Genomic DNA, 130,835 nt, shown 5'->3' with positions numbered 1-130,835 from the left:
AGTTGGGTGGTTGATTGGACCTTTTCCTACTTGACCGGTCGCCAATCCTTCGTGATGATCAATGCTGCTTGTTACGATCGACAACCGGTCAGCAAGTAACGGTAGCGAAATTGTTAATCCATCTACCTTCGAAACCCCCTCGAAATAAGCACGTTACACTGAGTAGCGTAACTGTCATGTCAACTGTCAGCTTTGCTAGACAGTTACATTGTATCAAAATAAAAACTTTATAAAGTACTCGCGCTGAATTCATTGTAGATTTTCTTTGGCAAACTATTGTTTTTTTACCTACAATTTATATCAATAATCAATACGGACAGTTTACGTGAAGACTAAAAATGTAAGAAACCTAAAACTATGTCATGCAATTATGAATTTCTGAATAATACTAATTTCAGCTTGAAGCTTACTACAAACAAACACACGAGTTTGCTTTTGAGAGTCCGAATCGTGAACGTCTCCGTAATATAATCTTCAAGATTTTTATCGATAAATCTACCGGACAATTGAAATGTCGCAACAGGTTTCGAACGAAAACACAGTGGCTACTTTGTGTCCTGCATGCGGACGCCCGGATGAAGCCGAAACCAATATGATTCAGTGCGAGCGGTGTTTATTCTTCTACCACTTCGGTTGTGCAAACGTTGGCGAGAGCATTGCGGACGATGATCACCATTTCGTTTGTGTGCGCTGTAACGATCGTGCACCGACAGTCGCCGGTTCCAGATGCGGTAAATCAAGCACATCAAGCTGTAGAGCAGCAAGGGCACGAACTTCAACGCCTTGAAAAAGAGCGTCAACTGGAGAGAAATTACATAGGGAAAAAATATGATATACTACAAGGCCAACTGGATGAGGTAGGAGAAGGAGGTAGTGTAAAGAGTCGCCGCTCACGTCGCAGTACGCAGAGGACCCAAGATTGGGTAATGAACAAGGCAATTACGACTACGAGCATCAATACCGGGATGTCGCAAATCCCCGTATGTTTACCGTCGCGGACTGGTGCAATACCAAAGGAAACTCCTCTAGTACCAGCACAGCATAGATCGACTAGCAACACTATCACCAGACCCGAGGATCGATCCGGTATCGCTAGAACACCGATTCCGCACACTACGATGAAATCACCGGATCGCCAGGCACTTCCCACACTCACCGATAGTAGATCATCACAAATACCAACTACGAATGAAATAGTATGCAATCCGACGAGTAACGTAGAAGCGAATCGTCAAATTTCGAGTATGCCAACTTCGACCATGACGTCTACAGTACAAGTGATCAACGAAACAGCGAAACGAAACACTACCGGTTCGCATGACATCTCTTCCGATCATCGTAATCGACCAACTGTGGTGGACTTCAATATTTCCGCAACGCCGACGTCAGAAGAATTGACAAAGCAACTGTTCGAGCTCCAGGCAAGGATGAACTCCCTGCGGATGCAGCTGGCGGCTAAGCAGTCCGCTCAACCATCAGTGGTCAGCAGTCGTTCAACCATCGGTGCTCATTCAGTCGCACAGCACAACCAGCCTCCGTTATCATTACCCATGCCGGAAAGAATTCCGTTATACGAGTTTCCCGTAAGCAGTTCGGTAAGTCAGGCGTGTTCTAGATCTACTGGAGCAGTTTCGGTATGCGCAGCGAGCCAACCCGCTTTTGACTCTACGCCGCCAAATATACGAAATATAGATTCGATCATTCATTATACTCCTCCTACGTCGACCGAACCATGTAGCCCCCCCCCATGCTTCAGGCTTTCATACCGCCACACAGAAGCACTCCTCAATCGAATGCGAATTCCTCTTCCGTTCATACAGTCTCCGCTTGCTTATCCCCGATAGTTACTCCTATGGTTAGTTACACGGCAACAAATTCGACTTCCATTCACGAGGTACCAGTTTCCCCACCATTGTCATTTCACGGTCCCAGCTCACAGCAACTCGCTGCCAGACATGTCGTCCCCAGGGAGCTACCATGTTTCTCAGGAGATCCCGTCGAGTGGCCGTTGTTCCTGAGCAGTTTCCGAAATTCGACTGAAATGTGTGGTTACTCGGAAGGCGAAAATTTGATGCGTCTGCAGCGATGCCTAAAAGGAAACGCATTGGAAGCAGTTAGGAGTTATTTGATGCAGCCTTCTTCGGTCCCGTTGATTATGCAAACATTGAAGACATTGTACGGGCGTCCAGAACTGATCATCAACTCACTATTGGTTAAAGTGCGTTCCACTCCGACGCCGAAACCAGAGCGGTTAGAAACTATAAGTAGCTTTGGTCTAGCGTGTAAAAACCTGTGTCAGCACCTTCAAGCAGCAGGACTGCACTCACATCTATCAAATCCTTTATTGTTGCAGGAGCTTGTGGAAAAGTTACCAGTCAATATCAAACTGAACTGGTCTCTCTTCAAACGGACTCGTCCTATTGTTGATCTTTCCACCTTCGGTTCGTTCATGGACGAGATTGTGGTTGCAGCAAGTGATGTCACTTTCACCCACGATATAGATGGTCAACGAGCTGGCAAGCAGGATAAACAAAAACCAAAAGAAAAATTATTTGTGAACGCACACAATACTGAGAAATCTACACACTACCCAATCAGCGGATCAAACAATTTGAATCGTAAGGAATATCAACCTAAACCCTGTACAGCCTGTGAGAAGGACGGTCATAAAATCAAGGACTGTACCACCTTTCGGAACTTGACGCTTGGTGACCGTTGGAAACTAGTCCAAGAACGGCGATTGTGTCGGCGATGTCTGATTGGTCACGGAAAATTTCCGTGTAAAGCAGGGTTGTGTGGTGAAAATGGATGCGAGGACAGACACCACAAACTCCTCCATCCCGGAAAACCAGGATCATCGCAGACGATCGATGTCCCGAATACTAGAAGCACAGTAACAATCCATCGTCATCTTCAGTCTTTAATTCTTTTCCGAGTGATTCCAGTGACGCTGCACGGCAACGGAAGGGCCATTCAGACGTATGCGTTCCTTGATGACGGCTCATCGACCACACTGGTAGAATCAGCAACTGCGCGAAAGCTAGGACTATCAGGCGATATCCATCCCCTCTGTCTGCAATGGACTAGTGACATTGAGCGCATGGAAGGTGACTCACAACTAGTCAAGATGGAGATCTCGAGCCTGGGGAGTTTGAAGCGGCACGTTCTGAAAAAGGTGCACACTGTGAAGAACTTGAATCTTCCAGTTCAATCGCTGGACTACTCAGTACTGCGTAAACAGTTTCCACATCTTCGTGGTTTACCCGTGCACAGTTATGAATCAGCATCTCCTACAATTCTGATAGGTCTGGACAACTCATTCCTAAAGGCAACCTTGAAGCTTCGGGAAGGTTCAAAAGGTGATCCGATGGCGGCCAAAACAAGGTTGGGTTGGACAATTTATGAAACGTTGAACGCAGAAGCAAAAACGGCAGTTCATCATCAGTTCCATATTTGCGCTCATTCGTCGGATGAGGACCTACACAATTTAGTGAAGGAGTTTTTTAAGGTAGAAGCCGTAGGATCGGGCAAATCATCCGTGGTGGAATCTGACGATGACCAGCGTGCGCGTAAGATACTGGAGAATACAACCGTTCGCACAGCCTCTGGAAAGTTCCAAGTTGGCTTATTGTGGAAATACGATTGCATTGAATTCCCGAACAGTAAGCCCATGGCCGAAAGGCGGTTGCGATGTTTAGAACGCCGTCTGGCATCCAAACCCGAGTTATACGATAAAGTTAGACATCAAATGCAACAATATCAAGCTAAAGGATACGCACACAAAGCTGATCCTGAGGAGCTCAGTAACTTTGACCCTCGACGAACCTGGTACCTGCCCTTAAACGTGGTCATGAACCCAAGGAAACCGAACAAGGTGCGGTTGGTCTGGGATGCTGCGGCAAAAGTTCAAGGCCAATCATTGAACTCCGCTCTGTTGGCTGGTCCCGATTTGCTCGCACCGCTTCCTTCAGTTTTGTGTCCTTTCCGACAGTTCGAGGTGGCCATCAGTGCAGACATACTCGAGATGTTCCATCAGCTCTTTATTAGACCGGAAGACAAATCAGCGCAACTGTTTCTGTGGCGAGACGATCCCTCCAACCCGTATGAAATCTTCGTTATGGACGTCGCGATATTCGGCGCTTCATGTTCGCCGTCGGCAGCTCAGTTCGTGAAAAACCTAAACGCTCAGGAGTTCTCTGATCAGTATCCACTAGCAGCAAAAGTGATAGTGGAGCATCATTATGTTGACGATTTTGTATACAGTACAAACACCGTGAATGAAGCAGTCGAACTAGCGCAGCTGGTGAAAGAAGTACATTCTAGAGCTGGATTCACCATACGCAACTGGTTGTCCAATTCCCCCGAAGTAATCTCACGGGTCGGGGTTCCAGGAATGGAGTTGTCCAAATGTTTCGAGGTAGCAAAAACGGCCACCCAAGAACGAGTTCTTGGTCTAGTTTGGAAGCCAGATCCTGATGTTTTTGTGTTCCAAGGACTATTCAGAGAAGAGATCCGATCACTGCTAGACGACACTGTTATTCCGACAAAAAGACAAACTCTAAGAGTTGTCATGAGTATATTCGACCCCTTGGGATTGGTAGCTGTAGTTGTAGTCCACGGTAAAATATTGCTACAAAACATCTGGCGGTGCAAGACGGATTGGGACCATTCCATACCAGACGAATTACTCGATGCATGGAGACGATGGACTAAACTGTTGAAGCAACTCGAGCAGGTCCAAATCCCCCGCTGTTATTTTCCTGGATATTCCGATAGAAGTTATCATTCCTTGGAGTTGCATATTTTTGTAGATGCAAGTGAAGAAGCGTACGCTGCCCTGGCTTATTTTCGCATCGTGGATAGCTCTGGAGTGCGCTGCTCACTTGTCTCGGCGAAGACAAAAGTGGCTCCCCTGAAACCGCTCTCAATCCCTAGATTAGAGTTGCAGGCGGCTGTTCTTGGTGCAAAACTTTCAAAATCGGTAGAAGACAATCATACACTGTCGATAGTTCGCAGAGTGTTGTGGACCGACTCTAGCACCGTACTTTCCTGGTTAAGGTCGGATCAACGAAAATATCGGCAATACGTTGCATTTCGTGTGACGGAAATTCTCGAGCTTACACAGGTGGACGAGTGGCGGTGGGTTCCTTCACGCTGGAATGTAGCCGACGAGGCAACCAAATGGGGCAAGGGCCCTAACATAAGTAGCAGCAGTCGTTGGTTTCAAGCACCAGCATTCCTGTATCAAGAGCCAGATACCTGGCCACAGCAAGGTCCATGTGTGGTTGAAATAACGGAGGAGCTTCGTACAATACACCTTCATTGTCATCTCATCAGGCAGCAACTTATAGATTTCGAAAGATATTCAAAGTGGGAGCGATTAGTGCGTGCGATAGCGTATGTGTACAGGTTTATAGACAACTGTCGCCGTAAAATCGAGAATTACTCAACGGAACTATCTGGGTGGTTGAACCAGAACGAGTTGCAGAAAGCGGAATGGACTATCTTCAAGCTCATTCAGCACGAAGCATACGGAGATGAGATTGTGACCTTTAATAGAAACCAGCATCTTCCAGTGGACCAGCGGCTAAAGCTCGAGAAGACTAGTAAAATCGTTAAACTAACCCCTGTGTTGGACGACCAAGGTGTTTTGCGTATGGATAGTCGTATCACCAATGCACAGCAATTCTCCACAGATTTCAAGTTCCCGATAATTCTTCCCAAAGGTCATTACGGGACACAGCTGCTCGTTGACTGGTATCATCGTCAAAGCAAGCACATCAACACGGAAACAGCGGTGAACGAGATGCGTCAGAAGTTCTATGTGTCAGAGATGCGTTCTGCGTTCAGGAAGGCTAAGAAAGTGTGTCAGTGGTGTAGGATCTACAAGGCGACTCCAGTGGTTCCAAGGATGGCTCCACTTCCTCCAGCAAGAACTGTCACCCATATCCGCCCATTCAGCTACGTTGGTGTGGATTATTTCGGACCTGTGTTGATCAGGCAAGGTCGCAGTGAGGTGAAGCGTTGGGTCGCCCTTTTCACCTGTCTGACGATTCGTGCCGTGCATCTAGAGGTAGTGGCGAGCATGTCAACGGAATCCTGCAAGATGGCTTTTCGACGGTTTATTGCAAGAAGGGGCGCTCCAGCTGCAATATACAGCGATCGGGGAACCAATTTCGTAGGTGCTAGCCGTGAACTGGAGCAAGAGCTACAGAAAATCGATCAGGGATTGGCAGCTACATTCACCAACGCGGAAACTCAGTGGTATTTCAATCCGCCATCTGCACCGCACATGGGGGGGTCTTGGGAACGCATGGTTCGGTCTGTAAAGTGTGCGTTAGCTTCACTCTCCACCATTCGGAAGCCAAACGAGGAGACCTTCAACACTCTGCTGATCGAGGCCGAATCAATGGTGAACTCGAGACCACTCACCTACATGCCGATTGAGTCCGAGGGTCACGAGGCGTTGACTCCGAACTGCTTCCTGATGCTAAGCACCAGTGGAGTGAATCAACTTCCTAAGATGCTAGTCGACGAAAGGGTAATATTGAATTCGAACTGGAACTTGTATCAACAGCTATTGGACCAGTTCTGGTGTCGTTGGGTTCGTGAATACCTCCCAACAATCACAAAGCGATCCAAATGGTTTACTGACTGCAAACCGATCGAGTCTGGTGACCTAGTGGTCGTGGTTGAAGATCGTCTACGCAACGGATGGATTAGAGGTCGAGTGCTACGTGTATTTCCGGGTCGTGATGGGCGAGTGCGAAGCGCAGAGGTGAAGACCGCTACAGGAGTGTTGCAAAGACCGGTAGCAAAGTTGGCGGTCCTGGAGATTGGTGGTATAGCTAGAGAGCACTCCAAGCAATACGGGTCGGGGAATGTTACGATCGACAACCGGTCAGCAAGTAACGGTAGCGAAATTGTTAATCCATCTACCTTCGAAACCCCCTCGAAATAAGCACGTTACACTGAGTAGCGTAACTGTCATGTCAACTGTCAGCTTTGCTAGACAGTTACATTGTATCAAAATAAAAACTTTATAAAGTACTCGTGCTGAATTCATTGTAGATTTTCTTTGGCAAACTATTGTTTTTTTACCTACAATTTATATCAATAATCAATACGGACAGTTTACGTGAAGACTAAAAATGTAAGAAACCTAAAACTATGTCATGCAATTATGAATTTCTGAATAATACTAATTTCAGCTTGAAGCTTACTACAAACAAACACACGAGTTTGCTTTTGAGAGTCCGAATCGTGAACGTCTCCGTAATACTGCTCACTCAGTAATCTTCTCAACTACTTCAGGAGTTCCGCAAGGAAGCGTGCTAGGGCCAATGTTATTTGTTCTGTTCGTCAACGACCTGTGCCCCCGTATTTCATCATACAAACAAATGTTCGCTGATGACCTGAAAATGTATCGAGTAGTCAGGACAACGCTCGACTGCCTCGTACTCCAAAAAGACATTGACGAAACGTTATTGTGGTGCAACGTAAACGGCATGAGAGTAAACGTGAAAAAATGCAAGGTGATTTCATTCACCCGTAGGATCGCCGCCGTAAAACATCAGTACCACATTGGGTCTGTGCCACTGGAACGTGTTTATACAATATGCGATCTTGGAGTTACTATTGACTCCAAGTTGAGATTCAACGAACATGTTGCGCTTATCACTGCTAAGGCTTATACGGTACTTGGATTCATACGACGATCTACCTGTCAGTTCACCGACATCTACGCCCAAAAAACTTTGTTTTGCGCTTTAGTCCGAAGCATCCTGGAATACACTGCACCTGTGTGGGCACCTTACCACACATCGCTGATCATCAGAATCGAACGCATTCAGAAGTGTTTCATTCGATTTGCCTTGCGGAATCTCCCTTGGAACGACCCCTCTAACCTGCCCGATTATTCCGCACGCTGTATGTTGATCGGTATGGAAACACTACGTGCGAGGCGCACTCACATTCTGCAACTGATGATCTTCGACCTACTGCGCAACAACATCGACTGTCCCCAACTCTTAGAAAATGTTCCTTTTCACGTTCCTTCACGGCAGTTAAGATTCACACAGCTCATCTCTGTACCTGTACACCGAACCGGCTGCGGCTTCAACAATCCATTGGACTCATGCCTACGTGCATTCAATGAAATCAGTGCTCACTTTGATTTTACGACTAGCAAACCTACTTTTAAAAATAGTATTAAAAATATTAGATAGAGTAGTCTGTGCGAGTTTTATCGAAGACGAAACAACAAATAAATAAATATGTAGCATTTTTAGATTATCGACTAGCGTAAATTGAAAAAAGTGTGCTTTGCGATCTTGGGATCTAATTTTGGAATGCTGGTAAAACGGGAGCTTCACGCAAACTAGTGTGAAGAAATTCTCTGCAGATCATCTCGTAAATTCATAACGAAATGACTGAAAAACTTTGAAATGCAGGATGTATACCCATTGTCAGAAACAGCCGAAGCTAGCCGAACATAAATGGAATTCGGAAGAAACTGAAGAGTGATACGAAAAACTTCCCAGGTAATGTTGAAGAAGTCAAAGATTAAAGAACTAATCACTACTATGGCATTATGCACCAATGCCATAACGCTAAAAATATGGATTTTGGACCTTCTCTCTCTAATGTAACGCAAGACATAGCCATAAAATACTACAAGTAACATAAATTGTGAGCGATCGATTTTTTCCATTGTTTGTAGAGGATTATTCATTCAACCAGGATGAAAATATCTCTACAGAATGTTACTATTGTAATAGTTAAAATGCTCGACATTGTTTTCTTAGTTACGGGTTCCTTTCCAGCTTCCGTTTGCCGTTCTTGTTGCAAATTGTGACAACAATTTTTAATGGAAAAATCTCGGGAAAATTGACAGAAACCATTAGTTCTCAAAGCCGGTCTTCTCTCGAAGAAATTCATGGTGGAATTGGAAAGGACAAATCAGGGGCAGGGATTCGTTCAGTATTAATCAATATGATGGGCGTCGTGTTAGATCAGAGCCGTTTGAACATCATCATATATTTATCCACTGAACATCATCATATCTTGTTCGTAGTATTTAAATTCAACATACACTTAAAACATACACTGTCTTAAAATAATCGTACGACAACTATTCAGTCATGGTTCGGAGACAATCCTTCAATTTTCTAGTCTTTTTAAAAAAAAAAATAGAAAATAGAAATTCAAACGCAATTGAATTAATTTATTGATTTTTTTTCCAAAAAAAATTAGAAATGTCCATGTGGACAAAAAGGGAGGGGTATAAGAAACGTCCACGCTTGTCTACGAAAATCTGTAAAAAGTTGGAATTTATGGATTCACCGATCACGTTTATGATTTATAATTTTCTAGTGGATACAATAAACTATTAATTCTCTCAGATTCTACTAGATTACTGTTCATTGGAAAGCCTCACCTTAAAATAATTTGATATCTTCATGCAAAACATTAGGGCTGTGCAACATTTTGTTACACTCTCACGATGAAATTGTACAAATCTCTAAGTTGATTTGAGCACGACTGTCTTCCATGGAGCATTGATGAATTTAAACCACTAGCATGCTATATTCAATTCGAAATACCTTTCCAGTTATATGATATTGGTAAAAATATGTGAAATGTAATGAGTAACTTTGCATGCCTTTGAATGTTCTGAGATTTCAACAAACAAATAAACCCTGTCGACTATGACTCTTTAATTCAGCCCACTCTTGACATCTGTATCGCTGCTCTGGGCATAACGCTCGGCGACCGAAGAGAAACCGAAGATACACGAAGCACAACCACATTGGTTTGTTCCGAACGAAGGAAGGTCGAATGGAGTAAAAATGTGAATTTCCATCGTTGGCATGTCAGTATGAATGAAAATATGTGTGCGTTGGGATTGTAGAACCAGTTCGACGAAGTTTCTTAAGTTGTTCGTAGTTCGGTTTTGAATTTTTATTTGCTTGAATGCAATACGTTTCGGAAAGTGCAATCAATTGCATCTCAATTGAATAACATTAAGTCATATACCGATAGTGCGAAGAAACATCAGTCGGTCGCCTACAGAGGATCGGACTGTTTTGTGCATATTTCTTTGACAATTATGTAGCAATCAATCTGTGTGTTTCCGTGCCGTTTCATGTGTGTGCACTGTTTTGGTATTTAATTGCGAAAAGGTGGTGTAATATCGGATGTAATGCAAATAGGAAAATCGTGACTATTCAGCGCTGATAACACAAAAACTTCAATGGATGTCAGCTAGTGTTAACAGTTGGGTACTATTTGTCGTAACAAAATGCAGTGTTTATTGATTGTGTCATCCATACAGTTCTGCTATCCAAAACAACAATGACTACAATTGACAAATGTGTAAGCAACTCTATCACCATTGAATCGGATACTGCTGACTGGAAGTGCATTGATGGCAGAATAATTATTGAATAATGAAAATGGTGGATTGGAGAAAAGGAAAATACACTACTTGTGTGAGGTGAAAGAAGAGTATTTATAAGTTAGGAAGAAATATTACTTTTAAACAGACCTACGCTCGCACATACACGCATTTATTTCATTAATGTAAACAAGTAAATGTTGAGACAGATATCGACCGAGATCACCGTGAAATCTTGTGGATAGATTTACAAATCCGAGAAAGTGTAATACTTTTCTAGTGAAGCAAACACTACATAAGGCAAATTGGAGAAATTGCTCTGTTCACTGTGCTGTCTATAATTATACAGAGAATACGTATTTAAATAGGATAGAAGTTTACATCTCAGTGCAACGTTAGGATAGAATCGGCACGCTATATACCCATATGTCTGCAGAAGTTGACTAAGTTCATGCTCGCGTTTTTCTACACACGGAACTAGTTGATAGATTGACTAAGTTGTGTGAAACAGTCGGCTGAGCAATAGTGGCTTTGGGCGGGTTTTCCTGAATGAAAAAACGCTCAAATTATACCGAAATGAGAAAATGTTGTGTCTGAGAGGTCGAAGAAATTTGTGCACAATAGTCAAACCATGTCCATGTTTGAAATGACCATGTCCTTCAAAACGTATAATGTTTTGCGAATGTGTATACACTCTGTTGCAACATGACAGGTTATTTCGTGATATTCTACAATATTAAAAGTGAAATACCGCAATGCAAAATCTAATGACACATTCAAAGTATGCCTATACTATAACACTATTTGGAAAACACAGAAATGGTTCGGTTGAATATCGAAACGGTATTTATCAATGAATAGTAATTCGGCACGGAGTCGTGTAGAATAAGGTCATTGCCACAGTTTCGAAAACTGTTTATGACTAATACGAATACTCCATGGAAAGGCGGATCTGAGAGAAGCAGCATACGAAAAACGAACGAGAGAAGCAACACTAAATAGTTTGAATCCGTGTCAACCCCATCAAACAGTAATGATCAATGTGTTTTGTACCGTTTTTGTGTATGTGACGCAACGCAACAGCGTATGCGGGTGTGAATTAAAAATAGTGAGCGAATGGTTTCAACGCTTTGAATGAGTGTTTTATGCTTCGCCGCCGAAGGAACAGAAAAACCACCAAAAAGCAGAACAGTAATTGCAGCATCCGTAGCCAAGAGAATAAATAAGTGCGCTACTATTCGTACGAGTAAATGAAACTAGCGCGACAGAAGTGGATGGAATGGATGAAACAGTGATCCATTTCGCCAGGAGAACTTTATTCTGTTGCAGTTTCGAATTCAGAATGAATACAATATACCACCCGGCAGCCGAAAGGGCAACAATAACACCGGCAAATGGATTTTTCAAGTTCCTAACAAAATTCTCAGGTAAGTTTTACCACTGTTAAAATATAATATAAATTGTATATTGTATATTCTATTATTGTATATTTTATTACCACTGTTAAATTATGAAATTATGGAATTGTATATTGTATTATTGGCTCTATGTGATTTGTATAAAATTTGTAAAATCAGTAGAGAACCCTTCCAATAGCCTCACGATCTTTCGCTTAGCAGAAATGACTCTGGGATTTTATAGAAAAGTTGAGTCCAGTCTAGAGGTGGACAAAACGGTTCATTTCAGTGAGCGGCCCAGAGCCGCCCGTTCATTAAAACGATCCGGCTCATTTGAGCGGCACTTTTTGAGCACGAGACTCTTTTGAACCGCGGTTCTTTTTTGAGCAGAGACTCTTTCCAAAAGCAGCTCTTTTGTTAACCGAGACTCTTTTGAAAAGCGGCTCTTTTTTAACTGTGGTTCATCTGTAAAGAACCGTGGATCGTATTCTCGTTCTGTTGAACTGGCTCAAATGAGCCGCTCGTGAGTGCTCGCCCATCTCTAGTCCAGTCTAATCTTATATGTCCTCAGGATAGATTCTCCTGATTAAACATGTGCCTGCTAACTTGTGAGAAGCTACTTAAAGTGGATATACATTAGGGTGCCAATGAATGTATGGGAAATCGACCCTAAAATTTCAAAAAATTACCACATACAAAATGTTACAAATTTTTCGATTTTCAAAAAAACTCAAACTTTGACCGCTTTGCGCCACTCCGATTAAGTCCGATTGAGCTGATATTTGGCATATGGTGTTTTTTCGAGGTGGTGAACATTTTTTATTGGGGTATTTTTTGAAATTAGAGATGACCATTAATTACCCTAATATACATGTATTATTCGTATGGAAAAGCCATATACAGGGCGGACTCCATTATAAACAGTCTCCGATTTCTCTTCACTGTATATAATCAAATCCTATATATAATCGAGTCAAAAAATATTTTTTATTTGTTTTTTTTATACATATACTTTTTTGGTTTTTGAATATTATTGATAAATTTAATTTAATTTCATCCCCTTTAGGTCATTAAATACCTGTCTTCTCTGTTTTGCCCTAAACTGACTCTAATTCAAAAATTACACTACGTAGGACAGTTCTGTTCCATTTGAAAGATGACCAAATTATACTCTCTAACCGCTCTATAATTCTTTCTTTGATACCCAACTTCTATCTTTTTTATTTTTGCTACAATATCATTTTAAGAAATTCATTCTTCAACTATAATCTACCAAAATCACGATTTTTACTTCACTGTACTCATAATAGCCAATTAACTTTCACTTTAACGTTGACATAAAGTCTTGTCCAGTTAGAATCCGTACGCGTTGCACATTTTACAGCGGCACAGTCAGTGGCCGCTGCAAGAAAGTTTTTACAGCGGTTTGTTTACAAATGTTTCCTCTTCTGGTGGTAAAAGTTTCAAATTTTTTCGTGCCGTAAGTCCGGAGTTATTCCACATGGAAGACAGAAGAAGAAAATTAATCTTGCACACCCACGTTGACAATCCAACGTGGTCGGGTGCGAAGATCGCGAAACAGTTGGATATCGCTAAAACTACCGTATGTGATGTGCTCAGACGATTCCGCGAGCGGAACAGCGTGGACCGGGCGGTTCAAAAGAAGCGTCGAAGCGGAACCTACGATCGTCAGCTGAATTGGAAGGTGTTGAGAACCGTCAGAGCAAACCCTGGACTGTCCGAACATGATATCGCTCAGAAATACGGTGCCGCTCGTAGTACCGTTCGACGAATCATTCACCGAGCTGGACTTCATTCCTACAAAGCAATCAAGCAACCAAATAGGACGATGAAGCAGAGTCTAGTGACGAAAACTCGCGCTCGTAAGTTGTATTATCAGGTACTAACGAAGTACCATGGATGCCTGCTCCAGGATGACGAAACTTATGTAAAAATGGACTTCGGCCAACTTCCGGGACAAAAATCTTTCCACGGCACGAGGCGATGTCCCCGCCAAATTCAAGTTCATGTTCATGGACAAATTTGCCAAGAAGATGATGATCTGGCAGGGTATATGCACCTGTGGTGCGAAGACGCCGGTTTTCATCACTACAAAGACCATGGATTCGAAATTGTACAAGGAAGAGTGCCTGAAGGAGCGTGTGTTGCCTTTCATAAAGGCACACAATGGTCCCGTTAAGTTTTGGCCTGACTTAGCGAGTTGCCACTATAGCCGGGAGGTTCTCCAGTGGTACCGCGACAACGGGGTGGATTTTATCGAGAAGGAGTTCAACCCACCAAACTGCCCCCAATTCCGCCCAATTGAAAAATATTGGGCGATTATGAAGCGGAAGCTAAAGAAGACCGGAAAAATGGCTCGGGACGCTGCAGGGATGACCAGATTCTGGAAAAAACTGGCCACAGAGGTCGACACTGCCGCTGTGCAACGTTTGATGGGAGGAATCACCAGAAAAGTGAGAAGTTTCATCAGAAATGAAGAAAAATAATTTTAAGGACATTTTTTTGTAAAAGTGCAAGAATATATCTTTCTTTTGGTTGATCACTCTTTTTTGTATGTCATTCTATCTCCGAGATATAAATGATTTCTTCCGTACGGATTCTAACTGGACAAGACTTTATTTCATTTTCGCCTGAAATAATTCATATTTGGACAACAACAAAAAAAACTATATATAGACCCCGCTAAATTTGGCAACACGCTCGAATATTTTGTGTTGCCAAAATCGAACCGTGCCAAAAAAGAACGGTTTTTTTTTCATAATATTTTGAAAGCTTTTTAGTGGTTAAAAATATTTAGGGATAAATAAAAAATTACCTGTTCTTGCTCTCCTCGAGTACACTATGGTATACACTGAAGAGTCTACTGCTCCGGGGTTGAAAATGGCAAAATATAGAATAATCTTTATGCCATGCGAAAATGTTACGGGTACTCACAAATTGCCGATGTTTATAATTGGAAAAACTAAGGATCCATAGGGCTTTCAAAAACGTTCAAATTTCTGTTGAATATGCCACTTTGAAAAATGCATGGACGACTCGCGACATATTTCAGAAGGGGTTTCACGAGTCTTTCGTACTAAATATTCGAAAATTTTCCAGTAGAGTGGGAATCAAACCAAAGGCCGCCCTCCTTGACGATTGCACGGCCCATCATTTCCAACATGAGCTGATTTCGGATGACGGCTTGATAGAGGTAAAGCTTCTACCGCAAAACCAATGAGTCTGACTTTAAGCAACGCATTATGAAAATCAACCTTAAAGATGTTTCTTTCCGGTTGCATGAAGCATGGATGGATGTCTCCGAAACAGTGATTCAACGATCTTGGAAAAATATAGGCTGGATAGTTGGAACTGCTGCACGAAGACGACGTTCATTTGCGTATATTGTTCAATTACCAGATGAACATCGACACAGTTGAAACACCGGAATACCCCAAAGAAGAATTTTGCGTGGATGAATACTCAGACGCGAAAATTATCGCTTATTCACCATACATGGATGAAAAAATTCAGGTAAGAGACGTTTGTAATTCTTGAGATGTGTAGCTCAGTAAATGCAGGGTGGCAGCCCTTTGCGGTTTCTATCGACCATCTCCTTAAGAAAGTAACATTCCAATGATAACAAGGGGGAAACCAAGAAATTGCCAAGGGGTTGGGGCACATGCAGACGAGCCAGAAATGTCGAAAGCACCTATTATATTCACCAATTGACTACTTTTTGGATTCCAAGTTGTTAGAGGTTCAATCATAGAATAGCCACCCGGGAGTATTTGGAACGCAACCGGAACAGGTCTGCATCTGGCCTATGATAGGCATAGTACGGTTCTAAGTACTGTTTTGATCATGCCTATTACATTACCTGAAAATGTTCCGGTCATATTCCGGAACCAGTTAACCGATTCCAGCCATTTATATTGGCAATATAAAGAATCATATAGAATAAAGAATATAATAAAAAAGAATATAATAAAGAATATAATAAAGAATATATCTTTTTGGTTGAGCTTAAATTGGTTAATGAAGGACGAGAAAACTTAAAAACAGGATTTAAGAAAAACCGTTCGTTTTTGGCACATGTGCCAAAATCGAACGGGGTCTGTATAATCGAGTCTAAAATTGTATACCGTTCTGAATCATATTTCGGACAGCTTCTTATATCAGAAGTGTCCTGTAATAATAACTTGAAATGCTTAATGCCCTGATGATGTAACTATAAAATTAATATCACAAATGATTCTTTAGAGTAACCCTTTAGTTATATCATCAGGGCATTAAGCATTCCAAGTTATTATTACAGAGTGTTCGAAATATGATTCAGAACGGTATAATCGAATCATACATAATCGAGTTAGTTTATGTTTGACGATATGTATGACGATTTAATAATTATTTTTATACAAATACCTAACCTAACCCGACAATGATACATAGAATGAAATACGATTCTTGTCTAGAGAATAAATATCATCCACAAAGTTATATTTAGCGCTTTCTATCAAAGTTGCGTATTTAAAATTCTACATCAAAGTTGTGTTTGTACGACTTTTAGGGCTTATCAAGACCTACATTTTGCGATGCATAACTTGTCAATATCTTAACCCTACTCGAAGTTATTGATGGTACACCCAGAAACACATGACTTCAATTTTGATTTACACAATTACAAAAAACAGGAAGTGAGTTATATCTGTGGTATAACCGCAAGGGTGACGTAGGACTATCATTGATTTAGTGAGCATTTGTTTCTAGTTGCATCTGCATCAATTCGGAATGAAAGAATAAATGAATATTTGGGGGACTTCGAAAACGAGAGCGTTACGTTGGAGGCACAATATTCAGAGTTCTGCACCACAAAATGTTTTAATTAGTAAGCTTTAAAAATATTTCGAAGATAGTTTGAATGTACAATTTGGAATATAAAAGTTGGAGCAAATTTTTTTTTTCATGGTGATCCTAACGCAATTTAGAAAAAAAGCGTTTTATAGGTTATTTCAAGAGATAGAATTGATTTGAATTGTACTTTGCTCTACAGAGAATAACTGGGGCTACAACATTGTCGAACTATGGTTACCTCTATCTATAAAGATAAGAAAGTTATACTTTTTATTTCATCAACAATTTTGATCATCCTATTATTGACAACATAGGGATGAGCGCTCCATCATATGCAACAACTTTGTCGAAGACAGTTTTTGTTTAGAGAATAAATGTCGAGCTCTAATTGATAATTTCAACTTAAATGCACCTCCTGGACCATTGTGCATTGGAAGCAACATTTCAGATTGTGGTGGAACGTTGTGGGTGCAAAGACATTGGTCAATTAAACAATTTTGCACACTAGAAATCTTCGAAAAAGAATTAGACTACATTTTAAAAGAGCTAAAATTTTTTCTTTATTTTTTACAAAAAATTGTGACTCAAAAACTATAATATCTACAAAATTCTGGTCAAATAATGAAATGTAGGAAAATATTTAAATTTAAATAAAGAAAATTGTGATATTTAGAGTTTTTTAAATTTTTTTTTCGAAAAATCTTAACTCAAAAATTATAAGACCTACAAAATGTTGGTTAGAGAATGAAGAAATTTTTTTTGGGAGATTTTGAACTTCACTACTATTTAAATGTATTTAAATGTGTTTCTACGCTTTTTCCAGATATGTGTGATTTTATTCAGAATTTCAACAGTGTAGCGCGGTACAAAAAATATATATTTCCAAATTTCGATTTTTTTTAGGATTTCGAGACCCAGTACTGATTTTATTTATATTTAAATATGTTCGTATGTGTTTTTTGATATTGGTATTCTTTTTTAGAATATTTCCGGAACTGCGCGGTACGAAAACATCTATTTTTTTATTTCTATTGAGCTATTCCAAATGAAATCGACAAATGACAAAACATGAGTATTTTTGATTCGAATGAAAGTTTGTATTCCGTTTAGGTTGGAGGAAATATGAGTTTTTCACAGCATTCGGGAATTTTTTGACTCAAGTGTAACTTTTGAAAAGGGCGTATCGATTTTAGTAAGAGAAATTTTTGATAATTTATATCTCAAAAACTATGAGTCGTATCGCAATAGTGTCTTAGAATGAGTTATAGAGTATTTATGTTAAAACGTGAAAAAATACACTCTGAGAGAAAAAAATAGTACTTTTTTTATTTACAAAAATATCTTTAATTTGCAATATCTAAAATACATATTTTTAATTTTTTTTTTGATAAACATATATGTTTAGGAGTTACGTTGAAAATCATTTGAAGACATTTGGGTTAATACTAAACGTAGCGATAATGTTTTTCAACGTAACTCCTAAACATATATTTTCACCATAATGATGTTTTTGAAAAAGTTGTTGAAAATTATAAGCAAATTCATAAAATTTCATGAACATGGCGGTGTAACACAACAAACATATTAAATAAGCCTATTTATTATAAAGAAGACAATAAATTAGAAATATTTTTTTTAAATATCTCGAGAATGGCTGCATTTAGGAGGAGATTGATGATGAGCTTTTTTGTTTTAAATCACATCAGGATTCATAATTTGAGGCTAAAAATGATTGTGTACCGAAGTGTTGATTCGAAGTTTCGAAAATTCATAAAAAATCGATGTTCCACAAAGTTCGTCAAAAATAGTTTTGCCATCTTGGACTCATTTTTTAAATTTTCTACATGACTTCTATTTTATATAAAAAAAATTAAAAATACATATATAAATTGAACAAAATAAAATTGAAAAAGACAATAAATTAGAAGTGTTTTTTTTTCAAATAGCTCGAGAATGGCTGCATTTAGGAGGAGATTGATAAAGAGTTTTTTTTGTTTTAAATCACATTAGGATTCATAATTTGTGGCTAAAAATAATTGTTAACATAATTGTCGAAGTTTCTAAAATTCATAAAAAATCGATGCTCCACTAAGTTCGTCAAAAATAGTTTTATCATCTTGGACTCATTTTTCAAATTTTATACATGACTTCTTTTTTATATGAAAAAATAAAAAAAAATGAAAAATTATATTTTAGATATTGCAAATTGAAGATTTTTTTGTAAATAAAAAAAGAGTACTATTTATTTTTCTCAGTGTATATTTTTTCACGTTTTAACATCAATACTCTATAACTCTTTCTAAGACACTTTTTCGGTACGACTCATAATTTTTTAGATATAAATTATCAAAGATTTCTCTCACTAAAATCGATACGCTCTTTTCAAAAGTTACACTTGAGTCAAAAAATTCCCAAATGCTGTGGAAAACTCATTTTTCCTCCAACCCAAACGGAATACAAACTTTCGGTCGAATCAAAAATACATGTCTTTGAATTCTGCATTTTCAGTTCGATTTCATTTGGAATTGCACAATTTTTTTATTTTCCATAAATTTATTATTGTGTTGTATTTGTGTTTTCGTAAAAAGAACCCCAAAACATATCACAAGCGCAATGAAAAACATTGTATAGGGTACCAAATTAGATAATTAGGTAATTTTTTTGAATCCCTATAGTATTCACTAGAGGAGTTATGGTTAAAAACGTAGTTTATCTGTTTTTCACGCCATTCTCAATAACTTGGAAATGAAAACATGGAAAAAATACTCAAAGTGCATCTTACCACGACAAATCGTCAAATAAAATTACCATCGAAAATTCAAATGAGGCATTTCGCAGTTTTGTTTTTCTATGCGAAACTGGATTATTCTACAAATAGATACAATACAATACAATACAATACAATAGATATAAGATATAAATTAGGAAAAAATAGTACATTCAATTCTCGGATCATTATTAAAAAAATCATAAGTATAAACAAACGTACGAACAGATTTGAAAGCAGTACTGTGCCTAAAAACTTAATTGTATCACCCAACATTACGCACTTTGAGTATTTTTTCAAATATTCATTTTCAAGCCTATTGAGAATGGTAAAAACTAATGTTTTTCATTATAACTTTTATAGTGAACCATATAGGGATTCAGAAAAATTATCTATTTTCGGTACCCTATACAATATTTTCTATAGCGCTGGTGATTAGATATGGGGAACTTTTTACAAACACAAGAATGCAATACAATTATAGATTTCAGGAAAAAAAATTAATAACATATTTTCTTTTTATTTATTAGATATTTTCGTATCGCGCAGCTCTCAAAATTTTTAGTAACGAAATCGCGCGCTGTTGTTTTGTATAAATGTTGTCAGCAACAATCTCTGCATTTAGGTAAAGGTTATCACGACATCGAGCATGTGGTTTGGTCGTGTGAGATGTATCTTGTAGCCAGATCAAATTTAGAAAACTTTTTTCGGGCCCGAGGGAAACAACCCAATGTGCCGGTTAGACCTTGATTACATATCCCAAATCTATCTTTTCCTCAAAACTATCGATCTCCGGGTTTAACCATCAGTATTGACTTTCTTATGTCCCATCCTCTCCATGATAACGAGTAATCGGTTTTCCATCCTATCAACCATAGAATAAGCAACATTGTAAATATGCCTTAAAACTAATATTAGATATAGAATTTGGCTCCTTTAAACTTATGTAAATGAGCCTGTACAAATAAACGATTTATAATTTGGAAATATTTTTTTTGTGCCGCACACTATTAAAATTATGAAAAAAATCACACATATCTAAAAAAAGCGTAGGAACACATTTAAATGCGAACAAATCTAGCAGCGAACCTTTGAATCCCCCCAAAAAAAAATCAATATTTTAGGATTTTTTTTTTAGTATTTAACCCATTATCGACCAAGCTATAAAACTATTTTTTAAACAAAAGCCATTGGTGTTATTTTGATTACTGGCGTTACAGAAACCCCAAAAAAAATTTTTTTTTTTGGGGTTTTAGGAGGAGATTGATGATGAGCTTTTTTGTTTTAAATCACATCAGGATTCATAATTTGAGGCTAAAAATGATTGTGTTCCGAAGTGTTGATTCGAAGTTTCGAAAATTCATAAAAAATCGATGTTCCACAAAGTTCGTCAAAAATAGTTTTGCCATCTTGGACTCATTTTTTAAATTTTCTACATGACTTCTATTTTATATAAAAAAAATTAAAAATACATATATAAATTGAACAAAATAAAATTGAAAAAGACAATAAATTAGAAGTGTTTTTTTTTCAAATAGCTCGAGAATGGCTGCATTTAGGAGGAGATTGATAAAGAGTTTTTTTTGTTTTAAATCACATTAGGATTCATAATTTGTGGCTAAAAATAATTGTTAACATAATTGTCGAAGTTTCTAAAATTCATAAAAAATCGATGCTCCACTAAGTTCGTCAAAAATAGTTTTATCATCTTGGACTCATTTTTCAAATTTTATACATGACTTCTTTTTTATATGAAAAAATAAAAAAAAATGAAAAATTATATTTTAGATATTGCAAATTGAAGATTTTTTTGTAAATAAAAAAAGAGTACTATTTATTTTTCTCAGTGTATATTTTTTCACGTTTTAACATCAATACTCTATAACTCTTTCTAAGACACTTTTTCGGTACGACTCATAATTTTTTAGATATAAATTATCAAAGATTTCTCTCACTAAAATCGATACGCTCTTTTCAAAAGTTACACTTGAGTCAAAAAATTCCCAAATGCTGTGGAAAACTCATTTTTCCTCCAACCCAAACGGAATACAAACTTTCGGTCGAATCAAAAATACATGTCTTTGAATTCTGCATTTTCAGTTCGATTTCATTTGGAATTGCACAATTTTTTTATTTTCCATAAATTTATTATTGTGTTGTATTTGTGTTTTCGTAAAAAGAACCCCAAAACATATCACAAGCGCAATGAAAAACATTGTATAGGGTACCAAATTAGATAATTAGGTAATTTTTTTGAATCCCTATAGTATTCACTAGAGGAGTTATGGTTAAAAACGTAGTTTATCTGTTTTTCACGCCATTCTCAATAACTTGGAAATGAAAACATGGAAAAAATACTCAAAGTGCATCTTACCACGACAAATCGTCAAATAAAATTACCATCGAAAATTCAAATGAGGCATTTCGCAGTTTTGTTTTTCTATGCGAAACTGGATTATTCTACAAATAGATACAATACAATACAATACAATACAATAGATATAAGATATAAATTAGGAAAAAATAGTACATTCAATTCTCGGATCATTATTAAAAAAATCATAAGTATAAACAAACGTACGAACAGATTTGAAAGCAGTACTGTGCCTAAAAACTTAATTGTATCACCCAACATTACGCACTTTGAGTATTTTTTCAAATATTCATTTTCAAGCCTATTGAGAATGGTAAAAACTAATGTTTTTCATTATAACTTTTATAGTGAACCATATAGGGATTCAGAAAAATTATCTATTTTCGGTACCCTATACAATATTTTCTATAGCGCTGGTGATTAGATATGGGGAACTTTTTACAAACACAAGAATGCAATACAATTATAGATTTCAGGAAAAAAAAATTAATAACATATTTTCTTTTTATTTATTAGATATTTTCGTATCGCGCAGCTCTCAAAATTTTTAGTAACGAAATCGCGCGCTGTTGTTTTGTATAAATGTTGTCAGCAACAATCTCTGCATTTAGGTAAAGGTTATCACGACATCGAGCATGTGGTTTGGTCGTGTGAGATGTATCTTGTAGCCAGATCAAATTTAGAAAACTTTTTTCGGGCCCGAGGGAAACAACCCAATGTGCCGGTTAGACCTTGATTACATATCCCAAATCTATCTTTTCCTCAAAACTATCGATCTCCGGGTTTAACCATCAGTATTGACTTTCTTATGTCCCATCCTCTCCATGATAACGAGTAATCGGTTTTCCATCCTATCAACCATAGAATAAGCAACATTGTAAATATGCCTTAAAACTAATATTAGATATAGAATTTGGCTCCTTTAAACTTATGTAAATGAGCCTGTACAAATAAACGATTTATAATTTGGAAATATTTTTTTTGTGCCGCACACTATTAAAATTATGAAAAAAATCACACATATCTAAAAAAAGCGTAGGAACACATTTAAATGCGAACAAATCTAGCAGCGAACCTTTGAATCCCCCCAAAAAAAAATCAATATTTTAGGATTTTTTTTTTAGTATTTAACCCATTATCGACCAAGCTATAAAACTATTTTTTAAACAAAAGCCATTGGTGTTATTTTGATTACTGGCGTTACAGAAACCCCAAAAAAAATTTCTGTTTGTCCGGAAAATGACAAAAAATCTAAAAATCGCCGAACAAAAACATTGGCCAAAACCTACATTTTTGTTTCTGTAGGAGGTTCAATCCAATGGTTTTACTACTTCACAATGTGTGTTCTTTTATCAAAGTAATACTGTAGAGAAGTTTATATATTTTTACATTTTATAAGGTTAGGTTCTGTTAGGTTATGTAGTTTCCGCATATAGTTATCATAAACCGTCTATCATTTGATGCTAAAAACGGTATCATATGGTTACTTTCCAAAGCCATGAAAAATTTGTCAAAGTTGCTGTTCGATTTTTCGAACGCTTGGCCTAAAATGAGTTCTATTTTTTGATGAACTTTTTATTTTAATAATATTCCTCTATATGGTGTATAGAGAAATATTATTAAAAAGTAAGATGCACTTTCAGTATTTTTTTCAAATTTTTATCTCGAAGCTATTGTTCTCAATGCAAAAAATTGAAAAGCACGTTTTTCACCGTAGATCCTATGGTGAATCATATCTTCCAATGCTTTTGTAGTCCATTTTATGGAAACACATTCTGGTCTACACAGATGCATGCAGATAGAATAGTACCATGTATCGTTCATCAATCGCTGAAGAGCATAACTGAGTAGACTTCCGAGCTGGCACTCGTTGATGTAAAGATTTTTGTGATTTCAATAGTTTGCTTTTAAAGCACTTTTTGGATCAATAAGAAACAAGAATATAACTCCTAGACATTTTATCTTTCGAATGAAGTGATTATAATACCACTTCGTTCAGGCCGACAAAGAGGTATGAATGCTCAAAACATTCAAGGTTAAGAATTTGTTTTGAGTGCACGTTCAATAACCTGAATTGTTCTACTTGGCATCATGGAAATCATGTTCCCCAAAATATTCAACTCGGTTTTGTGCTACGATCTCAAGGTGCCTGAATACCCCATTAAAACAATTCCTTTTTGTTTAACATGAAAACGATATTGAACACCATATTTTACCTCCCGTACGATTTTAGATACACATTAAATACATTAAATACATTAAATACGATTCAGCACATGCGAAGGTTATACGATCCCTATATTTGTCATTACAGTAAATTACTATACGTTATCGCATGTTGACCAGTACAACCAAAATTTCTCCCAGACTTGGGTGAAATGAATGTTGTGGATGAATCAAATAAGATGTTTACCGCTGTACGTTGCACCAACACATCTCAGTGAAAAAGAACGGGAAGTCAAAATTGTGAGAGAAAATTATTCAGCGCTCAACCACGAGTAACCTTTGTCGGTGAGCATATGTTCCTCATTACCTCTTTCTTAGCTGCCTTGAATATCGGTGATAAAATAATGAACTTTCGCGTAACGTTTATTTAAAATCGAACCTTACAGGAAACCAGTGAGTAAAAGGTTCCCGAAGGCACATCGTGTTCTTTCATTGCAGCATAACGAATTTCAAATCAGAGGAAAAATAACGGTTCATTCACTGTCATAAGAGAATTGACGAATAAAAAAAGCTTGAATTTATTGAAGACCATTCATCGTGAACAACGAGGCAAATGTACAATATTGTGCTACCATTACTTCCCTGTTGATTTCCATCCTTATTTTGCTACACCAGTGTCATAATCCTTCCGAGGAATGAGCACCACTTTATGGTGAGAGTGAACGCAATCAAAATCTATGTCCTTGCGTTAGTCTGTTTATTCTGCAACTAATCTTATTGTGAGCACGTGCAATGATTGGACCTGTTTAGAAGTATGATCGGTGGAGGATAGAGTTTCCACCAAGGAAATGATATATTTTTTTCGTGAAGAGGCTTTTCGTTTGGCACTGTTGGCCGTGGAATTATTTTTATTTTCATTATTATTATTATTATTGATTATCAACATCAAAACCACCTTCTTTATATCTTGACTAGTTCCAGTAGTGTACGAAAATAGGAAGGGTTCAAAATCTTATATGTTAGAGGATTGCAGCGCGTAGGGGAACCGCGGGTAATACGGACAGTGGGGATAAAATGGACAGGTGGTTGATTTGTATGGTTAAATTTTGAATTTCAAATTTCTGTTAATGAGAACACCTTCTATATGTTATTCTATAATATTTAAGCCACCCCATGGCAATGAATACTAATCAAAAGTGGAACAGGGAAACAAAACTGAAAATCATACATGATTCCGCGTGTGGATGTAATTTTAGCTACTTCGATATTAAGCATTTTGAGTGGTTTAATATCAAAACTCAATTCGCTGATGGTTATATTTCGGTTTGTGTACGGAAAAGTAAAAGCATTTTTGAGTGGAAAATTTAAATTATTGAAATAATTGTACTTATGGGGTAAAACGGACAGTTGCCAGTGGGAGTGCGATGGACTGTGAACAGTCTGTTTAATCTATTCTTCAGGAGTGACCTGCGTCTATAAATGGAAATCAAATCACCAAATGGGGACTTTTTAGAAGCTGACTGGAACCAAAAGCCTGTCCGTTTATACTGCTGAAATGCACGATATCACTTCTAGGTGGATCAATTCGATTTTTTCATCATTTAACGGGATTCATGATGAGTTCGCGCTAATATTGGACTTTGGTTGAATAGAATTATTCCTCTCGCGATCGATAAACCTCTACGATTCATATATTACAAACCTGTCAATATTACCCCCACTATATGTCCATATTACCCGCATAGAAAAAAAGTTGTACTTTTCGGTATGTTTGGATTTCAGTAAAAAGAACGAAAAACAATTTTTTGTAAAATATTTGACCAATTAGGTAGAAAACAGTAAATTGAATTGCAAGAACTGCATCAAAGTTTTGGGAAACATGAGTTTCCAAAGATATAATTGAAGTTCTTCTTAACATGTTCGTTTTACCCCCACCTCCCCTATATTGTTCTCACAACTATAAGTGCACTGCTACTTTACTTGAGGGGTCCTCCGCCGAGCAGGGTGTTTTTTCCTCTTCCTTTTCTTTCTTTATCCCGCACATCGTTTTCTGGGAAAGGAGCAGAATAGGGAGAGAAAATCAAGACAGGAAAAAATATTCACATCTGTCGTGTCTAGGCTGTGTTTAATACAACATTTATAAATAAATAATAATATCGAAAGCTTCCTTCTTCCGAAAAAAAGTGTACAAGCATTTTGGCAATGCACCACATGCTGCCGGAGGGCAACGACAAGGTATAAGGAAAAGTCGAAAGGAAATAGCATCGAATTCGATGGATAGGATCAACGATGGCGGTTGCGTTTAAGGGGATTATGACGGCGGCTTGAGGTGAACGGTGGTCTAACGTCTGTGGCCGAAATGCATTTTGGAAATGTCGAGAGGGGTTACTCGTGCCTCGTACGAGAGGGAACGTTAGCTGATTACCATCAATAGCGCGAATTATTTTGTGTGGTAGTTTAACGGTGTGTATTTTATGATAAATTCCGATGGTCAAAATGAGTTTTGTACTGGATACACACCTGGTTCACAGGCCAGACGTACTTGTCGTTGGAAGTCTACTATCCAAGCAAGTCTCACTGGAGTGTAGCTTATTCTCTTTGGCCGCAACATTGATATTCAACCATTAATCGGTTTTCTGCATGATCAAATCAACCGAGTGGATCTAAGAAATGAGACCTGTTCGTTATTATCCAAAGTACGCAGCTAGATTTACGACATCACCTGCAAAAAATACATTTTTTTCGTTCGTATCGTGGTCATCGTTTAAGTGAATGAAGGTGGAATGATAGACAACGTTGGTCCCCTTTTTTCCAAAATATATATTTTTATTTAGGCATTCTGCGTTTGCCTGACGAGGTCGAGAGTTCAATATTTTGACAATGCTAGTGACATGTAATCGATTACTCGCGGTTGGCTCGAGGTTAGAATTGCAATGTGTTGTTGGTTGTGCGTAATTACAATTTTGCAATCTCCAAGTGTTTTGTACGTGTGACCGATACGAGTTACTTTATATTGCGATGCAACTGACTAATAATCATCAACGCCTCCCTAGTCTGTACTCCACATCTAGCGTGGTACCTGTTTTTCGGCTCAAGGGATCCATGAAGGATCCAATTTACTGGTCGGAATTCATCCTCCATGATGATATGGACATGCTCATGTTTTCGTAGGCTTTTGGTTCAGCCGTCAACCACAAGTGCATTCGTGTCACCATCAGGAAACTCGATATAATCGGAAAGGCCACAGAAACCCCGTCTCAAAAAGCTATATACCAGGGATGGTCAAACGGTAGTCCGCGGTCTACCGGTAGGTATTCCTAAGCGCCCGCCAGCTGGTCTAGGATAGTGTCACCTCCAAACCCAATGGACAACCCTTCCTATACTCGCGTATAGGTCTAGGACAGACCGAGCCTCAATGAGGTGGCTGAATTAAGTAACTATTAAAACTGAACTAATTTAAAGAAAAAAAAATTCTGGAGTTTTTCCACTCAGTTATATCTTTTTCTTTGAATAAATACCAATAACGGCTAAAAATACACAATAGCAATATTACAGAGACGCGCACAGTTCAGAGTGCACAAATTATGTTTTTTCGCGCTAGTATAGGAACAATCCCACCTCAATATATAATCCCACCTTTGACCGTGAATATTTTATAGGGTGTTTATGCTAACCTGAACAAAACATATCAGTTATAAGTGTAGATTTTTCTTCATTAAAGTTTCCGTTCTAGAATTTTCTTTCAGATTGTTAGTTATTTAATATTAATTTTCACTTGGAACAATTTGAACAATGTTTTCTCCAGGAATATCATTTGTTAAATGACCAATTGAAAACGCTGGAAGCATCCGGCGTAAGGTTTCGTAAATCATTAAAAACTGATTTTTTGGAGAAAACTTCGCCTTTGAAGACTGCGAATGCGAGTTTTAATGCATTATTGTTATTTTAATTTCAAAACTGTGATAAGTAATGTGAATTAATTGTACAAATTTCTTTCAAGAAATATAGCCAAGAAAAGAGCAACAGTGACGAATGATAAATTAGTAATTTCTAAACTGAATGTTGGCCCCTAGTATGTAATTCCAGGTGAACAGAACTATGCTGGTTAGCTCTATTTTGCTGTTATAATTACAGTCGAGTGAAAGTTGTCGGCATAATTTTTCGAGCTGTTTGGTTTGCTTGTTGCATTTCTGGTGTTTTGTTTTAGGAAACATTTCGGCAACGTTTCAAAATATGAAAGTCGTCGACGTTCGAGAAAGAACTAGATTCGATAAGATTCTATCGATTTACAAAATATGAAGTTTGTTCGGTGTGATAGTTAGGGATCGAATCGAACGTTCGATTGAATTTACATAATATTTCCGAGTCCTTATACCTCTAGTTAATTGAGGGATACAAAAATCATCTGGAGTGAATTTCTATGGAAAATAAATGCTTTGTATGTTCATAAATGACAATTTCCTTAAAAAAATCAACGATATTGATTGATGAGACTTTACAGAAAATAAAGAATTATTTATGAATTATTTAGTAACCGATAATTATTTTTATTTTATAGAATAATTTATAATTGAATATTTATTAGTATGACCAATGTTTTTCCTTTAATTAACACGTTGAGCCCCGCGTTGATTTCTTGGGACCGACGTTGAGCTTTTTGGTAGGAAGGCGCTCACTGACTGGGACTGACAGTTACAAAATAAGAAAATAAAAATGCATTCGGTTTGTTTTCAGATGTTTTACAAAATATGACTACTTACTAATCGACTATTTCTGAAGTTTCTGACTTTTTTTCTATCCATGCAATACGTATCTTTGTGAGCTGGGACCGACACTGATATTGTGCAAACGCTCTTGATGCGGGTTTAATGGAAAGCGCAGCAATGAAATTTTGGGGCTCAACGTGTTAACCCTCCTATACACGAGCATACAGTCTCATAGACAGATCAAGTTTTGTTTTGAGGAGGCTGAATTAAACTGAAAAGTATTTTCTGAAGTTTTTTTTTAATTTAACTATAACATTTACTATTTTAAACAAATATAAATAACGCCTATAATTACACAATAGTAAAATTACAGAGACAAGCACAGCCTGTGACACCGTGCGCGAGTATAAGAAAGAGCGTCGTGAATTAATCCTGCGCACTCATTTCGAGAATCCGGAGTTGTCACATCGGGACATCGGTAAGATGCTGGGAATCGTCCAATCCACGGTCAGCAGAGTACTAAAACGATACTTCGAGAACCTAACCATCGACCGGAAGGTGAAGAACGGCAAAAATGGATGCTCCCACAGTGAAAAAGATCATAAGCGCGTAGTTAATCAGTTTAGACGTGATCCGAGAAGTTCGGTCCGGGATGTCGCCAATAAGCTGAATTTGTCAAGTTCATTCGTCCAGCGGACCAAGCAGCGGGGGGGCCTGCGTACATACAAGGTTCAGAAGGCTCCTAACCGCGACGAAAGGCAAAACATGGTGGGGAAGACGCGAGCCCGGAAGCTGTACACCGAAATGCTGACGAAGCCGCATTGCCTGGTAATGGACGACGAAACCTACGTCAAAGCGGACTTTCGTCAGCTGCCGGGCCTGTTGTTCTTCTCCGCAGAGGACAAAATCAGCGTTCCGGAGGAGATTCACAAGCAGAAACTATCCAAGTTTGCCAAAAAGTACATGGTGTGGCAAGCGATCTGCTCTTGCGGAAAGCGTAGCGCCCCCTTCGTGATGACCGGCACGTTAAACGGGCAGGTTTACCTTAAGGAGTGCCTACAGAAGCGCTTACTACCACTATTGAAGCAGCACGAGGGCCCGACCATCTTCTGACCGGATCTTGCTTCGTGCCACTATTCAAAGGACGTGTTGGAGTGGTACGAAGCCAACGGGGTCACCTTCGTGCCAAAGGAAATGAACCCGCCCAACGCGCCGGAGCTTCGCCCAATAGAGAAATATTGGGCGATTGCATAAAAATAGCTTAATAGCCGATACACGATAACTGGGTTTATGGCCGGGTATAAAGAATTTGGACTAGAGAAGGTTCCAGAAGTAATGACACTTGCCACATATGCCACACATGCCACACTAGTCGTCCAACAATCGACTTATTGCATATTCGACAATACTCAATCAAAACCCGTTTCGTAAAATATGCTGTTCTAAATCCAGTCCGTGTTAAAAAATTGTTTACAGAAAACAGAAAGCAGGAAAACTTATCAAGTTCAGTATTTTTCAACCGATTTCAACCGATGAGATGTATATTGACGGCAGAACATTAGAGACGGTTATAGATGTGTATATTCGAATGATGAGCTAAAGAAGGAAGGAGCTTAACACGGTCAGTTAGGTCCAGACACTATTTTTGAGTGGAAAGTACTAAGAGGTTAGGAAACATTCCCGCATATTCTATACCGCGATCGAAGTGAGATAGCGAAGTCACTCGTTTCATTATGTAGTAGTTTTATTTTAAAGCTACTCTAGCTAGGAGAGAATTTAGAACACAAACTTTGAGTCCATATTGTGGGAATATTTTCATAGTTTCCTTGTATTTGTACGTTTATACCAGTAGTATAAATATGAAACCGGATTTATTTCATTAAAATATATGTTTACTGCTCTCGAATGGTTTAAAATATTTCATTCAAAGTAATGCTCATTGGAAGCTGATCATTTTTCCCATCTTTCAGGAGAAAACCTTTGTTTTCTGAGCCAGAGCAGTCATCGAGCCATTTTCACACATTTTCATCAAAAATTGAAGAACTGCTTAGCACGTACATACTGATAATCGGAAGGATCCAAGTCTAGTCAGATAAGCCGCATGCGGTAGTTGATCCCAATTGAGTAGCTCAACAGTTTCTCTGTGCCGTCTTGCTCAGTGTGACAGTGCATTGTAATCAAGAATAAAAATCTTGTGTTGTCTTTTCTGATATTCTGGTTTTTTTTATCAATTGTTTTCGGTAATGTTCACTTTTAACAGCTTTACCGGTTTTCGGTGTAACCATACTGTCGATGGTTTCCCGCGTTCCTCGTTTCTCACATCAAAGTTCCCACTTTTTGAACTATTCATAACATTGCGATTTGCCGAAAGCATGCTCGCCAAAAAATTCCACCAGCACATCGTAATTTTTGGCTCAGTTATTTCACCACGAGTGAGACTCGATGTTCTGGATGAAAGGGTTAATGTGTGAATTTCGATTTCATATTTATACACTTTGTAGTATATTAGCTTTTATTTCGTAGAAAACCACAAAAATTTTTAAAAAAGTAAATGAGAATGTAAAAATTACTACACTTTCCATTCCACAGTGTACAACCTGCACTCCATCTAATCAATATTCACAATGTTTTTAAAAGGTTTAACACAATATCAATGAAAGAAACCCTCCAGATGACCTGTATTACAATAAATGGGAAGACAACCAATGACACCTCAGAGAAGACGATCGATTATATGTATAAATTAACAAAACAATACAGTAAGAGATTGTTCATACTATCCGAATGGTGAAAAAGCGAACAACCAAAGTAGAAATATGACGAGAATGTTGTGTCCCTCTAAATAAGCTGCATTTCTTTGCAAAACATTGTAGATATATCAAACATTATATCTGCGCATAGCAGCAATCAATTGTCTGAACAATTACAACGCTCACAATGGCTTCACGTAGAATGTTTATTGAGTTGTCGTGCAATGAAAAATGATCAGCACAATAATATGAATGAGGCCGTAAAATCAAGATGTCATCAACGATAATTCCCATACCATATCGTAGTGGATTCGATAAATGTGATAAATTTAGAAATTCGCACAACCATTTACATCAGAGAAAAAGAAACAAATTGTTCCGCTGTGGGAAGTATCGAATTCGTCGTGCACACCGAACAATCATTGAACAAATGTATTCATTTGACCGTCGCACATTTACTTTACAACAGGAAGAGTGAAAGAGAAATAGGGTAAAACACGGAAGTGAATGAAGAATTCCGAAATTTGCAGTCACACTGCGAAGCACGCAGTCAATGCTACCGGATAGAATAGCAGAACGTGATGGCACACAACAGAGCTGCTGCTGCTGGGATGCTTTCGCAGAAAAGAAACGCTTTTTGTGTGCAGTGGTGTATTCACATGAACCTTAAAACCAATTTCCTTTTCAGTTCTCTGGATCGTACCGACCGACCGCACCGAAAACGGCATGACATAGTGTCGGCAAAACATGTACCTATTATCGATTATTAACAACGTCTAAAAAGCACGTTCGTGAGATTCTTCAGAAGACCCTGTAATTCTCCTCCCATGGACCTCCAGGTACAGGCACACACACAAGGTGTATAATATAGCGAAATTGGGCTTGTAAACTTGATGACCTACCGAGAAGACCGAAATAATGTCGAGAAGAATGGTTTAATCTCAATTTAGTTAGGATCTTGGACCGCACACGATGACATACTGCTGATCGACAGGATAAGAGATAGACGCGCATTGGGTTGCATTGAGTAGAGTGGGCGTATGTAGACAAATAGCGAAGCGCCGGTTAATTAATGGGCGCTATGCGGTCATTTAATTGTTTCATGCGTTTCTGCATTGGCACCGGACATCAAAAGGTCACGCCAAAAACCTAGCTAATTGTCAGTGGAGGTTAGAGAAAAACTACCATAATAGAACAAGCAAAACAATTAGCGGTCGAATTCACGAAAAAAATCATGTCTAACTTAAAAAGTATAACTACCACGCTTCTAGCTATTCAATGAGCAACGGCACGATTAAAAGAAAATCCGTTTTCATTCATACAACGAGAGCAAAATTTGAGCTTGCAAATGAATGAAAATTGCTTCGGCCGAACTGAACTTTATTTTATTCTTTTTTCTTCTACCGATATTAACACCGGTGTGGTGTGCATGTATGGACAAAATTTCGCTGACCCAGCACTTGAGCATCGACTTAAAACAACGCCAAAAAGCATTGATCAGCTAGCTCTTGAACCACCAAAGTACTATCTATGATTATAGTAATTACCCGCGCTAATGCTAACGCATAAATAATAGAAAAACATCAGTCAGAAGTTTACTTCCACTTGGCCCCGGTAATCGAGATTGCCAACCCCGGCAAAAGGAAGCCGGAATCTGGATGCTATCCCTCTGCCCACCAGCCTCCAAAGTTTTCTTCGGGATTGTGGTATGATTTTGACCGCGAGCAGTTAGGCATCTTTTCATGAAAGAAAGCGCTCCCCAAGATTAATTATTGGTATCTATCTCCCTTCCACTCGGAAATCGATAGATCCATCGATATCATTACATAGCAAAATAATCAAAGAAAAAACCAAATCCGATTACCCGAAAGCTTTTTTGTTTATTCTCTCACTATTGTTTCATTCGTTGTTTGAGTTCTAGTAATTGGTTACGGAAAGTACTTTTCATTTTGTACAATTACGGCTCAACCACAGATTGAGTGATGATCATTTTGACGGTTTTCCACGCTCAACGCGCCACTAGTGTAACGATTGCAACAATCTGTCGAACCCATGTGCGATGAATGAGCGCGGGTGTGCGCGTATGTGTGTTGTGAATGGTTTGCAGGGAACACCAAGCAGTGATTATGATGTATTTTTAGATGTTCCAATCACACACTCTTTCGTTAAACAGCATTTCTGTGTTCCAGCATATAAGTGTGTGCAGTGCAGGGCGGGAAATGAGAATACCGCGTTTTGTGCCCCTCCTCCGTTCCACCGCTCACAACTTGACGTAGCTCTTGTTTCGCTTCCCAAAACAGGACCGTTGGCTCGTTAACACCCTCATATTTCCCATCAACTGAAGAAAAAAACAGTTAGCAGAATCATTTATGAAATTCCTTATGATTTAGATTTTGAAAAAAATTCAATTGTATTTATAGGAAACAGTGTGAAAAAAAAATCATAAGAACATACGATCATTATCATTCAGAAAATTTTGATGAACATTTAGAAAAACAGATAGTTTTTTAGTACCAGAAGTCGGTCTTCTTCAATATGTGTAGTAAAATTTTCTATTTCTCATCCTTCCCAAATGTGGAACGCCTAATTTCGGGTTCAGCTGAACTCGAGACTTAAAAGCTAACGAGAAAGCAATTTGGACGACTTCCCAATGTTCGTTTCATCGTTATTCTGTAAAGTTGATGTTGAAGTAAAAACAAATTCCGCATATTTTTGTTCACTATAATTGGATTACAGTCAAACCAATTTGAGCTCTGAACATATGCGAAATTTAAGGTGTTTTTTTTAACAGAACATAGAACGCGAGTATTCTAAAAAGACACGGTTAAGAAATCACTAAGTAGTTGTGTTGAGTGTTGTGACGTAATTATGCGACTGACACACCTAATAATAGATACACCTTGATACACTCGTGTAGTTAATAGTTATACCAGGAGCGTTCCACATGCTAGTCGATTAGTTGAGATGAATTTTTATATGGACACGATGATCTAATTAAAGAAGGAGATATAGTAGAACTCCGATTATCCGCGGAATAGTCTGGCAAAGTCATTGCGGTTAACAAAAATCGCGGATAACGCATTAAAACTATGTTCTATTAATACAGAAATCATTAAACTAACCATCTGTAATGTCGTGTATATCAATGGTTGAATAATGTGAGTGCTATGACCAAAACAGAAAAACAAGGGCCTATCATTAACTAATAAGTGTCGGGAAGCTCCGCGAATCATCCGCTCGCGGATAATCGGGGTTCTAAACTAATATCAATTATAGGAAGCTCCGGATGTCATCTTCACAGATAGAAGTCCTATGCATATGGACACGATAATCTAGAAGAATGCATTTAACTAGAGGAGTAAGTAATATCAATTTTAGGAAGCTCCGGATTTCATCTTCATAAATAGAAGTCGAATGCAGCTACTATAATATTCGACGATCACGGACTCGACGAGGTCAAGATCCTTCAACGAAGGTGGAATTCGAAAATACAAGTGTTCAATTTTCGTAATGATATGCGAGGTCTGTTAAAAAAGTATCGCGACTTTAGAATTTACGCGGGTTACGTACATTCGATTCTAGTTTTTTTGTGGTATTACGTTGGTACTCATGCCTCTCACTTATGCTGACAAGTACGGATATTTTGAATGCTAAGCTAATTTTTGACAAATGCTTTTCTCACACGTGTTTTGGTTCATCTTCGATTTTGCCTATTGCAAAAAAGGATCAAAGAATCTGTATCAAATTTTGTGTGAAAAACTAAATTAATAGCACATTCCCACAACACATTCCGAATGTTGATTGTGACATCTGGTGAACCTACCTTGGAGCGAAACAACGTTTATCGGAGTTCGAAAAAATGTTCTCGGAGGGTCGAAAAGATGTGAACGAAGCAAAGCGTGCCGGAAGCCCGAGCACGTCAACAACTGAAATCGAATATAAATAATCCGTGGATATACAAAAAAGTGATACTTTCAGAGCAATGTCGTTTCGGGAATTCAAAAGATCTACGATCCACTTTGTATCATCAGTCCCATTATCGTCCATGGAAGACTAATAATGCAAAGCATATGCGCTGATAAAGTGGACTGGTATGACACGGCTGTCAAGTGTCTATGGTTTTCTGATCAAGTAGCAGAACTACAACGTATCAGCTCTACAAGACATGCGATGTGAACTGGAAACAGTGTTGAACTACATGATTTTTCGGAAGCGACTAAACGCGCGTTTGCGTAGCAATCTATAAGAACTAATGCAGAAAACAGAGTACAAGTAATCCTTCTTTATCCAAAATCCCACTCCAAATAGTGAAAAAGGTAATGGCGTAGACGTCACAATTCCAGGATTGGGATTGAGAGCTGCAACACTTCTAGTAGAATTGATGGCTAAGGCTAAAGAAGCATTAACAGTCAAAATAGACAATTTAATGGTGACGCTGAGTTGGATTTCAAAACCAAAGAAACGCCGGCCACAGTTTATCATCAATAGAGTCACTAAGATCAACGGAATGTCTTCAATAATACATTGGTATCATGTCAGCTCCAAGGACAATATAGCTGATTCAATTTCAAGGAGAACTTCAGCCAACAAGCTGATAAACAACTTCCTCATGCTGGTTCTTGACATAATTAGACGAATCCTGGTACCAAAGAACAATTGAAACATTGATGATGAAGGTTAACAAATATACTTGAGCAAAACGATACGTCGGATACATTATTTGATCGGTGTTCGAGCTTCGGGATACTACAGCGTGTCCTTGCATATGACATGCGAGAAGATTCAAAAAACGAAAACAAAAAACTGTAGTTACGATCTATTACGCTGAACGAACTCGAAGAATCATTCAATCACATTATCATGTTGAGCTAGAGAAAACATTTTCGTTCAGAAGTTCTTCAACTGATGACTAATAAGAAAAAGCTCATGCCAAGTTTGTTGATAACTCTGAATCCATTCCTGGGAAAGCTAGTTGCGAGTAGGAGATCACATCCAAGCAGCGGGAGTTGAATTGCATGCTGCAATTATCAAAAATCGTTTGGTAAAGCCGATAGCTGAAAGCACGACTTACCGATTCTTAGACGAGTGTTGGCTAAATTCACACATTATCATGCCGGGGGTTCGGATTCTATTGTCGTTCTGGTCGGGGGATATTTCATCGAAGAAATTTCTTCCGATTTGCTCTGTGGTCACGCGTATTTTAGAACCTACCACTCAGAACACATTTTAGGCGTGTTATTCGGCATAAACATCTCAATTAGGTACTTAGAGACGATGCAAGTAAGACTACGTTGAGAAGAACATCAATTTTGGTTTCGCTGAATCCCCTCACCGGCTCCACCAAGTAAAAACCATGATTTTTTGCGCTTGTGGTACTCAAAAAAAACATTTATCGTCGCCAGTGACAATCCGATGCAACATCGCCTTTCTTTGGTGCCGTTGACGAATCATTTCTCAAATGGCTTAGCGATGCTCCATTTGCCTTTCGTTCAATTTGTGACACCTGTTTTACCTAGATCTTTTTCACCCATTGCAAAGCCAAATTTCGTTTCAGCCGAAAGACGATGTTGTGTGTTTGCCGAGATCAGTATGGTATGGTGTACCTCGAACTACTAAAACTGGGTGAAACAGTGAGTACAGATTGCTATCGATAACAAATGATAAATTTAAACTTTGCATTGGTTGATAAAAAAAACGGAATGGATGCGAAGACACTGTAAAGAAATATTACACTTTGACAACGCACCGGCTCACAGCGCTAAAACTGTGAAGGACACGTTAAAAATTCTTAATTGAGAAACGTTATCGCATCCGTCGTGTTCTCCAGACCTATCTGTTAGATTATCATCCTTTCTTGCTCTAATGGGGCATGTACTTGCAGAGCAGAACTTCGCCGAATAGAAAGATCTCGATAAATAAATTAATTCAAAAAATAATAAATAAATTCACGCGCCCCTAGCTTCGATTCTGAGACCAAAAGAGGTGTGTTTCCTGAACCAAGATGATAAAGCACGTGTTGTAATGGGCAGTAAGCAGGCTTGATGCATCTCGGATATTGCGTTAATCTACCGAATCATGATTTTGTCATGGCTGGAAAACATAAGCTTATATGCAGGATGCAAGATAATGCTAGGGCACTTCGATCTTGCTGAAGTTGTTCTATGCAGTGTTCCAATATACGTTGCAGTTTGTTCAGGAAGGCACTGTTCTTCGAACGCATTTCCTCATGGGATCGATTTTCAAAGTATGAGCGAGCTGCCTGAATTCGAGATTAATCGGTACCGAAGAATAATCAAACCAGTAACCATAATTAATGTGGATGGAGGACCAGACAAGAACCCTGGTTTTGAAAAGGTCATAGATATTTTGGATCTATTATTTTAATCAATTGAATTTTGATGCAATATTAGTTGCTACAAATTCTCCAGCACGCAGTGCATTGAACTGAGTTGGAATGTCTCTCTTTTCCGGCAGGTTAAATACTTCCTCGTGATCATGAGGGATCTCACTTGGATAAAAACTCGAAACAAGGCACCCGGAATTGGAAATAAAACATTTTTAGTATGCAGGGGAATCGTTAGCTGATTTGTGGAATAACCCAGTAATCGATGGATATCCAGTTTAATCAGAATATAGGGGAAGGATGGTAAAGACGGATACCTTAAGTAAACGTTGATTTTTTCGTGAACTTCACAAAAAAATATATAGCTATCTCACCACAAATTGATAGTCTACGTCTCTTTTTATAAAAAAATTTGTCTTTGAGGCAGAAATTTTGCAAAATGAATGTGTCCGACTTTAAACAAAATAAGATTGCGTCGGGAAAGACGGACACTTGGCGGGAAAGACGGACACCTGGGGTGGGAAAGCTGACCACTATCTGAAAATTCAAGTTCATGTACTTGATGGTGTTTTGGTGGTCTTCAAATAGGCCCTAAAAATGATCGAACAAAAAGGCTAGACTAAAATCACCTAAAAGGCTTGCAATTTGTATTATTTTTCTATGTCCAAAATAGCTTCCGGCATTCGGAATGACAAATTCGGATTAGGTTTTAAAAACTGCTCTGCTCTGCCATGATATCTGGTTGTACTTGCAAACGTAGTTAGTGGACATCTATTAAACAAAGAAGGAGGAGATAATCAATTTGTTTCAAAAACAAAATGTTCGTCTTTAGTCGGTGGAGTGTCCGTCTTACCCGACTTGATTAGTATTTTGTTTTCATAAATATTTCTGGAGTAAAAATGATGAAACTTCACCGCTGATTCGATAAATTGGAAGAGAAGTGATGGTAAAACACTCATGTAGCGAAAAATACCCCAAAAAATTACTCGATAACAATGAGAACCTTATCTTCTGCAGACGAAAATTTACATCGAGCTGCTCTCTGTAGATTATTTTTTGTTTTTATTAATAAATTTAACAGAAAGCCTGCTAAGTGTACACTGTTAGTGTCACTGGTATTGATACACTGTATTGCAAGTTTGTATATAATTGAAATTTAAAATAAAAATGTAATTTATTAATAATACAGGGGTGTCCCCCGTCTTTTCCGACTTTCCCCTATTAAGTCCGCAAACTCCCAAATCGACGAAGCGGAATTAGTACAATATCAAGTCGAGTTGTTTGCTCGTCACGTAAAGACATTCCAAGACCTTTTGCAGGTAGTGAAATGTAATAGCAGGAACTGTCGCATTGAACGAAGCAGTAGTTATGTTTGTGTAAATCAACTTCAATTTCTACCAGTTCATGGTCTTCTCAGCTAAACGCCAGATGGTTTGAAAGCACAAATCCAAACAGATGTGAGCGTTAATTTTCCATCTCTGTTTGTTCGAAATTCTATGAACTTGTCGAAAGTTCTTCCGAAGTCACTACTCGCATATAAAGAACATTCGTCTAAACATTTGATTCCGATCTGAGCAGATATCTGATTTTTTTACGTTGATATTCTCATTACTTAAAAAAAGCTAAAAATTTTTCAAACGACTTTGACTTTGTGTACAGATTAGCGTTACGTAACATGAGGGGGAGTGGGGTTCGTCTTGCGTTACTTTTTGTTACATAGGGGGGAGGGGGTCCAAAAACCTCATTTTCAGCGTTACGTAATTTGTGCACGACGCCTAACAGAATTTTGAGGGTCTCCTGAAAATTATGTGTTTTCTTCATCGAAAATTACGACTTCCACTAAGTATGCCAGAAAAGCTCATGAGAAGATTACAGAAAAGTGTGAATGTGACCTAATTCCTTGAGTGTTTCTCACATTATTTTTTAAGGGACAATATCTGTCGAGATCAAGTGGTAAACTTTGCATCTTCCCATGGTTTGTATGTTGACGTGTTTTTGATGGGATCAACAGCAACTCTCTGGAATATATGGAACGCTGTATACGGCTCGACTACGCTCGTATTTGGGAAAAACACATTCCTGTATTATTTATAGCATTTCCTCTCTTAGGCGAGTTGCCCTTATTCAACAAGTTCACCCTCGTTAAATACAGAAAATCATCATCGGGAAAAGCTGCTTTTTTTTTGTTTTGTAGGTATACACACTTCAGTAGTAGTGTTAAAGTTATAACAATGGTTTTCCTCAAACGGATTTTTGTGATAATTTTGTATGTGTTTTAGTTTGCCTTGATTGACGATTTTCTGTCAAAACAATTGAACGGCTTTCAACGTTACGGTTTTAGTTGTACTGATTTCGTTTACTTCGAGTTTGTTACCGTCCTTTAAACCATTCAAAATTAGTTTAACAACCGGGCGAATTTAGCTAACAAATTTTGAACGATGAACATGTCCTATTAATAATATTTTTTGAATTCTTACAAGTGAAATGAAGAACGATGTTCGGCGAGCAGATTTTCTCTAAATATCACAAAACATTGCATCACTTAACTTCCATCTGACACTGGATTTCTACTAAATTGTATTAACAATATTTTTAATTTCGATTTTTCGACGAGTTGAAAAGTGAAAAATATGTTTTCAATGAGTTTAGAGAATACGTAACAAACGATGTTCCTTAATTGAATTTTCATCTGATAAATACCTCTCATTTTTATTATTTACATTCACTTTGAAAAGTTCCTAATTCGAATTTCATGGATTTTGTGGGAGTCATTGTTACATCAAAGACCCACTTTAGTATGTTTCTATACGTTTCTTGATAAATCTTAATTGCTTATGAAACCAATCGTTTTTTTTGATAATTTGATCACACGAAAATATTGGGTTATAAAAAAGAAATTTTGGATTCCTACGCCAGATAAAAAAACCTAACTCTCTCGGCAGAACAGCAAAAATGGAATATGGAACGTTAAGAAAATTTTCTTATAAAAAGACATTTTTATATCAAAATACAACCATGATGTCACTATCAAGTGACGGGAATGAAATGTTGATGCCAATCAGTTTCGTTGTTTCTAGATCTTGAAGCTTGCCGTTATGTTTACTGGGCTATATATGTTGAGAGTCTCTAAGTGGAATAATGATGTCTGAGCGAAATTGTTGTCTAATTTTCACAATTGATAGTTTCCTCTGTGCGATCTATGTCTATTCTGATACAGACTTCTCTAGTGATATTATCGTGGAATATATTGCATTTAAATGTTATTTTCTATGCGTTGCTGCCGCTCGGCTCGGAAAAGCCCCAAATCAAAATTGTTACCTATCGTAGTTTGATGATCTCTCTAGCGCAATATTGTCTATAACAATTTATTTGATTACACGTTTTATTGAAGGTTAGCGACGAGTGACAAATACGTTTCGTCCTAATCTTGAGCGGTATTTCCCGCAGTTCTTCAAACTGAATTAATGAGTGGCATTCATTTGACAACTCCTTGCACATTCTATGAGCAACGTTCAAGGTATTTACTGGTTATGTTTTGATGACGACTTACTGATAAGCGTTTGGTTGAAATGGCGCATCTTGGATCACCTGAGATACGTGTATCAACGCACATCAATAGATGCACATTTTGATAAGGGTTTTCCATGAATAGTTTATTCAGATACTGGAACAAATTTTATAACGTCAGCTACCATTTGTATTGAATGTTTGTAACTTGCTCATAAGTTCCGAGTGATATATAACTGCATGTGTCGGAACAGATTTCAGCAGATTCCAATTCACGATAAGTAATAAAAGAGTTGTATATTCGCATGTATACACTATGTTTTAACGTTTGTTCGTTCATATCTGTTGAATGTTGAGCGTGGTTTAGCTGTCTCGTTAAGGTGGTACTTGCTTATCACTCATTACAATCCCGCTGATGTTCAACTGAAGGTGTGAACACGAGGAAATAAATGATGTAATTGATCGTGAATGTCTTCCAAAGATATGCTGATTGAAAGTCAAGGTGATAATGAGCTGGGCCGCTGTCTAGGTTTCTTGCCAACCGTTTTTTTGTTCTTGTCGCATTGATGAGAAATTAACTTCTTGATGTGAATGACATATCAGAATAAAAATGTTTTTTCTTTTTAATTCGTTTGGTTGTGTGAATATCTCAGTTATGTGGAACTCCCTTATAACCCAGTCGGCTTAGGTTCAATACCTGCTTTGTATCATTTGGGATTTATTTCAGGATTTCTTTTTTCAATTCCAAGCTGACATTCAATGATTCAGAGAGTGCGATGTCTACTTCATACATACAAACATTTCAGCAGCTTAAAACTGGTGATTTTTTTGTGTATTTGAAGCTTCAACACAATAAAAAGCATATCTTCTGCCAAGCATGATTTCTTTTTTTGTCAACGTTAGTTTGGGCGTAGAGAGAATTGAGTGGAACTACCGGCCCAATTAATTTTCGTTCCATTTGAGGTGTCAGTTATTGATTTATTGTTACGGACTAAAGAATAAAACTTATTGAATGCAATTTGACGCTGATAGATCGGATCCACCTTTGAAAATGAACCATCCTTCCAGACAAAGGTGATGACATAACAGCGTCTTGTTATAGTACTGCTTATTCTACCCATCTTCTCAAGGAAGTACGGTGAGTGTGAGGGGATGTAAACGCGATACTCAATCATAAAGCGATGGTCGACTATAATCTCATTCACGTGCCTCCAGTCATGTTTCAGCCACGAAGGTTTATTTCGCCAGCTCTTTCATGATCTTTACGAGAGTTTTCCCGTTGGGTTTAGGTCGGAAAAAACGGAGGAGACGACGGGGAGGAAGACGAAGTTGGCGTAGAGTGGGAGCGGGAGCGAGAGATTTACTAGTTTGAGAGAAGAGATCCCGGGTTTTTAGATGAGGACTTTTTGAGTTGGATTGACTCTTTTGAAAGATATATCTTCTGATGTGGGAACGCACTTAAGCGACTTCCCAGTTTTTTTAGTAACCGAGAGGGACATTTAGCAGTGCACACCAGTGCGACTTATGCGAAAATGCACCACAATGGTTTGATCGAAGACTAATCCATCGATTAACATGGGTTCATACGGAAGCGTTCTACCGCAACGAATCTTTTCTCTTTCACGATGTTCATTTTTGATGGAATGTCGATTGGTATGGCCCAAATTGATGCAGTCTACACCGATCTGTCAGCCGTCTCCGACAAAATCTATCACGATATTGTAGTGCAAAAGTTAGACAAGCTTGGTTTCAGCGATAATATTTTGAATTGGTTGAAATTTTATTTTATTAGACACTCCCTATCGGTGCAAATTGACGATTGTATATTTGATGAATTCTCGGCTACATCAGGATTATCTGATGGAAGTCATCTTGGTCTTGGCAGGGTCCTCGGTTTCCCTCCGTTGACGACTTCAAGCTTTTTCTACACGTGTAGTATGAGATTGACGCATTATTTCTCCAGCGGCCATTGGAATTGGGAGGTCAAAAATTCGAATTTTTAGCGTCACATAATTTGTGGATTACGCCTTATTGACTGCTTTCCTACGGCCATATATTGACAACAATTGGACTGTGTGTAAGAAACATTCGTCTAAATGCGGCCAGCTCCAGCCAATAGAACAGGATTTGTGTTTCGTCAGGACAATGTCAGGTCACACACATCGCTTGTGAGTCGACAGAAATCCCGTAGCTTGGTTGGGAGATACTTATGCGTCTTAGGATTCTTCTAATCCGGTGATTATCACTTGTTTCTGTTTATGGTGAATCATTTTCCTGGTGTCGCAGTTCCGTAGAAAGCATTCCGAATAGGCGCTGTGTCACAGCCAAATTGTTCAAACTAGCAATCTCAACAAACTGAGTCCAACGTATCTAATAAGAATTTACAAAAAGCCTATCACAAACACACTCCGGAAAGACGCATCCGTCTGGTTTCGCTTCGTAGAAATAAAAAAGAATGAGGATTATGGTTGAAGAACCAAATGTTTCCGTGGTGGACTTATTGAGTTTTTGACATTTGACAGAATATCGTTGTTTAACATATAGACAAATAGCATTGCAAGAAGATGTCACAACAAAAAGCTCAAATTTAAAAGAGACTTTGTTCAAGAAGGTGATAATTTAACATCATGACAACGCCAGACCACATGTTCATGGATCTGTCGAGGATTTTCTAGAAAGAATGAACTGGAAGATCCTACCTCTCCCGCCATATTCGCCAGACACTGCTCCCTCTGATTAATATTTGCTCCCGTCCGTGGCGTCTTTCTGATTCAGATTTTATAATGAAATCACAAATTGGCTTGATAACTGGATCGCTCAAAACAAAGCGTCTCTTCAAGCAAAAGCCGTGGTTCTGTTAGAACACAGTTATTTGTGAAAAATTAAAATTCAAAATGGATGCCGCCACAAAATACAGCCATTCCATGCCAAACCGATATAGATTATAATTTTTTGGCGAAAAGTGGTAGTTTTGCTCTTTATCGCAAATTATTAAAACCGTTTTTTATTAGGGTGCCCATTTCCATTTAGGGTGGTCCGAAACATCAACTTTTTCCCCTTTTTCCAATGACTTTTTTGAGCTGCTCAACCAATTCAGATGATCAACACACCAAATTAAAGCCACTTAGGTAGTCTTCCTTGGAAAAATATTACACTTGCAAAGAATTTGGATATTGTTTTTGTAATTATTGATTGTATTTGTTTTTTGCTGTTAAATGGCTGTGGACTAGAGGGCGCTTCATTTTTTTATATTTTTGCTGGCTTTATTTTTTGTTCTTGAGTTATGAATTTTCAAAGATGGTCCGAAAAATCAATTTTCCCCTTTTTTCCATCTTGAAAATTTTTAACTTTTGAACTACTGGACCGATTCAGATGAATGAGATATCTAATCAAAGCCAGTGAGATATTCTTGTTTAAAACAAATTAAACTTGCGAAAAATAAGAATTTTGTTTTTGTAATTATTAATTAATTGTATTTTTTTTATAGTTGACTCGGTTGAAGATAGAGGGCGCTATATATTTTTTATATTTTTTCTGGAAAGCTTTTTCCCATAATATATCCCTCAATCAGAGAGGCGTTTTCTTTCGTTTTTGAGTTGTGTTTTTTCAAAATCTCCGCTCCCAAGAATAGGAACTGTATTAAAAGAAAACAGTCGGAAATTCGGCTATAAAAGTTACATCCGAAAACAAACTATGGTCTTTTTTCTTTCCTTATTTTGTAACTGTCAGTCCCAGTAATCAACGTCTTTCTAACGAAAAGCTTAATGTCAGTCCCTAGAGACCGACAAGTTGAACGGTTTCATTGCGATTAAACATGATAATAATACAGAGCTAAAAAATAATTAAGCAAGTAGCTGTTAGCAGTCAGATGAAGCGCGTTTATCTGCGTGGAAGGACTTTGATGCATTGGTTGGCCAACTTCAAGCCTTACATGATCCAGAAGCTGCTGCAGTAGTCAAGTTGGACAAATATTTAGCGGAACGCAATAGCGCTCCTCTTGTTATATGCCAAAAGTGCGGGGAGCTTGCTTGATGTTAATATTTTTGACTTGGCACCTCTTAACGTAGAATTTCGTCTTCCGGGGACATTTGTAAAAGAGGACTTCACGTGCTTTGTGCAGCGAACGATATATTTTTTAAAACCCACTTTTCATATGTGTTTTTTCATTAATACAACTTTAGCGTTCTTTAGTATGTTTTCAAATAATACCCAATCCGCATTTTTGGCACATGCTCACAAAATTTGCTCCGCACTCAAATGGATAATGAACCATTCTACAGTACCTAGTGATAATTTTTTGAGTTGATCTCGAATTTTGATAGAATACAAAAATTGACGTTTTCAGGTGAAATAAATGGGAGAGATGTGGTGTGCTCCCGTGGCCGAGTGGTTAGCGTCATAACTAACATGCCGGGTGTTCGGGTTCGATTCCCGTTCTGGTCGGGGGAATTTTTCGTCAAAGAAATTTCCTCCGACTGTGATCACTGTGAGCACTGTGATCACGCGTATTCTAGAGCTTGCCACTCAGAATGCATTCAAGGCGTGTTATTTGGCATAGAAATCTCAACTAAGTACTAATAAAAAATGACGCAAGTAATACTACGTTGAGACGGCGAAGTTCCTCTAGGAACGTTAGTGCCATTGAAGGAGAAGAAGAAATGGGAGAGATCGACATCCTGTCGGGTAAAACCGACACCTTTAGAGAAACGAACGTAAACTTGTTACAATAATTTCTAAGTATTAAGAGGCTGTCTATATACTGTTTGGACGCTTCATTAGGGGAGAGGGGGGATAGTTGCACATTTTATGTAATTGGATTGATCAGATTTTAAATAGTAAAAAAGCAAACAAATTCAACTGCAATTGAACCCCACAGCTCTCTCCGCTCCGCTAGTCTTAGGTTTGCGGAACGAATGTTCGAATTCCGGTCTATAAATCTCAGCCAGCACATATGTTCATGTCCCAGTTTGGGTGATCATCCACGGGAGATGTGCTGAAGAGCGTTGAAACTCTGCCAGGCTTTTTGGATTTCATGCCCGATTCATCATTGATTTTGACTGTTTATCAATCCAGTTCTGTCGTTTTGTCTTAGAAATATAACATGCGGCATCAACAAAAAGTAAGGACACATTTTTCCTGTCAGTGGAACACAAACCCTGGTGTCGGTTTTACCCTGACTGAAGACTCGAAATTGCAAAACAAAGTTTTCGAGCATCGATAAGCAACAAAACCACCTACCGTCTCACAAAGTACATTTAAAAATGATCTAAGATGACTTAGGCATACAGAAGTAGCAAGTTTTCCAAAATTTTCCGACAAAAACATTTAAATTCCACTAGCAAAATTTGACACAGCCTAACTCCTGTTTACTTACCGGTTCTGTTTTGATGTTTGTTACAACAGCAAAGCGACTTCTGCAGCTGAAGGGTGACTCGAAACGTAAGGAATGACAGGTGTGTACAGGGAACATCGGAAAGTTTGTAAAAAATTGCTTCTAACTGGAAAAATTAAGGGGTGTCGGTGATGATGCAATAATTTGCTCGAACTTTACATGCGAAATTCCATGTTAGAATTGACAAATAATTTGACATTCTGGCGTGGGAATCCGTGCATCGAAAACAACAAAGATTATGAAGCTAAGCAAACATCATATCGAATGAAGACACATTGGGAACAAAAGTGTAGCGCTCATTAAAAAACAACTGTTGCGTAGGAATAATACATTCGTTCATACAAACCCAAAACTGCGCTGAGAGTACCTACGACCAACATGGTTTTATTGAACGACCACACACAATGAATATATTCTCAAGGAGTAACCATTTGCATACTGTTCGAAATGGGTTTGTTCTGCTTACGGCACAAAACACTTAGACTATGGCTTAATTAATCGCTTCCAGTTGAGTACGTTACGGTTACGGTTTTGTTTGTTCTCCCATTGTGTACATCTTTAATAAAATTGTTCTCGGGAATCATTTTGGTCTACCTTCAGAACAAATTTGAGTTGTTGTATAATGGGAAGCAAACCTGGCATAGATGCCAAATCGAAACATTTAGTTCCAAACATTAATTATGAGCACGTGAAATGGAATGGTGGGGGGAAGGATTTTCAGCTATGTCGAATATGAAATGAGCCTGGTTCGTTTTAATTCGATGTGCCTTCAATATCTTTACAATCGAAAAATTATCTTGTAAGACTTGTACAATAATGTATTTCCTTTCTTCTATTTTCAGGGAGGAGACGGATAAGCTATCGGTTACGCAGGTTATCTAGCTTGTGTTTTCCCTACTTTGCAATTTTTATTATTTTAAGTACAGTATGCAGAATAACAGGTGAGTGCTGTCTATTACTTTTTGTTTAGCGAAAGCCAACGATAGATTTGTTGATTTCTACACTCACACATATGAATTCGCGCCATGGCAGGCAAGAAACAAGCTATGAATTAAAATTAATCACTCTATGCACAATTAATTTCCATTATAGTTGCAACCAGGTTGTCACTTTTGGAGAGTACAGAATGCGCCAAGGCTATAAGCAGTATATCAAAGGGTGTGTGGTGTGATGGTACTTGGGATGCAATTTTCTTTCCATGGTGCACGCACAAGGCCCGTATGCATAATTCTTCTATTCACCATTTTTCGGATGTTCCTCAAATCGTTCACATAACGTATGAGCACAACACGACAAGGAAAGGAACTTTCAATTATTTTCCGCTTCCACTCTGGCAGTAATGATTCAGCGCACCAGCTCCGGAGGAGGAGGCAAAGAAGCGGCGGAGAATATTGAGTTGACTAGCCGCCGGCGAATGGTTCGTACTTATGGAAAGTTAAAACGCGGGTTGAAAGAGGTTTTGGGATTGAGTGCACTACTCGCGCTGGCACTACATAATGCAGTATAATATAAATTTTGTACTTGTACGCTCATAGACGAAAATATTGATATTTGGTTCTTTGCATCTGTTCAAGACGTATTATTTAGGTTTACAAATGCCTAGGAGATGCGCCAAAAACAGCAGGAACGGTTTACAAAACAAAAAAAAAAGTACCGTACACATAGCATAGGGAAGGCAAAACTTGAGAATAGTCTATTTTGAAGACCAGCTAGTATTTAGACGAACATATTTTTCTTTATTGTTATCTTCATTATAAAATCAATACTTCTCACATTTCATAATATTTTATAACAGATAAACTGAATTTGAATCTCACGAAACATTATCGCGCAATCAATTGTTTTATTTATTTTGGCGTGAATTGATATCCAAAAAAAAGATTGTACAATGCATTGCCCGAGAGCAGAACAGAAAATGTAGTGCACGGTGAAGAAAAACAAAGATAAAACTATCCATCTTTAATGAACAATCATAACGGCTGTTTCGTTCATAAACCTGTGCGCTCTATTTTCCCCTGCTTTTTTTCGCCCCTTCGCAATGATCATTCCCAAATAGTTCAGAAAGAAGTGCTGCGAAGAGAACAGTGCACAAAAATCAATAGCTTTCTCGTTTCAAATGGACGGCACACAGCGGCACCAAACAGAAGTTTTGAAAAGATGGCCCAAAAACAGCCGAAGAAAAGAGTTTTGTGGACGAAACTTGAGTTCCCATGTTTTTGCGATCTCACGGCGATGAGAGGTAGTTTACAAAATTTTGAAGGAATCAGAATTGTTATGTTACGTGAACTTTTTCAATTGCACATTTCGGTAGTTTCTATCGACAAACAAGAAAAAAAGAAGCTTGGACGGATGCTAACTAAATGAGTGAATGGGCAATAAACATGAGGCGGAGCTCCTCAGTTTTGGATACGCCCAGTTCGAATGTTGGAATGTCAATTCCAATAGCAAGCTCAACAGTGTCTTGAAGAACAACTGGAACGATTCCGGGTTCCATGGAATATACATCTCACAGTTCTATTCAATCATTAAACGCACTTTATTTTGATTCTCAACATGAAGGTAACAAAAAGCCCAGAAAAAAAATATTTTCCAGGGTATTCATTTTGTACCATCATATAATCATTTAAGGGGGTATTCTAGTGTAGAGACACGAATTTCGGACGTTTTTTCGAACTCCGTAAAAATAAAACAAAGAATATTTTTACTATCCATTATATCATTATTCGTTTATCTATCTTTCAACAATAAAACAAAAATAGGACGGAAAAAAAATATTCATAATTAGAATAGTTACATGCTGGTGAAGTGAGGGTGTTCAAAAAAAAGTTGTGCCTGGCGTACACGATTCCAGTCCTTCTGGTTATCTGAAACAAAAAAATCGAACAGATTCAGAATCAGTTAAGATGTCGTTATGGCATGAACCTCGGACAAGTCAAAAACATGGGTTTTAACAAAATGGCGGCCGTTTGAAAACAAAAATGCTGTTTAAAACGTTTTTTTTTGCGTTTACCGATTTTTTAAAAATAGTAAAATTAAAAAGTTATAATTTTTTATTGGTTCATGCGATAGAGAGATGTATGCAGATTATTTTCATATAAATTTGACATAAATCGGTTCAGTAGAACTTGAGATATCGTGTACGCCAGTTTGAAAAAACTAGTTTCGAGAAAAACGCGTTTGAAGTTCATTGTTGCCATACCAGGTTAGATACCGCATCACAAAAATGGCTCTAACTCGGTAAATAATATGATTTTCGATATGTCCTTTCTAGAGTATATTCTTGAATGTCTAAACTACAGAAATATGGAGGAAAAAAAATTTAATTTTTTTCAAATTTCTAGACTAGAATACTCCCTTAATTCAATAAAAAATAATTCATAATTATTATTACAAATTCAATATTCGTCCAGAACTTCGCTGACAATAATCGAATAAAATCGAAGCGTGCCCTACATCTGGAACTTAGTCGAAATCTTATATTCCCAGTTCTAGAAAATAACGTTTCGGCTGGACCTGATGTCACCATCCACTTTTTGTTTCCTCGATTAGAAAGGACATCAAGAAACTTCTCCTCAAACAGTGTCACGGTTGAAAAGTCTCAGATCGCGTACGCGACTTAGACATCACGCTGACAGAAGTGTACTGACGTAGGAGGATGCTAATTCGAGGAACTATAAGTTTCTATACTTTACCGGTCAATAAAATTTGTAAAACACTAAGACTCATTACTTTCCGGACAAACCGTGTACTTCGGAGTGCGAAACGATTCAAGAGAGATTTTTTAGAGTTCAATGTAAACCGCTGTGGGGTGAATTGGTATATGTGTGTGTGTTTCATCGAAAAAAACATACAAATGCTTATTTATTCATTATACTTGTCTTCGATACAGACAGATTAATTAATCCTATTTTTAAATACGTCCTTGGATACAGTAAACTTAAAATTTGAAGACACTTCGTTGAAACGACGGCAACATACATCCAACGGGTTGTTTTGTCCAAAAAGAGTACGATGCACCGGTAGACGAAGAAAAACTGAATACCGCGTTGTTCTGGCCGGAACGTTGAAATTAATGTTTTCCAGTAGTGCTGAGCAGTCCACATTGTCGTTGAGCATATCTAATATTAAAAGCCGCTGCAGCAGAATACGTCTACTCTCCAAGCTAGGAAGATGTATTAGAGCGCAACGTTGTTCGTAGGGTGGCAACCGAATAGGGTCATTTCACGGTAGCATGCGAAGCGCATAACGAAGGAAGTTCCGTTGAAATCGCTCAATTCGGTTGACCTGAACGGCGTGGTATGGCGCCCACACAAGAACGCCATATTCTAGTACGCTGCATACCAGTGCACAAAAGAGTGTCTTCAAGCAATAGATATTTCCAAAATGATGTGTGTTCCGTTTTAAGAATCCAAGCACCGAGTATGCTTTAGCTGTTGTTGTTGCTATGTGCTGAGAAAAGTTTATTTTACTGTCAAGAAGCACTCCGAGGTCCTTTACAATGCTGACTCTGACGATGCTAGTTGTGAACATTCTATAGTCTAATGTTGTTGTATTTTTTGTCCGACAGAAAGAGATGACATTACATTTACTTATGTTGACCTCCATTCCATTTTGCTTACACCAGTTTAGTAATGCGTCGATATCAGCTTCGATGGCATAGCACTCAACTATAGATGACACTCACTTATTTTTGGTTGTGCTAACGTAAGGATATTTATCACTATTCACTCGCGAGACGCGACACGGAACTAGGACACAACACTTATAATCCTTACAAACATTAAAATGGTTAAAATTACCTTTTTCGTCGACCGGTTTCGGGCTCGATGTTGACCATCTACTGGACGGTGTCCGACTGGTTACGATGGAGCACTAACACATATTCATACGGTTATCAGTACTTGTCGAAGATATAGTTTGCTGAGTTATCAGCTTCGTCAGATGGAAGAGTTGAGATGATATTGGTGCATCTTCTTCATTCATAAGTGGGGAATCGCTGGTTGAGATGTACATTGATTCCCATGCATTCAACTGTGAGGCTTTTCGTACATTTCTTATAATTTTTGCCTTCTCCCAGTCTACGCAGTGGGCTTGAGTTAAAGCATGTGCTGCCACACTTGATTCGCTGGCTCGTTCATTATCCACCGCATTCTTATGTTCACGTAGGCGGATTTTGAATATCGTACCACCCAATCAGATCGACGCATATCTTTTGGTAACGAAAACCTGTATGAATCAGAACTTCTTTTCGTTCAGGGGAAAGTTCTACAAGCAAACGTTCGGTCTCAGTATGGGTAGCAAGCTATCGCCACTCTTAGCGGAGGTTTTCATGAAAGATTTTGAAACAGAGTTGGCGAAAGAAAAATTCTTCCCTCGAATGTGGAGACGCTATGTAGATGACATCTTCGCAGTTGTGAAAGAACGTTACTTGAAGCAGACGTTGGAGTTGTTGAATTCCCGACATAGGACGATTAAGTTTACCGTCGAAAAAGAAAAAGACGGTACACTTCCTTTTCTGGACCTGTACATTACCCGGAAGGAAGATAATCGGCTAAAGTTTGGGATATACCGTAAACCAACGTCTACGAATAGATATATAACTTCCGACTCTAATCACTTCGGCGCACAAAAACAAGCAACCTTCCACTCCATGGTGTATCGTCTCCTCAACATACCAATGGAGAGAGATGATTACATAGCGGAGAAAAATAGAATCTACCATGCTGCAGAGCTGAATGGGTACAAGAGATGTTTTGTGGAGAAAATCCTTCGGAAACACGAGAAGAAGAAATGGAGAAAAAACAACACCACATTAGAGCCTGAGAAGGAACAACACAAAAGGATCAGCCTACCGTACTATCTCAAAATAACCAACACAGTCCAGTCTACACTACGGAAACACGGATTTCATGTGGTGTACAAAAGTGAGAGCACCCTGAAAGACCTTTTGTGCAACCTGAAAGATAGAATTCCACCGGATGAAAAATCAGGGATCTATCAGATTCCCTGCAAAGACTGTTCTAGTGTATACATCGGTTAAACTCGTCGGAAATTCAAAATCCGCCTACGTGAACATAAGAATGCGGTGGATAATGAACGAGCCAGCGAATCAAGTGTGGCAGCACATGCTTTAACTCAAGCCCACTGCGTAGACTGGGAGAAGGCAAAAATTATTAGAAATGTACGAAAAGCCTCACAGTTGAATGCATGGGAATCAATGTACATCTCAACCAGCGATTCCCCACTTATGAATGAAGAAGATGCACCAATATCATCTCAACTCTTCCATCTGACGAAGCTGATAACTCAGCAAACTATATCTTCGACAAGTACTGATAACCGTATGAATATGTGTTAGTGCTCCATCGTAACCAGTCGGACACCGTCCAGTAGATGGGCAACATCGAGCCCGAAACCGGTCGACGAAAAAGGTAATTTTAACCATTTTAATGTTTGTAAGGATTATAAGTGTTGTGTCCTAGTTCCGTGTCGCGTCTCGCGAGTGAATAGATATAGATGACACTACCCGGTAGAATTTGAGGTCGTCGGCGAACATTACCTTCCGCGAATTGATTGAGTGACAGTGATCGTTGATGAACAGCACAAATAAAAGTGGTCCCAGGTGACTACCTTGGGGCACTCCGGATGTAATGTCAAAAGGGACAAAGTTTACTCCATCTATGCGCACGTACGCACGACGTTCGGTAAGATCGGACAGTATCCAGCGAGTTAACCAAGCGGGTAGGCCCATTCTGCTAAGTTTGTCCATTGCAAGAGAATGAGGAACTCTATCAAATGATTTTGTGAAGTCGACATATATGGCGTCGATTTGCTGCCGCTTTTCCAGACCGGCGACCAACGAAGAGACATAAACCATCAAGTTTGGTGTGGTCGAACGTTTTCTCACGAATCCATGCTGGTGCTTATCCGATCCGAATTATCCGATGCACGTGAGGATAGAACGAATCGTGGATAAGACTCTCGAAGACTTTAGGCAAGCAACACAGAATAGAGATGCCGCGGTAATTTTCAACGTCATGTATACTGCCAGTGTTATGCATAGGAGTGACAGTAGCCGTTTTCCCGAAAACTTGCGAAAATACCCTCCTTTATGGAACGAATGAAAATGATGGTGATGGGAACGGTAAGCGCGTCGGCACAGTTCTTGAAGAAAAACGGAGACAGGTCCCGCGCCTTTGGCTACATCCAATCCCTGCAGTTTGTTCAGCACATCGCCGGCAGAAAAGTGCCATATTCAAATGATAACGAGGCAAACTATTCGGGTATGCTTCAGACGAAAGTGGTCGGTCATTTCTTAGCACACTACTGAAGAAAGACGAAAACAAGTTTGCCGATTCGAGAGGAGTTTCGGCTGAAATTCCTTTGTAGAAGACGTGGTGTGGAACTCCTTTTGTCTGTTTTCCAAACCAAAACCAAAACGATTTGGGATCTTGTTTAATCCTGGTTTCTGTGCGTTCATGTAGCTGCTAAAGCATCGCGCATTCAAAGAGTTATATTCGCTCTCAAGGTCACGAAGCTCAGCTTTGCGTAGTTCACTTCTCGACCGAAAATAGCGCCTCCTAGCTCTGCGGAGACGATTTCGTTGATACTGCAGCTCGTTGTTCCACCATGGCTGTCTCTTCTCGTCGGATCGACGTCGTTTCTTCACAGGGACGACATCACAGACTATTGAAAGCACACGTTGATAAAAAATGGCAACAGCCTCATCGATGTTGTACCCGTTCAAACACTCGTCCCAACGAACAGCGGAGATCGTTGAACTTTAGCGACGCAAAATCGCATTGACTTAAATCAAAGCTGTCGCTTCCACTAGCGTGATCCTCATATAGAACCATTTCACTGTTCGGTGAGAGATAGACAGCGCATACAAAAAGCTCGAATTTCGGTAGCACAACGCGAACGACAATGTTCTCTAGTCATTCACATCCAGCAACGACAATGGATGTACCCTGCAGTCCGTTTCTCACGCCGATCAATACTCCAGCTCATCGCAGAAAACAGCTGGTGCTTGGATTTCTGTCGCAGCGATAGATCGTGTAATGGCCGGTTAGCTCAGAATTTATGTAAAGTAATACAAGAAAATATTACAATCAATAACAATCAGTAGTTCTGGGATCGATACCAGGCGTCTTAGCCAGATTCCTGACCAGAGATATTGCATTGAGGCCATTTCGAATTCTGCATGGATCTTTGGAGCACTTTAGATGCTTGGTCAAAGAAAACGGGATGTCCAAATCACCCCATATGTCCAACACACCCCGTGTTACCCTACTTATAATTGACCCAAACAACATCTTGATTTGAAACCATTTTTCTTCTATGCCTTCCTCATTTGGTTAGTCAACATTTATTCTGAAGCAAGTTTTCAACTTCTGTTAGCTATATTAGTTAGCATATGATGTTTATTAATTCTTTCAGCATTCAAAGAACGTCTTTTCTCTCGATTGAATTTCAATTGTACAAAGATTAGAAATTTACTTGGAACAACAACGAAAGACGTATTGGGTTGCCTGAAAAGTAATTGCAGATTTTTTCATTACGAATAAAATACATTTTTTTGTACATAGAATAAACGAATGAACAATTGAATCGTTTGTTTGAGAAACCCCGTAAGTCCATGTTTCTAATTATCATCACGGGAACGTTGCAATATATATACAATTTTATTCGTTGTTTACATCAAGCCGTAAGAAGCATGCGCTACTCAATTTAATCGAAATGTCTCCTTATTCGGATTGGGACTCGGACATGATCACGAAATGTAAGCGTGGTGTTCGGCGGACAGCAGAATACAAAGCGGAAGTAATAAAAGGGTATGAGTCAATGGAACGGTATACAAAAATAGGAAGGGAAAGGATCCCGCCACTGTCTAAAGCATTTTTCAGGTTAGAAATTCGTTTACAACCCTTCAGTAAAACGTATTGTGCTTGCCACACAATGCATTATTTATTTATTTATTTATTTATTTCGTCTTCGAATTTTTTCGCACAGACTACATCTTAACCTATTTTCTTAAGTTTAAAAACAGCTTTATTTATTGAAATTTTGCACATGTCATTTCTTTGGGCCAATAAAAAAAAACGTACATGGTCGGTTTTTGAAATTAGACATGACCATTTTCGCTGCCACCCTAATCTACACACACCAAGATAAAAAATTGCTCGTAAAATATTCCGAAACTTGAGAGTTTAAGTTTTAAAATGATGTACATACCATCTTTATGCGCTCATTCTATGTACAAATCATATGAGTAAAATGGTTTATGGTATTGGATTGGATGTGAACACCTTTTTTTGTGGGACCGTTATCTGGAATTCTAAAACCATTTTACAAACATCCATCCATCGAATTCGCCCTAACGGTTTTGAATGCTGGGTTGGCTTTAGAGTCTCCGTTTTCCTGTACAGCGCTCAAGATTGCTCTGAACACTCGACTTTCGTAAACACCTTGTAATGGTACTCAGCGAACATCGTCTATGTGCTCATAGAGATCTGCCTGCCTGTGGAATAAAAAAAGGCGCAAACGATCCATGGTTGCTTGAATAAGTTGCTCTGACAATAATGTCGACCGTGAAATTCACATACATTGTTCAGATGTCATGGTGGGTCGCGGCAATATTCGTTGCTCCCACGGATGTTGTAAACGTATGCAAGGTGATGACAAGTTGAGATGTCTGGTCCTGTCACTGCTATTCCGACTCTCTCTTTCTCTTTCTCTCTCTCTCTCTATCACTCACTCACTCACTCATTCACTCACTCATTCATTCACTCACTCACTCACTCATTCACTCACTCACTCACTCATTCACTCATTCACTCATTCACTCACTCACTCATTCACTTTCTCTCTCTCTCTGTCTCGACGGTTCACAAATCTCTCAATGTTGGCCCTACAGGTCAGTGATATGAGGCGATCGTTTTCCAGCGAGCGTCCGGTTTTGTCTGGTAGTAAAGTTCAACCCTTTGACAGTGTGCTCCGTCGGAGTGCTACCACTGAACTGCGTCGCGCGTATGTTGCCTATAGACGACGCTCGTAACGAAAGGGTTAACTGGGATGAATAATTCTCGAGGTAAATCGGTTTCAGTCCTGATCCGTTTACAAATCTCCTGTGTAACATTGCCTTACATGGTAAGTTTATCGTCCGGTACCTCTTATCTGCCCAACCAGTGACGACCAGTGTCACGTTGAGTTCGCGCAGATTGAAGGGTTGGTTGAGGTGCGGATTGGGATCACAATCCGGGATCTTGAACCGTTTGAAGAACTCTATGGGTTGCCTCCCAGTGCCGATAGTGATTGGAATTGGTGCTCCTGAGCGTTTGCACCGTTCACCGTGGAGAGTGCGAACTGATAGGCTCACTCAGCTTTCGTTTTGTTCGGTTATTCGACGGGTGGTCGCCTAACGGCTCATGATGCCTTTCTCTTCGATTTTATTACAGATTTCACCTCAGGGGACTACCGATGGGTTCAGCCAAGTGTAGAGCTGCTACTTGGTATGGACTTGAGAGGTTTGTAGAAAAGATTTTCTGAGGATTGGCTTTTGTTTGGTGAGCTGGGGTATCGGTTGAGATGATCTGGTAGTTGATTGGCAATCTGTTCAGTCCGCCTGATCGTTTCACCATCGTGGTCGTCTGGTGAGCATTGAGGTCTTATCGTAAGTACGAATTAGGATCGGGTAGTGGTAACTGCTTATCAAATCGCAGTTTGTCGGCTACAGCAGACGAGCAGCAGGTTGCAGCTGGAGAAGCTTAGGTCTGACTTTTCGTACCCAAGATCTACGCCCTCCATAGCCGTGGTGGCAACTCCACGCCGGTTTTGGTTGGAGCTACCCTACGTTTGGTGTTGCACGTTAAAATCTCCTAGGGCCGCTGGTAATACGTAGAGCGTTGAAAAATCCAGTATGTAGGTTGGGGATTCTCGGATTTGGTAGGTAAACTGAGAATATTGTCACCGAGGTTGGATAGTTGATATTCACTTAGACCGCTGGAAGCTGTGTTAAGGTTCACTTCAGCGAACTGAAATGGCTGGCAAACCCCTACTGTGCCGAAATGATAGAAACTGGATCTATTGTATCTATTCAGTTTTGCAGTGTCAGTTTTGGGACTTCCTGGAAAACCAACAAGTTTCCGGACTAGAAGTTTGACATCACAGTTGTTATTGAAGAAGCCGTTCTTGCCCTATTAGATAGTCATGATGACAAATCGAGATGCTGAGCAAGAAAAAACTGTCGAAACACGATACGTGTGGATTAGCAGATTGACTACAGGCATCCACCGTTCATGAGCATCTGGTGAAGCTTACGTGAACGTGAATCGCTTCGAATTAATCGAGAAACATTCAATGAACATTAATTCTTATTGGAACGGAATAGACCATAAAAAAAAATCTGTCGAATGTAGATCATGCAGCAAGAACTGAGACAATGGAATAAACTTTCTCTGTATCACCAAGAGACCGGATCACATCTAATAACAAATTGTAATGGATGGAATATTTTGAATCGAACATTTGTTGTGTTATTGAAAATTGTAACACCAAATGAAGGATATCGATAACCAACATATCATTCTCTTTCTTCTATTTTTTTGATATCTAGCACTGCTTTCATCGAGTCTAATTTAATATAGCACATATTTCATGAACTCAGGAGAATCTCATAATGATGTTATTCATAGAAACAATGGTACACCTTCGTAGCATTCCCAGTAAGATCGAGTGCACGTAAAAACACAGGATGTTGACACGAGAGGCGGCTGCAAAAATGTTGCTTCCTTAGACCCAACCTTGCATTATTATGCATCTTTCTGTCTTGCCCCGAAAATTTTCTTCCTATATTTTTTTTGTTCGTTCTCTCGAACCGGTGCTTCTTGATGTTTTAACAAGAGTGTCATAGTGTAAATTTCCATGATGACGTTCTTCTCTTCTTTCCAAGCGCTCCAACGTTTCGAGAGTTGGCTGTTCAATGTTTTGTTTACTTGATTGATTGGTATATGTTGGTAAACAAACAGGGTTATTCATTTTGTGCTGCCAAACTTGGATGTAATTCAACTAGTGATTTGTTGAGTTTCTGGTTTCAGGTGTCGTGTAATTCCTAAATTTGATGAGGGCAATTGGCTACAACTATCATGGAATCGAGTCGCTTTCGCGTCCATGCAATGAAAAACAAGCCATCCTAAATGTCAATCATTCAAGTATTTTCTTCATTTCCCGAACCACGAAATGAATAACCATACATATATCTCATACATTGTTGCACTCACCAATATCACTTCAACTATTCCGACCTTCTCCACAGCAGTCGTTAACCAAACCAAATAAACCAAAATAGAGCAAGAGGGAGGTAGCAACACGTTTCCATCTGGTGCATTCCGGTCAATCATTTCGCATTTTCCGTATCATCTTCGGCTGGCTTGTTGTGTATGAATTGGGTTTCAAGTCGAAAGTGTCGTGTGCCGTTCCGTACAAGGAATCGGATATAGCGCAAAGAAAAACGGAACAAAAGTGGTGGAGTGTGAGAGAGAGAGGGGTACGAAAAGGTGCATTTTGAGAACACATTGTCCAAATGTCACGGTTTATTACAGATGCTCTAGGGCATGTGTATGTGCATTTGGAGGATGTAAAAAAATGAGATGATTTTTCCACATCTTACTCCAGGATCGGAAGCCGAAACTCAAACACACATGGCGTTCCTGTTTTTTTTTTGTTGAGGAGAGGCGTGTTACATTTGCTGTCTGCCTCTGTCATTTGATATGATTTGGGAATTTTATTCAGCGAACTTTGGATTCCAATAAACAGAGACAGTACAACACATGTAGTCTTTGGTGCAAGGGCAGGTGGTTGTGTTTTGAATGTGCTTCTGCACTCATTGATGCGATCTCAATTCGGGATGGAAATAGAGAAAAGGAAGATATGACAGAGCTTCGAATATATCTAGAAAATGTTCAAAATTTGCTTGGCATATTCATATTTTTTCTTTAGTATCTTTGCCTTGAATCGTGGGTGTTTATGGTAATGTTTTTGCGCGAATGATGCGTGCGCGCAAAAAAAACTCGTGATTTAGAGCAAATCGCGTAAATTCGACAGAACCGCGTAATTTCGAGAGAACCGCGACAAAATATCGCATAACTTTAGGAGAATTGCGTAAAAAATAGCGTAAAATAAAATCACGGAAAAATATTTGTAAACGATTTGAAGTTTCTTAGGAACTCGATTTTTAACGTATCCATAAGTGTGTTCAAAAATTTTAATCTTTTTTACATATTCAAAACGGATCCTAGATCAGCTAGATTAGGAGAATGTGGTGATGACAATATTGATAGTCAAAATACAAATACATATACAGTCACATACGAAATACAGTCCATACGAGTCAATTCTTAAAATGGGCTCAGATTTATGGAAAAATGACACGTAATCGTTTTACGCCACACTCTAAGCTCATGTTATGTTTTCAATGTTTTGAACAGAGTTTTCAACATAAAAATATTTGTCCCCGTGTGTTCTTTTTCCTTCCTTCGACTAAACAAAGGAAACCGACTAGAAAATTATTCATTGATGAAATGCAATAACTCAAAGAGTTACGAAATCTAATGATTACAATTGTTCATAAGGTGGTTTATATTTTTAAATTGAAAACGATAATTAAAAAAAATAATTAGATCATCCTCATAGATATTATAATTTTTATCACATGCTAATCCAGGTCTACCGGTTACGCCCGCACAAGAAGCGGCGTTCAGGTTTACCGCTAAAATAAAAACTTGTCTCATACAAGATGACCTTGAGCAAATAATGTATTGCCATAAAATACAAGTGTTGTCGGGCAGGAGAGCTAAAATTGATTTGTGGAGAAGTATCAGGCAATTGGTTTGGGAACATTTTCTCACTACTGGCGACCCTTCTCATTCTTACATCACATTCACTAGTGGCGTACGAAAATAATTAGGGTTGATGAAAAACTCTGATGGTTAATAGTGGTTTTGAGATTGTTCCCTACCGGATGAACGTGTCGAGTGGCACGGTTATATTGGAAATCAGCAGAGGTATTAGCATTAACGAAGTAAATCGTTTCAGCTGTGTGCAAGCTCGGTACAATGTTGATAGGTCATGCGTGACATCGATCAGTAACGGCTTCTGTTAGGCGAACCCCTAAATTCTATCGTTGGTGCTATCCCGAATAAGAATATTCAGATGAATTTGTTTCCCTTCTCCGACAGTTATTCGAGTGTTGATTTGTAATGAAAATAATCATGTCCACTTTCATGTCAAAATTAGGTCTAAATCTATGGTTGGAAACTACAAATTGGCATAAGTCGTGAAATGAACTGTTTACAAACACAAGTTTCTCATAAATGAAGAATTTTATATACCGAGAAAAATAGTATGTGTTATGAAGATAATCTATGTGTAGCAAAATGTACAGCTGTGAAAAATTCAACACGAGAATTTTATTATCAGAATCAGAAGGCAGCGTTAGAAAGCGAAATGTCAATGACAAGCAGTTAATCCTGCAAACTTTAACGATACCCCTAGCTTCATAGCTGCTGAGTAGAAGTTGAGTGTCGGGGTTACCTACTAGGCTAATGAAAGGTATTGTCGCGTTACATTGCTGTTCATCCATCCGCTTATTAGAATATCCGTTTCGAAGCGATGTCTCATTTTTTCTGTGTTCCCTCATAAAAATCTAGAAATTCTAGAAATCTAGAATCTGTCATTCATGTAGGATGTGCTATAAATCAGGATCCCGATAGGATTGTTGTAAATGAGAAGTCTAAGATGCCCTTTTTCCTTATTTTTTATTATCATTGTTTCATCTCTTGAAATCCAGATCTTCATGAAGCTTACACATGGAAAACATACGTTTTCGAAATGAACAGGTTGACAAATGAAAATGAAACAATTTGTATGCTTCCTGAAAACGGCTACGAATAAAATTAATAGTATCGTAAGTGTAGTTTGAATAAGCTGCTTATACTATAGAACTCATTCAGGAACATGAATCCGCATGCGTTCCAGTAGTTCGGTGCTGTCAATTTCAGCACGTAATATTTTCGTTCCATACAGAGCTTAATTATTATCATGCCGAATTTGAACTCAACGCTGTGTGTTGTGTGCTCAACGTGTTTATTGACGGCTGGCTCTAGTAGTGCAGTTTGGGTTGAATTATGATGAGCTTTTATTTGATTTCTACATAATTCCTCAATTCCTTCCCACTTCTTTTTGAATTTCTCTTCTCTTTCTTGGCTTGTTTCACTGAAGATTTGTGCTTCAACATTCATTCGATGGGTATGTTTTGGCGATGATGATAGAGATGATGTTTTGAATTATAGAGGATTGTAGCCTTGAAAAAGGACAATTTGGAAAAAATAAACCTAAACTCTCATTTTTCGAGCAAGACCATTCGGATGCCCTCGCCGTTCTCGACTGGTTGCTAGCGGAATGACAGTAAATGATGTTTTGACGAGTGAGTGTTTAATCATAGAGACTTTAAACTGAAACACTGAAGAAGTTTTTCAGTATCTCTCGACAAAATTGTTCCTCTAACGTTCCCAAAGTACTAATCTATAAATTATACTATGCAGCATCTTTTGCAGAACGGCAAAAGAAAACCCGAACCGAATCGGTTGTGCGCATAGAAAAAAAATACCTTCAGTTTTCAACCGAAGAACACAGCTCTCATCACAATAATATTCCTTCTTCACACAAACTCCCACCTCAAAATGAGCTGCACTTTAACGTTACTTCTGACCCGGAAACAATACGCGAAAATTGAATGTTTATTTGGAAAAAGTATTATCATTTGGCTTATTGGCCCAACCTCCTCCAACCACTAAATTCACACAAACTCTCCTCGGCAATAAATTATCAAAATAATTCGATTTTTATTATTTCAGATATTACTTTAGAATGCATTATTCGAATTAATCGCTAGACAAAAAATCTGTTTATCTGAACTGATGATTGATTGAATAAACTAAATTTCACGGCAAATTCCTTAAATACGATGCGCACAAAACTGCATCCGAATACTAAACAAGCAACTGACCACTTTACCACCGGTTCTCCTACTAATGGATGCTCGTTGTCTAGAGCCACAATTAAACAGTGAACTTATCAAATCTCCAAGTAGTTTTTCAGTATCTCTTAAAAAAATTATATCTCCAAAACATTATTCCCAAAGAAATAATTCACAAACCATACTATGCTGCAGCATTTGCAGAACGGCAAACGAAAATCCGAACCGAATCGGATGTGCGCATCGAAACAAATTTTCAGTTTCGGTTCTCAGCCGAAAACACAGCTCTTGTCAAGGCCAGGATAGATTTCTGCTTTTGGGTACTAATTTTATCATTGTCGGGTGCATTGACCGATTATGTTCAGACAATTGCGAACAAAGTAACTACACTCCTGTCCTGTAGTGACCGGATCAAATTCTGAGTGGTGTAGCCAAAACAAGTCATTACCCAACCACCCAAACCAGCGTTGGTAGAAAAGATATCATCCTTGGTAGAAAAGATTCCTTTTATAGTGTTGTATGATCAAATGCACAAATAATAGCAAAGAGCATCTCATACCCTCGGACTGAATGGTAACTTGGAATTGTACAAAAAAAAAACGATGCCAAGCAGGGATTGTACCAAGAGTTGTATGGCTGTTCTGCATAACAACGCTATCCACTCAACCACTTGTGCTGTCATACCAACGCACAACATTTTTACATCATATTATAAAATGAAATTGAATCTTATAAGTGTACAGTGGGTTCTCTGAGAGTAAAATGGAGAGCGTGAACAACGTGAAACCTTTGATTCATGCTTATTTGCAAAGTCTCTCTCATTTTGCTCTCTTGTATTGATCTTATAGTGCTATGGCATATCTATCTATCTATATATATAAAAATGGATTTCTGTCTGTCTGTCTGTCTGATTCTTATGGACTCGGAAACTACTGAACCAATCGACGTTTGTAGACATTTGTATGTAGGGGTTTTTGAAGTCGGGGAAGGTTTTTACGATAGTTATAGACCCCTCCCTCTTTCTAAGGGGGACTGTCATACAAATGAAACACAAATTTCAGCATAACTCGAGAATTAATCAAGCAAACGAACCCAAATTTCGCACGTGGAGGTTTTAGGGTGCAATAAATGTTTATATGTTGGATAGACACTCCTCTCCCCTCTCTAAGGTGGGGCTGCCAAACAAATGAAATACAATTTTCTTTATAACTCGAGAATTAATCAAGCCAACAAACCCAAATTCGGCGTGTGGACGTTTTAGGGTGCAATAAATGTTTCTAAGGTAGATAGACAAACTTCTGCATAACTCGAGAACTTGTCAAGCAAACGGAGCCAAATTTGGGATGTGAGGGTTTTGGGATACGAGAAATGCTTCTTTATGGTCTGACACCCCTCCCTCCTCTGGAATGGAGAGGGGGATCCATAAAAATATCACACATATTTCAACCAAACATGACAATTGAAAATTTTCGGAAAACTCTTTTCGGAAGTGGGAAAATTCGGAAAATTCAAATCCCATATGTTCTATAATTACATACTGACAAGCGTTGTTGATCCATTTGATGTTTGCACCAACGAAATTGATTTTTGTTCGAAAGTGGAAATGGATTTCAATGTGATAAAACGCACTTCTATATCTTCTTTTATGTATATAAATAAAAAAGTGATCACCGAATGTGTTGATAAGAGCAAAACTCAAAGAAGGAATTATCCGATTTAGGCCAGATTCAGTCTATCATATTTTCTGTATCGAACATTTATTCGATGTAACGGAGAAATATGTTAATTGCAAGAGATTGAAAAATCTTGAACGAGAATTGTGTCTGAAAATGATCTGATATTTTAATGACGAGTTTTGGTAGAAGTCCTAGGAAATTTATATTAAAAGTAAATTGTAAAGGGTCAATTACAAGATGAATCAATGAACAGTTCTGCGATTGGACCCATGATCGTAAGTAAGAAAACGTGAATGTTTGGAGGTCCTGATCATCACGTAGATCTTTACGTACTCGCCTCTCGTTTGAGTAAATGCTGTACCAGTATAGGTGGATAGCATACTAAACTAATGTATTAAGATGTCAAAATGAGGAGATTTTGTCAATATTTTCAGTCTACCTTTCTGCTCGTACACCCAAACTAGCGTTGGCAGAAAACATTTCATCTTTGGCAGAAATGATGCCATTCCGTGTGCTAGAGAGTCAAATGCGCAAATAATGAGCTATTTTAAAAGCTTAAAAATGGTTTGTATGTATGGGAGCAGACATCTCTTTCTGTTTTCTTTTCTCAAATCATTTGGGATTGTGCCAAAAAAAAGTCCATACGACGTCAGTGGGGATCGAACTAAGGCCGGCTGGAATGCAAAGATATTTTACACGACCACACTATCCACATAGCCAATGACGCTTCAGCAGTTGTTCAGCAAATACGTGATAATATTGCACCTGATTATATAATGAAGGTGGAAAGTGTTTTCTAAGAGTAAAAAAGGTGCGCATGAAGGAGAACAATATCCGTGTATGTGGCAAGGTATGTGGAAAGCTTTTTTGTTTTTTGTTTCGCTCGCTCGTATTAATCTTATATTGCTGTACCATGTATATTATAAAAATGCTTACCAGTATTTGTGAGTGATGACATTTTCTGTTATGTAATGTCTCACATTAATGTCATAAATTGGGATGACAAAACATGAGCTAGGTACTCAGAAAAAAATTCGTTCAGTTTGAACTAACCTGATGCGAGAAAAATGTACCGTAGTCTGTAAGCCGTTTTCTTCCTCTTTGGATGTAGCTAGCAAGTCTTCCCGATGAAATACAGGATGGATCTTTGGACTTGTGCAAATGTTTGGAACTAGTTTTGGTTGACCATGTATGAATTTTACCCCAAAGATGCCTTACCGGCATTGAAATCCATGATCCGTTTTTTGTACCTACGTGCCGCTCTCAACTCTTTTTCAAATCAAAGCCAAGGCAAGAAACATTGAAGATTTAATTTGATTGGTATGGAAATGGTGCGGAACACTTAATAAGTCAAAGAGGGTTGTAATGGTAAAAAGGTTAGGAACCACTATTCTTGAATATTGTAGAATCTGTACTGGATATTAAAGGGTAAAAGGTTTTTGGGCGTCCCTTATATAGTGATGAACCATCCACAATAAAAAATTACAACTAAATTGCAATTCATTATTTTGTTATATTTTGTATTTCATGCCAACTTGTCTTAGGAGTTGGCAGCACCATCTCAGATTGCAGTGGAACGTTATGGATGTAAAGACATTGGTCATTAAGCAACTTTTGCATAGTAAATCTTCGAAAAATAATTGAGCTACTTTTTGAAATGGCCAACATTTTTTTCATTATGTATAGCTATATAGCTGTGTCATCAAGACTAAGCCAAGCCCTAACCAAAAAGCAGTTACGCAATTGCGCGAGAGACAAGAAAACCAATTAATAGTGACGTCTGCTTAATATTTTCATTAATGATTGAATCAAAAGAGAAAGTAGTTTTCCATTATTTATAAGTGTAAGTATATTTCGTCGGACAATCGTGCTAACGAACAATGGTTATTGACAATTAATTGCAGTGGGACTGACGCGAACAAATCCACCGAAATCGTGAACCGGATGGATGAAATGGGGCCAGTAAATGCTAGTCTTAGGTAGGGTTGAGAACTCGTTGAACAGTGCGTTTTGTTACAAAATAATATTATTAGTTTTTACTCTATGAATTTCCGACTGAACTTCTACTAAAGGGATTCGTATTTCAATTGATTTGTTCCTGTTCGCCAGAAAACTTCACAGTCGACAGTGAACGTAAAATAAAGTGAAACTTGCAAAGAGTGTGGTTGTAAGTTTTGAATCGAAATACGAACATCTTGGTCTAAATATAGCGTTATTAATCGAAATGACAGTGTTTACGGGGCGTCATCTGTCAATGAGAAACGAATTTTCTTCTGCTTGAAGTCTAATTCAAAGTAATGAAAGCGAAGGCCATTTCAGCAAAAGTAGACGAAGTAGACGAGGGCGCAATTCTTGTAGCATTTGTCTCGTGACCATTGAATCGTGCGGTCTAATTCTGTCATACAGGTGAGCAGATGTGTTGAAGTTTCTGATGCATTTCATTGATTTTCTGACATCTTGTTACCGAAAAACTATTTATCTGGCTTTAAAATACAAACGGTACATATCCACCACTACAGATGTTTTGAAAGTCGACCAACCATTTACCACGAATTAAAAGACGCCGATTTCAGATTTACAGGAGACGTTCATTTACCACTTCGAATTTATTTTCACGGAACCGGGGATTAGGAAGAGAACAACAATGCATTATAACAATTATAATTACGAAGCGAAACCCAAAACAAGCGATGCATTAAAACCGTCAAAGTAGCCAATTTATATGATTTATTCAGACAAAGGGGGAGAAATACCACCCCTCTTCGTAGCAATTGTAGGCTGTTCTTTTTCGAGCACTACTTTCCTCGGTGGTGGAACTCTGCGTGGCTACTTATGATGAGAACAGACTGGATAATAAAAATTGAAAAAAGCATAAATTTTGATGTGAGCAGCAGCAGCAGTTTTGATTTTCCTACAGAAACCTCGATGGCACAGATTTCTGCACTTGTTCACATCAAATTTAATAAATGTGGAACTGCAGTAAATTCTCCCAAAAATGAGCCCCGTTCGTCTGTCGTTTCTCCAAGCCAAGATGAAACTGCAGTTGAAGATGGTGAACAGGTGGGTGTGATTTCTTTTACCATGTTGCAACAACCAACCATGTGAAAATACATCTGAGCTGGTCTTCCGTTGTTCTAGCAATGATCAATAAGGTTCGAAGCTTAAAAGACTCAGTTAGTAAAAATATTGCCTTTGGATGTATTCCACAATTGTCTACTTATTTTGCACATAAATATTGAAGTAAGTCTTGCTCATCAATAAAGCCAATTTATTTAGGCTCTTAAATCTCAATTTTTTATCCCGATTTATCTTTGAATGCTCCGGTGGATATAAGCCAGATAAATTTTTCTAACAAGCAATCGTCGTTGCTCGTAACAGAGCGATTAAATCCATTCCGTTGTCACAATACCACTTGGTGTAGTGGTAATTGACCGAATCTGGTCAAAGCTTCATAGATCCTTTGTGTGCTTTAATGTACAGTAAAACACGTTTGTCCGGGTACTTTTGTTTGTAAATTTCCGAGTGTATGGGCCCTATTATATAAATCGAATCAATTAGAATTTTGCTCATTATCTCTATTTGTTTCGTTACACTTGTTGCATATCTTCAGAGAATTTTTTAGTTTTGTTTTACGTCCCTGACAGGGACGTAACATTTCTGAAACGTTTAAATATATACAATTTGCAACACATAAAGTTCAAGTAAGAACTAGACTCGATAAAATTATCTCGATTTACAAAATACGAAATTTTGCTCGATGTGATAGTGATGGTCGATTCTCTTCGACTCGATTGTGTGCGAGGAGACACTGAAATTAAACAACTGTTCAATACTCTGTGTGTCAATACTGTAATGACAAACATAGCTTGAGCATCTTCCTTCCAGCGTCTCTAAGTTCAACAGTTGACAACGCTCCTCGTACGGTGACACATTTAGTGGATCTCGCCCCGGAAGGTTTCGAAGGACCTTTTTTTTATTATATTTCGGAGGACTTGTCTTGAGAATTTTCGCTGGACAGATTCAATCCCTAAAATCCAGTTTACTTGGAACGAGTACCAGGACAAATGCGTTAAACTCCAGTATAGATCGAATTAACGAACAGTATAGAGATTGGAAACCGTGTAGATTACGGAATTCAATATTTTCGTATTTTGTAAAATAATTCTTTTGTCATTTCGTTGTAGTGGAGTCGGAAGCTGAGTGCAGTATCAAGTGTCACTTCAATCATCACGACAGAACATAACCCGAGATGAAGTAATCCAACACAACTGACTTTAGCTTACGGTGAAACAAAATATTGTTGTACTTCGAGATGTTGAGCATAATCATATTTCTCGAGCATAATTCTTCAAAATAGTCTAGCTAGGTTCAAAAGCCCATGAAAATCTAGGTCGTTCCTGATCATCACGTAGATCTTTACGTACTAAGAACACTCCGTTGATAAACAGCGAGAACAGCAAAGGACCTAGATTTCTTCCTTGAGGTACTCCCGAAGTATTGGAGAAAATCGTAGACGATCAGCTCTATACTGTGCACACAAAGAGAAATTAAGTCGCCCAAATTTATTGCGACTAAGCTTTTTAGGGAAATTTTGAGAAGGGTAGGTCTTGCAGCGGGAAACAGGAAATCTGAAAACTTTCGAACACGCGCAAAGACATGTGATTCCTTGGTAGTTTTCCAAGACAACTACTGATCACCAATTTGGTCACCGATTGGATGGACTAGACTGAGATGGGTGGATTAGTATCTTCTATGGTACATGTGGCAAAATTGCGTCTCAGTATCTGATGGCCATGATGGAGAGAACTGGTTATCAAAGGATTCATTTTAATACCTGGTAGGGGGTTCGGAAATATCGTCGTAATATTCCGAAGTCCGGTGCGAAAAAGTTCGATGAGGTTGTTGTGAGGAGAATCTGATGGAACCAGGAATGGTATCACGGTACGAATAGCTTGAGGAAACTGGTTACTTGCATGCGATCTCTTTCGGAAGATTCCTTCTTCAATCCCAAATGCTGGACCGGCTGTAGGTCGCTGGCCGCAAGGGTTCGACTGTGATGGCGAATTATGGGCTTCCATGGCGCTTGCAGCAAGTTTGGATCCCTGTATCTGACCTGAAGATGATGCAGTGAGTTGTCGTCCTGAGGAAAATGGTTGGAAAACATCTCCCCACTCGATCACAGGAGCAGGACAGTCCCGTTGAACGTTGACTGCGATTGGCGCAACTGAGTCGAGGGAACTTGGGGTTTCCATAATACGGTACGCAGTGCGATCTGGTGAAGATTGCTCTACAGTTCGTCGTCCATGAGTAAGCAACATCTGAGGGCGTATTTAGTCCCTTAGATTATGATTCTCCGATCGTTTTGTTTTTTATCCCATCTGTTAATTTTATTAGGCTCATTCAGCAAATTTAGCTGTAACAGAGCCGAATTTATTCGTGTACATTTTTATCTCATGCTGTATATTACACAGTAGCAATTTTAAGCGTAAGAGGTTTCCTACCTTATCAAGGAAACACATGATTTGGTTGTGTATTAGCTCGAATAAAACGGTAATTTTCCTGCAGACAGATTCCTGCAACGCGCTGCTTTAAAATGAACAGTGATTCTGGATTCTAAGTGACTGAGGTTCAGTTCTAAATTAATGACATAGTATATCAAGAGGTTGCCCAACATCTGCTGGAGACAATATCAGCGAACTGGTAACATATATGACAAGTAAATGATTAAAAACCACACTAGGATAATCCAGACAAGGGTTCAAGATCCACGAAAGAACAATCTCAGCCAGAAACTCCGTCAAATCCTTCCCCACTATCAACGTTTATGGTCGCAAGCCAAAGTGTTATACCAAAAAATCTACAAAAAGTCTACAACAGCACCTTAAACCGTGACTCAATTCGGTTCAGAACATCTTCGATCATCATGGCTGTTGAGGGAGTCATCAAAATTTATTAATCAGGCGGCTTTGTCTCAAAGAAGTCGTGCCCAATCAGGAAGGGCTGCCAAATGAAGAACCAATTTTTGCATAACTCGAGAACTGATCAAGCAAATGGCATGTGGAGGTTTTAGGGGACAAGAAATGTTTCGATAATGGTTCAATAGGGTTCTCTAAGTGGGGGGAGAGGGGTTAAGGTCTGCGTAGCTTGAGAACTAATCAGGCAAATGGAACCAAATTTGACTTTTGAAGGTTTTAGGGGGGAAGCAATATTTCTACGATGGTCCGGATGGTTCTGCATAACTCGAGATCAAATCAAGTAGGTGAAACCAAATTTGGCATATGAAGTTTTAGGATACAATAATTGTTTCTATGATGGTTCGACACTTCTCACCCCCTCTCTAAGGGAGTGGCTGGTCATACAAATGAAACACAAATTTCTGCATAACTTGAGAACTAATCAAGCAAATAGAGTCGAATTTGACATATGAGGGTTTTGGGGTACGAGGAATGTTTCTTCGATGGTTTGGCATACCTCCCTCCTCTGAAAGGCCCTCCTCATTACACATATTTCAACCAAACATATTAACTGACATGACAATTGAAAATTTTCGGAAAACTCGAAACGACATTGATCTTTGTTTGAAAGCGAAGATGGATTTCCAGGAGAAAAAACGCACTGCTGATTCTTCTAACAATATGAACAAAAAATGAATCGACAAATATGTTGGTCAGCGCAAAATTGAGAAAGGAATAGCCCGATTTGAGCTGCCTTCATTTTATTATATTTTCTGTATCAAACATGTATTCGGAGTAACGGAGAAACATGTTATTTGCATGTAATTGAAAAATCTCAAGCGAGAATTGGGTCTGAAAATAAATTTATTTTGGTAGAAGTACTAGGAAATTTATATTAAAAGAAAATTGTAAAGGTTCTATTAGAAGATCAATCAATGAATAATTCTGAGATTGAATCCACGAACGTTCGTAAATGTTTGAAAGTATTCATATCCATTTTGGGCGTGACGATGTTATCGCTTAGCTAGTTATTTATAAATTTTATGATTTAACAAATCAACTATTTCGTGACGATTACTATACACCTAAATGAATATGTGACGATGATAGTTTGTGTTAATGGGTATGAGAAAAAGATAACAAATGTTTGACAAACAAAAAATGTACATTTTCGATTTCGATTTCTATGGCGAACTGACGAGTGTGAAAAAAAGGCCGATGCGGGAGTGTTGGAGAAACAAGAAGTAAAATTAGTAGACACGCTGTGGTGACATCAGCTATCAAAAAATTATTTCGTCATGCATTCGGAGATTCACACCGTTTTTTTCATACACAAAACCTAGCCAAAACTGTCAATTTGTAAAATTTCAGTAGTTGTTCTATAGCATGGGTGGAATCAGCGATCTCCGTGCAACCTTTCGTTCTCTACATGTTAGGAAGTATTATTCACATGCTTGTATTTATCCATATATACATGTGAATCGATGAAGCTCGTAGCTATGGTTTGTGACGATATTGCAGGCTGTCTAACCGTAGCGGCACAGTTACACGCAAATAGTATGTATGAATGAATTGAATGCTGCAGGATGCAAATTTATGAATGAAATTAAGAATGGATACGAGCGAATAATGCAAAGCAAGGAATATGATAATACCACTCTACTATGCAAACTGTGTGATGGTGGTAGCGTTTAATCGTTTATTTGCCCTCTCGCTTACCCACTATGCGGTATGATAATTCGAATTGATTTATGAAAGTAGTAAAGGGAATCACTCCGGTTTGAATGCATCGCGATACACCTACATCCACTTTGACAGTCATTATACAGTGTCATTAGTAAACAATTGTTGAAAATATTTGTATTCTTGAATTTTTTTAAATCAATTTCTACAAATAATCATAAAAAAAACTTTCTGTATGAAGCAATTAACATTTCTTGAGTAAAATCATTAAATTTATCCATGGCTTCGCTATACTCCGATAGAAGCTAGACGATGATGGAATTAATTACGGCTTCCCAATCACGTGAAGCTCAGTATCTGGAACCAACATATACTGCTGACTGCATGCTGTCATTATGAGCTTTACATTAAAATTTGATTAACATTTTATATGAGCCGCTACAAGCCTAATTAGACGTGAGTTCTATGCTTTTTTCGTTTTGTGCAGCTGCCTTTTGCAACATACATGCATTGAAGCATTAAAGTTAATCATTTTATTGCATTTTTATGAAGAAAAAAAACTCTTCCATTCATTCACACAGACGGAACAGATTCAAAAAGAGTTTCTCTATCATTTCATAGAAACAGAAACGAAGAAGCGACCACTGGAAGTGAATAATGAATTGAAAAAACTGATTATAGAATAGTTCATTATCGCATCGGCTAAGTATTGTTACCGAAAAGTGTTCGTGATGTGATGTAAGTAGATACTTACTATAGCTACTATGTACAGTGAAAACACATCATGAACATTGAGAAAGTAGCCGATGTATTTGGACAGTTCACGAATCGAATATAGACATTCCGAAATAGTGAACCGATTTTGTTTCACATTGATTCGCATTCATTTTAGCCACACCTCATGTTTATTTCTGATAAATGTGAAAAATAAAATAACATATTTCGTATTTTTCGAGCGTATAAGCAGTTGAAGCACTATGGTTGAGAAATTTGTTTTGGTTTTTTTGGATTGGGATTTGTTGGTGTCACTTGAGGTTTCAATCTGTCCCCTTGCTATACTGTGCAATTCTCGCCACAAAGCATGATGGAAGTAACATAAATTTATTGCATTGACGAGAGACGAAACCGCAAAACCCGGATTATAATAGTCACGCATTTTCATGCTGCCATGAAGATACATTGGTGTGAGTGAGGATTTACAATGAAATTATTTTATAACGTGCTATTTTCTTTTCCATTGCAGGTATACTCGCTTTTCAAATGTGTGATTTGTAAGTAACACTTAGAAGCTAGACCAAATGTTATGCCCTTTGATACACAAATTCGATGTTGTCCTTTCTGATTATTGGTGCTACTCGTTGTGCAGCTAGGCAGTCAGCTGCTTTATTCCTACAACAAATACAACTGAAATATAAACCGATATCAATGTACCAACACGAGATATATAAGGAAGCATGAAAACGAAAGGTGGTCGAAGCCAACTTGCATCAGAAACAGCACGTGCCTCTATAATCCGTAACAAAAGAGCCGCATTGTTCATTCAAACGCTCAGTTGGTCGAGTTGTTTTACCGAAGCCACCTGCATTTGGGGAAAAAGGTCTGATCACCCAAAACAAACCTCAATAAGATGCCAATAGGCTAATTTAATGAGTTGTGAATATAATTTCCAAATAAACCAAACCAAAAATCGCCGCGTCACATCGCTGCTATTCAATATCTGAATTTTGGCATCTGAGCTTATTCTAGCGCTGACTTTTCTCTCTTCCCAGCTCTCAATATTCAGCTATGGATGGAACAGTTGTCCGTACAGCTAAAATCAAATATGAATAACAAACCGAGAATAACTTGTGAACATCTGGCATCTAAAGCTTATGCCGTTTGGTTGGCAACCAAACAGACTTACATCCACATGAGAGGGAGCCAACCATTTGTGTAAGAATAAGCCATAAAACTAAAACCAAATCTACTGGATGTGATCCTTCGTATGGTTCTCTTTCTTACTCTTGCGAGAAGAGGAGAGTATCCTTGTTTAGTGTAAGACCGCTGTGTGAGGGGTAAGGATGAAAAACGGTCGATTTGATATGTGACGAAGGGAGGCTGAAGAGGCGAAAACAGCCGCAAGAAACAGCGACAGCCGGTTGATGAACAAACTATCACAATGGTGTAGAATGCCACTTCTACTGTGCGCACCGGCTTCTGCTGCCATAAACTACACACAAACTTTACGGTTTCATTGGAGAGGATCAGAGGTAGACGATGGACGTCTGGCACACGCCATACGCGTTCCTCATTTTCTCGGTGTGTCGCACTGTTTTCAACATCAGGTTCAAGTTAAACATGTTCAGTGCCGATAACTGGTTGAGGCGGAAAATTTAAAGATAATACCGAATGGCGCTGAGGCAACAAGTGCTTGATGACACTTTTTGCCATACTTTCATTGATTGAAATGGTATTCGTGAACTGTGTCACTCCTTTAGTTTAAACAAAAAAAGGTTTTAACGATTTACACAAAAAAAAATGCATTTTTGAATCTGTCTGGAGTGTTTCTGTTTTACAACCAAATAACCTAGAAAATTAATCTTTGACAAAGAAAAAAAAGTTTGTTCTACTATAAAGGAACGTCAAAAACTATGTTTCAGAACTCACGGTTTTTAAATATACATAATTTCTCTACCAAACACAGAAGAGCTAGTAGGGTGATATCTTAATATTATTCTGAAGGCTTTTTATGACCGGACGAGACATAAAATTGATGAATGTTGTCATGACGATAAATCTATATCTAATTGCTACTAGTTTGCTATGCTTGTTATTGCTTGTTTCAGTGGGTTGATGTTTTTGGAATAATATAATGCACAGAACAAACCACGCAATGGAATTGGCAATGAAATACATAACAGTGTCCGCCCGGGCCAGGACAATTATTTTTCCCAAAAATGAAAAGGAATTATATCCAATTTACAGTTCGTTATATTTATGACATGATTCCATAAATTCTCAAACAAAATAGTGTCTTCCATAAGAATAGATTGAAAAGAGTGGTGCAGATGCATAAAAGGAAGTAGTTGATGGTCATCTGAATTCGAAACAGACCCAAATATTTTGGCTTCATGCGCCGGAAAAATATATCATTCAAATGTGATAGTTTAATGACTTGATATATCATTTTTATATCTAGGCAGAGGCATTCAATTGTAACGTAATGTAGTCGTCAATTACAACGATGCATTTGTTTTGTTTGGCAAACGCCATTTGCGAGAAATTTTTTCGCATAATTTCTCTTTCAAAGACAAGTGCAGCTGATAATCTTCGTTTGCATGTCGAAACTCGCAAAAAATGTGCTTCATCGGTGAGCATACGAGGAAGATGGTTTAAACGATTCAGAGACAATGATTTTGATTAGAATAATGAAGGGCATCGAATGCCACAATTGGACTACGTACTGCCTGTGAACGGCACCGAGTATAATTAATATGGTTGAACAGAGCTCTAATGGAAAAACAACCAGAATGGGAGAATAGACACGACGAAGCATACTTTGAAAAAAATAGCTATGTTTTAAACGCATATAAAGAGGTACGTATTTGTGCACCAAATAATTTTTTCATATATTTAAAAAGCTGATCAGAATAACGAAATTTTTCGTATAGATAGAGTGAACTAAATATGGAAAAACAAAAAGTTGAAATGCAAATGCAGTGTAGGAGAAGCCTTTGTAAAAACGAAAATTTCATTTGTGATTTTATTCTATTCTTGCTCATACATGGAGGTTTTGCCCATGTCTAAGTCAGAAAGTGTCGCTAGTGTGTTGTGAATGAAAGACCGCAGCATAGTTTCAGGTTTTTTTTTCAAATTTTTGTTCTCAAGTCCTAGGAGGCTGGATAAGAATGATGATGCACCGTGTCGGTTTTCATAACGTCATATGGAGAGTGTGATTTATATACCTATCTACTCGATATATTTTTTTGGAATACTATACATTACGATTATCGAATCCGTAAACGGTTTTAATTAATGCAGTGTATGAAGCATGCCCCTTTTCCATACATTTGTTCTGTCCGTTTGTGTGCTTACCTACCTGTATCGTCAATAACGGACAACTAATGCATTCGTTTCTGCCCGATTTCAAATTATTCGGTATAAGTAAGCCATTCGCGATTCGAAAGCAGTCTCAATTCAGCTAGCGAGCAGACAACATTCATTCTCAATAATGGTATCATATACATATACACATAAGCACAGCTCGATACAAGTGTGGAAGGAATGGAAGATATTTTAAAATATTGTCGTTACATGACGCGCACACACTTATAACAAATTGCAAGCCTCGAAGAAGAGGAGCCCGCTATCAAAGTGTTCAACGATGAAGAAGGTACCTGCAGTAAAAATGCTCATAAAACAGAATAAGCGTAAAATAATTTGCCCAAAGTACGAAATCATTGCCGAGTGGACGTTAGCGGTCGATGTTGAAGGTGTCACATTACTTTCTTACCCACGCCTATCACTGCATTGAATCAAGGCGAAGTTTTGATTGATTATGTCACCGATAACGGCACGTTTAGTGGTGAGACGCTTAGCATGATTAAAGGGTGTGTCACATTAAATTGCATCACGGAAAAAACGCTGTAGAAATTTAATTTTTAGGAATTATATCTTCAGCTTTCGCTTATAATCAGATAAGAGTGTATAGATCACGTTGGCCATGCTTCACTGTCAGTTTTTCGTAAATTTGGAAAAATGTCGTCGAACGAAAAAGAGCGTCGTGAATTAATCCTGCGCACTCATTTCGAGAATCCGGAGTTGTCACATCGGGACATCGGTAAGATGCTGGGAATCGTCCAATCCACGGTCAGCAGAGTAATAAAACGATACTTCGAGAACCTAACCATCGACCGGAAGGTGAAGAACGGCAAAAATGGGTGAAAAAGATCATAAGCGCGTAGTTAAGCAGTTTAGACGTGATCCGAGAAGTTCGGTCTGGGATGTCGCCAATAAGCTGAATATGTCAAGTTCATTCGTCCAGCGAACCAAGCAGCGGGTGGGCCTGCGTACATACAAGGTTCAGAAGGCTCCTAACCGTGGGGAAGACGCGAGCCCGGAAGCTGTACACCGAAATGCTGACGAAGCCGCATTGCCTGATAATGGACGACGAAACCTACGTCAAAGCGGACTTTCGTCAGCTGCCGGGCCTGTTGTTCTTCTCCGCAGAGGACAAATTCAGCGTTCCGGAGGAGATTCGCAAGCAGAAACTATCCAAGTTTGCCAAAAAGAACATGGTGTGGCAAGCGATCTGCTCTTGCGGAAAGCGGAGCGCCCTCTTCGTGATGTGGATATGAGAGCGCATTTCTGGTAATATCCGTATTCCAGGACATACACATGTACTTATTCAAATATAGCGTACCTCTCGAGGAAGTGTGCTTTCAAATCCCAGTGGGAAGCATTACTGTTGCATGTGCTTAGGATCGATCCAAACCAAAGCGAAATATATGAGAAAATGTGTTAATAGCGTGTGGTGGATATCTGAGTGGGAAGGAGAAAATCTGGCACTAGTCGGCAACGCAGTTCAATCGCAAAGTGTGGACAACCAATTTGATTTTCATTTTCCGTTGCTGTTCTGTAGTCCTGCGATAACGATGCGGTCTTATCCTGAACACCACCCTCTTAATTTTTTTTTTCATCAAATGTTTTGTGTATGACATCTTGAAAGATTCAGGGTCAGCTACCAAACACCCTGTATATGTGTTTTCTCAAAAAAGATAATGTTATAGTTATGCTTACTCTAGAATGAATCGCTTTCAGACTTTAGGGTTTAATTCTAGAGAAGCTGCGTCGCTAATTTCAGTGATTCTTAGTGTTTGACCTTCCAAAAGAGCTTTCGGATGTTTAATATTAAAAATATTTTATATTTTACATTTTACAGAGCGAAACAAATCAGCAGAATGTCCGTTGAATCGAGAATGAGACGATTATGTTATGTTTCACCAGCACTATTATTCCACATTTCTTAATCACCTCAATCTACCTTTGGAAACGCACTAAGATGACGTCAACGTGTGCGTGGGATGCAAAACTACACGGAAAGACTATCCACCAGATGGCATGAAAATCTATGCGACGTCTCAGCCTCGAACTCAGGTGTCTCAGTTTCGAACAATATTGCATCACTGTATGTGTTAAAAAGATATCACGAGAACAGAGCTTCTCGTCGGGTGGCACACGGTTCTCCGGAGGGAATATTTCTCTGGACGCTTGAAATGCAAGTCCACAACGGAAAAAATGTTCTGAAAAGAACTTATAAATCCACTCCCTCTGGTTGGTAAACGGTGGAATAAAACACGTTGCTACAGAAGCGAAGCATGTTTCTGTTGATGTTGCTGTTTTACTACCACTCCTGTTGCTGCTGATTTTACTGATTTTACCCTACTTCTCTTTTGCGTTCTTTTGTTTGGTTGATGATGTCATCTGCTTCATGGTAAGAAAAAAACCAATTGCTTTGCAGCGGAGCAGTTAGTTTTATGTATACTGGCTGGCAGGTGAATCAAATAGCGGTGGGGCTTGTGACGCGATGTTTCGCTTCTCTTTTCTGTAACTGAACAATGTGCGATATCTTACATTGATCAAGTAAACTGAAACATCAAGTGTGACATCAGCATTAGGAAAGACTGTTGTCTGCTCGCTAGCTTGTGTGAGACTGAAATTAACTAGAGTGAGACCAATACTTATATGCTGGTTCCATGGACCAATCAAAACGTGGGATTTAGCGCATTTAGAGAATGCATGACAATATTCTTTTTTATTTATTGATTAATTATCGCTAAAAACGGTAGTGAGATTAGCAGAGAATTAACTATCCAAGCTCAAAAATAAAAGAGGAATTGTATTTCACCAGGTTAACGCCAAACTACAATATCTATAACGATTCACCAGAAGCTTCGGGAGCTTATTTCGAAGGTTGTTCCACACCAACTGTATAGTTCGGGCCTGCTACCAAGCGATTACTATCTGTTTTTGCCGATTATCCCGGGAGATTTTTCGTTAAGTGATTTTTTTTTTCGATTTGCACTGATAGGGGAGATGGAATTAAGACGGACATGTTAAGGAAAATTTCAATTGTATCTTTGGAAACTTATTTTTTCCAAAACTTAAAAGCAGTTTCTTACAGTTCAATAAACTGGTTTTCGAAATAATTGACCAAATGTTTTATAAAATGTGTTTTTTCATGTTTTTTACTGAGATTAAAACAAGCCGAAAAGTAGAACATTTTTATCGATGCGGGTATAATGGACATGTAGTGGGGGAATATGGACAGGTCGATAATGTACGAAGTGTAGAAATTTATCGCTCGCGAGAGGAATAATTGATTATTATTATGGATGTGATGATGGATGTGACTGTCCATTTCAACCCCATCAGTGCAATTATTTCAATAATTCAAATTTACCACTTACGAATGAATTTAGTTTTCCGTACATACCTAATATCGTTTCTCTGTCAACTCACAGACCGAAATATAACCATCAGCGAATTCAATTTTGCAAAACCACTCAAAATGCTTAATATCGAAGCCGCAAAAATTACATCCACACGCGGAACCATGTTTGATTTTTGTTTTTTGTTTTTCTATTCCACTTTTGATCAGTATTCATTGTCATAGGATGGTTTAAATATTCTATAATAGCATGTAGAAGAGGTTCCCATCAACAGAAATTTGAAATTCATAATGCAACTGTACAAATCAACCACCTGTCCATCATACTCCCACTGTCCGTCTTACCCGCGGTTCCCCTACATGCGTATTGTAGAATTTGCCACATAGAACTCAGCCAATGCGTGTTATATACGATAATACGATATATACGATATACGATTGATTTATAAAGCTACTTTTCGAATTTTTATTTCTGGTTATGAGAACCCCTCCTACATGATATTCCGTAGTATTTGAACCACCTTAAACCACAATCATAAGCAATTCCGGATGTATTTTTGCCACTTCGACATAATGCATTTAGAGTGGTTCAATTCAAGATTTAATTTATTCGTTGTTATACTTCGGTATGTAAGTTAGACATGTACCAAAAAAAAAGATTCATTCGTGAATTGAAATGATTGTATTGGTGGGGTTAAATAGACAGTAAAATTCTAGTGATGGAAAGAGTATTTAGCCCTCTCTCTCTCTCTCTGCTCTCTCTCTTCTCTCTTCTCTCTTCTCTCTTCTCTCTTCTCTCTTCTCTCTTCTCTCTTCTCTCTTCTCTCTTCTCTCTTCTCTCTTCTCTCTTCTCTCTTCTCTCTTCTCTCTTCTCTCTTCGTTCTATATCAGATGTGGAACAGACGATGAGAAAGGTTGAAACATTTGACTTAATTGGAAAACAGAAAGAATTGAATCGTGAGAATCTGTATTTAAGTTTTGGTAAGAATGAGTTTCCAAAAATACAATGGAAGTTCTTCTTGTTCGGAATAAATCTCCTACTTTCCCTACTAATAAAATGACCCAATTTGTTTTAGTGTCACGTTAGGGCCATCTATAAGAAGAATTAGAAATATATCTTGTTTACAATATATCACGCTATAAATCTCATGGATCGTGATTTAAGTGGTTACTCAAATTGATTAACTACTGAGTGTAGATAAATTAATCTACCAAAATTTAGAATGTGCAGTTCAATTTATCCTAGAATCTGAAACAACATAAATAATGTCTGAAAATAAACTAATCAGCTTCGTGTATTACTTCATTTCTGCTTGATCTACCAAACGGAAGGAAGAAGGAAATTTTATGACCAAGACAATAAGAAAATGTTCTACACAAACATCATATGGAAGTGAATAGAATTGATGTGGAAACGGCCAGCCGCTTTATAGACATTTTAATAACATCAACTGTCGCGGGCCACCAACAGCCACTCGATAATTAATAAGAAGAGGAACCAAACGATTCCTCGCACACTTAGCACATCATTGTCCGGAAATTGTGTGACTTATTGATCAACCATGCAGTAACGTCTCGAGGGACTTTGTAGCATACCGGCCGGCACAAACCTCATGATTTATTCATGAGCTAAACGATCGAAACTGGCTTGCATTACTATTACTGTTGTTTTAATGCTTGGTGCCGTATGTTGCCCATGAGAGACAGAAAATGTTGCTACTGTTATGTCAGTTTCTATGACTATATTTAATTCCTTCATTCCGATCACTAATCACTAAATCTGCTATTCTGAATTGCGCTGGGATTAATGTTATCCTCTTGAGTAACTTTAACCGAAGCATGTGATTTGTTCCATTATCAGGAGACACGTTCACATTCCACAGTCGCGTATATTGATTACAATCATCAACAGCTGTAACGCCTCCAGACAAGATAAGATAAGTTTCCTGTTTGGTATAGTATGTATTAGCTGCATTGAAAAAAAAATGAACCACCCCTTTGAAGTGGCGCACGACGTAGACATATTTAACGCATATTGAGGTGTAAAGCGTAAATGAAGCAAGTACAAGGGTGATGTCATGATCTTCTGTAAGATAGCATCATCATTGGGTGGTCTATATTAAATTGGAATATCCGTACTGCTGACATGATTGTGTTATTCTGAAGGAAAAAACATTCTGCTATTCGTGTTTGGATATTTTTCCTTTGAAATTAACACGAAACGTAGATGTTACAGATCGATGACTGACTGTGATTAACATTTTCGTTCGAGTGAACCCACAAACGCGCCACAGACGAAAACGAGGCTGATTAGAAGCGTGCTCTATATCCTCAATCTTTTATCGTTATGCTCAAATAAAAAGAAATCAATAATGCTAATGTGCAATCGTTAGTTTTTTTCTTTATACATTGTACGTTCCTTACATTCTTAGTGGCCGCACAGGTATTCGTCTCGTCTCTGAACCGATTTCCATTTAAGTGTGCCCTTCGGAATTAATGGGATCGATGCAGCCGTCCGGCGTAGTAACTGCTAAATACTACGAATTGAGCTAGGAGGTGCATGGCAAACCGATTGTAGACGAGACGGCCTGTGTATAGCAATAAATCACAGGGATGTCCAACAGCTTGTGGTGTTATTTCCCGTCCTCAAATGATAGAAGGGTGGCACTTTCATCACCTCGACTCGATCCGAATCACTCAATGCTGTGATTGTCTGATTAAAGGGGGGACCCCGGTCTGGAATTTCGAAAAATCGATTCAGGCATTTAGTGATGTACATTGCCTCAAAGCGTTGTATGTGTCCCTTGTACGCAGTATATTGGAATACGGTGTCACTGTTTGGGCCCCATACTATGCTGTTCACATCGCTCGCCTGGAACGTGTGCAGAAAAGTTTCATCCAATATGCTCTTCGTCATCTTCCGTGGCACGGCGATCAGCTTCTGACCTCATATGAAGAACGTTGTGTAGTGATCCATTTACCGACACTGGGAAAACGACGTGAGTTTCTCCAGAGACTGCTGATTTTCGACCTTCTAAGCAACAATCTTGACTGTGCAGAACTTTTGGGCAAGCTTCGAATCAACGCTTCGGGTAGATCAACTAGGCAAGTTGTTTTCTTCCGACAGGCGGCACATCGTACTCTATACGGACAAAATAATCCTTTAATGATTGTATTTCTTGTTTGAATTTGACATGGCTAGAAAGGTGTTTAGTATGAGGATTAATAGTTTAATTTTAGTCTGACCGACAATTTTTTGGTGAAGACTGGATAAATAAATAAATATTCGAGTTAATAAAATTTATTCTAGCATTTTTGGGAAGCTTCTGCACTCAGAAATGTTGTCCTAAAAAGATTTTCTGAAATTTGATTTGGGTGGAAAGTTACAGCCAAAAGTCTGAGGTCACATCAAGGGATAAAGGATTGCTGTACGAATTTTTAAACGAGTTTTTCTCGAAACCACGTTTTTTCAGTTGGTGGTATCGATATCTCAGGATCTACTCTACCGATTTGGTTGAAATTTTTTATCAGCATATTTTTCATGAAAAATAACTCATTTAAAACAAAAATGGCCGCCATTTTGGCAGATTCTCGAATTTTCAAAAACCCCTATGTAACGCTTTAGGTATTGTCCTAAAGTTTGAGAATATTCACCGGAATCCGTACTGCGACACCGCGTTGTTTCAGAACCGATACCGATTTTCAGACAGCATCTACGCATCGGCTGTTAACAGCGTAATAATTATTATTCGTGCACTCATGAAATGAAAAATACATCGTCAAATATACCTTAAACAATAACTAAAATACCCGAATACTTCGCTTTATTCCTAACATTCGAGAAAAATTCACGAAAATTCAATATTTTTCAACCTTCCAGACGAGGGTCCCCCCTTAACAGTGTTCATCATAGCTTTCGATAATCCTTTCGATTTCTTGAACGGTACATTTTGTAATTGTTCAGTACATACGTTAGAAGTGATCAAAATTGTGTGAACAAGGTCCTTGATTTGGAAGATAAATGTTTATATAAATCTAGTCATACGCAACTCGTAATCTTTACATTGGGGTTCGAACCCAAGAATAAGAATAATTTAAACATCGATAAACTTTAATTATTTATTTCTCAAGTTCAGTTGCGGGTTATCGACGTTAACAAGAGAATTGTGCTACCGTCACACTGTGAAAAAGTTTGAGTGAGTTCACTTTACTATACGAGCTGAACAAAAATTGTATTAGATTGGGGAAGAAGAAACATATTATTTTTGCGTGAAATTCACATTTTATTTAAGATATTTCGGATTATCCGTTTTGGGCAAAATATGTACCGTTTATTTGTATAATTTGTTACCATAATTTACTTTCATAATTCTGTTATTGGCGATAAGCTCAAGCAATCGATTTCAAAAATCTTCTCTTGATCTCAGTTTATTATCACTCAGGAAGTATTGCAATGCGAGGAAAATGTGGTAATCGCTTAGTGCCAGGTCCAGACTATATGGTGGATGCATTAAAACTTCCCAACCAAGCTCGTGGAGTTTCTGGAGTCACTACAGACGTGCGGTGCCTGATGGAACACAACACTTTTTCTATTGGCCAATTATGGCCGTTTCTAGTCAATCGCTAGAACCAATTCATAATAAATTATTCCTTTCAAGACTCACAAACTGGGTACTGGGTGTTAGGCCTGGTTTGGTCACTGTTTGAGCTGCTTCACCACGCTTTGACCATAATCGTTTTCGCACAATATTGTCGAATGTGACCCATTCATTATCCCCAATCACCATCCGTTTAAGAAAATTCCATTCCGTTTGACCAAGGCTTCGCTGATAGAAATTCGATCCATCATGTTTTCTGGTGCCAAATGGTGTGGCGAGCTTCTTTTTTAACCCTTTCACGTACAACATCGAGTCTCACTTGAGTCTCTTTTGTAAATTGAAATGTACGCGAAGGGGTTAATCCAGCTTTGCCCAAATGGTTGACAAATGTTTTATGGTCGATCTTTAGCTCCTGGGCGATGTCACGGAGAACTTCACAAAATTGACACAAAATAATGGATTCCTTTTTTCCAAACCTAACATAAGAGTTCAAATGAAAATGTCATATTTTCCGAATCAGTATTCTGAACAACTTTTCTGAAGATGCCCAATCTCTAAAATGTGAGTTAAGTCGAGAAAAGATGTTTTAATTGCGCAAAACGCACATTGCACTGCGAAATCGATAGGGCATGTTCGTCCTACAGTCCTAAAAAAAGAATTTAGCCTGATTTGCCGCTTAGAACTTCACTGGAGTTTCCGTAGCCACATTATTAAGCGCATCCACTTAATAAGCGAACGACCCTGGGTTCAATCTTAGAGCCCTTCGTTGATTGGTCTTTTAACAGGTCTTTTTCAAGGCTAGAGGCAAACAATCAAGCGCATATTGGCATGTTGGGCGAAGTGATCAGAGCGTGCTGATACGACTAGATTTAACGGACAGAAATAGCAGTGGGATTTCGACGATGAAAATAGCTCTCGGGCTCAACGGTGACATTGAAATTTAAGAGTAATAAGGAGGGCACTTAGAACGTTTTGGTTTTGATTTGTTGTGCAATATGGCTGATCGCAAAGTTTTGGGGGTACATATTATTTTGTTTCATTTTCTGAAAATAATCGTAGCTAATTTTGACGGCTTATTATGAGTAAAATTATTTAGTAATTTAGGCGTGTGCTCAAATAATTTTGATTGTATTGCTTTGAGTTTGGTTTTTGCAAGAAAACCCTCTGTTTTTCATATGGTTAGGAATATCGAGTTTTGTGTTAATCAATCAGTGTTTGTGGGAGGTTTATTTTATTAATTTTATGTAAGGAAATTGAATCCTGACGAATGATTTTCGAAGGTTTTGGTGACACCGCTTCAACTAATGAATAATGTTGGGAATGGCTTCGACGTTTCAGAGATTTAGTCTAGAAATTAAATAGGTTCATGCGATAGCGGCATCTTTACTGATTCAGAATCTGTTCGATTTTCTTTTGTTTCAGATAACCAGATAACCTCTCACTCAGATCTTAACTATTCTAGTTATGAATATTTTTTCTCCGTTCAATTTTTATTTTATTGTTAAAAGATAGATGAACAAATAATGATATAATGGATGGTAAAATATTCTTTGTTTTATTTTTACGTAGCTCGAAAAAACCCAGAAATTCGTATCTCTACACTAAAATACCCCCTTGAAGTCTAGCCTCGGCTCTTGTAATCCAAAAAAATCGAAGACATCACTTGAGGAATTTCAGAATAAAATGCAAAGGAATTCTGTAAGCATCATTGAAGAAGCTGTTTCTGAGATAAAGCACTGGAATCGAACATCTCATGGACTGAAACTAATTTTAAATTGGTTTGATTATTTTAATTGAATATCCTACAATAACTCCAAGACGAAAGTGCGATTCATGTTACGACCACCCATGTTTTAAACGGTGCGAGGTGGATGAATAATTTTAAAATGCTTTATTTGATGGTACATGAAATGGAATCACAAACCAAGAGTCGTGTTGAAGAAATCGATTAATTTCATTGTAATAACAAATATTTAATTGTAATACCGCATATTTAATTATAATACGAATGCTGAATTTTTAATGAAAAAAAAAATGCAGGTTGGTGGCCAAGACACGACGGTGGCCCTGATTCGTGGACCAATGATTCGCGTGGTTTTGTAGAACCAACTAAAGATGGATGATTTATGATGCCCTCACGTGAAGAAAACACAAACTGGTCATAGGTCGCGCTTTGTTTCGTTTCTGTCAACGCGCACTGCACTAAATATACCTCGCGTCTTGAGAACGAAAAAAAAAAGATTAAAATTGCACTGCGGTGTAATATCCTTCCGTCAATAACAGACTATCGACCCTCTCATATTTCGGGTCGGGCAAAACCTCTACGTGTAGTTGTTGGTTGTTCACTGGCTGATGCGAGAGTAGAATAAATTACAAGTGAAATTTTATTCAATGCTCCACCCAAAGCAAAGGTGACGCATATGTTGCAATATTTTACATTTCCCCTTGCATTTGCATTCCGAGCGAGCGATTTACACGCGGCTGATTTGCACAGTAACAGTTGGGTACAAAGTGTGTCACGCAGTTATATTAGATACTCGTTATAGACAGGGAGGGTAGGTGGCACAGAAAATGACATAGTTAATGTTAACGTTAAAACTATTTCATGAAATGTAACCTGTTTTCTGATTTTATAATGTATATTAGTAGTATATTTGGGGTTCTATGCTCTTCAAATCGTCGATTTTTTTCTGTATACTAGTGACTCAACCTTTTGCAGGGTGGTCACTCATTCGGAAAAAGCGGGAAAAGTCGGGAGTCAAAATCCATCGGGAAAAAGTCGGGATTTTTTCGCTCAATGTTTATTCGGCGCTCTAAAATGTTACTGTATGTGTTTTAATACATTAAATCGAGAGACGTCTTTTTTTGTCAAGTTTGTTTCGATTGTTAAATCAAACCGGACTATGTGACAGAGTGTTCAATAAGTTCGAATACTTAAAACATGTTAAAAAATGAAAATACAAGATATTATTTTCTGTGTCAATTTTTATTGATGAAAATGCTCATTAAGAACTTTTACGACATATTAGCTGGTCGGGTTCAAGAACATTTCAACAAAGTACCTATTAGCTTCAAGGAAAAGTTTTGTTGTTTTGAATTTGGTGCTTGGAAATTGTTTAAATTCATTATACAACTGATTGACACATGGTTCACTCTGTCTGCATATATATAGACTAATATCTGGTCAAATTCTTCTAAAATGGTGCCAATGTTCCTAGAGAAACTTCGCCGTCTCATCGTTGTATTACTTGCGTCATTTTTATTAGTATTTAGTTGAGATTTCTATGCCAAATGACACGCCTCAAATGCATTCTGAGTGACAAGCTCTAGAATATGCGTTAGCGCAGTGTAAGTCGGAGAAGATTTCTTTGTCGAAAAATTCCCCCGACCAAAACGGGAATCGAACCCGAATCCCCGGCATGTTAGGTTTGACGCTAATCACTCGGCCACGCGAGCACCGCTTACCGACAGCAATGAATAATCGTAAATAAACTCGAAATGCACTGCAGTGCATAACACTTACTAGAATCCGATGATGGGCAGAACAAAGAGTCCCCTGATATAGATAAGTCCTAAAAATCGTTGAGAAAATCTTCCACTTCCTCGTTGTCAATAATGTGGGACTTTTTTACATTCGCCATGGATAATAGCACATGGTTTGCTCTGACTGTCTACTATGAAGGGTGGGATGTAGCTCACGAAGTACTTAATCTAATGCAATCGATAACTCATTTTTTTTAAATTTTGCGATTTTGTGCCCTCTGACTTAATACCGACTAATTTGAAGCGAAGGAAAATCGAGGCTGAAAAAATGAAGATGATTGTTGACGCCCAAAGAGATGCAGCCTTTTTGGAAGAGAAAACAAAAATGCTCAAAAAGTGTTCGAAGTTGAACTGGATTTATAATAACGCCTCATAAACATAATACGGTTAATTCACATTCTCCTATCTCCTATGACTTTCCTATTACATTCAATAGAAACATTTGTATCTTTGAAAAAATAATAGTTGATAGGTGAAATGTAGATCCAGTATACGGTTCGAAACACGTGCTCAAAATAAATCAAGGCTCTGGAGTAAAAATTGAACGTATTTTAAAGAAAAAGGAGTCAAATTCAAAGTCATTAAAAACGTGCTACTTCATGTCATTTACATCATCTCATCTCATATGCTCCTATTCCCGCTAAGCATTTTTTTCCAGAGTTATTTTTACAAGACAGGGTTTTTGCGTAATTTTATTTGCGATAGTTAATGATACGTGCGTATCATCACTTTAAATAAAAACCTGAACAAATTCACATATCTTACTGAATGACATAAACATGATTGCTCAATTTTTGTTAACTTTGATTTATCAGCCATGCGGATGAGGTTTGGTTCAAGTAACTTAATTATTTAATTCGACTTATATTGAATTAATTGTAGAATTTCGATTGCATTGAAGAATCGCATTACGGATTTTTGATTAAACTCAGGAACTGATCATAGAGGGTACCCGCGACATGCTCGAAATATGTTAGGATGCGATCAATGAAGCTCTGGTCAGTTATCCTAATAAATGAAACTTTTTGAATTCTGAGTAAGTAGAGGTGAGATTCGTATCTCCTGAACCCTACATCAACCTAAAATGTGTTGCTGAGAATCACAATACAATATTATTAAATTTTCATTTTTAAGAGTCGGGATTTTCGTGAAATCATGCGGGAAAATGCGGGAATTCAATAACTGAAATTTAGTGGCCACCCTGCTTTTGGCTGGTTTCGTCGCGTCTAAACTGAGGATCCAACTTATGTTCAGTTCGAGTTTGTAAGCAGTTCATTATAGTATATGATGCCTTACTGACAATATGACGCTTTCGATCGTTTTTTCGTCTAGGACCCTTCTTCTGGTCATATTTTGAAGAATTTTTCAGAGAATTCAGAACACATTGACTACGATGAAGCTAAAAATCTAGCAATTTTTCTCTTTCCCTTTGCAGATACCCATGTTCTAGTGTGTAATGAATGTGAATGGAATTCGTTACCAATAGATTAATAAACAAAAATAAGTGGTTGCATCTTTTTGAAAATGAATATCATTCTTCTGTCTCCATCTAACAATGCAAAACCAGGAAAATCTTGTGTAATCATTATAAATACTGTATTCGTACATATGATATGCGATTATACAAATATTGCCTCTGTTGAAGCTATTCTTCCCAACTCACTTCTGACCGGATTTGGTGTCGGCACATTACGGTTTCGGAAGACATTTGAGTAAAAATATGTTCGTGTAAAAAGACTCACCGAACTGCCCTCAGCTCCAACCGGTCGAACGCCACTGGTCAATTATCAATCGCATATTGAAGAAATGAGATTCCGTGTTCTCTTTTCGATACACGCTTTTTCGGGCTCGATTCTCGTTCTGGTCAGTGGTCAGTGAAGGTTTTTCCGTCTTACACTGTTACACGCGTGTTCTCAAGCTTAGTACTCTGAATACAATTGAGGTGTTATATTTGGCGTATGAATCACAATCAATTACTACTTTAAAATGACAATTAGAATACAGCATTGTTAAGGCGATGTTCCTCTAGGAACATCAGTGTCATCTAGGAAGAAGAAGATGGTGGAGGCGATCTGGCGTAGTGGTAACATCCATACCTCTCACGCAGAGATCATGAGTTCGATTCCCACTCCCGACATTCTTCCAAAAATGGAAGTAAAAGTGACGAACCAGCCGAAATGTGTTGAAAGTCACTACACTGCGTTTCACAACTATAGAACCACTCATTTCTTCTGAGTTTCCACAGATATGTAAGAATTCGGTTGAATTGAAGTATATAGTGTAAAATATAACAAATATCTTCATTTAAAAGACTGGCCATTTGAACTTTATTGTTGTGTTCAGGCACGAAACATTAAAAAAACATAAATTCCAGTGTTTCATAACTATAGAACCAGATCGAAAAACTCTCACTCCTTTACAAAATAAACGTCAATTTCACATGAATTACAACAAGTTTCTTATTCGTAGGTCATCTTTAGTTCTCAATCAGTTCAAATAACCCATTCGGGGTGGTTTTGACCAAGCTGTGCCATGTTGTAGTGTGTATCTCGTTCTACGCAGAGGGTACTGCTCGTTTAAGCTCTTCAAATCACTCATACTGCTTGTAATCTGCATCTACTATTCGTACAACCACTCCTCATAAGATCATGATAGAGTTTTGATCTGGTAAACAGGCTGACCAGCCCAGAATCTGAACCCCTATGAAGATCTTATGAGAAGTGGTTGTACGAATAGTAGATGCAGATTACAAGCAGTATGAGTGATTTGAAGAGCTTAAACGAGCAGTACCCTCTGCGTAGAACGAGATACACACTACAACATGGCACAGCTTGGTCAAAACCACCCCGAATGGGTTATTTGAACTGATTGAGAACTAAAGATGACCTACGAATTAGAAACTTGTTGTAATTCATGTGAAATTGACGTTTATTTTGTAAATGAGTGAGGAAGGAAGGAAGGTCTTGTATTATAGAGACTTTAAGCTTTTGCAGTTCATTCGTCTCTAGCCTTGAGAAAGGCACTCGATCCCTCGCCGTCCAGCCCGTCCAGCAACGATGTTGTCCAGTCGGTGTCCACACAAAGAATGTAAATGAGTGAGAGTTTTTCGATCTGGTTCTATAGTTATGAAACACTGGAATTTTTGTTTTTTAAATGTTTCGTGCCTGAACACAACAATAAAGTTCGAATGGCCAGTCTTTTAAATGAAGATAGTTGTTATATTTTACACTATATACTTCAATTCAACCGAATTCTTACACATCTTTGGAAACTCAGAAGAAATAAGTGGTTCTATAGTTGTGAAACGCAGTGTATAATAGAGAAAAAAGAAGAAGATGCAGCCATCTATGGCTCATATGCTGCTTACCTGCCTGTCTCAACTTTATACTTATTGAAAGGGGTGATAGCGAACGAGGAAACACCGAAAAACGCGAAGAGTTATTGGTCGATGTTTTTGAACGATTTATTATGTCCACTCCAATATTGTTTGAAGATTTATCTTTTTTTCTGCTTTTACTTCTAGATGCCTGTTCGAGTCGGACAACACCTAAACCTCGTCCACCTAGTCCGACGCCTAGACCAAATATTACATTCCATACGTATAAATGTCCGCCTGCCTATGCGGCCTGGTACTGTCTGAATGAAGCTACCTGCTTCACCGTCAAGATTGGCGATTCGTTATTGTACAATTGCGAGTAAGTGCTGTAAAATTCTTCAACAGAACATATCTGATCGTTTCCCTTCTAAATTTCAGATGCGCTGATGGGTACATGGGTCCTAGGTGTGAATACAAAGACCTGGATGGGTCATACTTACGTGAGTTACCACTTAGTCAAAAATCCAAATTTCAATGTTTAATGTTGCGTTTATCCAATTTCAGCAACTCGGCCTCGAGTGATGCTCGAAACCGCGAGTATAGCAAGTGGTGCCATCGTTGCAGTGGTTTTAGCATCGATTGTGTGTTGTTATATATGTGTACACAAGCACCAGCAGAAGAAAAGACTGGAGAGCGCCAACGGAGGCGTCGACACTGTGGACGGTGTGCTTCGGATGGTACGAAGTGATCAACCGAGACGACCGTTTGGTTCACACCATCTTCGAACGATACCAATGAGCGAATCGTTAAGTCGATAGATATTGAAGGATACAACTCATACATTATAGTCTCATCGGTCTTCTGAAAGATATAAGATTGAAAAGACAAAATGCCTTTCACAGTGCAGGATACACGAGTTAAACGCCTTGTCGAACTGGATTCAGGAAGACCTTGCATAGGTGCTGTTGTTCCATCTACTGCCATGATTTTAACGACACGTTGGAATCAACATTTTTCGTCTACAAACGATGAGTACGATGATGGATGGTGCGAAAGGAATGACACGTTTTTTTACAGATTACAATTACTTTTTATACATGCATGTTATATTACTGATATTAACTTCAGGTGCCTAAAAGTGATTCAAAGAACTAAAATCAAAATCAAAAAAGTTGTCACTGGAACGTTTATAAACTTTAAAGTGAGCGCATTGTTTTAAAAGTAACGTAATGTACTGATTATGAAAATTTTGACGAATAACAGATAAACGATAAAATTAAACATAATAATCAGCAGTTCGTCCGTTCTCATTTACTTAAATTTTGGCCAAAATGAAAATAAAAAATCGTGATAATTTAAAGAATGACTACTAAAATAGTATAATTAATGTTTGATTTTTTTTTAAATAGCCACAGATTTTATTTACCTTAATGCATGAGACGGTCGGATTGAATTTTAGTTATTTTTTCGATTTTCCCAATGGGAAAAAGGGAATAAAATTAATAGATCTTGCCAGTTTAGAAAATGATCGCAACAACTTTTAACAATTTCTTTTACGTGCCATCTTCTCATTTTGAATTTCTTCGTCTTCATTTCTACTGAAGCCTAGTGAGAGATGAGGCTAGCAGCCAAAACATACAACAAATACAACAAATACACCGATAGCGAAGACATCTAGCGTAGAATAGACGACTTTTGATATTTTATCAAAATGTCAATCGTACGCCTTTAGAATATTTAGCAACATGAAATGCATCACAATGAAGAACTCGCGTTGAAAAAGGTCGCGTCACTGCAATCCAATAGCGAACAATTCAGATAGTATCTGAGGAAAACCTAATCTGAAGATATTGTATTTCTGATACAACTCTTGATTTTACCGAAAACCTTTCCTACTAAAGCAACTACAGTTAATTATTATCGTGTTAATTATTTAATTATTTATTTTTTATTATCTTGTTTCAGTCGCTCACTTGAACGAACTTGTATTTTCATTTTGAAGAAAGCGAAAATAACACAAAAAATAATAGTCGAAGTATCGGTTGATTATTATAGAAGCTAAACCAATAATACTTTGAACGAAGCACATTAACATACGACGCGGGAATATTATCCGAATATTGTATACTGCAATAATAAAAAAATAGCTAAAACGGTAGCCGTAGAGATCTAAAGCAGTGAATCACAAGAGAAGCAAAGCAGATTAATAACCAGAAGTAATTATTTCATGTACATCTCCATTAATTAAAGAAAATGTAAACAAGCAAAAGTATTCACGAAAAATAAGAAACATGTTTATTACTTGCATACCTGCATTGTATGTATTGTTTCCTTTTAGTTTAGACGGATATTTTAATGATAGGTAGCTAGATATTTTTATTTAATTGCTTAGTTCAAATAAGTGCAGGGTTCACAGAGTGATGAAGAAAACTGGGTTTTTCGGTATGTGCGCGAAAGTATGAAAGCAAAGTTAGAGCTGCGAGTCATGAATATTTGCTGCTTTTCTCAATTTCTTCCGGTGTCTGGTACTGAAAGTATTTATAAGGCTATTCCAAAACTCGCGCAGCTGTTTATCCTTTCATTGTTTTAATCTGATTTTGGGAAATATTTCTAGTTAAGTAGCAAACGTTAACATTCCTCTTGTAAAAAGTATGCATTCGCGTATTAATTAGACACCGGAAATTTGGAAGCAGTGCAATATTTCGAACCAAACTGATTTAATTCTTGTATTATATTGATTTGTATAAAAGAGAACACACATTCTTTGTATATTTTGAGCTTTAAATAAAACTAATCAACATGTTTTGTTGGTCATGAAACACTAATTATCCACATGAAATCATATGCGTGTATTAATATAGGTCCGATACCCGAAAGCCTTTCTGAAATGTGAGATAACGTTCCAATTTACTTTTAAAGTGTGTTCGTGAGTAATAGGTATCCATTCTCTGGTCCTGGTCCAATTTTCACTAAAATCTGAGAACCACTATATCGGTATGGCATGGAATGGCTCTTAAATTTAAATATAATCGATGCAAACAACCTCAGTTCACATCCGGAAGATTTTTTTTTCAATTTACATTCATAAACCCCAATTAGTAGAAAACAAAATGAAATAGTCTTATGTCTATATGGTCTATATAGTCTATATGAAGTCGCCAAAACTGAATAATGCAGGTACTTAATGGTTTTATAGTGGTCCCCATGGCCTAGTGGTAAGCGTTGCGCTTGCCAAGATGGAGGCTTCGGGTTCGATTCCCGTTCAGGTCAGAAATTCTATCGACATAGATCGTTTTTCTGGCTTGCACTGGTAAAGGGGAACTGTCTAGGGTGTGGTGGGATGAACATTGGGCATTGCCAGTCCCTAAGAAAAGCCACAAAAACTCGGAAACAGCTTCTCTAAGCGAAATGACGCCGCTATAAGCGTCTTTGCCCAGTCCTGGTGGTACTCGGGACGTAAAGCAGCAGTATCACGATGGTCCTCCGGCGAGATAGTGGGGTTGATCGCAGGCCTTGCAAGCCGCACCACTAAAAAACACCAAGCAACGTACGATACACATAAAATTGTGAATCAGGCCATGTTGTTAAGCCAAAATAAATAAATAAATGGTATTATAATTTAGGGGAATGGTTTAGAATCACCCATCATAAGCAATCCTGATTTGTTTCTGATTTTCGAGAAGTTCTTGGTCAGGGGTTCTCAAAGTAGTCGATATCGACCCCTTGGGGTGCCTACTCCAGTATTTGAGAGTTTTTTGTATTAACATATTTACAATTAAAATAATATTTATTTAATTCACATCTTTTTTTGTTATGTTTTGAATTATGTTGAGAAAATGAAGTCAAGTTTACCTATGGTTGGCAGACTTCCAGATTTGTTTGGAATCTTCCAGACTTTGGTAAAGCATCCATATATCCAGACCGTCCTTTGTCTATCCAGACTCTCTGCACTTTGCCCAGATTTTTCCAGATTTAAAAAAAAATCTGCCATCACATTTGACTTCATTGAGTTGGTTTGGAAAGCTAGTTTATGTTTGTTAGTGTTAGTTGCTGGGTTCTACAAAGTATGCAGTAAAGACATAAAGCGTCTTGGAGGATTGAAGGATTTCTTGAAGCATGCTACGACTGAGAAGCACAAAAGCGACTTTTGTGATCACGATTGTTCTCGGAGATGGTCCACACAAGGAGCCCATTAGCCATTTGCGAAGCAATTTGTTCAGTTTGATTGCCGACGAATCGACGGATCTGTCGAAGAAATAGTCACTAGCCTTAAGGTGGTACACTGTTTGTCCGGAGGTCAAATAATTGACAGTTTTTGACAGAAAATGTTTGGTTTTAGATTTATACAAACACTATTTTGTTTGCCACTCCGAAAAATCATTTTTTTCCATTTATTCCACTACAAAAAATCATAACTTTTGATCTACTGGGCCGATTCAGATGAACGATATATCAAGTTAAAGCCAATGAGCTAGCATTGTTTAAAAATATATTACAATCTCTGAAAAAATGGAGTATTGCCAGGTACTTTTACCAGTTTTTGGTGAAGCAAAACATTCAAATAATATTCCAAGCGCGGCAAAATAAAATTTCTGTTGGTGGCAATATAGTTGATACGGCCTTATAACAGCTTAACCAACTGCAAAGTCTTTAAATTAGTAAGAATTTTGTATAAATGACACAAAAACTAGAAATAGATACTTGTTTTAAAATATGGCTATAGGGTATCACTTACTTTTTGGAGAAGGGGTCTTATTGCCCAAAATATTAGGCTGTCAAAAAAGTCCTGCGGTATTTCCGCGAGGTGTCGTTGTAAGCGCGTAGTTCTAGTTGTATTCATTGTATCGAGTCATACTATAGCTTGTTGGAAAGGTATGCGCGCTATAATATAGTCCTTTACAGTGTTTTGTTTGGTTAAGTCGTTCGTGAGTTATAGTGTCGCAAATATGGAGCAAAATAAAGAGAAAATCCGACATATATTACAGTACTACTATGACAAAGGCAAAAATACATCTCAAGCTGCCAATAAAATTTGTGCAGTTTATGGACCCGATACAGTTTCCATTTCCACCGCACAACGATGGTTTCAACGTTTTCGTTCTGGTGTAGAGGTCGTCGAAGATGCGCCACGCTCCGGAAGGCCTGTCTTCGAAAATTGCGACAAAATCGCTGAATTAGCCGAGAAAAACCGGCATAGTAGCAGCCGTAGCTTCGGCCAAGAGCTGGGGAGAAGTCATCAAACCGTTATTAACCATTTGAAGAAGCTTGGATTCACAAAGAAGCTCGATGTATGGGTGCCACACACGTTGACGCAAAAAAACATCTTTGACCGTATCGACGCATGTGAATCGCTGCTGAATCGCAACAAAATCGACCCGTTTCTGAAGCGGATGGTGACTGGCGATGAAAAGTGGGTCACTTACGACAACGTGAAGCGCAAACGGTCGTGGTCGAAGCCCGCTGAAGCGGCTCAGACGGTGGCCAAGCCCTCATTAACGGCCAGGAAGGTTCTGCTGTGTGTTTGGTGGGATTGTCAAGGAATAATCTGTTATGAGCTGCTTCCCTATGGCCAAACGCTCAATTCGGACCTGTACTGCCAACAACTGGACCGCTTGAAGGTAGCACTCATGAAGAAGAGGCCATCTTTGATAAACAGAGGCCGCATTGTCTTCCATCAGGACAACGCCAGGCCACACACTTCTTTGGTGACGCGCCAGAAGCTCCGGGGGCTCGGATGGGAGGTTCTTTTGCATCCGAGGTATAGTCCGGACCTTGCACCAAGTGACTACCACCTGTTTTTGTCCATGGCGAACGAGCTAGGTAGTCAGATGTTAGCCACAAAAGAGGCATGTGAAAATTGGCTATCCGAGTTTTTTGCCAATAAGCAAGCGAGCTTCTATAACAGGGGTATTATGAAGTTGGCATCTCGTTGAGAACAAGTCATCGAACAAAACGGCGCATATTTGACTTAAAACAGATGATTGTAACTAATTTTATGAACAAGTGAAAATTCAAAAAAAATACCGCAGGACTTTTTTGACAGCCTAATAGTTTGAGAACCCCTGCTCTAGATCGATTAATCGACAACGATCTTTCCCACATTCCGTTTTGCCTGCCAAGATCGGGTCGATGAAATGTCAACAATCGACCTCAAATGCTGCCACCTTGCAATCGAGTTATCGACCTTTCATATGCATTCATCGAACAACTTGACGCCACTTTTTCGCCAACATGTGCAAGGCGTCGACCTGCTTGCAGCGCTGCTTCCAGCACTGCTTGCTGCTTGTTTGTATTGGTTTGTTATTGAAAATGAAAAGGAAATACATTGATCGATTTTAATCATTTTATTGAAAAAAAATAATAAAAAACCATGTATAATAAAAATAAGGTATATAATGGAATCGGTGCATCCGGGTTGTCTGGAATGACGATTCAAATCCGACTGAGTACATTGATGAATACCTCCTTGCCCTTGATGACACAGATATGTGGCTGAGGAGGATTCTTCAATGTGCGTGAAGCACGGGATCTCCGATGGGGAAAATTGCTCGAAATACTATCGATGGCCAGGTCCTGCTGCTGTTGATGCTGTTCCCCGGAATAGCACCCTGGACTTAAAGGATACTGCTGCGGGAAAGCTGATGCTGTTGGCTGGTGTGACAGAAGAGGAAATAAGCAATGTGGTGATGAGGGAAATCATCTTTCTCACTCGCCGATTGATTGAGTCGGATGTATTCATAGCTGAAACAAAATAAAATGATTAGTAAGTGAAAGCAGAAATGAATTCCCTACTCACCAGTTGTATGATCCGGATAAAAATGCGAACATTAAAATTTCATGCGATTACGTTCGCTTACCTCGCCTATTTTCATTCTACTATACTACGGAGTCAGTGCATTCGGGTTCCTCCGGTGTGGTAATTCAGCTGAGCAAGTTGATAAATACCTCCTTGTCGTTGGGTTTTCGTGTCTGAAGAGGATTTTTGAATGTGCGCGAAGCACGGAACCTCTAATATGGAAAGTTCTTCGTAATACCATACCATGGTCAAATTCTGCTGCTGCTGCTGTTGATGCTGTCCCCCGGCATTGCCAACAGGGGTTGGAGGTTACTGCTGCAGGAAAACGGATGTTGTTGGCTGCTGTGATAGTAGTGGAAATCCGCACTGTGGTGATGGGAGAAATCATCTTTCTCACTTACCGATTGATGGAAGCAAACGAGTCGAATGTATTCATAGCTGATAAGACAAGATAAAATAATTAATAATTAAAAAGCCGAAATATATTTCATACTCACCAGTTGTATGATCCATTTGTTTTTGTTTGAGATGACAGTTTAGCGGAGTGGAAAAAAGAACCACCAGTGATGCCATTTGGTTTGTTTAATTATTCAGTATTTTCGACTAACGAACTATCCGCGTTGACGATATTGGGGAATAGGCATGACAGTATGGATTTGCAGAAGGAATGAATACACTTTTAAAATGAAAATTATGAATGAACATGATTTTTCCTTAATCAAATTAGTATTCTATGTAATGAAAATCATCATTGCCTGCAAGTGGTGAAAAAACGTCATAAAAAATATGTTTTGAGATAATTTTATATTATAATGACAAGTTTTTTTGAGAATATCTGAACGTCTATAGAAAATAATTCAAATTAGGGTCATGACAACGTACTTTAAGTAGAAAAAATTATGCCAAGAAAAAAATTTCATACAAATTTTAGCAAATATAAACTGATTCGGGCCGACTAATATGATAGAGAATAGTTTTTTCTTTGCATATTTTTTTCTACTTAAAGTACGTTGTCATGACCCTAATTTGAATTATTTTCTATAGACGTTCAGATATTCTCAAAAAAAACTTGTCATTATAATATAAAATTATCTCAAAACATATTTTTTTATGGCGTTTTTTCACCACTTGCAGGCAATGGTGATTTTCACTTACATAGAGTACTAATTTGATTAAGGAAAAATCATGTTCATTCATAATTTTCATTTTAAAAGTGTATTCATTCCTTCTGCAAATCCATACTGTCATGCCTATTCCCCAATATCGTCAACGCGGATAGTTCGTTAGTCGAAAATACTGAATAATTAAACAAACCAAATGGCATCACTGGTGGTTCTTTTTTCCACTCCGCTAAACTGTCATCTCAAACAAAAACAAATGGATCATACAACTGGTGAGTATGAAATATATTTCGGCTTTTTAATTATTAATTATTTTATCTTGTCTTATCAGCCATGAATACATTCGACTCGTTTGCTTCCATCAATCGGTAAGTGAGAAAGATGATTTCTCCCATCACCACAGTACGGATTTCCACTACTATCACAGCAGCAAACAACATCCGTTTTCCTGCAGCAGTAACCTCCAACCCCTGTTGGCAATGCCGGGGGACAGCATCAACAGCAGCAGCAGCAGAATTTGACCATGGTATGGTATTGCGAAGAACTTTCCCCATTAGAGGTTCCGTGCTTCTCGCACATTCAAAAATCCTCTTCAGACACGAAAACTCAACGACAAGGAGGTATTTATCAACTTGCTCAGCTGAATTACCACCCGGAGGAACCCAAATACACTGATTCCGTTGTATAGTAGAATAAAAATAGGCGAGGTAAGCGAACGTAATCGCATGATATTTTAATGTTCACATTTTTATCCGGATCATACAACTGGTGAGTAGGGAATTCATTTCTGCTTTTCATTTACTAATCATTTTATTTTGTTTCAGCTATGAATACATCCTCAATCAATCGACGAGTGAGAAAGATGATTTCCCTCATCACCACATTGCTTATTTACACTTCTGTCACACCAGCCAACAGCATCAGCTTTCCCGCAGCAGTATCCTTTAAGTCCAGGGTGCTATTCCGGGGAACAGCATCAACAGCAACAGCAGCAGGACCTGGCCATCGATAGTATTTCGAGCAATTTTCCCCCTCGGAGATCTCGTGCTTCACGCACATTGAACAATCCTCCTCAGCCACATATCTGTGTCATCAAGGGCAAGGAGGTATTCATCAATGTACTCAGTCGTATTTGAATCGTCAATCCAGACAACCCAGATGCACCGATTCCATTATATACCTTATTTTTATTATGCATGGTTTTTATTATTATTTTTTTCAATAAAATGATTAAAATCGATCAATGTATTTCCTTTTCATTTTCAATAACAAACCAATACAAACAAGCAGCAAGCAGTGCTGGAAGCAGCGCTGCAAGCAGGTCGACGCCTTGCACATGTTGGCAAAAAAGTGGCGTCAAGTTGTTCGATGAATGCATATGAAAGGTCGATAAATCGATTGCAAGGTGGCAGCATTTGAGGTCGATTGTTGACATTTCATCGACCCGATCTTGGTAGGCAAAACGGATTGTGGGTGGGAAGGTTGAAACGATCGTTCCAAGGCAACCGTCGCAGAGCAAAGCGGACAAACTTAAGCTGTATTGCTTTTATTTGTTGTGAGGGTAGTGGGGGCAAATTGGTCATGCGGGGCAAAATGGTCACCTGCTTGTTTGGTAGTATAACTATTGACTGTAGATGCTGTATTGAAAGTCACCTTATGTTTGAAGAATGTAATGACTTTTGAGTCACCCTGCACTTTAGTAGAGCTATCGCATGTCAAAATATAAAAAACAGGAATTGCTTTCTCGATAGTCATTCGCCCGTAGTTCTGTGCGCATGGAGTCTAAGGAATTTCTCGTGAAATTTAGTTGATTCAATCTGATATGTTGGAGAAATCATTAGTTTGGACGACTGTTCACACATCCTAGGAGAGGTGAACAAATATTTTGTTTAATCTCAGCGATTAATTAGCATAGGAACTACATTGATGTTTGGGGGCAAAGTGGTCATAGGTGAATAACGACTTACAATGTTCTGTTTACTAACGCTGATATACCTCATCACATTCTGCTCTTGAAAAGGTTCCTTCTGTGGCTTTGACCTTGGAAAAATATGCCACTCCAACTGAACCAAGCCTCATTATGCAGAACGTTATGTGTTTCTTACTACGTTTTTGTATGCATGAGAAAATTTAAGTTGAGACTCTAGGTGAATAGGCCAAGCTTATTTCATACATGTACCTACTATATCAAACATGATTTGAACAAATTTGGACAAAAAAAGCATAGATCTATCCCATTTAGCTTGATATGTGCGAGTGACCACTTTGCCCCCACTAGGTGACCACTCTACCTCCAAGCAAAAAAACAGTTCGATTTTCCAACTTTTTTTTAATGATGAAAAATGTACTATTTTTAATTTTTATAGTAATACCGTTTGCTATCTTGAACAACAATGAGTTGAGTTGATTTGTGTACGCTGGAAATGGGCATATACCTTAGGGTGCCCACTATGGCCCCACTTCCCCTCTGTTATTTTCATAGTACGGAAACCATACAACAACAGCATACATATTTGAAGCTTCAAGGCACGAAATAGCATGTCTGTCGAAAATGAAATGCTTTCTGGCAACGCTAGTTTGTGTACAGAAGCTATACGGTTACATATTCGTAGGAGTCCAGTAATAGCAGCTCGGAAAATGAAACCCGGGCACTTCGAAGCTTTGAAAGTAATATGAGCTCTATGATCTTTAAAATTGAGCTTTGAATCTCAGAACACAGCCAAATCTTTAACCTTATCCTCCCGATTATGTATTGTATCGGCAATAGTGTAGTCGAACCAGAATACGGAACGCTTGCGAGCGAAGGAGATAACGAAAAATTTTCAGCGTTCAAACTACAATGGTTTATTGCACACCAGCCGGAGAAGCGATTGAGCTCCTGCTGAAGGAACTGCCCATCTTCTTGGCATGTAATTACGTGATAAAGTTTGAAGTCATCTGCGTACGAAAGTTTAAAACATTTAAGGGTAAAGTTGCCACAGGCGTCGTGCACGTAAAAAATTACGTAACGCTAAAAATGCGATTTTTGGACCCCCTCCCCCTATGTAACAAAAAGTAACGCAAGACAAAACCCCCTTCGCCTACTCTACGTAACGCTAATCTTCACACAAAGTCAATGTCGTTCGCTCAAAAAAATTAGATATCTGCCCAGGTCGGAATTGTTCTTACGGAAGTTCCTTATATGCAAGTAGTGACATCGGAAGTACTTTCGACAAGTTCATAGAATTTTGAAGAAAAATAGACGGAAAATTAAGTAAGGGATTGGTGCTTTCAACCCATCTGGCTTGAGGCTGATAAAAATTGATGTTGATTTACACTACTCCTTGGTTCAATGTAACAGTTCCTGTCATTACATTTCAGTACTTGCAAAAGGCTAGATTATTCCACACATCAGCTAACGATTCCCTTTCCAGTTGAGATCTCACATGATCATGAGGAAGTATTAAACCTACTAACTCCTGGGGTAGAGGGAGTAAAAATGTAGTAAAAATACATAGCTTTAATGAGGTGGAATGAATCAGTAACCAGCTCAGCTCAGTTCATATTGGGCAACGTGAATACCTTCATTCAACCATTCCATGCTAAACCGATATACTGGTTCTCAGATTTTCGTGAAAAGTAGTAATTTTGTTTCTTACCGCAAAACATTAGACCCGTATTTTTCTATTTATTCATTAGGGTGACCATTTATATTTTAGGTTGGCCTCAAAATAAACTTTTTCCTTTTTTTTTCAAGAAATGACTTTTTTCAAAAATTCATGACCGAATTGGACCGATTCCGATGATCAACATATCAAATTAAAGACAATGAACTATTCTTCTTTCAAAAAATATTACAAATATTGCATAAAAAATGGATTTTGTTTTCATTATCATTAATGGTTTTTTAATAGTTTACATGGTCTCGAGACCAAGGGTGCTATATATTTTTATATTTTTGTTGAAAACTGATCTGTTTAACAGAACATATCCAAAAATCATAGAGGCGTTATTTTTTGTTTTTGAGTAATGATTTTTCAAATTTAACCGATGGTCCGAAAAATCAAATTTTCCCCCTTTTTTCAACGACCAAAATTTATAATTTTTGAACTGCTGGACCGATTCAGATGATCGACATATCAATTTAAAGCCAATGAACTATTTTTGTTTAGAAAAATGTTAAACTTAGGACAAAGTAGAATTTTGTTTTCATATTCATTGGTTGTAATTGTTTTCCATGGTTTACATGGTTTCGGGAGCAAGGGCACCAAATTTTTTTATATTTAACAATTTTTGCGCAAGTGTAGTATTTCAAAGAACTCAAATTGATATATTGATCATCTGAATCGGCCCAGTGGCTCAAAAGTTATGAACTTTTGAGAAAAGGCATTTTTCGAAAAAAAGGGGGAGAATGATTTTTCTTACCATACTTTGAAAAATCATAACTCAAGAAAAAAAGTGATTTTCGGAAAAAGGGGAAAAATCGATTTTTTTAACGACCTAAAATGGAAATGGAATCTATAATAAAAAAAGAAAATATGGGTCCAATAATTTGCGATAAGGAACAAAACTACTGCTTTTCACGTAAATCTGAGAACCACTATATCGATTTGGTATGGAATGGCTGCATTATAATATATTTCAGGTAAACACAAAAATGTAATGGTAGTAATGAAATAAAAGGTAGCATAATAAGGCTAAGCTGGGGAATTGTCAACGCTTTAGAAGGATATATAAAGTTATCATATAGGTAATGCTTAGGAGTAGGATTGTGTTCGATTCTAAACAAATTATTCGGGTATGTTTTTATTTATATTTCTATTTTTTAATCAAACTTTAGTCGTTCAACCATTCGATTGTTCAGCAATTGGTCCTAAAAACTATTGTTTTGTTCTCACCCAGTTCAGTAGCTTCTATTTCTACATATTCAACACCTACGTAGATATCTTCAGATGCTTTTCTAAATCTCCAAAGTCTGGTCCTGAAACATCAGATTTGATGAATTATTCTCGGCATATATTACTTAAGAAAGTAAGACAAAGTGTTCTGGTATCCGAATTAATCTGAATGACTTCAGGGGTTTCAGTTTGTTTTGTTCAACTCAACAATCAATAGCAGAACATAGTTCAAAAAACTGTAAAATAGGTTTTGAGTGAGAGCGGGTGAATTCAGCATTTCCGAGCTTCAATATTTTATGAACTGATTTAATCCCTTCTTTTCGCTTTGAGCTATGCATTTTCAATTCATTGTCTGTGATTTAGTAACAAAAAGATAAACGATGTTATTTATTTATTGTAACGCTATATGAATATAATAGGTAAAATGGGAAAAAATATAATTAACCTCAATCCATTATTGTAACGTTATTTTAAAAAATCTGTAGATTCTGTATGAAACCCAAAACATGTGTAATCTGGTATTTGTAAATTCTTGGTATAAACAAGTCTACAAAATCTGTAGAAATGCAGATTATCTTGTACATAATAACCCTGTTTCATATGCATCTATCGGTGCTTGCTTACTGGCTGCTGTCAAATCCATTGAAACACGTGTATTATCATCTTGGCTCAGATAACAAACCTCATTCCAGAGTAGAAGCTAGCTGCTCAAGCATATAGTGGCCCTTGATTTATTTAAGAATAAAAATGGAATATAGTTACGTAACGATCACGGCTACCGCCCCTCCCCCCTATGTCACATTAAGTAACGCAACCTCAATCCCCCCTCCCACTTCTACACGCGTTACGTAATTGTGCACGACGCCTCATTCAAAAACAGAAGAAATAAGAAGGGTCCAATGTGACTACCCTGTCGAACACCAAATGTGACAAAGAAAGGTTCAAAGATATTGTCACCTTCTTCTTCTTCTTATATGGCACTAACGTTCCTAGAGGAACTCCGCCGTCTCAACGTAGTATTACTTGCGTCATTTTCATTAGTACTTAGTTGAGATTTCTATGCCAAATATCACGCCTTGAATGCATTCTGAGTGGCAAAGCTATAGAATACGCGTGACCACAGTGCAAGTCAGAGGAAATTTCTTTGAAGAAAAATTTCCCCGACCAGAACGGGAATCGAACCCGAACCCCCGGCATGTTAGGTTTGACGCTAACCACTCGGCCACGGGAGCACAATATTGTCACCTACTTTAGGCGAATTTCATGCCAACTCGTCTTAGGAGTTGGCAGCACCATCTCAGATAGTATTGAAACGTTGTGGGTGTAAAGAAATGGGACATCTAAGCAACTTTGCATACTTTAATTATTCGAAAAAGAATTAGACTACTTTTTGGAGAAGGCCAAATTTTTTCTCTTACTTTTTTACAAGAATATAACTTAAATATTATGATACCTACAAAATTCTTGTCAAAGGATGAAATGTAAGAAATTATTTAAATTTTCACAAAAAATACCAAAAAATTTTTGGAAAAAAAATTTGCTGACAAAAAAGTTATTTTGAACATTAAAATTAATTTTTCTCAAAAGTGTGTTTTTTTTAAATTTCCAAATATATATATATATATATATATATATATATATATATATATATATATATATATATATATATATATATATATATATAAAATAGCCCTTAAAATTTCCAATAAGTCGTCCATACATCGGTAGATGTGCACTTTCACAGGGAAAAAGTTTTTCGAACAACAATTTTTTCATGTTTTCTTTGAAAAAAATACAACTTTTCCTAATTCTGTTTAAAGTCGAGATAGCGATCTAGTGTGTTCGACAAAGTTTAGATCTTGTTAAAATATAAACTTTTGTCGAAGACATCGACTTTCTATCTTTACATGTTTCTAAATAGAGAAAAGTTAGTAGAGAATTTAAAATGCCTATATATATATATATATATATATATATATATATATATATATATATATATATATATATATATTTTTTTTTTTATCTTCGCTTATTTTTCGTCGGCCTATTTCCGCCACTTTAGTGCCAATCACCGACATCAGGGAGGCGACTCCACCTGTTCCTACCTATCAGACTCAACAACTCATGAGCCGGGCCAACTTCTTTTACTTCCGCTCCGAAGGAAGACGTAACCAGAGATTTTTCGCCTCAGAAAATCCCAACGACGCCAGCTGGGATTGAACCCAGGCCGATCGGATTGTGAGGCTGTTACGCTAACCATACAACCACTGGCGCCGTCATATATATATATATATATATATATATATATATATATATATATATATATATATATATAAATGTATTTCTGTCTGTCTGTCTGTCTGATTCTTATGGACTGGGAAACTACTGAACCGATCAACACGAAAATTGGTATGTAGGGGTTTTTGGGGCCGGGGAAGGTTTTCGTGATACTTTGAGACCCCTTCCCCCTCTCTAAGAGGGGGCTGCCATACAAATTAAACACAAATTTCTACATTACTCGGGAATTATTTAAGCAAATGAAACGAAATTTGGCATATAGAGATTTCAGGGTGCAATAAAGGTTTCTATGGCGATTAGACCCTCCACCCCACTCTCTAAAGGGGGGGCTGCCATACAAATGGAACACAAATTTCTGCATTACTCGAGAATTAATCAAGCAAATGAAACCAAATTAGGCATATTGAGGTTTTAGGGTGCAGGAAAAGTTTTTATGATGGTTGGACTCTCCAAACCCCTTCTCTATGTCTGCCGTACAAATGAAACATACATTACAGGGGGCACACAAACACAAACTTCTGCAAAACTCGAGAACTAATCAAGCACAATTTGGGATGTGCTTGTTTCTGTGATGGTGACTATGATCCCTCCCTCCTCTGGAATGGAGAGGGGATTCCAAAAAAAAATATTACACATATTTTAACCAAAAATATTCCAACCAAACATGACAATTGAAAGTTTCCGGAAAACTCTGAAGGAAAAAGGGAAAATTCGGAAAATTAAATACCCATATGTTCTACGCACGATGAAACGTACTCCTATATCTTCTTCAATCTATACCAATAAAAAAGTATCGCCGAATGTGTTGATAAGAGCAGAACTCGAGGAAGGAATTGTCTGATTTAGGGCTGTCTTTATTCTATCATATTCTCTGTATAAAACATTTATTCCATGTAATGGAGAAACATGTTATTTGCAAGTGGTTGAAAAATCTTGAACGAGAATTGTGTCTGAAAATAATCTGATATTATAATGATGAGTTTTGTTAGTATACTAGGAATTTTATAGTAAAAGGTAAATTCAATGGGGTCGATTAGAAGATCAATCAATGAACAGTTCTGCGATTAAACCCATGAACATGCTCATAGTACGAAAACGTGAATTTTTGCAGGTATTGATAACAAAAACAAATTTTGGGCGGAACGAAGTTTGCCGGGTCGACTAGTTTATACATAAAAATGTAACGAATTGAACATTAATAGCATTTTTTCAAAGAAAAACATGAAAAAGTTGTTGTTCGAAAACCTTTTTCCATGTAAATGTGCCCATCGTCCGATGTATGGAAAACTTGTTGGAAATTTTAAGGGCTATTTATATATATTTTTTCAGAATTTTAAAAGCATATTTTCGAGAAAAATAAATTTTAATTTTCAAAATATTTTGTTTTGGAGTTTTTTTAAAAAATGTTTTGATAATTTTTAATGAAAACCAAAAAAAAAATCCTACATTCCATTCTTTGACTAAAATTTGGTAGGTCTGATAGATTTTTTTATGGTTTTTTTTAAATTTTGAATTTTCCCAACTTTTTTTTTGAAAATTCTTGATTTAAAAACTATAAGATCTACGAAAAGTTGACCAGAGAATGAATTGTAGGAAATTACTTAGGTTTTCATTAGAAATTATCAAGGAACTTTTTGGATTAAAATTTCATTGAAAAAAAAATATTTTGAAAATTAAAATTCATTTTTCTCAAAAAAATATGCTTTTAAATTTTTGAAAAAATTGATATAAATAGCCCTCTAAATTCCCAACAAGTTTTTCATACATCGGACGATGGGCACATCTACATGGAAAAAGTTTTTCGAACAACAACTTTTTGTCTTTGAAAAAATACTATTAATGTTTAATTCGTAACATTTTTATGCATAAATTATCGCAATTTTCATGCTCTGCTAACTTTTCTCTATTTAGAAACATGTAAAGAACATGTCAAACGTGAGAATTTACACACAAAACAGATACGAGCAAAACATTACTTTTTTCAGGAGTCTTCATACAAAAATGATTTATATTCCAGAAACTATAAAAGATAGAAAGTTGACGTCTTCGACAAAAGTTCATATTTTAATAAGATCTAAAACTTTGTCGAACACACTATATCGCTATCTTGACTTTAAACAAAATTAGGATTTGTTGTATTTTTTTTCAAAGAAAATATAAAAAAGTTGCTGTTAGAAAAACTTTTTCCTTGTAAAAGTGCCCATCTTCCGATGTATGGACGACTTGTTGGAAATTTTAAGGGCTATTCATATACATAGTGTTGGGGGAAAAGAAATGTCGTATTTCTGATCGAAATTTGACTCTTATCCACGCTTATCCAATTACTTAAAATTATCCAATTATTTATAGCACAACAGCCCAATGTTTCTTGCAGAGCAGAGCAGTTGAATGGATGATTTGTTTTTCATTTGACCGTTGATCGATCTCCTGATCTCCTGATAGATCTGATGATTGTTGCTTGGACTTATAAATTTTATAACAACACAAAGATGGTCAATTGAGGGCCCTGAGTTTGAACTCACAATCGATCGCTTAGTAAGCAGTCGACGTTTAACTCAATCAAAAATCACAAACAATTCATTTATTGGAATTTATCGACAGACGTTCTTGAATTTCATTGTTTTAGCTAATTGGATGTGATTTTTTTTTGTCAAAAATCGACTTTCCAGATAGAAAATCGAGAAAGTGCCAAATAGTCAACTTTTAACACAAAAAGTTTTCGAGATGACAGCGAATCTCGACGTTTCATGCGATTCTAAGACATTTGGCAGCCTTGGTGATTTTTCGGTTTTCAAAATATTCACATTGTGACGTCTGCGACGCTAGTAAATAAAGTCCGATTGAGGAAATATTTTGTATAGGGTGTAGGGGTTGTATAGTGCAAATCAATATTTCGCAGGAGGTTCAGTATGAAAAATCGAGATGACGATTTTCATTGGCAACCTAAACCATACGTTTTACCTCGTATTACGAAAAAAGTCCCAGAGTATCGATTCTCGACAAAAAAAAAGAAATTTCGAGATGACAGTAGATCTCGACGTTTCATGCAATTTGAAGACATTTGGACACAAATCCCAAGATCGAAATCGCCAATTTCGAATTGCCAAAATCATGTTTTCACTGCTGGGACAGTGTTCGTGTACGACGAATAACGTATTCAACTGGCAGTAAATCGAGTGCTTACTGTATTTGGCATTGATTGCACAGTTACACCACATCGATGACAGCCGCAAATATGAATTCCGGGACCCCTCGATATAAAAGGGATCGCTGTAGATGTAGGAGGTTCTATTGTTCCAGTCGCTTGAGTTAGTAGCAGCAGTCCAGCCATCACACCGTTTCTCTCATCGTTTATATTAAACATTATTGGTGTTAATTAGATCGTAGTGTAGTAACTTAGATAAATTAAATAAGAAATTAAAATCGTGCTTACCTGGGAATCCTTGAATACGCGCCAAACCACCTGAAAAGAAAAGGAAGAAAAACTTACCTGTGTCACCGTTGCGTCCGCTGAGATCCTGAAAGTTAGCCGGAATTTGTCTGTTCTACTGAGCCTTCGACAGGCAGCTTCACCATAAGCGATATGCTTCGACCGCATTTTTATTTAAATGAAACAAACGAAAGTAGCGCATGCCGCAAATGCTCTTTGCGACATTTTTATAACGCCGAACAACTGAGTTATTTTGTTTTTTGTAGAATGACACGAACCTATTTTTGAAGTTTAATGTCAAATGAAAAAATTACATATATGTCAAGGAGCGCATACAACCCTGACAGCAATATCTCAAACATCAACCGAACCTTTCAACTTGCTCACCTGATATACTAAAGTTTCTAGAAGTTTTTCTGGAAGACTAGTTTCAAATAATTCTATAATCAAATGAGGAAGTTATAATTGATCACGGGTTATATGGAAGTCTGATCAGTCATCGTGTGAATGGAAGTTTCAACTGATGAAATGTTGAAGGATTCTGGCTTAAATCTTTTGTATATAGCTATCAACACCCTACTCAGAAGTGGGTAAACAATTGGAAAATAATATATAATCCTTCAAGGTAGCTAAATCCGACACCATTCATTCAATTGACTCTAAAAGGTTTCCATTTCGGGTTTGATGTTCAAAACCGGTGAGCATAAGTAAGCAAAGAACGGAATAAAACACTAAAAAACGCAACTCACGGTACTCGATATAAGAAGAAAGAGGAAATTTCAATGAGGTATGAATCTGGTGTGAAGCTAAGGTGCCGTAAAAGCTTCTAACTGATAGACTTGTTCAAACTAGGAAGGTGAAGATTGAATTCTGGTGTAATTAGAATAATTATTAGTTTTACAGTAAACATACCCTGATATTGAGAGCGAGTGTCTAATTGAATCAATCAAAACGTGATGTAGGGGCGGACTTTCAGTTTAATCTTCGAAAAACTTCTGCTATCAAAATGAAGTGAGAGTACTTTGAAAGTAGCCGCTCATCACTAGCATAATACTAAGATTGTGCTTCATAATATTAATCGTCGATCCATTTTATATATCAGTTTTTTAGATATCGAAAACAGTGTTTCGCTCGTTACATGCATTGCCAAGTGGTTACTATCGCACATGTTGCCATGGAAGTTACGGATCCGATTCCCGTTCCGATCGGGGTTTCTTCGTCATAGAAAGTTCCTCCGCCTTGCACTGGTACACGCGTATTCTGTCTTCAGTGCCAGGTACAAAACTGCTGTTAATTCACCTTAAATTGCAAAAAATAGATTCATGGATAAACAAATCACTCTTATTTTGAATTGTCTTTGGCACGATTTTGATGTACACGGTTAGCTGACAAATGGTAAGCGGACAGAAATACACACAAACGGAGTTATTAGATTGTTTCAAAAGTTTTTACGCTCAATTGTTTTTACCTCCTGACGAAGAACGCCACATCATGCTCCAAACATTTGTACTAAATTCAGTACAAGCGTCCTATTGCTCATCTCGACGTCCCAATAGTCAAGTTCGGACTTTGATAGCGTAAGATATGAATCACCAATGCCCGCTTGTATAGCTTTTCTGTGCACTTTGCATTTTTTTAATGTCCTATGCCTGCCATCCTGTATCTTTACTATCTTTTGTGAGGCATTTGTTTGCCATTATTTTCTATAACATATTTCCACTTAGTCCTTAGTAGGGGAACCGCGGGTAAGACGGACAGTGGGGGTATGTTGGACAGGTGGTTGATTTGTATAGTTGCATTATGAATTTCAAATTTCTGTTGATGGGAACCTCTTCTACATGCTATTCTAGAATATTCAAACCATCCTATGACGATGAATACTGATCAAAAGTGAAATAGGGAAACAAAAACCGAAAATCAAACATTATTCCGAGTGTGGATGTAATTTTTGCGGCTTCGATATTAAGCATTTTGAGTGGTTTAATTTCAAAATTGAATTCGCTGATGGTTATATTTCGGTTTGTGAGTTAACAGTGGAGCGATATTAGGTATGTACGGAAAAGTAAATTGATTCGTAAGTGATAAATTTAAATAATTGAAATAATTGCACTGGTGGGGTTGAAATGGACAGTCACATCCATAATCACATCCAATGCATGATAGAAAGTGAAGGGAAGAATATTGAACTATTTTTTATATTGCTTTCTCTTTTTGTTCTATTTCAGTTACTAGACGCACAAACACTGAGAGAGAGCGAAATTATTCCTCTCGCGAGCGATGAACTTATATATTATTGATTGGTCCATATTCTCCCCACTACATGTCCATTATACCCGCATCGAGAAAAATGTTCTACTTTTCGGCTTGTTTTAACTTCAGTAAAAAACATGAAAAAACACATGTTTTTAAAACATTTTGCCAAATATTTCGAAAACCAATATATCGAACTGTATAAAACTGCTTTTAAGTTTTGGAAAACATGAGTTTCCAAAGATACAATTGAAGTTTTCATTAACATGTCCGTCTTATCCCCATCTCCCCTACGTCATATTCATAGGAAAGAATAAGTATGGCAAACTGCTGAAATACTCCGTAAAAAAGTTCATTACTAGGACAACGTTTGTTGGACTTAACACATTGCGGATCGCTCACGAGTTTTCTCGTGTTTCGCGTTCCGTCTGTTACGGCTGGATCACGAAATAATCCGTGTTTTCTACACTTCAAGGTTAAATCCTTGGTTTGCCAAGAATTTAACAAGACCTACCGTTGGCTCGCTTTCGTCTCATCCACATCGAAGAAAACAATCTCATTCGTGGAATCCGAACAAATGACGCGTACAAGTTTGCCCCAAAACGTGCGGTCCTTAATGTGTTAAGTCGTGCAAGTAATGATAATGTTCTAACGCCTTAGAACTTGATTCCAGAACCTTCGATAATATCTCGGGCGATGAAGTGTGGGCGCAATATCATGCAGCAGAAATGTGGTTCTGCCAACTGTGGAGACAATGGATGACTTCCCAGTGATGGTCTAGATGGCGATCCGAGACAGTCGGATAACTTCATGACAATTCCAAAACATGCATTATATAAACGACCTGCGATTACGGAACCGCTTTTGTGTAGACTTTAATAGGGTACAGTGCGAGATGTACATCGAAATTTTATCGCCAATTACCAGTTGTCCAGCCTAACCTAGCCTGCGAGATGTGAGCTTGGACTTCTTGACCTTGAGTGGAATGTACACTTCAGTTGCTCTCCGTGATTGACCTGAACCAGCGAAATTGCACAATGAACATACCGAATAACGTTTGGGAGTAGCAAATATTTCTCATTGTGCAAGTTTCGGTGAATCGAGCTTAACCCCTTCCCGTATTATTTAATTCGTCACACATCAAGTGATTTCACTACTCTGCTAAGCGTTCTAGCGCCTATGTTTTCCAAGCACCCCACGAGTGAGACTCGATGTTGTACGGGAATTGGTTAAAATAGTCAATAACGACGCCGGCCACGTCCTTGCAGTTACCAGTGGAAGGGAAGGAATGTAGTATCATATTCGCCGCCCGAAGGCCAGAAGGGTCGCCTCTATGGTGTGATTCCCTATCGAATATCGTGGAAGGGATAGTTGTCAGTTGGGAGGAGGTAAAAATCAGGATTCACTGTTATGAGTGACGTGATTAGGAGTTTATCTATTTTTTCAAAACGGTTTTATTTAGCTTGACCTGTAGTTTGTATGTTTGTATGTTTGTATGTTTGTATGTTTGTATGTTTGTATGTTTGTATGTTTGTATGTTTGTATGTTTGTATGTTTGTATGTTTGTATGTTTGTATGTTTGTATGTTTGTATGTTTGTATGTTTGTATGTTTGTATGTTTGTATGTTTGTATGTTTGTATGTTTGTATGTTTGTATGTTTGTATGTTTGTATGTTTGTATGTTTGTCTGTAGCGCTCTAGGGAAAATTTGAACCCCTTTCTGTTGACCGAATGATCTGAAATTTGGAACACACTTTTATCTCTGCGAATAAAAGAACTTAAATAGTAGAACAGAGTTATACATGACTAATGCAAATCCAAAATGGTCGCCACAACAAAATGGCGAAATATTTTTTTATCCAAAACTGTTCGGGCGGTTAACCAACACGCCGGACAAATGCGTTGCTTGCAAAAATCAAACGGTTTAACCTCAATTTCTAAAGAATAAAATTTGTCTATATTTTCCTTTTTATCGGGTTGTCGGATACACTTTCACGTTACGACGTGTTCTCTTCGCGTTCGGATTTGATCTCTTGAGCTGCAACTTGCTGTTCGGCTAACCAGTGAAAAGGTTACTTCTCGTCGGGATTGTTTTACTGCGTTGATGTTGCTGCTGTTGTTGTTTTTGCTCTTTCTTCTGCTTCGGTTTATTCGGCTTCGGTTGTCGTTTGTCGTTGAATTGAAATATCGTGAATGTGTGCGTGTCGCACTCTGAATATTCGTGGGCTCTAAGGGGCGTGGCTGGAAACACGAATCTAATACTTTCGTTGAAGACGGAACATACTCCCCCCGAATAGAATGATTAATTTTCACAGTTCTCCGGCTTTTGATAATTGTCTTCGATAGGTAGAATTGATATTTTAGTGATCGGACGACGATAAGTTGATCCTTCACTCTTGATGTCAACTGTGCGAACTAGGTTGTCGGGACCGGGATAAACAGCTGTTATACGACCGAGTTTCCACTGTAAAGCTGGACGATTTCTGTCGTGCAGAAGAATAATCATTCCTGGCTTAACGTTGTCGATGGTATGCATATTTTTCTTCCGAGGTTGTAAACTGTTTAGATAATCTCTGGACCATGTTATCCAAAATTGGTGACGAACAACCTGCATATGTTGCCAGCGATTCAAGCGGCTGATTCTCAGATCGCTCAAGTTTGGCTCCGGAACTGATGTTAAAGCACGACCAATCAAAAAATGGCCAGGAGTTATGACTTCGGGATCAGCTGGATCGTTATGTACTGCGAATAGAGGCCTGGAGTTGAGAATGGCTTCAATCTCACACAAAATTGTAGTCATTTCTTCAAAGTTCAATACGCTATTTCCAATTATCTTTTTCATGTGGGTTTTTGCACTTTTAACGGCTGCCTCCCATAAGCCACCAAATTCCGGGGCATCAGGTGGTATGAAATGCCATTCTATTTCCTTGGTTTGACAAAACGATATGATTCGATTGAATTCTTGCTGGTCTTGAAAAAGCTGGTATAAACGATGCAATTCATGGCATGCTCCTCGAAAATTGCTTCCATTGTCAGAATACATTTCGGTAACGATCCCTCTTCGGCTAATAAATCTTCTTAACGTTGCAATGAAAACGTCAGTGGTCATATCTGATGCTAATTCCAAGTGTATAGCCTTAGTAGCCATACATACGAATACTGCTATGTATGATTTCACGATTTTTGGACGATAGACTCCTTGTTTTACCATAATTGGGCCTGCATAATCGATTCCACAAGTACTGAATGGAGGGGATGGTGTCACTCTTTGTTTTGGTAATTCACCCATCAGCTGAGAAACATTCGTAGGATTCACTCGGAAACATTTCACACATGATCTAGTAACCTTGCGAACTGTCGAACGAGCGTTTAGCAACCAGAAACGTCGTCTTATTGCTGAAATCAATCCTGAAGGGCCAACGTGAAGTAATTCAATGTGAAGAGTGATGATTAATAATTTGGTGATATGACTTTTGTTTGGCAATATTAGTTGATGTTTGGCTTCTTCAGGCAAATTCGAATGGCTAAGTCGTCCACCGACTCGGAGTGCTCCTTTGCTATAAGTTGGATGCAGAGCTTCAAGTTGTTTGCAGCGGATTCCAGATTCCAAACGAAGAATTTCTTCTCTCAGTTCTACGTGCTGAATAACTCGAATTATTATTAGCATAGATTGTCGTAATTCTTGTACAGTGAGATGCCGTTGAATAATACGTGTGTTCTTTGTTTTAATTGCATTGTTTTTGAATCGTAAAACCCATGCAATAACTCGCTGAAGCTTTCTGAAACAGCTATATTTAAAAAATACTGGAAGCTGTTCGATAATGAGTATGTTGGTCTTTATATTCATTAAGTTGCATTTCAAATCTGGTATGTTTTCGTGTGTTATTTCTTCCAATAATTCGTAATTTATTGCAGACTTAGTTAAAAACTCAGGACCATTCCACCATAACTTATTGTGAATGAGTAGCTGTGGAGATTGGCCTCGGGAGATCACATCAGCGGGATTGTGTTCTGAGCGCACGTATTTCCACTGATACTTTTCTGTGCTATTACGGATTTCAGCAACTCGATTTTGTACAAAGACCTCGAATTGGTCAGTTTGCTTTCGTAGCCAAGCCAATACAACTTGGCTGTCTGACCACAAGACCACCCGCTCGGTTTTCATATCGATTTTTTGCATTACCTTCGTGATTAATCTGCTTAATAACAGAGCAGCGCATAATTCTTTGCGGGGAATCGTTAATTCGTGAAGAGGAGCCACTTTCGATTTTCCGCAGAGCAGCTTCGATGATGCTGAACCATCTGGATAAAGACTGCGGATGTAAATACACGCACCGTATGCCACATTGGAAGCATCTGCGAACCCGTGTATGTCAAAACGAGTTGCTTCATTGGAAGTCACTTGCCGTGGAATCTTAATTTCCGCTAAATAGGATAATGACTGTCTTATGTTTGTCCACTGATGACTGATGTTATTATCTACTTGGTCATCCCAATCTAAATTGCTCCGCCAAAGTTGTTGCACCAGTAATTTAGCTTGAACGATTGCAGGCGATATCAAACCCAAAGGATCGAAAAGTTTTGCTATTTCAGAATAGATTTTCCTTTTCGTTACTGGTGGGTCACAGCTGGTTGAGAGGTTGGTTAATGATATCAGTAGTTCATCGACTGTTGGTTCCCACAATAAACCTAGAATTTTGACGACTTTGTTTGTGGCTCGATCTTCCATGGGTTTAAGTGCTTCTTGTTCATCGATAGGAATATGTTTCAATAATTTCGGAGAATTTGAGCACCACTTATGTATTGGGAATCCACCCCGTCTTAACATTTCTCTGAGCTGATGTATAGCTTCTATAGATTCTTGAAACGTGTTAGATCCAGATAACAGATCGTCTACATAAGTGTCATTTTTTATAATATCAGATGCGACGGGAAAAGCAGTTTCTTCATCTATTGCCAACTGTATTAAACTTCGGGTTGCCTGAAAGGGTGCTGATGCGGTGCCGTAAGTTACAGTTGTCAGTTCGAGGATTTGAAGTCTTTCATTTGTATTCTCTCGCCAGAAAATTCTTTGATAATGTGCGTCGTCAGGATGCACCCGTATTTGACGATACATTTTTTGTATATCCGCCGTAAATACGTATCGATGTTTTCGGAATCTCAAAATGATCGAAAATAAGTCGTTTTGGACAACTGGTCCCACCATTAGAACATCATTGAGAGACAAATTAGTTGTTGATGATTTAGCGCTTGCATCGAACACTATTCGACATTTTGTTGTAGAGCTTTCTGGGCGAAGTACCGCATGATGTGGCATATAATACGCCTTAATCGACTTACAATCATCTTCGGCTTCACTCACAATTCGACAATGTCCAAGTAGTTGATATTCACGGATGAAGGCTACATATTGAGCTTTGAGCTGAGGGTTTTTCTGAAGACGATGTTCCAACATGAAAAACCGCTTTAGTGCTAGTGCTCTACAGCTATCAATCTGGTCGGCGTTTTCCTTGAGGGGCAATTTTACAACAAATCTTCCGTCTGAGTCTCGATAATGTGTGGACGTGAAATGTTCTTCGCAACGTAGTTCTTCGGTGGATGTTTGGCTAGCAATTGGAACTTCCTCTACTTGCCAAAATCGCTGAATTGATTCCTCGATTGACTGAATGGTTGCCAGCTGTGAATAGTAAATGTTTGCGTTGTGTTTTAATGTACCTGTAACGAGCCATCCAAGGTGTGAATCTCGCAATACAAGCTGACTATCGTCGATTGAGATGGTTCTAGATTTCAACACACTAAAAAACAATTCTGCTCCAATTAGCATGTCAATTTGGTTTGACTTGAAAAAGGTTGGATCCGCTAGTTGAATATCCTGAGGGAGTTCCCATCCTTTCACGTCGATAGTTGTTGATGGAATCTTCCCTGTTATTTTTGGTATCACTAAACACTCCAATTTGCATCGATAGTCATTATGTTTTGACTGGAATTCGAGTTCAATTCTATTTCGTGCCAGAGTGTTGATATTATTGATCCCAGCGATTTGTACATTTGATGGCTGATTCGGTAGTCCAAGAGTATCAGCTAATTTCTCGGTAACAAAATTCACTTGGGATCCGCTATCCAAGAGTACTCTACATTGATGTTGTCGGCGATTCTTATCCAATACACGGACTACGGCGGTGAGCAGTAATACTGTTTTAGAGCCTTGAGTGTAACTACAGGAACACGTGATGTTTGTTGTTGATTCCTCTACCATTGTTGGTGATGAAAATTCGGCTATTGGCTGACTTACATTGGCTAACTGCTTCGATGACGGAAATATGTTGGAATCATTTGCTGGTTCAGTATCTTCGTGCAATTGAGTATGATGTCGCTTGTTGCACTTACGGCAGGATTTTGGTGAAGGACAATCTCGTAATCTATGACCCCTTTGAAGACAATTGAAGCATGCACCGGTTGATCGAACTTTCTCGACTCTCTCAGCATTCGACAGAGTACTTAGTTTGTTACATTGATAATTACGGTGTGGCGCGCCACAGAAGTCGCATTTCACAAATGGTAATTCCTCGTTTGTTGTAGCGGTGTGAGACCGCTGGCTTGTAAATTTCGGCATTATCGTTGGCTTTATAATCGATGACTTCGGATAGGACGGTTGACACACTTGTTCGCATCTTTCTAAAATTTGACACTGGGATTTCAAGAAACTTAGAGTCGACTTGTATTCCGGTAGTACACCAGGTTCAATCTTCTGTTCCCAGTGTCTACGCGTCGACGTGTCTAATGCTGATGTCAGAAGGTACACTATCATCAGTTCAGACACTCCTGTTACGTTCTGTCCGAGGTACTCTAAGCTTTCGACATGGTTAGTGCACCTGTCTAGTAACTTCTGGAGCTCATCGCTGGATTCTGTTGACATTTTTGGCAAAGATAAGAGACCGCGAATGTGCGTCTCTACTATCACACGAGGATTTTCATAACGTTCGGCAAGAATCCTCCACGCTTGGGCGTAATTTCCTTCGTTAATCGTCTTAACGTCGATGGAACCAGCAGCTTTATCCGTCAAAGCTTTATCGAGATGATATAGTTTTATGGCATCAGAATCTCTCGATTGTCCCATGATGTCTTGGAACATGGCTTTGAATTTAGGCCATTTCGCATAATCTCCATCGAACGTTGGTATTGGCGCTTTAAGAGGCTGTTGGTGGATTATTACTTGGGGTGGCTGCGGCTGATGAGATCGTTGTACTTCGTTCTCCATTATGAGTGACTCAACTGCAGCGGATGCTTCGTCATGTATGCTTTCAAACTGGTTGTACTCGTCTTCTTGTCCCAACACATGGTCATCGGGAATGATTGCCATAATTCCGTTGTGTATGGTGGAAAACTCATCATACGCTGACTGAAGCTTCCTTTGATAAACTTTCAACTGGGCAGGAGTCACTGCGAACTCGAGGTTGTTCATAATTCTTGAGACACGAAGTACCTTTTGCACCGTTTGATTGCGCTGCCGGAATAACGAATTCAGCTGAGTCGTTGTTTTGGCATCTGCAGCAATAGCATCCTCGAATCCTTTAAAAGGAATTTCGTCCTCGCCATTACCCTTTTTCGCCTTCTCTGGTGTATGGTTAAGCGGCATTTCAATGTTTTATCTTCCGAGATGCTTTGATTTGTACTGCTTCTTTCGCGCACTTCCTCAAACAAACTGATCCACACGATTTAGAAAAAACGTTCGCTATACTTATTTGACCTTTCACGCACTACCTATGCTTGTTCTTTCAAAACACTCGATTATTGCGGAAACACACGCGGTATACTTAATCCGGTTCGAAGGACCAATGTTCGGGCGGTTAACCAACACGCCGGACAAATGCGTTGCTTGCAAAAATCAAACGGTTTAACCTCAATTTCTAAAGAATAAAATTTGTCTATATTTTCCTTTTTATCGGGTTGTCGGATACACTTTCACGTTACGACGTGTTCTCTTCGCGTTCGGATTTGATCTCTTGAGCTGCAACTTGCTGTTCGGCTAACCAGTGAAAAGGTTACTTCTCGTCGGGATTGTTTTACTGCGTTGATGTTGCTGCTGTTGTTGTTTTTGCTCTTTCTTCTGCTTCGGTTTATTCGGCTTCGGTTGTCGTTTGTCGTTGAATTGAAATATCGTGAATGTGTGCGTGTCGCACTCTGAATATTCGTGGGCTCTAAGGGGCGTGGCTGGAAACACGAATCTAATACTTTCGTTGAAGACGGAACAAAATCCCAATCAATATCGGTATCAAATGAAAGGACTTGACTAGTAGAACACGGTTATTCATGAGGAATGCAAATCCAAAATGGCCGCCACCACAAAATGGCGGATTACATATTTTCTCAAAACAAATCCCAACAAAAGGGGTTTGATACATATAATTAGGCATGTAGCAGTCAGTAGTTATCACATCCCTTCCTTCATTAATCTGGGGCAATGATGAGATTAAAATAAAATCGTGGGGAACGTCTGATTTCCATTATCCATAGTTAGTTGTTTAATCATATGCCCACGATTTTATATGAGTCTCATCATTGCTCTGGATTAATGAAGGAAGGGATGTGATAACTACTAACTGCTATATGCCTAATTATTTTCTAGCTTTCAGTACATTAAACCGTTTAACTTCAAAAGTTTTTTTTTATTTTTTTTTATTTCGCATATTAACCATGGATAATAGCTATTATAACCATCCTCCTTAGTCATCATGTCAACATCGTTTGCCGGTGGACGCTAGCGTAAATGAAACTTGCCTTTCTCAAAGCATGGCAGAGGCCATCAAATCGTTCACTAACGAGTTATTTCAATACAATTCAATGCAGCAGTTTTATATCCGAAATAATAAAAAAATACAAATTGATTCTTTATAATCGGTTTGCCGGGTGAGAGTTTGTACAACACAACACATTGCAGGAAGAATATTTTTCCCAACAGTGAAAGCTGTGTTCATCTGTTGGAAACTAAAATTTGAATTCGTTCCACTGCGATTGCTATAGTTGTATAGTTACACTGCTATTGCTATATTGTATAGTATTATTTTACAGAAGACCTCCGATTATCTGTGGAATAGTCTGGCAATGTAACCGTGAGTAAGGAAAATCACGGATAACACGATAAAGTACTGAAAAAAGGTGCAAATTCGAAATGAAGATAGCATGAAATCATTAAACTATCCATTTATCTATAAGGTCAGATAATATGAGAGCCAAAACAAAAGAGCCAGTACCTACCTTTCTCTGACAAACTTCTCGAAGTTCTATAGAATTACTCTGGAACTAGTTTTCACGGAAAATCCGCACCGCGGATCATCCGCTCACGAATAATCGGGGTTCTACTGTATTTAAATTTACTTTTTATGGTAACTGTTTTTGGTAGAAAGAGAAGTAATTGAAAGTCACTGTCACTGTCACTGCATGAAAACAAAAGCCTTTCGGATATTGAATCAACTATTCGTCACTAGATGGAGTTCACACACTGTGAACCATTTCAAGTTCAAATTCTCATTGCGGAGGCATCTAGCGAAAGCAAGACTATAATAAGATTGCACGCAGCGATGATTCAACCAATAGGTTCATATCAGTTGAAAACTTTGTAGTACGAAATTATTTGTATTCCTTCAGTGGGTTTGATACGAAAGTTATACAATAACCAGAACAACATTAATTGCACTGAAAATCCTCTCAGCTCAATACAATTAGTACAACGTTTCTTTCATCTCTTTGAACAATTTCCTTAAGGGGGTATTCTAGTGTAGAGACACGAATTTCGGACGTTTTTCGAGCTCCGTTAAAATAAAACAAACAATATTTTTACTATCCATTATATCATCATTTGTTTATCTATCTTTTATCAATAAAACAAAAACTGAATGGAGAAAAAATATTCATAACTAGAATAGTTAAGAGCTGATGAAGTGAGAGAGTTGTGCCATGGCGTACACAGATTCCAGCCCTTTTGGTTATCTGAAACAAAAAAATCGAGCAGATTCTGAATGAGTAAAGATGCCGTCATCGCATGAACCCCGGACAAGTGAAAAACGTCTTTTTTGACAAAATGGCCGTTTGAAAAACAAAATGCGGTTCAAAACGTTTTTTCTTACGTTTCCCGATTTGTTAAAAATAGTAAAATTTGAAAAATATCATTTTTAGAGGCTCATGCGATAGAGAGATGCCTGCAGGTTGTATCCATATAATTTCGACAATAATCGGTTCGGTAGAACTTGAGATATCGTGTACGCCAGTTTGAAAATACTAATTTCGAGAAAAACGCGCTTGAAGTTCATTGTTATGGCCGTAGCAGGTTAGATATCGCATCACTAAAATGGCTCTTACTCGGTAAATAATAGGATTTTCGACAACCTTTCTAGGGTATATTATTGACTGCAGAAACTACAGCAATATGAAGGAAAAAAAATGATTTTTTTCAAATTTCTAGACTAGAATACTGCCTTAAGTATATCGTGACCATGCTGTTTCCGCCGTGTTAGTTTGAATATTTTTAAATACGAAATATGCATGGCAAAATTTTACGATGGAAAAATGCTGTATTTTATTGCGTGTTTACGGCATAGTTGGAATGTTTCCTAATGGTGTAACAATTAATAGTATCACTCTTTTTTAAGAAGATCGACGCGAGTGATTTTGCGTAAATCTAAGAACATTTCAACCTTTTCAGGCGCAGATTCGCATTCATTAATAAACATTCTTTTGGAATGCACACGTTTGTGTTCATTACGAGCAGTAACGGCAGCCGGCTTGTGGAATGATTTTTCATCTCCAGTAGAGTGTTCAAAATAGTATTAAGCAATCGTTCACTCTCCGTTTGTTTATCATGACACCGTGTATCGGGAAAATCCGGAGCGAGCCTCATTCAGACGGCATAAATAATTTTCATTAATATCAAAGGCTCAATTAACAAGTATGTTGGATAACTTCCGATTTAATTAGACAGATAAATGAAACATGTATTTAGATTTAGAACCGAATTTAATAATGAATTTTGAATACCCTGTGAAATATTCTTTGAGCTCAAACCGATAAGTTTGTAGAGTAGGGAAATTCAAATGTCGATATGTTTCTCTTTCGCACCCGATCACTTCTCGATCGTGTCTGAATATCCCGATCCCAATTTTGGGATAAAGGCTCGAGCTCTTATATCAGTTGAATATAGATCGCAAAGCACACAAGTCGTGTTTACTTGAATAAACGTTGTTGAAAATGATCAGTTTTCTTTAAGTCTCGTTGTTTTGTTTCTCGGGAGTGGTTCCTGGACAAATATCGAAATCCTTTGTCGTTGGTCCTGATCCGCTCACAGCATTACCGTATCTGCTGCTGCCAGGTTCGCCATCAAAGTATTTTACAGATTTGTCTGGATATTTTTTTATCGACGTTTTTGTAATTTGCGCTTTGGATTGCGATTTTTGTTTGATAAGTTTGAATATCTGGACAATGTAGTATTAGATGCATGGAGGCGATCTGGCGTAGTGGTAACATCCATGCCTCTTATGTAGAGATCACGTGATTCTCACTCCCGTTACATTTGTGATACTTGTCATTTAGGACATGTCCTAAATATTATATATGTTTTCCTTAAAGCTACCGATCTTCGTTTGTTCCTATATCCTTATGCACTCTTTTTCTACATTCGCGAGCAATCGATTCCCTACTTATCAACATTAGAATAAGCTGAAATGTAAATACATAATAGGTATAAGAATAGGTTTAAAAATTGTGTGTGATCATCAACATTGTTACAAACCTTTATGTCCCATCCTTTTTCTGAAAAAATATGTCACCCTTTTAAACTTGAGTCGACCGCGAGTAATCGGTTCCGTTAGTGTACTTCCCTAAAAATAATTTACCGACTTTGTTGCCATCGTTCCAATTGTCTATGCTCTGTTGTTCTGATGAGACCGGCCCAAAACATACGGAAAATTCAGTGTCAGTCCCTAGGGACCGAAGAGGGGCTCAATATGTTAATTTGTTCAACTATATTCGGAGTTCAACTTGAAAACTATCTTAAAAAACACCAAATCACAAATCTTAAACCTGTTTGCAGCATATTTAAGGTATGACATATGACTTCCGATAGAAAAAAAGATTCTCTCTGAATTTCCGAAAAATATCAATTTTCAAAACATAGTTTTCAGTTTTCACACGCATTGCTTCAATTTGCCCCGTAGAATGGGGCAAGAAAATGTATGTCTGCCTATGAAATTGATGTCTTTGTATTTCCTTAAATCGGCACGAACTTTCCGGACGACTTATGAGGATATGAGCTATCCTTATTTTTACTGATTTTTATTTTCGTTTATTCTGATTTTTGAAAATTATATGCGAGGTATTGTTCCACAATCTTTCACGTTACTTAAAAATTTTATCAAACATGTTCTATGTTTGATATTTCTTCTAAAGCTATTCAAGGTTTTTTATACTGTTCATAGGGTCGAAGTATTTGGGACGATAGCCTATGATAATCTGAAGATGCAATATCCAGCTGGTGGTATAGTATCTACCAGTCAGACTCCAAAATAATGTGTCGTATTGTCAGATAGACACGAAGTTTGATGTTGCCCTAATGGAACACGACGTCTATAACATTGACTAATTGTGGAAGTTTGCTCTGTATCGTTGGATTTAATTTGTTCAGTTTCGAGCAGTACTTGAGGGAATGTATCGACTGGTTGCTTGATAAATGATCATAAAAAAGAATTCTTTTCCAATATCATCACACACAGAGGCGTTTGGAAATACTTGAGCAAACCTCCACTTGCAACTGATGTTCGTCCTTTTTAGGCATTTTCACAACTTCACGTTATTAGTATTGTGGTCTGTCACACTATAACAACGACAATAAAAATCGTTTCGATAGCGACTGTATTGCAATCAATGAAAATTTGAATGTAGCGTCTCTTCTCGAATAATAATAAGACCGTGAATCTCTTCACAATTTCTAAATAATAAGCATACGAAAGAGTAAGCATTATACACTTGCGGACCAGATACCTTTTCAATGTAGACTATTATGACAGTTCTCATTTCCATCCAGGAAAATATTGGCAGGGATTCCAGTATTATATTGTAGAATAATTTTCATTATTTCTGGGAAATGTCATGTGTGAGTATACCCTTTCAAACCTCTAAATCACCAGCCAGTTCAATTCTTTAATTATATTTTTTTACATTACCAAACAACATTTACGATATCATGATATCTTGGACCACAATTACATTAATTGTTAGTAGCAAGACCTACACGATAAAAACGTAAACTGAGCACGAATTGATTGGACAACAATCTGAACAGCAATCTAATAAAATATCTATCAACATTCAATCTTTGAGCCATGCTCTCGTCACATCTTCGGGGAGAATAGAGTAGAAACATCTCCAAAATAATTCCAGGATCATCCCTCCATTGATTCTGCCAACTGATAAATGCATATTATCGGCAAATGGAGAATAATTCACAATACGCATCCACTCACAATGTGAGCTAACGCCCGTTTGTAGGCAACAAAATTGCTCGTTGCGTTGTAGGGGAAAACGAGTGGCTAGTAAAATCGAAATAACATACCCATTTTAATCGTCAAATTGTTTACTTTATTTACAATATATTCACAGTTCACGTTTTAAGCAAAAAATTGCTGGATGAATTTCCTGTTCAATGGTATACAACATAACATATATCACAATTACGATTTTGCGTAATATGCGTTTGAAATATCTTAATGAATCGTTAATGAATTAATGAATCGCCTCATTTTCAAATTCGTATAGTTACCCCCCTATATAGAAATCAAAGACGTAGTTCTACGTCAAAAGCGGTTTTACTACACTTGTAAAGTGGGGGAGAAATCTGGTACCCGCAAAATAAATACTACATACTAGGGATTAAAGTCCGAAAAAAATAAATCAAAATTAGACGTTTTCATGTCAGAGCCACTCAGAACTGCTACTAGTGATCATTCAGATATTCAAATATTACGTAACGCGCTCAGGAAGGGACGTTGGTTGAAAAATTCATAAATTTGACTTGTCTGACATACGGAGGAACGAAATAAGAAAAATTATATACTTTTGAATTTATACATAGGGTAATTGATCTTGGTTTGTCCGATTTGGGGTGTTTTTACGCTACTAGTAAATGCAAATCGATTTTTCTTCATGAAAATCACATATAATCGATACGAGTTTGGGTTTGTTGAAAAGCCCCAAGTCTCTACTTGCTAATACTACCATAAGGTGTTGAAATTATTCAAATTTTTATGTTTTCTAACGATTTTCCTTAAAGAGGAATTATGATCATGGTTTGACCACTTCTGATCATGGTTTGCCCAAAAAATGATCATGGTTTGTCCGGTTTTAGAAATCACCATTTTTGAATGAAAACATTCGAATTCACAAGTAGATTTTGCATTTCTCATTGCTTGAGTTTACTGTCATCATATTGATCCATTCATAATTTAGGTTTTTTTTTGGTTTTTCCCTCAACACACTCAACACAGAGAAACTTTATTTCTGCTATCCGCGGAGGACACGATAATCAAACTGCAACACGCCAAGCGGTTGCCATAGAAATCATGCGGACAAAATAACATCATTGAACTGGACAACTCATCATCAGAATTGAGTTCATCAAAATGCGTTAATTTAATGGATTAGCTATGTAAATCTGATACAAATGGTGTACAAGCATGATGTTTACAATATTTGTAAGTGTTATAATCCAGAAAAGGTCTGAATACGTGCGAAATAATCATCTGGTGATCGATTAAAAGTTAGCTCGAATGAGGGGCGCATTGACACAAATAGAAGATTTATTTCATAATCCTTTAAAACATGTGATTCCGTAAAAATATGTTATAAAACTACTGTAAATCATGAAAAAGACAATTTTATTTATATGTTTGAAACATTCGAATACCTTATTTGACACAAGAGCGATGAATTAGAGCATTCCAAAAAGTGGGCAAACCATGATCATATTTTCGACTGGACAAACCAAAATCATTTAAATACATACAGAAATAATTGATGAATAACATCCGGCACCAGTTCATACATTAAAAATCAGCAGCAAAGTGTAAAAAATAATTGATTCTCACTACTGTTTCAACTTACTCCTGGGTTGAAAAAATATGGGGTGAGCTGAATTGTAATGTAAATTAAGTTCTGTACGGAAAAAAAAAATTTTTTGATTTAGTTTTCAAAATCACTACACTTAATTATCACGATTTGTTTACCTGACGTGCAATTCTGAAGATATTTTAGTTCCGCGTCGGTCTATAGGGGCCGACGTTGAGCTTTTTGGTAGGACAGTGCTGACTGACTGGGACTGACAGTTACAGAGCAAGAAAATAAACATATAGAGGAAATATGGTTAAAATGAAAAGGGTTGGTAAATTAACCGGTGCACAAATTCCAACAATTTAACTACAAACCAATTTATTCTTCTTGATTCTCCTATTCTTAGAACATATGAAGCTTTTTAAGACACCCTATTATGTCCAATGTAGAAAATAATAAATAAAACAGAAATTTCTCTCACGGTAGCCACTCGGATGTAATTTTGCGCGCATTAATTATTCGTCCTGACATCTTCGACAAATCATCAGTTTGGACGACTGTTCACATATTCAATGAAAGGTAACCACTACTTTGTTGTATGGGGCAAAACGAGCCATCACCGGATATCGACTTACACTTTTATGTTTTCTAAAGCTGATATACCTTATCACATGTTGCTCTTCAAGGGGTTCCTTTTGCGGCTTTGATGATCGAAAAATATGCCACCCCAACCAAAACCAAACCTCAATATGTAAAGCGTTATTTGTATCTTACTAACCTTTTGCACGTATGAAAAAAAATCTAATTACTATTCTAGGTGAATAGGCCCAGATTATTTATTTATTTATTTGTCAATTCATCAACGGGCTGTAAATGCCCCAATGATATACTTAAAAGTATATGGAAATCTAAATCTAAATTTAAATCTAAGCATGAATCAAATGACATCATAATACAATTAATTACATCAAAGTACAGTCATCACATATTGAAAATACACATTAAAAACAATAATCACGTGACAGTTTGTTTTGCGAAAAAAGAGCTAAATCTTCGACGAAGAAGCTTTCGGGATAAATGGTAATCGAACAGCCTGGTTACCCTGTTGAAAAGTCTTTGCAGACCACTTAATATACCGAAAACCGAACGTTGAAATTGTTTTTTTTTCCAAAAGAACGGTCCTTGAAAGGTATCGGCTATCATCAAAGCTCTGACAGTGTCTCTACAAACCGACAAAGGTTCCAAGCTGATCAGCTGACAACGACTCTGGTAACTCGGTAATAAGAGGGGGTCAGTCCACGGCAATCTACGCAGAGTGTATCTTATAAACCTTCGTTGAACTGATTCGATCCTTTCGACACCGTTGTTGTAGTGTGGAGTCCAAACAGCTGCACCATACTCTAAGATGGAGCTAGTGAGGGAGCAGTAGAGAGACTTAAGACAGTAGATGTCGGTAAAAGTTTTAGCAATCCTGAAGATGAACCCCAGAGTTCTGGATGCTTAATTGACCATGAATGTAATGTGCGGTTTGAAAGAGAGTTGCATGTCTAAAATGACACCCAGGTCCTTGACTTCGCTGACACGCTCAATCTCCGTTGTGCAATATGGTCTATCTCGTGCGCGAAAACGAGATGACAGAACATTTAGCGGGGTTTACCTCCATTCGGTTAAGAATACACCAATCGGCAAAAGCATCCATCTGTCGTTGAAGGAAACGCCAATCTTCAATCGAGCTGACCTGAAGGTAAATTTTCAATTCATCAGCATATGATAGCCATGGTCCTTTAATTACCAGATTATGTTAATAAAGTATATCAGAAATATCAAAGGACCCAGATGGCTACCTTGTGGTATGCCAGACATAGCAGTGAAAAAAAGGTGACTGGCAATCACCTATAACGCCGGCTAGTCCCAAGCCTATCCAGTTTGGCGACAGCTATACGGTGGTTCAATTTATCGAACGCTGCAGTCAGATCGGTATAAAATGCGTCCGTTTGGGCATGCTTCAACATGCTGTCGGTGATGTAAGATGTGAGCCAGAGTAAATTTGTGGTAGTGGAGCGACCCGTCGTGAATCCGTGTTGGTCGGTACTTAGTACGGTTTGCAGCGGGGTCAACAGGTCATTCATGTGCGCTTTGAGAAAAGCTGAAGGAATATCGTCGGGTCCAAGTTCCCAGAGAACGACGTTTTGAGCTTTGAGAATGAACAAGAAATCATCTCCGTATTGATGTCAAATCTACACAGAGTTTGGCTAGAACGGGGGAGGTAGCTAGCGGCATGCCTGGTATGGTCGTCGGGCAATCTTTCATCGGTAAAAACATTAGCTAATTTTTCTGAGAATAGGTTACAGATGTTCTGCTGAGTAGAGGCCGCATTTCCGTTGAACGTCATAGACGATGGCAGGCCAGCTCCGTGGCGCTGCTCGTTGACAAAATTCCAAAATTGTTTGGGACGGGATTTAAGTTTCCTCTGAATTTCACGCTGATAACTCAGGAAAGATTGATTCGCGATACGTTTGTATTCGTAATTGATTCTCGCATACTGGCATTGAAGAGTTTGTGTGCGGTATCTGGTGGACTTTCTCAATGCGGCCCTCTTTATTGTTTCATTCGTCGAAGTGTTTGCCATGGTTTTTGGGACGTATGGAGGCACTTCTTCATTGGCACATATCTATCGATAACATATGCCAGGACGTTGGAGAATGTTACAGCTGCAGACTCGACGTTAGCGGTATCTAATGTGTCGCCCCAATTGAAACTAGAGACTATATAATTCTGCGATGGTCAGTATTACGAAAGCCGTTAGAAACGACTAGAGACGATATTTTGTAACCAGAGATACAAACCTTCCTGATTTTTCAGGAATTCCCAGACTTTTTACCACGCCCCCTGATAACCTGACGAACACTCAATTTATCCTGATTTTTGTACTCTTTACATTATTCGTGATAAATTTTCCATATCAAAGTTTTCTGTCATGATAGTTACATTAAGTAACACTTTAAGTTAAATTCTCTAGACGCAAAGCTGTGCTTAACTTTTTTTCTCTACCCTCAATTGTTTCGTGACTTTTCAAAACAGCGCTAAAAAATTTCATAAAACCAGATTGTCTGACGAATTAAGTTTGAGGAACAAAATTGCTTTTTTCCCGAAATATATATTTTTATCAAGTCTCATATTAGCCTGACGGGGCATTGCTTTATTGTGGATAATGTGTATGTAGATGCGTCCCCAGAGTTGTTAATGTAGGAATACGTTTCAGATTGTAAAATTACTCAAGCGAAAATTTTTGAATCCACAGTCAATATAAAAACTTTATATGTAATCTGTTCGTCTGATTCAAAGTAGAATCAACTTTAATGATGGGATTGTTTTTCACATGTATGACTCGCAGCAGTTTTCGACGAGGAAGCAAACATGTTCTGGGAGGATAAAATATTGAAGCTGTGTGAAAGATGACGAAAGATTGTGAAACAGAACTATGGATAAAAAATTAAATTATAATGCTTTGATTGATTTTCCCAAAAATCGACCTTAACATTTCGGACAAACCAATATGAGCTATCCTGATTTATCGTGATTTTTATTTTCATTCTTCCTGATTTTTTAAAATTATAGTTGGCAACCCTGCTTGTATGGGTCAAATTCTTCTGAATCTATAAACATGGCATATGACCTCACAAGACACATTGACTGGAAAAAATATGCGGACGCGATTGCTCTAGCCATCAATTCCAGAGATGGTTTACCTCCATTGGAGGAGTATAACTTCCTATCTCGTTTGATTCATGATAGCGCAGTTCGCGCTCAAACGAAACCCATCTCAGGTTCCACCATTCGCCGGAGGCCTCCCAATCCATGGTGGGATAGCCAGTGTTCCAAGCTTTATCAGGATAAATCGAATGCATTTAAAGCTTTTCGGAAACGTGGAACCCCTGAAAATTTTCAAACGTATTTAGACCTTGAGAATCAGTTCAAAAATTTGATCAAAGGGAAAAAGACGGGTGGGTAATGTCGGGGACATAACCGGAGTGACGTAGGACTATACAAACGGGACAGCTTTTGTTAAATATATATTTTAAA

The 130,835-nt window shown here is 38.0% G+C and overlaps 3 protein-coding genes and 1 long non-coding RNA gene across 4 annotated transcripts; 3 read left to right on the top strand and 1 right to left on the bottom strand.

The window, feature by feature from the left end:
* The first annotated feature begins 665 nt into the window (after positions 1 to 665).
* On the top strand, positions 666 to 6,961 carry LOC129766286 (uncharacterized). Its single transcript, XM_055766807.1, has 2 exons — positions 666 to 1,595; positions 1,757 to 6,961. Exons 1-2 carry the CDS (start codon positions 666 to 668, stop codon positions 6,959 to 6,961), a joined length of 6,135 nt encoding a protein of 2,044 aa, XP_055622782.1.
* A 2,931-nt stretch (positions 6,962 to 9,892) lies between these two features.
* LOC129768901 (pro-epidermal growth factor-like) lies at positions 9,893 to 93,726 on the top strand. The gene is made up of 5 exons (XM_055770844.1): positions 9,893 to 11,826; positions 47,498 to 47,596; positions 91,095 to 91,266; positions 91,326 to 91,387; positions 91,452 to 93,726. Exons 1-5 carry the CDS (start codon positions 11,679 to 11,681, stop codon positions 91,703 to 91,705), a joined length of 735 nt encoding a protein of 244 aa, XP_055626819.1. The 5' UTR covers positions 9,893 to 11,678; the 3' UTR covers positions 91,706 to 93,726.
* Positions 93,727 to 98,805: 5,079 nt separating this feature from the next.
* On the top strand, positions 98,806 to 100,044 carry LOC129769610 (uncharacterized). The gene is made up of 3 exons (XR_008741921.1): positions 98,806 to 99,076; positions 99,136 to 99,572; positions 99,629 to 100,044. It is a non-coding gene; the product is annotated as an uncharacterized LOC129769610 (long non-coding RNA).
* A 13,671-nt stretch (positions 100,045 to 113,715) lies between these two features.
* LOC129766285 (uncharacterized) lies at positions 113,716 to 119,295 on the bottom strand. The gene is made up of 2 exons (XM_055766806.1): positions 117,000 to 119,295; positions 113,716 to 113,900 (listed from the first exon to the last, which is right to left on the bottom strand). Exons 1-2 carry the CDS (start codon positions 119,293 to 119,295, stop codon positions 113,716 to 113,718), a joined length of 2,481 nt encoding a protein of 826 aa, XP_055622781.1.
* Positions 119,296 to 130,835: the final 11,540 nt, after the last annotated feature.

The sequence above is a fragment of the Toxorhynchites rutilus genome, chromosome 2 (assembly GCF_029784135.1).
Source record: "Toxorhynchites rutilus septentrionalis strain SRP chromosome 2, ASM2978413v1, whole genome shotgun sequence".
Lineage (NCBI taxonomy): Eukaryota > Metazoa > Arthropoda > Insecta > Diptera > Culicidae > Toxorhynchites > Toxorhynchites rutilus.
Note: the sequence above shows the minus strand (reverse complement) of the source record. Positions and strands in the feature narration are given on the sequence as shown.

What these genes read in the sequence shown, in the direction of transcription:
- LOC129766286 (XM_055766807.1), top strand. Translation starts at nt 666, where the DNA reads ATGATCACCATTTCGTTTGTGTGCGCTGTAACGATCGTGCACCGACAG. An exon ending in AGTTTCCCGTAAGCAGTTCG is followed by an intron (nt 1,596 to 1,756) that starts GTAAGTCAGGCG and finishes CCCATGCTTCAG; the next exon opens with GCTTTCATACCGCCACACAG.
- LOC129768901 (XM_055770844.1), top strand. Translation starts at nt 11,679, where the DNA reads ATGGATGAAACAGTGATCCATTTCGCCAGGAGAACTTTATTCTGTTGC. An exon ending in TCGTTATTGTACAATTGCGA is followed by an intron (nt 91,267 to 91,325) that starts GTAAGTGCTGTA and finishes TCTAAATTTCAG; the next exon opens with ATGCGCTGATGGGTACATGG. An exon ending in CCTGGATGGGTCATACTTAC is followed by an intron (nt 91,388 to 91,451) that starts GTGAGTTACCAC and finishes ATCCAATTTCAG; the next exon opens with CAACTCGGCCTCGAGTGATG.
- LOC129766285 (XM_055766806.1), bottom strand. Translation starts at nt 119,295, where the DNA reads ATGCCGCTTAACCATACACCAGAGAAGGCGAAAAAGGGTAATGGCGAG. An exon ending in GAGTGAAGCCGAAGATGATT is followed by an intron (nt 113,901 to 116,999) that starts GTAAGTCGATTA and finishes TCGTGTTTCCAG; the next exon opens with CCACGCCCCTTAGAGCCCAC.